This window comes from Rana temporaria, chromosome 6, assembly GCF_905171775.1.
Source record: "Rana temporaria chromosome 6, aRanTem1.1, whole genome shotgun sequence".
NCBI classification, from domain to species: Eukaryota; Metazoa; Chordata; class Amphibia; order Anura; family Ranidae; genus Rana; species Rana temporaria.
The window spans coordinates 13733663-13876935 of record NC_053494.1 but is presented as its reverse complement, the minus strand read 5'-3'; the positions used below and the strand labels follow the sequence as shown (position 1 = coordinate 13876935).

Genomic DNA, 143273 nt, shown 5'->3' with positions numbered 1-143273 from the left:
GTGTATGTATACTGTATGTGTGTGTGTGTATACTATATGTGTGTGTATACTATATGTGTGTGTATACTGTGTATGTATACTGTATGTGTGTGTATACTGTGTATGTATACTGTATGTGTGTGTGTGTATACTGTGTGTGTATACTATATGTGTGTGTATACTGTGTATGTATACTGTATGTGTGTGTATACTGTATATGTGTGTGTGTATACTGTGTGTGTATACTATATGTGTGTGTATACTGTGTATGTATACTGTATGTGTGTGTATACTGTGTATGTATACTGTATGTGTGTGTATACTGTGTGTGTATACTATATGTGTGTGTATACTGTGTATGTATACTGTATGTGTGTGTATACTGTGTATGTATACTATATGTGTGTGTGTGTATACTGTGTGTGTATACTATATGTGTGTGTATACTGTGTATGTATACTGTATGTGTGTGTATACTGTGTATGTATACTGTATGTGTGTGTATACTGTGTGACTGTATACTATATGTGTGTGTATACTGTGTATGTATACTGTATGTGTGTGTATACTGTGTGACTGTATACTATATGTGTGTGTATACTGTGTATGTATACTGTATGTGTGTGTGTATACTATATGTGTGTGTATACTGTGTATGTATACTGTATGTGTGTGTGTATATTGTGTGGCCCCAAAATCTATTGCCCGGGGGGCCCCATAATCTCCCATTGCCTGGGGGCCCCATAATCTCCCATGAGTTGTCAGTCCGCCCCTGAGTGTGCACACAAGGTGAATGCCATCTACTGAATTGCATTTGTATGAATGCAATCCAGTGTCTCTGGCACAACTTTATTTCACTCACCTGTGGCTCCAAAGACGGTGATAGTTTTCTTGCAAGCCATGGCTGAGGATGCGGGGCACTCAGGTGACAATGGAAGTCAAAGAAGAGCTTTCTTGTCCTGACTTCGTACTTCTGTCAGAGTAGCTCAGCAATGTACATTACTCCCCGCCCAGAGAGCGTTGTTATCAAACCAGAAAAAGGATTTATTTGGATTAAAGCAGATAAATGTATTATTTTCATTCAGTTGGTAGACGCCTGTTGGGTGTTGGTTTTGTTGGCATAGGAAGCACCCAATCAGGGCCTTTTCCCTGGAGGCATTGCTGAGCATATTTACTTATGGCCGCACCCACCAATTATCGGAGAAAATGCAACTGAAGTGTAAACTCCATTACTGGCGGAATCCTGCAAGTCATAGCTGTCAGGGCTGGACTGGGACACAAATTTGGCCCTGGACTTCATCCAGACTGGCCCACTTTGACAGGTCTCTCCCATGGCGGCCGGACAACTCCCCCCCCCCCCCCCCCAGCCACCCAAGCCCCCTCTCCCCCTTCACTAGCCATTAGCCGTTCTACTTTATTAGAGTAGAACGGCTGGTACTAGTACTCTTATAGGCAGTACCAGTGGGGAAGCTAGACATTATTTCACCCGGGGCAAAGAATCAGTTTGGTGCCCCCCCTTATGGGACAAGATTAGGCAGAAGTGAGAAACTCCCAGGCCATAGCTGTTGAGTCAGCTGTCTGTCCCCTCCCCCCATGCTCCTCTGTTGTCCCCCCTGCTCCTCTGGTTGTCCCCCCATGCTCCTCTGGTCCTCCCCCTGCTTCTATGTTCCCCCCAGGTGAGCGCTGTGGGGAGGGAGAGACAGAGAAGCGGAGGGGGGCAGCGGTCTGATGTCACTAAAGCCGGCCCACTGAGCCATCGGCCCACCGGGAAACTCCCTGTAGTCCCAATGGCCAGTCCATCCCTGATAGCTGTGCATATTCATGCTGCTGTGACATCCTGCAAATGCACAGTAGGTGTGCCGCCTATCTCTGTCCGTAGAGATTGACTTCTGTCTTCTAAATCCCTGTACACACGGTCGGATATCTGATAGAATCTAATCCGATAGATTTTTCCATCAGATATCCGATGAAGCTGACTTTCATCAGTCTTGTCTGCACACCATCGGTTAAAAATCCGATCGTGTCCAAACGCGGTGACGTAAAACACTACGACGTGCTGAGAAAAATGAAGGTCAATGCTTCCGAGCATGCGTCGACTTGATTCTGAGCATGCATGGATTTTTGACCGATGGATTTCCCCAAAGAAGATAATTTTTTTTCTATCGGTTTTTTAACCATAAGAAAAATTTAAAACAGGTTATATATTTTTTCACCAATAAAAAAAAAACGATGGGGTCCACAGACTATCGGTTCGTCTGATGAAAACGGTCCATTTTCATCAGACAAACCGATCATGTTTACAGGGCTTAAGCCTGCAGAGATGGACTTCCTTCTTATAAGTCTACAGACAGAGGTGGACTTCCTTCTTTTTTTTTTTTTACAGAAAAGTTTTCATTTGTCTCTAGAAGGAGAAACATTTAAAGAGGTGGACTTCCTTCTTATAAGTCTACAGATGTAGATTTCATTCTTAAAAGCCTGTAGAGATTGACTTCCTTCTTCTAAGCTTGCAGAGGTACAGAGGCGGCTCTAGGCTTTGTGAGGCCTTAGGCAAAACTTGACATGGGGCCCCACTCACACCCATGATGGGAAAAATAATTCAAGGACAAGAGCCTCTTCCCCCCAACCCTGGTCAGTGGTTGTGGGGGGGTCTGTGGGCAGGGGGTTTATCTGAATCTCAAAGCCCCTTTAACAAGGTCCTGTTTTTTAATAACTAAGGGGATGTCACATGGTGAACCTGCCCCCTTGTGATGACATTGACTGAGGGCATGCTGGGTCATTGACATCACAAGGGGTGGTGTCACCGATATTCACTGGTTTTTAGGGACTCTGGCGGCCCCGCTCCTGAGTCAGGGCTCTTAACGCTGCCTGAGCACAGCAGCGTTAAGTTCCCCTGTCTCTCAAAACTGGGATAATGCAGGGGTAGAAGGTATAGTAAGAAGTAGGTTCAGGTGTATAACTTTGTCCGGAAACACTCCTGCTTCCAGCAATAAACTCTCGTCGCCACTCTAGCCAGAGTGGGTATTGTGCACCCGGATAGGCCTCTCTCACCAGCCTGGCAGCCAGAGTGTCACATGGAAACTTTAGCAAAGTCTCTACCACAGACCTTCCCAAATATGGAGATGTATTCGGTCCAGAATCCTTCTCAACACAGGATTAAGCACCCGGATCTCTCTTGAATAAACTTTGATAATTCAAAACGGACAAGCGACCATCATTCAGCCTTTCAGTAATGGTGCGTCCTTCGATGAAGCTTCAACTCCTCTCCTGAGATACCAGCCTCGTGCTCGGTACTCTTCATCGGGCGGCTTCCTCCCTCGGGACAGACAGCACAGGACCACTCTGCAACTGTATACCCAGTCTGACTACCAGGCCTACAAGGTAGATTCGAACCCTGGACCAACGTGGTCCTGGAGCCAGGAAAACTTGAACACGCACCCCTGGCCATGAGGGCCACACAGGGTGTGGTGGGACGTCAGCCAGGGACGGCCTCACAACGACATAGACCCAGCACTAATGACGTCTGTCCCTTAAGTACTCTCCCCCAGCATGCGCATATATATATATATATATATATATATATATATATATATATATATATATATATATATATAGTAATTACATATTACAAGTCTGTAAAAGCGTTCTTCTTGGAAACCATAAACTGCTTTAAGGTTTTCAGGTCGGGGTTCAGTTTTCAGTTTGTGGGTCACCTCCACATTGCACTCAGGTCTCATTTGGAGGAATCGAAACATATTTGCCATCTCATCTGCTCCTGGAAAGCCTTTTTTTGCATTGATACATGTCCCCTGGGGCAGGACCCGGGTCCCCAAAAACTTTTGAGCACTTTTTGTTTTTTTATGTTTGTGTCCCATAGACTTTAACGGTGTTCGCGCGTCGAACACATTTTTTGCAAGTTCTGGTGCGACCTGAACCGGTGGGGTTTGTTCTCTCCTCCCATCTTGCTTGTAAGGATGAGCTGAGCAAAATGTACAGTGAGAAAATGCATTGGAAACTATTCCTGCACTTTACATCGACCATTACTTAGAAAGTTTCAGTGACACTGAACACAGCTTGTTGTTGCCTGTGTGTAGGACTGCTTAATCTGCCATCTCATTTTTGTTTATTAGGAGATGTGCAAATCCAATATGTGGCACCCTCACAAATGAAATGTCTATCTCCACAATTGCACAGCTCATGCTCACCATACATTACTTAATCCTCCTGACCTCTGAAGTCTTTGTATTACCCTGTACTCCATGTGTTAACACACTCCTGACCCCTAAACTCTGTTTTACATATTCCTAACCACTGCACTTCGTGAATTACACACTCCTGACCCCTTCACCATGTGTGTTACACACTCCAGGCCCCTGCACTCCAAGCATTATACACTCCTGACCCCTGCACCATGTGTGTTACACTCTCCTGTTCCCTATGCATTATGTACTCCTGACCTTTGCATACTGGGCTTTAGGCAATCCTGACCTCTGCATTCTGTGGTGTACACACTCTTGACCCCTGCACTCTTTACACACTCTTGACCAATAGCGTAATCTCAGTTTTATTTAACCACACCCCCTTCTTGCTGTTACCGCAATTCTGCCATGCCCACAATTCCTCTACCTGTGACACCGAAGTATTATGTCATTGCACCTTGAATGTCTGCCTCTTGTTCCAAACATTTGTGACCAATTGTTTCAGGGACTTAAAAAAAATGGGGGTGTGACTACAAATGGGTTGTTTTATGGGTGTGGTTAAAAGTGGGCATGGTCAGTAAGGGCATTTCTGGATTTCATTTGGAAAAATCTGGTAAACTTAGTGCAGGAGCTTCCGTAAAAAAAGACCGGTCACTCCCTCTACTTGTGCAGGGTGATTGGCCTTGTCTCTGCCCCTTCTTCTACAGCAGGGATGCCCAACCTTTTGAAGAGCGAGGGCCACTTAAGTGACTTGGTAACCGGGCGCGGGCCACAATGAGTGGAGCAGGCGGATGACAGGTCTGTGTCCACTCTGCATATCGAGAGCAGACATAGCCCACTCGACTCTATGCGCCCTTCGATTCAGTCCACCCAGGCGGATTTGATAGGTAGGCGGTGCACGTGCGGATCAGTTTGAAAACAGCCCAGCAATCCCTGCAGAACAGACATGCCTATATCAGCCATCCCAGAGCAGGAGGTCGTGGGCCACATCAGAGGGCTCCGCGGGCCACATGTGGCCCCCGGGCCACTGGTTGGGCACCCCTGTTCTACAGGAAGCCAGCAGTGGGATGGGCCCCCTCCCCTCCCCACAGTTCTGCTCTCTGCACAGGCTATGTACAGAACAGTGAAGATACTATTACTACTTCTACAAAAGTAATAACCGAGTTTGCAAAATCCTTTGAGACTTAGCTTGGTTTTATATCCTTTGATGCTATTAAGAAATATAATAAAAGGTTTGTGAACTATGAGGCCATGTACACACGACCGAACATGTCCGCTGAAACTGGTCCGCGGACCAGTTTCCGGACATGTCCGACCCGTGTGTAGGGCCTAGCGGGCAGTTTTCTGGCCTAGCGGACAGGTTTCCAGCGGACAAAAGTTTCTTAGCATGCTAAGAAACTTGTTCACTGGAAACCTGTCCGTCGGACATGTCCGCTGGTTAGCAAGTCTAACCAGCGGACCGAAATCCTGCGCATGCGTCGAATTGATTCGACGCATGCGTGGAAGCGTTGAACTTTCGTGTTAGAGAACGTCGGTGTCTTCTACGTCACCGCGTTCTCTGTCCGCTGGGATTTGGACAGTTTTCATTGGACATGTCTGCTCGTGTGTACAAGGCCTTAGAGGATAGTACAATGTGTTATGTGTTTTATTTGTCCCAGACATGTTTAAGGCATCTGACGTCCATCAGAGGAATGCCGCGGTGGAGCGAATGACCGATGGCTAAAACAATGAATTATGAGTGATATGAAAAGCAACAACACAACAACTTTACTCATATAAAGTAGGCCGGTTTATGATAAAAAAAAAAACAGTTGCTAATATATACGGTATTGATTGGGTAATTACATATTACAAGTCTGTAAAAGCGTCCTTCTTGAGAACCATAAACTGCTTTAAGGTTTTCAGGTCGGGGTTCAGTTTGTGGGTCACCTCCACATTGCGCTCAGGTCTCATTTGGAGGAATCGAAACATATTTGCCATCTCATCTGCTCCTGGAAAGCCGAGTTTTTCGTATACCTCAGGGGTGATCTATGTGGACAACAAAAAAGATTTTAACACCTTAAAAAAAAAAAAAACAAACACAAAAAACACACTAAAAAGTATGGGCCAGATCCACAGACAGAGTACGCCGGCGTATCTACTGATACGCCGGCATACTGTCAAATTACCCGCGTCATATCTTTGGTTTGAATCCTCATGCCAAGATACAACGGCATCTGGGTTAGATCCGACAGGTATACGTCCTCGTACGCCTTTCGGATCTAAGATGGAATACTTCGGCGTCCGCTGGGTGGCGTTCACGTCGTTTTCCGCGTCGGGTATGCAAATTAGCTATTTCCGACGATCCACGAACATACGCGCGGCCGTCGCATTCTCTTATGTCGTCTCTAGTCGGCTTTTTCCGGCGTATAGTTAAAGCTGCTTTTTAGCGGCGTATAGTTAGATTTGCCATGTTAAGTATGGCCGTCGTTCCCGCGTCGAAATTTTAATTTTTTCTTTTTTTTTGCGTAAGTCGTCCGTGAATCGGGATGGACGTAAGTCACGTCCAAGTTAAAAAAATTACGTTGTTTCACGCAAAGCACGGCGGAAAACTTAGAAACGGAGCATGCGCAGTTCATTCGGCGCGGGGACGCGCTTCATTTAAATTAATCACGCCCCCTAATCGCCGATTTGAATTCCGCCGCCAGAGATACACTACGCCGCAACTTACGGCGCAAATTCTTCCAGGATTCGAACCAGCCAAAAGTAAGTTACAGTGGCGTAGCGTATCTCCGATACGCTGCGCCGATCTAATTCTATGTGAATCTGCCCCTATGTTTTTGTGGTCAATTACATTTTTAAGAAAAAATATTAGTTACAAATCCTTCCCTTCTCCTCTGGACATTTGATGCCAAGGCAAGAACTATTATGCCGTCTTACACACGACCGTTTTTCCTGTCATGCAAATAAAATAAGTTTTTCTCGACGCGATTCCTCTCAAGCCTGCCTTGCATACACACGTTCATGAAAAAAAAAAAAAAGCTTGAGCAAAGCGCGGTGACGTACAACACGTACGACGGCACGATAAAGGTGAAGTTCCAATCAAATGGCGCCACCCTTTGGGCTGCTTTGGCTGATCCTCGTGTTAGTAAAAGTTTGGTGAGAGACGATTCACACTTTTCAGTCTGTTACAGCGTGACGAATGTGCTACCTCCATTACGAACGCTAGTTTTACCAGAACGAGCACTCCCATCTCATACTTGATTCTGAGCATGCGCATTTTTTTCCCCCCTCGGAAAAGCATACACACGAGCGGTTTTCGCAACGAGAAAAAGAACGACGAAAAAAAATAAAAAATAGAGCAGGTTCTAATTTTTTGCGGGCAATCTTCCCGTTGAGAAAACTGCTATGGAGCCTACACACGACCAATCTAAATAAAATGGCAGTTTTCTCATCATGAAAAACGGTCGTGTGTAGGCAGTTTAACACTAAACGCAGGAGCATTTACCAGGTGCCAAAGGGTTACCTGGCACCAGTAGTGTTCTGTGGCAATAAATGGTCTGATTTCAGTTTCTGAAATGTGAAGGTTTCTGCTCCTAAGCATGATGGCCGCACCACCAGAAACAAGTAGATGGTCAATGGAATGTAATCCGCCTCACCTTGGAGTCTACGATGGTCTTCCCGGTCACCTCGGACATGATCTCTGCGTATTGTTGGACAGTTAGCTTCTCTGCACTCAAGCCGATATTCTTCCCGATGTATTCTGAGGAGTTCTCTAGGACACTGTGAACAATTTGGCCGAGATCTGCGATAGATATTCCATCCATTGGAACGTCTCCCATGGGAAGAACTAAAGGAAAGTTAAAGGATAAAACAATGAGAAATTTAAAGTAAAATGTAACCATTCAAATTTGCATTTAAACAAATGCAGGGTCACCACTACTAGATCTCTCCAATGGCTAAATCTGGTCTGTAATGGCTCAACCGCTTGTTGTGGGCCTTGGACTGCACCACACTCCCCCTATAGAAACAAAGGCAGCCATGGTTCCATCAATGCAGATAGCATTTTGATCACTGTGCTACAACTAGGGTTGTCCCGATATCGATACTAGTATCAGTACCGATACTGAGGAAATTTGCCCGAGTACTTGTACTCAGGCAAATGCTTCACCCGATACCTGGACAGTCAGGTTGATCAGTGCAGTGGGGGACTTACAAGTGAGCGCTGATCACCCTGTATGGATTTCAAAGTCTTACAGCTGTTTCTCCCTCTCCTCCCCCCCCCCCCCCCACGTCTTTCAGCTGCTTTAGTGAAATCAGCAGTGATCGGTGCTTGTAACTCTCCCACACACAATCACCGCTGACTGTCCCGGTATCCTCCTCCAGCCCCCCTCCGTGTCCCCCTCCATGCTGCTGTCCCCCTCTGTTCTCCTTCGTGTTTCCCTCCGTTCTCCTCCATGCTGCTGTCCCCCTCTTCTTCTCCATGCTGCTGTCTCCCTCCATGCTTCTGTCTCCCTCAGTGTCCCCCTCCATGCTTCTGTCTCCCTCAGTGTCCCCCTCCATGCTGCTGTCTCCCTCAGTGTCCCCCTCCATGCTGCTGTCTCCCTCAGTGTCCCCCTCCATGCTGCTGTCTCCCTCAGTGTCCCCCTCCATGCTGCTGTCTCCCTCCATGTCCCCCTCCATGCTGCTGTCTCCCTCCGTGTCCCCCTTCATGCTGCTGTCTCCCTCCGTGTCCCCCTTCATGCTGCTGTCTCCCTCTGTGTCCCCCTCCATGCTTCTGTCTCCCTCCGTGTCCCCTCCATGCTGCTGTCTCCCTCCGTGTCCCCTTCCATGCTGCTGTCTCCCACTGTGACCCCCTCCATGCTGCTGTCTCCCTCCGTGTCCCCCTTCATGCTGCTGTCTCCCTCCATGTCCCCCTCCATGCTGCTGTCTCCCTCCGTGTCCCCCTCCATGCTGCTGTCTCCCTCCGTGTCCCCCTCCATGCTGCTGTCCCCCTCCATCCTCCTCCTCCACCCCCTCGATCTGTCAGGACGGACAGCGGAGGTAAGGGCTGGTAAATCCGTCTCCTTACTCTTCCGAATGTACAGAGTCAGTGATCACTGTCTCTGTCCATTCATATAACTGAAACGTCGTAAACTGTGTTTACAATGTTTCAATTTATGAATGGAGAGGAGCCGCTGCCTTCTCTTCATTCATTTTCAGTGCAGCTGAGACTGCCGAGAAAGGAACTGGGGAATATGTGTCCTTAGTTCCTTTCCCTGTCTCAAAGGGGAGATGTCAGGGGTCTGCTAAGACCCCTGACATCTCACCAAACCCCCCCCCCCCCCCCCCCCCCAACAGGGCTGATTAAAAAAAAAAAAATAATAATAATAATACTAGTAATACTACTAATAAAAGAAAATTGTAAAAAAAAAAAAAAAAAACCTGTCACATGGATCGGTATCGGCAAGTACTTGAAAAAAAGTCGAGAGAAATCGGTACTTGTACTCGGTCTTAAAAAAGTGGTATCGGGACAACCCTAGCTACAACACAATGGTTCACTAGCAATCTACTTTGATAGAACAATGGCTACCTATTGTTCTCTATAAGGGCAGTGTGGTGTTATGGTACAACGATCCAAATGCCATCTACATTTATGGGACCGTGTCTGCCTATTGTTTTCTATAGAGCAGGCATGTCCTAAGTCCGGCCCGCGGGCCAAATGCGGCCCCCCTGTTGATTTAATACGCCCCCCCCCCCTGGGGATTTGGATATATATATTGTTTGTGGCCCCCCAGGGCCACAAAAGATATATACCGTATTTATCGGCGCTGCCTTGGAAGGGGCAGGACGAGCGCCGTCAGATTACATGAAGAGAATCTCCTGTTTAGTCAGCAGCGTCTCTATTGGAAGTCCCGTCTCCTGAGATGCCATTGGATGACTGTTCTGTCTATCATAGGAGGCGGGACTTTGTATTTAAGAAGCCACAGAGTAAACAAGAGATTCTCCTGTTTGTAATCTGCCGGCACTCGTCCGTCCCCCCCCCCCCCTCCCTCTGTCCTACAAGGCTGCAGATGGGCATCGATCAGGCTGCACTTATGGCACATGTGAGGCTGCATTTATGGCACACGTGAGGCTGCATTTATGGCACATGTGAGGCTGCATTTATGGCACACGTGAGGCTGCATTTATGGCACACGTGAGGCTGCATTTATGGCAATGGTAAGTATATCCAAATAACACGCCCAAGCTCATCTCTTCACCACACACAGCCACAAAGGCAAGAGAATTCTTGTTGGGCCGTGTATTAGTTGCTCGGACAAACACACTTAGACCGAATTTTAATAGTTTAAAGAATGTCAGGCAAAGTAGTCGGCCCTCGAGCATGTTCACTTCATCAAATCTGGCCCTCTTTGAAAAAAGTTTGGACACCCCTGCTATAGAGGGAGTGTGGCGCTTCAACACAATGGTCCACATGCCATCTGCTTTGATTGGACTATGACTGTCTATTATTTATAGGGGAGTGTGGTGCAGCCACAGCATGAACGCGGCCCCCCAAAACACAGGTTATTTGCTTAAGATATGGCATTGGGTTTGTAATCTAATTGGATGGATTTTGCCTTTTTTAGCGCCTCCAACATGGCACTTATCACACTGCATGCCCACTATGTGCCCACCTTGGCCTCATAAATTGCTCCATGAATGTACAATCATTCATGAATGTATAGCTGCAAATACACAATATTCCCAGTGAAAAACTTACCCAACTGATATGTCTTGCCATCTGGGCATTGCTTGGGCCTGCAGACAGTCAGGAAGTTCTCGAAGTAAAAGGCGACCCTTGTGCTGGTCATGGGTACATTAATCTGCCTAAAATATTCCTCCACTTCTCCTTTACCATCAAAGTGAAGAACCTGCAGCTTGCCTCCGGTCAATTTGTGGACATTTTCCAGACCGCTGAAGACCACATGCTTTAGGCCCTGCAGTTTGCAGATGTCTGCGATCCGTTTTCCCTGCAACACAAGAAACCACATGGCAACATTTTTTAGGCATTGCCTCATTAGGAATTACAAAGCCTTTGAAAAGTAGGTACAATATTGCATTGGGTAATGAAAAACAGCCTCTGTCCTCAGTCATAGGAGCCTCATCAAGTCCTGGCCAACACTAACATACTGCAGCCAACTCTTGTTTTTAACTTGTTGCAGTCAACTCTATTAGACATTTTCTTCAGTAGCACACAGGCCCGGATTGGCCAATCGGGAGAACCGGGACACCTCCCGGTGGGCTGGTCGGGTTGCGGGCCGCTACCATTTTTATCAGGAGGGGGGCGCAATCAGCCGCGGCCGCTAAACCATTTAAATCAGTGTCAGACAGCGCAGTGACCAGGGCCGATCCGCCCTATACGCAGACTCGGATTGACTCGGGGCCCCGCTGGGAAGCTCTGTGTATCGGCATCGGATTCTATCAGCGTCAGACGTCAGGTGACGTCATTGAGATGGCCGCCGCAAATGCTCATGGGAGCTGTAGTCCGCGAGCGGCTACTTGCTGAAGCTTCCAGCTCCGGAGGGAGAGGGAGGGGAGAGAGAGGGGGTGGATTCGTCAGTCACTCTGAGGAGACTGAGGAAAGCGGCACAGCAGCGGTGAGATCGCATTTTGCCAGTGAGGTGAATGTGATAAAAAAAAAAAAAAATTGAATGTTATGTGGAAACCCCCCCCTTGAATGCTATGTGAAAAAAAAAACCCTGAATGTAATGTGAGGGGGAAAAAAACCCTGAATGTTATGTGGGAAAAAAAACCCTCCTGAATGTTACGTGGAAAAAAAAAACCCTGAATGTTACGTGGAAAAAAAAAAACCCTCCTGAATGTTATGTGGAAAAAAAACCCTCCTGAATGTTATGTGGAAAAAAAAAACCCTCCTGAATGTTATGTGGAAAAAAAAAACCCTCCTGAATGTTATGTGGAAAAAAAAAACCCTCCTGAATGTTATGTGGAAAAAAAAAACCCTCCTGAATGTTATGTGGAAAAAAAAAACCCTCCTGAATGTTATGTGGAAAAAAAACCCTCCTGAATGTTATGTGGAAAAAAAACCCTCCTGAATGTTATGTGGAAAAAAAACCCTCCTGAATGTTATGTGGAAAAAAAAAACCCTCCTGAATGTTACGTGGAAAAAAAAAACCCTCCTGAATGTTATTTGAAAAAAAAACCCTCCTGAATGTTATGTGGAAAAAAAAAACCCTCCTGAATGTTATGTGGAAAAAAAACCCTCCTGAATGTTATGTGGAAAAAAAACCCTCCTGAATGTTATGTGGAAAAAAAACCCTCCTGAATGTTATGTGGAAAAAAAACCCTCCTGAATGTTATGTGGAAAAAAAAAACCCTCCTGAATGTTATGTGGAAAAAAAACCCTCCTGAATGTTATGTGGAAAAAAAAACCCTCCTGAATGTTACGTGGAAAAAAAAAACCCTCCTGAATGTTATGTGGAAAAAAAAACCTCCTGAATGTTACGTGGAAAAAAAAAACCCTCCTGAATGTTACGTGGAAAAAAAACCCTCCTGAATGTTATGTGGAAAAAAAACCCTCCTGAATGTTATGTGGAAAAAAAACCCTCCTGAATGTTATGTGGAAAAAAAACCCTCCTGAATGTTATGTGGAAAAAAAAACCCTCCTGAATGTTATGTGGAAAAAAACCCCTCCTGAATGTTATGTGGAAAAAAAAACCTCCTGAATGTTACGTGGAAAAAAAAAAAAAACCCTGAATGTAATGTGAGGGAAAAAAAAAACCCTCCTGAATGTTATGTGGAAAAAAAAAACCCTCCTGAATGTTATGTGGAAAAAAAACCCCTCCTGAATGTTACGTGGGAAAAAAAAACCCCCTGAATGTTATGTGAGGGAAAAAAAACCCCTGAATGTTATGTGGAAAAAAAAAAAAAACCCTGAATGTTATGTGGAAAAAAAAGACCCTGAATGTTACGTGGGAAAAAAAAAACCCTGAATGTTATGTGAGGAAAAAAAAAACCCCTGAATGTAATGTGAGGAAAAAAAAAACCCTGAATGTTATGTGGAAAAAAACCCCCTCCTGAATGTTATGTGGAAAAAAAAACCCTCCTGAATGTTATGTGGAAAAAAAAACCCTCCTGAATGTTACGTGGAAAAAAAAAACCCTCCTGAATGTTATGTGGAAAAAAAAACCTCCTGAATGTTACGTGGAAAAAAAAAACCCTCCTGAATGTTACGTGGAAAAAAAACCCTCCTGAATGTTATGTGAGGAAAAAAAAAACCCCTGAATGTAATGTGAGGAAAAAAAAAACCCTGAATGTTATGTGGAAAAAAACCCCCTCCTGAATGTTATGTGGAAAAAAAACCCTCCTGAATGTTATGTGGAAAAAAAAACCCTCCTGAATGTTATGTGGAAAAAAAAACCCTCCTGAATGTTATGTGGAAAAAAAAACCCTCCTGAATGTTATGTGGAAAAAAAAACCCTGAATGTAATGTGAGGGAAAAAAAAAACCCTGAATGTTATGTGGAAAAAAAAAACCCTCCTGAATGTTACGTGGAAAAAAAAAACCCTGAATGTAATGTGAGGGAAAAAAAAAACCCTGAATGTTATGTGGAAAAAAAAAAACCCTCCTGAATGTTACGTGGAAAAAAAAAACCCTGAATGTAATGTGAGGGAAAAAAAAACCCTGAATGTTATGTGGAAAAAAAAAAAACCCTGAATGTAATGTGAGGGAAAAAAAAACCCTGAATGTTATGTGGAAAAAAAAAAACCCTGAATGTAATGTGAGGGAAAAAAACCCTCCTGAATGTTATGTGAAAAAAAAAACCCTCCTGAATGTTATGTGAGGGAAAAAAACCCTGAATGTTATGTGAGGGAAAAAAACCCTGAATGTTATGTGAGGGAAAAAAACCCTCCTGAATGTTATGTGAAAAAAAAAACCCTCCTGAATGTTATGTGAGGGAAAAAAAACCCTCCTGAATGTTATGTGAAAAAAAAAACCCTCCTGAATGTTATGTGGGAAAAAAAACCCTGAATGTTATGTGAGGGAAAAAAACCCTCCTGAATGTTATGTGAAAAAAAAAACCCTCCTGAATGTTATGTGAGGGAAAAAAAACCCTCCTGAATGTTATGTGAGGGAAAAAAAACCCTCCTGAATGTTATGTGGAAAAAAAAAACCCTGAATGTAATGTGAGGGAAAAAACCCTCCTGAATGTTATGTGGAAAAAAAAACCCTCCTGAATGTTATGTGGGAAAAAAAACCCTGAATGTTATGTGAGGGAAAAAAACCCTCCTGAATGTTATGTGAAAAAAAAAACCCTCCTGAATGTTATGTGAGGGAAAAAAAACCCTCCTGAATGTTATGTGAGGGAAAAAAAACCCTCCTGAATGTTATGTGGAAAAAAAAAAACCCTGAATGTAATGTGAGGGAAAAAACCCTCCTGAATGTTATGTGGAAAAAAAAACCCTCCTGAATGTTATGTGGAAAAAAAAACCCTCCTGAATGTTATGTGGAAAAAAAAACCCTCCTGAATGTTATGTGGAAAAAAAAAAACCCTCCTGAATGTTACGTGGAGAAAAAAAAAACCCTGAATGTAATGTGAGGGAAAAAAAACCCCTGAATGTTATGTGGAAAAAAACCCCTCCTGAATGTTATGTGGAAAAAAAAAACCCTGAATGTAATGTGAGGGAAAAAAAAAACCCTGAATGTTATGTGGAAAAAAAAAACCTTCCTGAATGTTACGTGGAGAAAAAAAAAACCCTGAATGTAATGTGAGGGGAAAAAAAACCTGAATGTTATGTGGAAAAAAAAACCCTCCTGAATGTTATGTGGAAAAAAAAACCCTGAATGTAATGTGAGGGGAAAAAAAAACCCTGAATGTTATGTGGAAAAAAAAAAAAAACCCTGAATGTTATGTGAGAAAAAAAACCCTCCTGAATGTTATGTGGAAAAAAAAAAAAAAAACCCTGAATGTAATGTGAGGGGAAAAAAAACCTGAATGTTATGTGGAAAAAAAAACCCTCCTGAATGTTATGTGGAAAAAAACCCTCCTGAATGTTACATGGGAAAAAAAAAACCCTGAATGTTATGTGGAAAAAAAAAAAACCTCCTGAATGTTATGTGGAAAAAAAACCTCCTGAATGTTATGTGGAAAAAAAACCCTCCTGAATGTTATGTGAGGGAAAAAAAACCCTCCTGAATGTTATGTGGAAAAAAAAAAACCCTGAATGTAATGTGAGGGAAAAAAAAAACCCTGAATGTTATGTGAGGGAAAAAAAACCCTCCTGAATGTTATGTGGAAAAAAAAACCCTGAATGTTATGTGAGGGAAAAAAAACCCTCCTGAATGTTATGTGGAAAAAAACCCTGAATGTCATCAATTGTCAATTGTCACCACTGTGCCATGCCATTGTCGCCGCGGTGCCATGCCACTGTGCCCATCAATTGTCGCCACTGTGCCATGACATCAAACGCAGCTACTGTGCCAGCAATTGTCGCCACTGTGCCCATCAATTGTCGCCACTGTGCCATGCCATTGTCGCCACAGTGCCATGCCACTGTGCCCATCAATTGTCGCCACTGTGCCATGACATCAAACGCAGCTACTGTGCCAGCAATTGTCGCCACTGTGCCCATCAATTGTCGCCACTGTGCCATGCCATCAGTTGTCGACCACTGTGCCATGCCATTGTTGCCACTGTGCCATGCCAAATGCAGCCACTGTGCCATGCCACTGTACCCATCACTTGTCACCACTGGCACTGTGCCATGCCATCAATTGTCGCCACGGTGCCATGTCATTGTCACCACTGTGCCCATCAATTGTTGCCAATGTGCCATGCCAAACACAGCCACTGTGCCCATTAATTGTCGCCACTGTGCCATGCCATCAAACGCAGCCACTATGCCATCAATTGTCGTCACTGTGCCATGCCATCAATTGTCGTCACTGTGCCATGCCATCAATTGTCGCCACTGTGCCATGCCATCAATTGTCGCCACTGTGCCATGCCATCAATTGTTGCCACTGTGCCATGCCATTGTTGCCATGGTGCCATGCCAAACGCAGCCACTGTGCCATGCCACTGTGCCCATCAATTGTCGCCACTGTGCCATGTCGTCAAACGCAGCCACTGTGCCCATCAATTTTTGCCACTGTGCCCATAAATGTTTGCCACTGTGCCCATCAATTGTCGCCACTGTGCCATGCCATTGTCGCCACTGTGCCATGCCAAACGCAGCCACTGTGCCATGCCATTGTTGCCATTGTGCCCATCAATTACCCGCAGATTGCCCCTTAAAATGACGCCAGATTGCCCCCCCCGCCCGGCACTTACCTTTCTCGTCAGTCACCCTCCTTCACGATCCCTCGATGTCTTCTCCCGCCCTCGATGTTGCTTCAGCCAATCAGGTTACTGGTAACCAAATCCGGTGAACCTGATTGGCGGAGATGCGTGTCAGTGTTAACCAGGGAATGCACGCACCGTGCTTCCCCTGGTTAACTATTTGGAAGCCAATTACAGCCCATAGGCTGTAATCAGAAAGCCTATCAGAGCCGGTGGCTCTGATAGACACTTCCACACAGCCAACCAGCTGCCGTTATTCAGATGCCGGCGCTCGCCAGGGGTCCGACCCCCTGAATAGTGGGCGGCAGCGTCGCCGGCGACAATACATAGATTCACGCAATGCATGAATCTATGTATTGCTTTCTGTTGCGGTGCAGGAGTGAGAGGGGGCGGCACTCTTGCGCCCACTATGGACGCACCGCCACTGTGTACTGGTAAACACTGTCATGCCGCGTACACACGACCGTTTTTCATGACAAGAAAAATGCAATTTTTTTAATTGGTCATTAAAAACGGTCATGTGTAGGCTCCAGAGCATTTTTCTCGATGTGAAAAATGGGCATTAAAAAGGTAGAGGGCCCCTTAGCAGAATTGTGCTTAGGGCCCCAGAGAGGTCAGGATCGGCACTGCCAGTGACACACTTTAAAAACTGTCTGCCCGCCGATTCCGACTCACTGGCTGCTGAGTGCGCTCCTTTCCTCCTGTGCGTTTCCTCGCCCCCCCCCCCCCCCCATGGAGGATTGACTTGGGTTATTCCACTGGCGTGCGTGGCGTGACGTCACGCCGGCGGCTGGAGGCGAGGTGAGAGAGGGAGGACTCGCGCAGGGAGCTGTGCCTGTGAGGCCTCGTACACACGACAGAGATTCTCGGCAGAATTCGCCGAGAAACTCGGTCAAAACCCGGATTCTGCCGAGAATCTCTGTCGTCTGTACAGTTTTGGCTCGATGGAGCCGCCGAGGAGCTCGACGAGAAAATAGAGAACATGTTCTCTATTTTCTCGTTGGCCGCGTTGTTCTATAGGAGAAGGCGGCCCGCCGAGCTCTTCGGCGGCTTCATCCCAAAACGAGACGAGGAACTAGACGTGCCAAGCACGTCGAGTTTCTCTGTCGTGTGTACGAGGCCTGAGTGTCGGCGCTTGCAGACTGCAGAGCAGAAGTCACGACTCACGAGGAGCCTGCTGCGCCTGGCCTGCCTAGAAAACTAGTGAAGGCTGAAGCTTCAAGTCAGAGTGACAGTGTGCTGTGTGAAAAGTAAGAAATAAATGAAATCATTGTATTAGGGGTTGGGGGGGGGGGGGGGGGGGGTTGGACTGAGGTGACCATAATTTCTTTAATAAAAAAAATAGCAGTTTAAAAAAAATGTTTGTGTTATTTTGAGCTTGCCTTCTCTGACTAAAAAAGAACCCCCCATTAATTGCAGCCTCACTGTGCCACCAAACGCAGTCACTGTGCCATCACACACAACCTCTGTACCATCACATGCAGCCACTGTGCCCATCAAACGCAACACTGTGCCATCAATTGTCGCCACTGTGCCATCACATGCAGCCACTGTGCCAACACACGCAGCCACTGTGCCATCAATTGTCGCCACTGTGCTCATCACACGCAGCCACTGTGCCATCAATTGTCGCCACTGTGCCATCACATGCAGCCACTGTGCCAACACACGCAGCACTGTGCCATCAATTGTCGCCACTGTGCTCATCACACACAGCCACTGTGCCACCAAACGCCACCAAACGCAGCCACTGTGCCATCACATGCAGCCACTGTGCCCATCAAACGCAGCCACTGTGCCAACACACGCAGCACTGTGCCATCAATTGTCGCCTATACTTTGAAGTGCAAAGGAGGGCTCGATCCCTCCATAAAGAGTACCTGTCACCACCCTCCATAAAGAGTACCTGTCACCACCTATTACTGTCACAAGGGATTCCTTGTGACAGCAATAAAAGTGATCAAAATGTAAAAAAAAAAAACACAATTTAATATTATAAAAAAAAAAAAAGATTTTTTTTTTAAAGCGCCTCCCTCCACGCGAGCTTGCGCAGCAAAGAGAACGCATACGGAAGTCGCGCCCGCATATGAAAACGGTGTTCAAATCACACATTTGAGGTATCGCCGCGATCGTCAGAGCGAGAGCAATAATTTTAGCCCCAGGCCTCCTCTGTAACTCTAACCTGGCAACCGTAAAAAAAGTTTAACGCGTTGCCTATGGAGATTTTTAGGTACCGTAGTTTGTCGCAATTCCACGAGTGCGTGCAATTATAAAGCGTGACATGCTTGGTATCTATTTACTCGGCGTAACATCATCTTTCACATTATGCAAAAAAAATTGGGCTAATTTTACTTTTTAATTTTTTTAAAATTCATGAAAATAAATGTTTCCCAAACAGTTGTGTTTAAAACACTGCCGCACAAATACCGTATGACATAAAATATTGCAACAATCGCCATTTTATTCTCTAGATTCTCTGCTAAAAAAAATATTATAGTATTGTAGGTAGATAGGAGTATCCTACAGGTATGAAGGTAAATAGGAGTTATCCTGCAGGAATGTAGGTAGGATCAGACAGCCGGTATGTAGGTAGATAAGGAGTATTCTGTCAGTATATAGAGGTGGGCTGCCAGTACATAGGTATATAAGGCGTATCACATGGGTATGTAGGTAGTAAAGTATGCTACAGGTATGTAGGTAGATAGGAGTATCCTGCAGGTATGTAGGTATATAGGAGTACAATGACAATATGTTCTTTGATAAGGAGTACTCTTATATAGGTAAGGGTACTCTGCCAGTACACGAGGAGTATGGATAACAGAAAGCGTAAAGGCGGTGCTGAAAAGGTCCGAATAAAAAAGAAGAAAGCTTTGGAAACTGACGCGGCCAAATGTTCCAAGCTGAGCACATTTTTCCAAAAGAAAACAAATGAAGACGGTGACGAGATGGCCGGTAAGCTAACGTTAGTTAGAAGCAGTGCAAGATGCTAGTGACCGTGCAACTGCAAAACAACGTTGTCTATCAAACTTTTTCTTGTAGCTCTTCAGCAGGAGCCGCCTCTAGTCCAGTTTGCTGCTAACAGTGAAGAGCAAGGCCCAGTAATGTTACCAAGCTCCAGTCATGAGCCCAACACACCAGAATGGGCAGGTAGGATTGTCATTCAGAAGAACGAATAGTAATTTAGTAATTAAGAGCAAATATGTTAACCACTTAACGCCCGCCCACTGTATATATACGTCCTGTTTTTAAAGATGAATATCTCGGTAAAGGCAGCAGATGCTGCCACAACCGAGATATCCATCTCTTCTGTGGGCGGGTGTGTAAACGATAACGGCGGTCTCCGCCGCGAGATCGGTGTTTATCGGTGGCGGGAGAGGGGCCCCCCCCTCCCGCCGCTCTCCTGCGCCCTCCGCCGCTTACCGGAGCTGTCGGTAGCGGCGGAGGCGATTGGGTGCTGCTGCCTGATCAGTGAGGACTTGAGTGAGGGCAAGATGGCCCCCACCCGTCCTCATAGCTTTGCTGGGCGGAAGTGACGTCAAAACGTCAGTCCCGCCCAGCGTCTTAAAGAGACAATTTTTTTGTTGTCGTTTTTTTAAATGACACAATTTCCATTTTTTTTTTTTTTTGCATTTAAGTCTAAATATGAGATCTGAGGTCTTTTTGACCCCAGATCTTATATTTTAGAGGACCTGTCATGCTTTTTTCTATTACAAGGGATGTTTACATTCCTTGTAATAGGAATAAAAGTGATACATTTTTTTTTTATTTCAGTGTAAAAAATGATAAAATCAATAAAAATAAGAAAACCCCAATTTTTTTTATTTAAAGCGCCCCGTCCCAACGAGCTTGCGCACAGAAGCGAACGCATACGCGAGTAGCGCCCGCATATGTGAGGTATCGCTGCGATCGTTAGAGCGAGAGCAATAATTCTAGCCCTAGACCTACTCTGTAGCTCAAAAAATGCAACGTATAGAATTTTTTAAACGTCGCCTATCGAGATTTTTAAGGGTAAAAGTTTCACGCCATGCCACGAACGGGCACAATTTTTAAGCGTGACATGTTGGGTATCATTTTACTCGGCGTAACATTATCTTTCACAATATATAAAAAAATTGGGCCAAATTTATTGTTGTCTTATTTTTTTATTCAAAAAAGTGTTTTTTTTTTCAAAAAAAGTGCGCTTTTAAGACCGCTGCGCAAATACGGTGTGACAAAAAGTATTGCAATGACCGCCATTTTATTCTCTAGGGTGTTAGAAAAAAAATATATAATGTTTGGGGGTTTTAAGTAATTTTCTAGCAAAAAAAAAACAGTTTTAGTCTTGTAAACGCCGAATCTGAAAAACACCTTCTGTCCTTAAGTGGTTAAAAATTACAATATACTTTTATTATGATTAAATATACAGGTGCACTCGAGTCTAGAGATACAGAAGGAAGTGTGAAAGGGAGAGTAGAGTCGGCTCAGGAACTGATAGCAGAGGCAGCAACGCAGCAGCAGAACCCAGAACCACAAACTAGGAACAAGGCAGATAAAGAGGATTTTGTTGATAGTTTTGATTACTTTACTCGACCTCAGTATCAGGATATACATACATTTTTTTCTTATCATCCTCAACAAATCCTAAATGTTCCTATACCAAAGGTTTATAATAGCAAAGATGGAACAAACCGCAAGTGGCTAACTTATTGTGAAAAAAACCAAGCTCTATACTGTTCAGTTTGTTTGGCATTTGCACCTTTGGTAAGTGATGGTCCTTTCATAAAGGGAGGCATGAAAGACTGGAAACACATTCACCAAAGGATAGTGGAACATGAAAAAAGTAAGACACACAGAGATAGTGCAGATGCTTACTTTCTGAAAATACAAAATGCAGATGTGAAAAGCCTGTTGACTGGCAACCAAATGTCATTACGTGCTGAGCAAGTGAAAAAGAAACGCCAGGTGATGGAGCGTATAGTGGATGTTGTTAAAGTCATAGGCAAATGTGGCCTTAGCTACAGGGGAGATAAAGAAGAGGCAGGTTATAGCTTAGAAAACATTTCTGTTAATCATGGTAATGTCCTGGAGTTGATTCTACTCTTAAGTAGATATGACATTTGCCTCCAACAGCATGTTAACACTTGCATTGAAAACAGCAAAAAGCAGCATGAAACTGGTGCAAAAGGCAGAGGAGGTCTAGTTACTCTGCTGTCAAAAGAGACAATAAATAAAATTGTGGATGTCATTAGCCAACTGATAAAGGTGACTATAGCAGATGAAGTGAGACAAGCTGGCATGTTTTCAGTTCAAATTGACACTACCCAAGATATCACCTCCAAAGACCAGTGTTCAATCATACTTCGATATGTGACAGATGTCGTTCACGAAAGACTGATTGCTATGGTGGACTGTGAGTCATCTACTGGCCAGAATTTTGTAGCGCTTCTGAAAAAAGTGCTACTGAACCTTAATATTGACATTGGCACATGTGTGGGCAACTCAACAGATGGTGCAGCTAATATGCAGGGTCAGTTTAGGGGGTTTTCTACACTCCTCTCTGAGCATTCCCCCAATCAGGTTCATATTTGGTGTTATGCACATCTTTTGAATCTTGTACTGGCAGAGACAACAGGCAGTGTTGTGGAAAGTGCTTCTCTGTTTTCACTGCTTAACGATGTAGCAGTTTTTTTAAGAGAGTCACACATGCGCATGCAGAAGTGGGAGGAGAAGAGTCAGGACAAGCATCACAGACGACTGTGCCCAATAGGGCCAACTAGGTGGTGGGCTAAGGATCAGGCACTAAGTAAAGTGTTTGGGTGCTTCGGGAATCCTCAGGAAGGCTTGTTTTTTGAAGTGCTTATGACTTTAGACACCATTTTAGATGACAGTACACAAAAGCCAACTGTGAGGGCCAAGGCAAAGGGATTTATAGAAGGCTTTTTGAAGTATGAGACAGTGGTCACTGCTCAACTCTTCCTTCGCATTTTTGAGCTTACATCTCCCCTTTCAAAATACTTACAGACAAAGGGAATGGATATCATCACAGCTCAACGTCTGGTTGAGGGGACAGAGGAGGGTCTCAGGAAGTGTGCCAGGGACTTTGAAGGAGTTAAGTTTGCAGCTGATAAGTTTGTGACATGGGCAAATGGAAAGTTGCAAGGGGAGGAAGAGTGTGAGCTTGTAGTGCAGGCTGCCTTTTCTGAGAGAAGGATCAGAAAAAAGAAAAGAATGCCAGGAGAGCTTGCAGAAGATGAGCAGTTAGCATCAGCTGATACTGACTTTGAAGTAAAAGTACACAATGTCATTGTAGACACAGTAACAGCCAGTATCCAAAGGAGATTTTCTGCTAATGCAAAACTTTGTTCAGATTTTGCCTGTTTAGACCCTAGAAACTTTGCTCATGTGAGGGAACATGGACTTCCCAGCTCAGCTCTGGAAGAAATAAGCAAATGTCTGCTTAAAGCGGGAGTTCACCCATTTCTAAAAAAATTTTTTTTCTTCCCCTAGATTCCTGCTCGTTCGGTCTAGGGGAATCGGCTATTTGTATTAAAATAGGTGCAGTACTTACCCGTTTTCGAGCTGCATCTTCTTCCGTCGCTTCCGGGTATGGTCTTCGGGAGCGGGCGTTCCTTCTTGATTGACAGTCTTCCGAGAGGCTTCCGACGGTCGCATCCATCGCGTCACTCGTAGCCGAAAGAAGCCGAACGTCGGTGCGGCTCTATACTGCGCCTGCGCACCGACGTTCGGCTTCTTTCGGAAAATCGTGACGCGATGGATGCGACCGTCGGAAGCCTCTCGGAAACCTGTCAATCAAGAAGGAACGCCCATTCCCGAAGCCCATACCCGGAAGCGACGGAGAGGATGCGTCTCGTAAACGGGTAAGTACTGCACCTATTTTTAAATAAATAGCCGATTCCCCTAGTAATAACGAGCAGGAATCTAAGGGGGAAAAGTGCCCTCTAAGGGTGAACCCCCGCTTTAAATTTGATGACAGGGCTACAGTTGGCACATTATGTGGTGAACTGTACAGCCTTGCATCTCAGTGGGACAGACTAAAAATGTCCCGTCTGGAGGGTTACATTGTCAGGACAGCTAGTGATATCCCACAAGGAGGTGATGAGGATCCTTCAATGGAACAGCAGCAAGATGTCGAATTAGAGAGCAAAACTTGTTCCTCCTGTAAAAACTGTGTCATTTGTGTTCATCTCATTCTCTCTCAGTACAATCTTCTAACTGATGCCTACCATGTGATTGGACTCGCATACAAGTTGCTATTAACACTGTCTATCACACAAGTAGCCTGTGAGAGAAGCTTCTCAACAGTGAAATTCATAAAAAACAGGCTCAGGAGCACTTTAACCCAAAAGAACCTTGAGGCATTCATGCTCATGTGCACTGAGAAAGAAATTCTCATGTCTTTGGACAATGACACTGTGATAGATAAAGTTGCAGAGACCAGTGCTCTGCTCAGGCGTTTATTAATGTTTTAGGGTTGTCCATGTTTCCTAAACTTATGCAGAGGAAAAAGATGAAACAATCATTAGAAACAGAAAGTTATACTGTGAAAAAAAGTCAAATAACAGTGCAATACTTGTTTTATTCTTTAGCTAATGTTCTCATTTGTGAAAAATATTTGAAGTTGTAAAGCAGCTGCTTCCTTGAAAAGGATGATACTATCATTAGAAAGTGCAATACATTTTATTTTAATCTTTTATTTATTTTGTTTAATATATTTGTTTTTGTTATATTTTGTTCTTCATTTCAATGTTTGGATATTTATGAATACTAATTCTTAAAGAAAATAGATTCTGATACTGTCCTGTTATTTATTGTTCTAATAAATCTTCACTGTGAAGCAAAACTTAGGTTACTGTATTTGCACTGAATTGGAAATATTTTTTGAAAAATACTATGAATTACAGGCTGTAGAGAACAGTGCGCCATTGCAACCTTATATTTTGAGGTTTTAATTACATTATTTTAATAATCGTGAACTAAAGTGGGCTGGTCTAAGGCATGAAACTCCAGGGCTGAAAATGAGTCCCACTCCGGCCCTGGTAGCACAACATTAGAAGCTGCAAGAATGATTGGATTAACCAGGGCCATGTTTTAATAGCAATTGTTTACATTCATATTTCACCAACAGATGGCAGCACTGATATAGGACAAGCTCAGTTAAAGTAATATTACAATGATTTGGGTCTTCCGGCAGAAAATGGGTAACCCTGAGTTTATCAGGATATCAATTAAGTAATGAGTCTACATCAACAGTATGTAGGAAATGGAAACCTGTGACGAACCCTCATCCATGCAATTTAAGCAACATACTGTGATTTACTTCCTGGCAGCCGATGGTGTTGCACCAATTAAATGCTAGCTGGTAGGCAACCAGTCAAAAACAGTTTGAATGGTAGGGGGACAATTTCACTATGCTGAAACAGTCGTCAATGGTTATTCTGCATCTGTTCATAGATGCAGCTTACTGTATTTAAAGTGGAGGTTCACCCTTTAAAAAAAATTCTGACATCACGCGTAGTCGCGCCATCCTACCGACAGAATGCCGGTGTTTTTTTTTTTTTCTCAGCACATACCTCTTAATCCCGATTTTCACCTCCCGGCAATCCCGCGGGACTGGGCGTTCCCAAGCACTGCCCGTGATTGACAGGCTTCCGAACGGCGCATACTGCGCGTCACAGGTTGCCGACAGAACCCGAACGTCGGTGCGCAGGCGCTGTATAGAGCCGCACCGACGTTCGGGTTTTTTCGGCAACCTGTGACGTGCAGTATGCGCCGTTCGGAAGCCTGTCAATCACAGGCAGTGCTTGGGAACGCCCACTCCCGCGGGATTGCAGTGAGGTGAAAATCGGGATTAAGAGGTATGTGCTGAGAAAAAAAACAAAAAACACGGCATTCTGTCGGTAGGATGGCGCGACTCCGTGTGAGGTCAGAAATTTTTTATAGGGTGAACCTCCACTTTAAATACAGTATATAAGGTATTAAGACCCCTTTCACACAGGGGCGGTTTGCAGGCGCTATTGCGCAAACCGAACTTAAACAGCGGCTGTTGTTTCTCCAGTGTGAGAGCCCCAAGGGCTTTCACACTGCAGCGGTGCGCTTGCAGGACCGCTCCAAAAGTCCTTCTAGCCGCATCTCTGGAGCGCTGAGAGGAGCGGTGTGTTTGCTGCTCCTTCCCATTGAAAGCAATGGAAAACTGTGGCTATACCGCCGGCAATGCGCCTCTGCAGAGGCGCATTGCCGGCGGTATTAACCCTTTTTTGGCCGCTAGCAGGGGGTAAAACAGACCCGCTAGTGTTCGACTACCGCTGCAAAATGCCGCTAAAAATATCTGCGTTTTACCGCCACCACCGCCCCAGTGTGAAAGGGGCCTAAGCCAGCCGTCTAGCATTTGCTCCAGCAATGGACGTAGCTTCATTCATACATGTAGCAAACCTATTACTCAGTGAGCTTTTTACCAGCCCTGATGAAGAGGAATACTGCTCCTAACACATGTAGGCTTGTTTTATTTGCACAAATAAATAAAATAGATGTATTCTTAAAGCGGAGGTCCGCCGATTTTTTTTTTTTCCAAAAGTCAGCAGCTACAAATACTGCAGCTGCTGACTTTTAAAATATGGACGCTTACCTGTCCAGCGCGCCCGCGATGTCGGCACCCGAGGCCGACCCGTCTCTCAGTTGCTGCCTACTTCGGTAAGGGAATCAGAAAGTGAAGCCTTGCGGCTTCACTTTCCGGTTCCCTATTGCGCATGTGTGAGTCGCACTGTGCAATAAAAATGGTCCCTGCTGTCTTCTGGGACCCAAGTGTCTCCCAGAAGACAGCAAGTGGGGGTGGGAAGTGGTGTAACCCCCGCGGGGGTCTATGCCCGGAAGTGGGTGCAAATACCTGTATTAGACAGGTATCTGCACCCCCCTCCCCCCTGAAAGGTTCCAAATGTGACACCGGAGGGTTCTGAAAAGCGGAGGTTCCATTTTTGTGTGGACCTCCGCTTTAAAGTGGAGGTTCACCCAAAAACTTAAATTTTTAACATTAGATTGAGGCTCATTTTGTCAAGGGGAATCGGGTGTTTTTTTTTTAAATCAAAGCCGTACTTACCGTTTTAGAGAGCGATCTTCTCTGCCGCTTCCGGGTATGGTCTTCGGAACTGGGCGTTCCTATTTGATTGACATCCTTCCGACGGTCGCATACATCGCGTCACGTTTTTCCGAAAGTAGCCAAACGTCGGTGCGCAGGCACCGTATAGAGCCGCACCGACGTTCGGCTACTCGTGACGCGATGTATGCGACCGTCGGAAGCCTGTCAATCAAATAGGAACGCCCAGTCCCGAAGACCATACCCGGAAGTGGCGGAGAGGATCGCTCTCTAAAACAGCAAGTACAGCTTCGATTTAAAAAAATAAAAAAACTACCCGATTCCCCGTCACAAAATGAGCATGAATCTAATGTTAAAAGTTGTTTTTCGGGTGAACTCCCGCTTTAAGAAGTACATTGGTTTCTCGGATTTATGCCAATTTTGGGCACCCCTTTTACCCCTTACATATAAAAAAGGTCACTAATAGCAGTCATTACCTGTGCAATTTCTTTCTCCTTACTAAAGTGATCAAAGAAGTTGGTGACCACAAAAGCTCCATAGGCTCCACTGAATGCAGACTTCAGGCTCTTCTCGTCATCCATATCTGCAGCTACCACCTCTGCGCCGGCCTCCTTCAGCTTCACAGCAGCTGGTTTGCTGACATCACGAGTCACGGCCCTGACCGCATACGAGCTGTTCTGCAGAAGAGCCTTGACCACTGAGCCACCCTGTGATCCTGCAAGAAGGGCATCAAACAAGTATACATATGAGGGTCTGAGGAGTGGAAAAGTGGACCTCTACTATACAAGTTTTTATGAACACATTTCATGATATACAACAAAACAATTATTTTTAAGACTTGTAAAGTGATTGGTATTGGTATGACAGCTGTCATTGATGAACACTACTTTTAGACTCTTATGCCGCGTACACCCGATCAGATTTTCCGTCGGAAAAATCTTGGATGTTTTTTCCGACTGAATTTTGGCTTGCATACACACGGTCACACAAATCCTTTTGGAAATAATGACCATCAAGAACACGGCGACATACAACACGTACGACAAGCCGAAATCAATGAAGTTCAATAGGCAGTTCGGCTCTTCTGCTTGATTCTGAGCATGCGTGTTTTTTTTGCGCGTTGGAATTGGGTACAGACAATCAGAATTTCCAATGGGAACTTCTCTCAAATTTTTCTTGGCGGAAATTCCGACAGAAAAATTCCGATGGAGCCTACACACGGTTGGAATTTCCGAACGAAAGCTCACATAGGACTTTTCTTGTCGGAATTTCCGATCGTGTGTACGCGGCATTAGCTCCCTGAAAGTGGGATCTCAGTCACCCTCTGGATGTGGAGAACTGGAGTAAAATTTGGTCTAGAATAATTAAATACTCCTTTAATACATCCATTTTGGAAACTTCATAGAATGTTCTTTTTTGGTGGTTTCGGAGTTCATTCTATCCCAATCTACCACTACAGATGTTTTGTAAGGCCCTGTACACACGAGCGGATACATTTCTGCTCCGGATTTTGATCTGATGGGTTGTACACACCATCAGATCAAAATCCCTGCGGAAGACATATGCGGTGACGTGGCCACGCCGTCGCCGGGACGTGCGCGACCCTGGAAGGTAAATACTTCCACGCATGCGTCAAATCACTTCGACGCATGCGAGGGATGGGGATCGGTCGGACTTATCCGGTGAGTCTGTACAGACGACCGGATAAGTCCGACGGACAGGTTTCCAGGACAATACAGTGTCCCGGAATGAAACTGACACAGCCACACCCCCCCCCCCCTCCCCGGGCCAATCTGATGCCCCCAAAAAAAGCCGCCACATCACCGCTTTACTCGCTGACAGTACTTGTCCTGACCGGGAATGGCTGGAGGAGCACAATCCTGCCCCCTACTTGTGATTGGAGAAATCATAAATCCCGCCTCTTGTGTCCAATCACTGTGCTGTGATTCGTTACAGCACAAGCTGATTTTTGGGAAGGGGGGGGTGTGTCCCTGAATGGTAGTTTGGAAATGTGGTCACCCTATCCTAATCCCTCTCCACTCTATCCAAATCTAAATCTAGTTATACTTTAAACCAGGGGGGTCTCCAAACTTTTCAAACAAAGGGCCAGTTTATTGTCCTTCAGGCTTTAGGAGGGCCGGATTGTGGCTAGCGGGGGTAGAAAAGTCTGGGGCCCGGCATCGGTAAGAATAAATATGGCCTCAGGGTTGGTGGTCAATAGGAAGAGTAGTGTCCTTAGTAGTAGGAATAGTATCCCATCATTGGTATCAGTGGAAGAAATAGGGCCCAATTGTTGGTGTCAGTGGGAGGAATAGTGCCCAAGGGCCGGTGATCTGCCGTGCTGGTTCCAGGTATCATGGAAGTTCCAGCGCATGCGCGAATTGATGCGCTGAGATGGTTTCAGCTATCGGGAAAGTTCCTTCAAGCACTGCGCAGGTGCAAACTTGCTGACTGAAATCCCTGAACGGCGGCCGGCATCCAGGGCGATGTGGATTTAGAGGAAAGTGGCCAGTCGGCCTCACGTCCTCGCTGCGCTCGGACGGCTCGCTTCGCTCGCTCGGCCTCCTGGCTCTTTTTTTAACATCCTCCAATCCACGGGGATGTTAAAGAATGAGCCTGGATGCCGGGCGAGGTTCGGAGATTTCCATCGGGAAGTTTGCGCCTGCGCAGTCAGTGAAGGAACTTCCCCCATAGGGGAACATTGAGGACAAGGCACCGGATAAAGGCTAGCAAAGGGCCACATCCGGCCCTCGGGCCACAGTTTGGAGACCCCCTGCTTTAAGCAGACTAAGCATAATTCATTTATGGTTTCTATTCTTTCTCTTACCTGTGGCTCCTAGGACAGTGATGATTTTCTTGCTGGCCATGACGGAGGAGGATGATCTTCTTAGAAGTCTATAGAGGTGGAAGGTCTTCTTATAAACCTAGAGAGGTGGATGGCCTTCTTATATAGCTAGGAGTTGAACTGCTTTCTAGTAATGTGCTTCGTTCCCAATGACTCAGCAACCGCACGCTCCTCCCACTTAAGGGTCATTAGTGGAAAAACCTGAAAATAATTCATTGTTTATAGCTGGAAAAGGCTCTCCTACATTCCTGTAACCCCTGTAGGCTTGGTTGACAGCATAAACAGCCAATCAGAACCTTCCATTTCAGAGCAGTGGGCCTCGGTGTGTTTAGTTTTACTAATCCTGCCGCACTCACCAATTATCCAAATAGGTGCTCGCCATTACTATGTAATCTTGCAAGTCATGGCTGTGCACTCTCATGGTGACAACCAGTTAGGTGTGTACACACAGGCTTCGTTGTCTCATTTCTTTTTTACTAGCTATGATTTACTAGGAACTAGGATTATGCATTTGAAGAAAGCCTAGCTTTTGCCTCTAGCCTTATAAATGAAGAAGTGAGACCTTAAAGCGGGAGTTCACCCGAAATTTTTTTTTTAACATTAGATTGATGCTCATTTTGTCAAGGGGAATCGGGTAGTTTTTTTAAAATCAAAGCCGTACTTACCGTTTTAGAGAGCGATCTTCTCTGCCGCTTCCGGGTATTGTCTTCGGGACTGGGCATTCCTATTTTGATTGACAGGCTTCCGACGGTCGCATACATCGTGTCACGAGTAGCCGAACGTCGGTGCGGCTCTATACGGCGCCTGCGCACCGACGTTCGGCTACTTTCGGAAAATCGTGACGCGATGTATGCGACCGTCGGAAGCCTGTCAATCAAATAGGAACGCCCAGTCCCGCAGCCCATACCCGGAAGCGGCGGAGAAGATCGCTCTCTAAAACGGTAAGTACGGCTTCGATTTTAAAAAAACTACCCGATTCCCCTAGACAAAATGAGCCTCAATCTACTGTTAAAAATTCAGTTTTCGGGTGAACCTCCACTTTAAAGCGAAGGTCTACCCTAAAAACAAACTTTTTATTAACCACTTAAGCCCCGGACCAAAATGCAGGTAAAGGACCCGGCCAGTTTTTCGCGATTCGGCACTGCGTCGCTTTAACTGACAATTGCGCGGTCGTGCGACGTGGCTCCCAAACAAAAATTGGCGTCCTTTTTTTCCCACAAATAGAGCTTTATTTTGGTGGTATTTGATCACCTCTGCGGTTTTTATTTTTTGCGCTATAAACAAAAATATAGCGACAATTTAAAAAAAAATGCAATATTTTTTCCTTTTTGCTATAATAAATATCCCCCAAAAATATATAAAAAAACATTTTTTTCCTCAGTTTAGGCCGATACGTATTCTTCTACATATTTTTGGTAAAAAAAAATCGCAATAAGCGTTTATTGATTGGTTTGCGCAAAATGTATAGTGTTTACAAAATAGGGGATAGTTTTACTGCATTTTTATTAATATTTTTTTTTTTTTTACTACTAATGGCGGCGATCAGCGATTTTTTTCGTGACCGAGACATTATGGCGGACACTTCAGGCAATTTTGACACATTTTTGGTATCGATTCGGCACTGCGTCGCTTTAACTGACAATTGCGCGGTCGTGCGACGTGGATCCCAAACAAAATTGAACTTTTTTCCCCACAAATAGAGCTTTCTTTTGGTGGTATTTGATCACCTCCGCATTTTTTTTTTTTTTGCGCTATAAACAAAAATAGAGCGACAATTTTGAAGAAAATTCTATATTCTTTTTGCTGTAATAAGTTTAGGCCGATATGTATTTATTTTTTATATTGTTGGTAAAAAAATCGCAATAAGCGTTTATTGATCGATTTGCGCAAAAGTTATAGCGTCTACAAAATAGGGGATAGTTTTATGGCATTTTTATTAATATTTTTTTTTCTAATAATGGCGGCGATCAGTGATTTTTATTGTGACTGCGACATTATGGCGGACACATTAGACACTTTTGACACCATTTTGGGACTGTTGTCATTTTTACAGTGATCAATGCTATAAAAACTGCACTTATTACTGTAAAAATGACACTGGCAGTGAAGGGGTTAACCTGTAGGGGGCGTTGAAGGCGTTAAGTGTGACCTAGGGAGTGCTTCTAACTGTTAGAAGGCGTGGCTTGCCGTGACACGTCACTGGTCGCTGCTCCAGATGACGGTAAACAGACAATCAGTGACATGTCACTAGGAAGAACCGGGAGATGATGGGGCAGATTCACAGAGATCGGCGTATCTCTGTGCGGGCGTAACGTATCTCATTTACGTTACGCCGCCGCAAGTTTTTCAGGCAAGTGCTTTATTCACAAAGCACTTGCCTGTAAAGTTGAGGCGGCGTAGCGTAAATCACCCGGCGGAATTCAAATTCGGCGGGTAAGGGACGTGTTTCATTTAAATGAAGCGCTATCCCGCACCGAACGAACTGCGCATGCGCCGTCCCTAAAATATCCCAGTGTGCATTGCTCCAAATGACGTCGCACGGACGTCATTGGTTTCGTTGTGAACGTAAATGACGTCAAGCCCCATTCACGGACGACTTACGCGGGAACGACGGCCATACTTAACTTTGGCTGCGCCTCATAGACCCAGGGGCAACTTTACGCCGGGAAAAGCCTAACGTAAACGTCGTAACTTTACTGCGTCGGCCGCGCGTACGTTCGGGAATTCGCGTATCTAGCTAATTTGAATACTCGACGGGGAAATCGACAGAAGCGCCACCTAGCGGGCAAAAAAAAATTGCATTTAAGATACGACGGCGTAAGAGACTTACGCCTGTCGGATCTAATGAATATCTATGCGTAACTGATTCTAAGAATCAGTCGCATAGATACGACGGCGCTAGGCAGAGATATTGGCTCTAGATCAGGGGTCTCCAAACTTTCTAAATAAATAGTTTATTGTCTAACAGACTTGAGGGGGGCTGGACTGTGGACAATGTCCCAGGCTCGGTGGTCAGTGGGAATTACACAGCACCTATGTTCAGTAGGAGGAATAGCGCCCCATCATTGGTATTGCTGGTATTGGTGGAAAGAATAGTGCCCAATCTTTGGTGTCAGTGGGAGGGCTAGTACCCCATTGTTGGTGTCAGTGGAAGGAATAGTGCCCCATCCATTGGTTTCAGTGGAATGAATAGTACCCCATTCTTTGGTATCAGTGGAATGAATAGTACCCCATTCATTGGTATCAGTGGAAGGAATAGTGCCCCATTCATTGGTATCAGTGGAAGGAATAGTGCCCCATTCATTGGTATCAGTGGAAGGAATAGTGCCCCATTCATTGGTATCAGTGGAAGGAATAGTGCCCCATTCATTGGTATCAGTGGAATGAATAGTGCCCCATTCATTGGTATCAGTGGGAGGAATAGTGCCCCTTCATTGGAATCAGTGGGAGGAATAGTGCCCCATTCATTGGTATCAGTGGAATGAATAGTGCCCCATTCATTGGTATCAGTGGAATTAATAGTGCCCCATTCATTGGTATCAGTGGAAGGAATAGTGCCCCATTCATTGGTATCAGTGGAAGGAATAGTGCCCCATTCATTGGTATCAGTGGAAAAGAATAGTGCCCCATTCATTGGTATCAGTGGAAGGAATAGTGCCCCATTCATTGGTATCAGTGGAAGGAATAGTGCCCCATTCATTGGTATCAGTGGAAAAGAATAGTGCCCCATTCATTGGTATCAGTGGAAGGAATAGTGCCTCATCATTGGTATCAGTGGGAGGAAGAGTGCCCCATTCATTGGTATCAGTGGGAGGAAGAATGCCCCATTATTGGTATCAGTGGAAGGAATAGTGCCACATTCACTGGTATCAGTGGGAGGAAGAGTGCCCCATCATTGGTATCAGTGGAAGGAATAGTGCCCCATCATTGGTATCAGTGGAAGGAATAGTGCCACATTCATTGGTATCAGTGGGAGGAAGAATGCCCCATCATTGGTATCAGTGGAAGGAATAGTGCCACATTCATTGGTATCAGTGGGAGGAAGAGTGCCCCATCATTGGTATCAGTGGAAGGAATAGTGCCACATTCATTGGTATCAGTGGGAGGAAGAGTGCCCCATCATTGGTATCAGTGGAAGGAATAGTGCCACATTCATTGGTATCAGTGGGAGGAAGAGTGCCCCATCATTGGTATCAGTGGAAGGAATAGTGCCCCATCATTGGTATCAGTGGAAGGAATAGTGCCACATTCATTGGTATCAGTGGGAGGAAGAGTGCCCCATTCATTGGTATCAGTGGGAGGAAGAATTCCCCATCATTGGTATCAGTGGAAGGAATAGTGCCCCATTCATTGGTATCAGTGGGAGGAAGAATGCCCCATCATTGGTATCAGTGGAAGGAATAGTGCCACATTCATTGGTATCAGTGGGAGGAAGAATGCCCCATCATTGGTATCAGTGGAAGGAATAGTGCCACATTCATTGGTATCAGTGGGAGGAAGAGTGCCCCATTCATTGGTATCAGTGGAAGGAATAGTGCCCCATTCATTGGTATCAGTGGGAGGAATAGTGCCCCATTCATTGGTATCAGTGGGAGGAAGAATGCCCCATCATTGGTATCAGTGGAAGGAATAGTGCCACATTCATTGGTATCAGTGGGAGGAAGAGTGCCCCATTCATTGGTATCAGTGGAAGGAATAGTGCCCCATTCATTGGTATCAGTGGGAGGAATAGTGCCCCATTCATTGGTATCAGTGGAATGAATAGTGCCCCATTCATTGGTATCAGTGGAAGGAATAGTGCCCCATTCATTGGTATCAGATGAATGAATAGTGCCCCATTCATTGGTATCAGTGGAATGAATAGTGCCCCATTCATTGGTATCAGTGGGAGGAATAGTGCCCCATTCATTGGTATCAGTGGAATGAAGAGTGCCCCATTCATTGGTATCAGTGGAATGAAGAGTGCCCCATTCATTGGTATCAGTGGAATGAAGAGTGCCCCATTCATTGGTATCAGTGGGAGGAATAATGCATGAGAAAGATGCGCCACTTTACAGGAAGACTAAGGAGACCCCCCCAGGCACGATATTTAAAGGAATATTTCATTTTTATTGTTTCACTTTAAGCATTATTAAAATCACTACTCCTGAAAAAACATCAGTTTAAAAAAAAAAAAAAATTTGTATTGATAAATGTCCCCTGGGGCAATACCTGGTCCCCAAACTATTTTTATGGCAATAACTTACATATAAGAGTAAAAAGAAAAATATGTAAAGCACTTCCTCTTTTACCAAAAAATACTATTGTGGTGTAAATACAAAATAAATAAGATAAAGTAGTGACCCCTAGTGGGAGTATTGCATATACAGTAACACCAGAAATATATTAAATCCTTCACAATGAAAGTGGTATGTGCAAGCAGTGACCTCTAGTGGGTGCAAAAATGATAACACCTATAAATGTCAGCCAAAGTTCATTCATTCAGTGAACATCTTCTGTGAACCAATGCTGTCCACACACAATCCAACCGTGAACAATAACAAATGAGTGACTTAAATGTGGACCAAGTAGCACCTTCCCTTTTGGGGTCTCATTTCAGGATCTTCAATCTAAGAGGTTGCTGCTTAACACCAACTGTTATTAGCAGACCAGAGTAAAAAGAAAAATATGTGAAGTGCTCCCTCTTTTCCCAACAAAAATACTATGTGGTGAAAATACGAAATAAAATAAAAATAAAGTAGTGACCCCCTAGTGGGAGTATTGCATATGACACCAAAAATATATTGAATACACAGTAGAACCTCGGATTACGAGCATATAGCTAGATTCACATAGAGTTAGGCCGGCGTATCAGTAGATACGCTGACCTAACTCGGAATCTGCGCCGACCTAAGTTTAAGTGTATTCTCAAACAGAGATAGACTTAAACCTATCTAAGATACGACGGCTTGCGCCGTCCTATCTTAGGGTGCAATATTTAGGCTGGCCGCTAGGTGGCGCTTCCATTGCGGTCGGCGTAGAATATGTAAATCACTAGATACGCCGATTCACGAACGTACGCCCGGCCGACGCAGTACAGATACGCCGTTTACGTAACGCATTATCAGGCCTAAAGTTATTCCAACAAATAGTTTGAATAGTAATGTTAAAGTATGCCCGCCGTTCCCGCGTCGAAATTCGAAAATTTTACGTCGTTTGCGTAAGTCGTCCGTGAATAGGGATTTACGTCATTTACGTCCACGTCGAAACCAATAGGCCTGTGCAGGCGTACGTTGCCGCAATGCACACTGGGATATGTAGGCGGACGGGGCATGCGCCGTTCCAAAAAAACGTCAATCACGTAAGGTCAACACAAATTAACATAGAACACGCCCCCTCAGCCTATTTTGAATTAGGCGCCCTTATGCCCGCTCGCTTTAGGCTACGCCACCGTAACTTAGCAGGCAAGTACTTTGAGAATCATGTACTTGCCTCGCTAACTTACGGCGGCGTAGTGTAAAGACGATACACTACGCCGCCGCAAAGTTAGGGCGGGCTATGTGAATCTAGCCCATTATCCGTTCCAGGAGAATGCTCGTAATCCAAAGTACTCGCATATCAAAGCGAGTTTTCCCATTGAAGTCAATGGAAACAAAAATAATTTGTTCCGAATTGACTTCAATGGGATGCAATTCCACATCCGGCCAGAGGTGGGGGGCGCCAGAGAGCCTCGGAAACACACAGAAAGGCCAGAGGACAGCTTGGCTGCCCTCGGAAATCTCGGAAAGGCTCGGGAATGGAGTATTTCCGAGTCTTTCCAAGCATTTCCGAACGGATGGCCCCTATCATCGGCCCTGCAAGAACGTGACATCTATGACCGGATTTGGGGAGATCTTGTTACTGTAGTCCTCAGTGCATAGAGGGCCTGAAGATCCCTCAGGTCTTTAGACTCATCTATAACTACATTATCATGTCTGAGTGGACTGGCCCTTTGATGTATTCGTTGTATTATATCTCATATACATAAAGATAAACTCTATTCAATAATTAAATATGGTATAGTCAAGTGTGGGAATATTTCTCTACGTTCTACTCTTTTTTCCCCTGTTCTGACCTGTCACCAGCCAACTGTGGATCCAACTGTGTCGGTTAGATGTTAGATACAGACCAAAGAACGACCAATAATACATCTGGCTCACTGTTTATTAAAAAATGATATTTTCCATTGTTTTCACTCTTTACACTCTTTACAGAACGCGGCCTTGTTTTCCTCCAACCAAGGGCGGAAAGCCTTGACCTTGGGGTTGAGCTTGTGGGTCACTTCCACATCCCGTTCTGGTCTCGTCATGTAGAACCGAAACATGTCAGCCATGTGCTTCGCTCCATGGGCCATGCGCTTCTCAAAGTCATCATGGTGGATCTGAAGGGGCAATGTAGATATATGATTAGGAACTAATTCTTGTCCTTCTGGAACCTCTCCCACCTACCAACCCATACAGTTCATTGATTTAACCCACCGCCCCTTCTTTCGGGAACCCATGAGGTCACACCTTCTTGGCTCCATTCATGCTAGACCAACTACAGAGGGGAGATCTTGATCTTTTTTTGGATGTTATTCAACAGATGATCCCCAACTTCTCTAACGTGATATTATGTAACATTCAAGGCGTGTTCCCTTACACTGGAAACCAATGAGTAAACAACCCAGGAACCAGGCGAAAAACCCTTTCGGACTCTAGCCTCCCTCATTGGCTAATTTCCCTGTGCCTCCCTTTCACTGTCTCTGAATTTATTTTTAAAGGTAATTTTATTAATGCTTATACAAAAACATGAGGGCAAGGAAAAGAAGGAGAAAAGCGCCAAACCTCGTAGCAGGGCTGGACTGGAACAAAAATTTGGCCCTGGACTTCATCCAGATTGGCCCACTTTGACAGGTCTCTCCTATGGCGGCCAGACAACTCCCGCACCCCCTCCCCCCGGCCACCCAGGCCCCCTCTCCCCCTTCACTAGCCACTAGCCGTTCTACTTTATTAGAGTAGAACAGCTGGTACTGATACTCTTATAGGCAGTACCAGTGGGGAAGCTAGACATTATTTCACCCGGGGTAAAGAATCAGTTTGGTGCAGAAGTGAGAAACTCCAGGCCATAGTTGTTGAGTCAGCTGTCTGTCCCCTCCCCCATGCTCCTCTGGTCCTCCCCCTGCTTCTTTGTCCCCCCCAGGTGAGCGCTGCTGGGAGGGAGAGGAGGTGAGCACTGCGGGAATGGAGAGACAGAGGAGTGGAGGGGGGCGGCGGTCCGCTGTCACTGAAGCCAGCCCATTGAGCCATCGGCCCACCGGGAAACTCCCTGTAGTTCCAATGGCCAGTCCATTCCTGCCTCGTAGTGCAGTATTGTTTTAAAAAAATGGTAACAAAATGATAACAATATAAAATGCACTCACATAGTGCTCAGTGGGTGAGGGCATGCAAGGTGCAGTGGTAGAGGAAGCTGCCGGTGGATCCTATTATGTTCACCACGAGTGCTGAGTTTCAGCTGAAGCTGAAGCCTCAAGAGGACTCGGGAAGACGCCGGCTGGATTTGATTGACAGCAGCGCGAGCCGAGAAGCCCGGGCAACGATCGAGCGCATTCGCGACGCAGGACTTTCCAGGGCTCAGGTAAGTAAAACGGGGGGCGGTAATTGTCAGATGTTTTTTCACCTTAATGCATAGGATGCATTAAGGTGAAAAAACATGAACCTTTACAACCCCTTTAAGGGTTAATAAGGGGTTAAACAGAGGAACATTTGTTCATCCCTTTGATCTGCAGATGAAGAAACAGAAAGATACAAAAAGAAGCAATGTTTCTTTTTATGTTAGTGTTTCAAGGGCTGAGCAATGTTGTTAATAAACATTGGCGGCTGCTTTTTTTTTTGGACAGCTCCAATTACCGGACTTCCTTAACACTTCAGCTATCAACAGGGGAGACCCACTGACAGCTCAAAGAACCGAGCCTGAAAGTATCGGTTTCAGTGCATTTGCACGAGTACCGATACTTGTGCAAATACTCGGTATCGGCACCGATACTAGTATCGGTGAAACCCTAGCTGTTATATATGTATATATGTAAAGTGATTGTTACCTTGGCATCTTTGATGGTCTTTCCAGTGACTTCAGACATAATATGTGCGTATTGTGCCACTGTTAACTTTTCTGCGCTGAGTCCGATATTCTTCCCGCCATAGTGAGATGGATGCTTCAGGATGCTGACAACACATGGACCCAAATCCTTTACTGAGATTCCATCCAGGGGGACATCACCCATCGGCAGGTCTAATATCAACATAGATAAAAATAAAATTTCAGCTTTTTTCAGGCAGTGTCCATCTTTCGCTTCTCTCCTCTTTCTTTCTTCCTCCCCTTATTTTTGTGTTTATTTCCAGTATTGATATGGCCTAAGAGCCGGTTCACACACAGGCGGGACGACTTTGGGGGGCGATTCGGCAAGGCGATCTCAAGACGACTTGAGGCAACTTGCAAAATGACTTCTGTATTGAAGTCAATGCAAGTCGCCCCGAGTCACCCCCAAAGTCGTACAGGAACCTTTTTCTAAGTCGGAGCGACTTGCGTCGCTCCTATTAGAACGGTTCCATTGAATAGAGCGGAGCGCGACTTGTCAGGCGGCTGAGTCGCCTGACAGGTCGCCCCTGTGTGAATCGGCCTTTAACATTTTCAGGTACAATCTTTTTTTATTGAGATTTTTTAAAAATATTAAAAACGATTATAATAATACCATGCAGGGGATGTAAACAAATAAGCATGACATAACACAGCTTAATAATGCACATTAACCACTTCCCGACGGCCGTACGACTATATACGGCCGCAGGGTGGTTCTACTTCTCTGGGGCGCTGTGTTTTTACGGCCGCCCCTTTCTGCGTTCTCCGTGCGCGCTCCCGAGCGCGCAGCGGGGAACGTCTGTGCTGGCCGTGTCCCTTGGACACAGCCAATCACAGATCGCCGTGAACGGCCAATCGGAGTGGCCGTTTGCTAGGCGATCTGTGCGGCCAATGAGAGATGATCTCATATGTTTACATATGAGATAATTTCTCATTGCCGGCTCTCACAGACAGCGGTGCTGTCAGGGAGAGAGGAGACCGATCTGTGTCTCTTGTACATAGGGACACAGATCGGTCACCTCCCCCAGTCACCCCCCTCCCCCCACAGTTAGAACACTATATAGGGTACACATTTAACCCCTTCCTCACCCCCTAGTGTTAACCCCTTCCCTGCCATTCACATTTATACAGTAATTAGTGCATATTTATAGCATTGATCGCAATATAAATGTGAATGGTGCCAAAAAAGTGTCCGATGTGTCCGCCATAATGTCGCAGTAAAAATCGCAGATCGCCGCCATTACTAGTAAAAAAAAAAATAATAAAAAATAATAATTCTGTCCCTTATTTTGTAGACGCTATAACTTTTTTACTAATAATATGTAGAATACGTATCGGCCTAGACTGAGGATAAAAAAATAAATAAAAAAAAATTGAGCTATTTATTATAGCAACAAGTAAAAAATATATATATTGTTTTTTCAAAATTGTCGCTCTATTTTTGTTTATAGCGCAAAAAATAAAAACCGCAGAGGTGATCAAATACCACCAAAAGAAAGCTCTATTTGTGGGAAAAAAAGGACGTCAATTTTGTTTGGGAGCCACGTCGCACGACCGCGCAATTGTCAGTTAAAGCGACGCAGTGACGAATCGCTAAAAGTCCTCTGGGCAGGAAGGGTGTTTAAGTGCCCAGTAAGGAAGTGGTTAAAAGCAAATGTGGTAGTGGGAATTGTCGAACATCAACAACCCTCCGGCCAAGACCGGGGGTCAACATAGGGTAACTGAGCTTGATTGCTCAGAAATTAAATCGCGGAAGAATCCACAAAAATTAGAAAAACAAAGCTAAATTCGAGGACATACGAACAAAAAACACAAATGAAAAGACACACAAATTTAAAAAAAAAACACAGGGGAAAAACAAATAAGAGAGAGAGAGAGAGAAAGAGAGGAAGAAGGAAAAAAATAATATATATAGGAGGGGGGGAGCTAGATGGTGAAGGGGGGACACCAGAGAGGGAAAGGAAAGATAAAGGAAGAAAGGGGGTATTAAGCAGTAAGGTTGGGTAGGAAAAAGACAAGGGAATGGTGGGGTACCCCCAGGTCGGGAGGGAAGAGGGGGTCAATTGGCGAGGCCCAAACTGATCGGATGCAGAGTGGAAAGAGTGTAGGACCATCACAGGCGATATGGCCTAACATTTTCAGTTCTATATACAGTCTATATACAGTTGTTCATTTAGTCCCCGCCCCTGCGGAGCTTCTTCCCACTGCAGTAGCCAGTGGCATCCAGTTAGATGCCAGTTAGACCCCATTGGGGTTGATTTACTAAAGCCTCGTACACGCGATCAAATTTTCCGACAGGAATTGTGTGATGACAGGCTGTTGTCGGAAAATCCGATCGTTTGTACGCTCCATCGGACAATTGTTGTCGGAATTTCCAACAACAAACGTGGGATGGCATGCTTTAAAATTTTCCCACAACAATTGTGTGCTATGACTAAAGCACTAGATTTAGTGCGAAACGCGTCAGTTAACCAGGTTTTCGTTTTGTTTGCTGTTCCTATTTCAATAAAGGCAACCATTGTTCAGAGTGCGGCTGTCCAGAAACAATTCTTTTGTTCCTGTCTTGCTGAACAAATGTGTGCTGTCAGATTTTCCAATCATGTGTACACAAGTCCTTCGGGAAAAAACAAAAACAAAGTACAAACATACACGCTCCAAAGCAATGCTAAGCATAAGACAACATTAGCAGAAGTTGCCCAAAGGGTGGCGCTAAAGAGCTGAAAAACCACGTAGCTTCGTTTGTTGGCCGACAATTATTTGCGGTTTGTATGCAAGACAAGTTGCTGGCCAACGCCCTTTGGACAAAATTCAGAGGGCTGGATTCAGAAAGATCCGCTGATCTTTCTGCTGGCGTAACGTATCTCCGATACGTTACGCCGTCGTAAATTAGGGCGCAAGTTCCTTATTCAGAAAGAACTTGCGCCCTAATTTACGGCGATGTAGCGTATGTGGGCCGACGTAAGCCCGCCTAATTCAAATAGGGATTATGTGGGCGTGTTTTATTTAAATTATCGTTGACCCCGCGTATTTTACGTTTTTTACGAACGGCGCATGCACCGTTTGTGAAAGAATCCCAGTGCGCATGCTCGAAATTCCGCCGCAAATCATCATTGCTTTCGACGTGAACGTAAATTACATCCAGCCCTATTCGCGAACGACTTACGCAAACGACGTAAAAAATTCAAAATTCGACGCGGGAGCGACGTCCATACTTAAAATTGCGTACGCCTCATAGAAGCAGGAGCAACGTTGCGCCGGAAAAGCCTTATGCAAACGACGTAAAAAATTCTGCCGGGCGCACGTACGTTTGTGAATCGGCGTATCTAGGTCATTTGCATATTCTACGCCGAAAACGAAGGAAGCGCCACCTAGCGGGCAGTGTAAATATGCACCCTAAGATACGACGGCGTAAGAGACTTACGCCAGTCGGATCTTAGCCTAATTTCGGCGTATCTTGCTTTCTGAATACAGAAAAAGATACGCCGGCGCAGCTTTGAATTTACGCGGCGTATCTATAGATACTCCGGCGTAAATCATTGCTGAATCTAGCCCAAAAGGTTTATCTGCGGTAAATCCGATCGTGTTTATGAAGCTAAAAACTGAAGAGTGAAAAATCTGATGCAGCTCTACATGGCAGCCAATCAACTGCTAACTGCAACTTGTTCAATTAAGCTTTGACAATAAAACCTGGAAGCTGATTGGTTTCTATGCAGAGCTGCACCGGATGTTGCGCAGTTTTAGTAAATCAACCCCATCGTGTTTACAGTCATCTGCTATAAGCCCCCCCCCCCCCCCCAGACAACTGTCTTCCATCATACAAAAAAAAATTATAATAAAAAAATAACACATTTTCTGCTACATACTTAAAGCGTAGCATTTCCCGTCTTCGCACTTCTGGGGCTTATAATCGCCTAGGAAGTTCTCGTAGTAGAAGGAAAGCCTCACGCTGGTCATGTGACATCCAATATGTCGGAAATATTCCTCCACTTCCCCTTTGACATCAAAGTGATGGGCGCCCAGTTTTCCACCGGTCAGCTTTTTCACGTTCTCAAGACCACTGTAAACGATATGCTTCAGGCCCAGGCGCTTGGCAAGATCGGCCACCAATTTTCCCTAGGAGAGAAGAGGACAAAGCCGTTCCTCTAAGTTGGGGGAAAACGGACCGACATCTGAGATCAGCCGACTCTAATATGGTCAGTCTGCCCAGAAGTAATATTACAAAGAAGCGTTTATTGATACAAAAAGTAAAAAAAAAAAAAAAAAAAACACGTACCTCTTAACCTTCTGAGATTGGAAAAATCTTTTGGCACAGAATATGTGGATGAAGGACACACCCATGTCACCATCAGATCAACTGAACTTCAAACAAACAGCTAAATACACATATGAATCACACACATGGGAACGGATTCATCTGCCAAAGGACCTGTCCATCCAGTCCTGAGATTAACACAGCACAGCTCTGTCTGACAGGAGAGGAGACCTGATATATATCCGCTGCAGTACAGCAACACATACAAGTTTCGGCCTTACCCCGTCCAGCCAGTGAATGAACAGTAAAAGGAGAAGAAGCAGACTGATGAGCAGAGGCGGCTCTAGGCTTTGTGAGGCCTTAGGCAAAACTTGACATGGGGCCCCACTCTCGCCCATAATGGGAAAAATAATTCAAGGACAATGCAATAATAGATCCCCCAACAATAGATCCTTTCCATCAACAATAGATCCACCCCAGCAACAATAGACAACCCCAACAACAATAGATTCCTTCCAAGCAACAATGGACCCCATGTTCCAGCTGAAAAAAGCCCTCCCCATTAATGTTTACCTGGGTGACTTCCTTGTTATGGTCAGCGTGTTGGCCCGACGTATTGGTGACCAAAAAAGCTCCATGAGCTCCTTTTAGCGCAGCTTCCAAACTCTTCTCATTGTCCAGATCCCCAGCTACCACCTCTGCGCCGGCTTGCTTCAGCTTTGCAGCTGCTGGCTTGCTGGGGTCCCGGGTCACTGCTCTGACCGCAAAGGTGCAGTCTTCCAGTAGAGCACATGCCACCGAATTACCTTGGGCACCTACAAGAGAAAGTGACCTCATCAATATAATATCTTAGTTATAATACAAGTGTGGTGGGCAGAGACAGTCCTTGGCTCTTTATCTTAGATCAGCCTTTTCACCCCAGAGGAACCCTTAAATAATTTTAACGTTTTAGGGAACCCCTGTTGAAAATTATTTACTACGACTGCTCACAGTACAGTAGCACTACCAGCAGTGCCGGGACAAGGTCATCTAGAGCCCAGGGCAAACATACCAAACTGTGTCCTCAAGCCCCCCCCCCCCCCCATGAGCATTATATGTCAGCAAAATCCCCCTCCAATTTTTTTTTTTAATGATTTGAGCACTAATCTGCATGCTTATACCCCCTAAGCATAAATTCACCCTCCTCCCAGTAAAAAACTGCCCCCCCCCCCTGTTGAAATCCTTTACTTTAATGGTCAGCGGAGAAGGTCCCCCTTTACATCTCCTTAATTGATAGTCAGTAGGGAAGGGTCCCATTTACATTGTAGGTCAGCAGAGAATGGCTTCTTCTATTTATGGTCAATGATCCAAGAGAAATCTCACATTGGTGGACAGCTGGATAAAGAATATATTTAGTGATTAGTGGAGAAGCCCCTAACTCTCTTACATTGATGGTCAGTGAAGAAATGCCTTCTTAGATTGGTGGTCAATGAAGGGGGGTCCCACTTACATTGTAGGTCAGCGGAGTAGGGCTTCTTACATTGATGGTAAAAGAGCCAAGGGGCAATCTTATATCAATATATTTTACTCTCCCAGCCCCCATAGCTTACATTGATGGTCAGTGGACAAATGTCTTCACAATGGTGGACCATTGGAGGAAAAATGTCCTTTACCCTAGTGGTTACATTGATGATTAGTCAAAGAACCACTAGCAACCTCTAGAGCAGTTGTCTTCAAACTGTGGATTAGGGGCAAGATGTGGCCCTTTGTTTACCCATATCTAGCCCTTGAGGCACTATTCCACCAACTGATACCAATGACGGAGCACCATTACCCCTACTGACATCATCAATGGGGCACTATTCTTCTCACAAATATCAACAATAGGGCACTATTGCTCCCATTAAACCCAAGGATGGGGCACTGATGGCAGGGCATTTTCTACTCCCACGGGCCACAGTCCAGCCCTCCTAAAGCTTGAAGGACAATAAACTGGCCCAATGCTTAGAAAGTTTGGAGACCCATGTTCTAGAGGAACCCTAAGCTTCCATGGAACCCTGCTGAGAAAGACTATCTTGGGTACTCCAACAGCAAGCTCTTCCTGCCATAATTCCTGTCCACCTGGAAGTTTTGAGTGTTCCTATCCATCTTCATGTGTTTCCACGCCACCATTAACATTAGCTGTAATAAAAAACTAAAAAACTCTGCCAACGAGAGTGAAAGACCCTCAACAGGGTACAGCAGGTGTGCAGGAACTTGCAGAGATTGCGCTAATAGAGTTCCATAATGATTGAAGAGACTGTCCAGTAAGTACTGTGAGGTTTGGGTAGATTGTAGATAAATCTACATAGTAACAACCCTACAGGGTAACAGTGCTAACCACTGAGCCTCTGTGCTGTTGCGACATTCAGTCATTTACTTACCAGTGGCCCCAAAAACCACGATGATTTCCTTTCCAGCCATGGTGAATGAGTTAAGAGGCGAGTGGTAATAAATTAACCAGAAGACAAAGAACCCTCCGCTTTATATAAAATTAGGGTGCCCCTCCTTCTCCCACTTGTCTATTCATGCGGCCCATGTGACTCGGCAACGCAAATATTTCCCAGGCCAAAAAGTTGAAGCTGGTCCAGATCTCCAGATCCAGATCTGCCCGGAATGCAGCGTTTTGTTCTCTGATTCCATAGCCAATTATCTATTGATCCCTGTGCACATAATCCAGGGTGCAGTGTTTTACCTGTGGAGGCCCGCCAGCCAATCGAAAACCTTTGTGGTTAAGATGCAGCGCTCTTCCGTAACGTTATTGTGGAGGTGATGAGATTGACGGGCAAAAAGAAGGATTATAAATTACTGAAGCAAACAATCAACAGGCATGGTACTATATGTTAAGACATATAAGATTTCAATGTGTGTAATTTAGGATTATCTATTCATGGAGAAAATAAAAAAATAAAATAAAAATTAACGTTAAACTCCAAGAAAAACAATAAATGTAGGCGAACAATGGCCATCTTGTGGCTTACCTGAAACATGCTCTGCCTTGTTCAACCACCTATTTACCACCCATAAATCCATCCATCAAGTTTGGTTAAATAATGCCCCTGGCCCTGCTGCTCCAATTCATACAACTGCCAGCCAATGCCCCCCCCCCATAGCACAGGGTGACCAGTGGTGTATCAACCCCTCATGGTGCTTAGTCTGTAGCCCTGATGTCATAAATAGAGTAGGTGGCTTCGTTCTGCAGCTCCCCTTAAGTCTTTATCTGCCCCGTAAATGCACCCGCTGGCTAATGGTCTAGTCCTCAGGGCCGGCCTTTGGGGTGTGCGAGCTGTGCGGCCGCACAGGGCGCCATGGGCAACAGGGGCGCCGTGCGGCCATCACAGCTCGCAGAATGTAAGTATGTAAGTCGCAGTCAGTTGCTCACATGATCACATGGGACCCGATGGTACCAATGTACCAGGCGACACTTTCAGGGGGGTGGCAAATTGCACAATGTCTTGGGGGCGCCACAGGATTAGTGAAGATGGGGGGGGGGGCGCCACAGGATTAGTGAAGATGGGGGGGGGGGCGCCACAGGATTAGCTCGCACAGGGCGCCTGAACACCTAAGGCCGGCCCTGCTAGTCCTGCTCAACCAATGAGCCCTGCCCATAAATCCTGCCAAGGCTCTATGTCAGGGGTACCCAACCTTTTGAAGAGCGAGTGCCACTTAGGCAACTTGATAACCAGTCGTGGGCCACAATGAGTGGAGCGGGCGGATGACAGATCATGGCTTCTATAGGCCCTCCGATTCAATCCGCCCAGATGGAAGGGGGACAGATTCCCTTCAGTTCTTTTTTTTGCAGATCAGAGGTAGACGGGCGTAAGCGGACAAACGTCTGTTTACATCTGCTGCTCTATAGAGGTAAAAAGAGGGTCCGATTGGGTCGGGCGATCATGTGAAAAGGGCCTAAGACTGCTTTCACACTGATGTGCTGCGGTTTACGCATACCGCAGGTTCAACGTAGTGCACCTGTGTCTATCCTGCGGGTTAGCTAAACTTTGACATGCCCTGGTGTCACTGGGAGACAACAATGTTCTGGGGTCACTGGGAGGCAACAATGTTCTGGGGTCACTGGGAGACAACAACATCCTGGGGTCACTGGGAGGCAACAACATCCTGGGGTCACTGGGAGGCAACAACATCCTGGGGTCACTGGGAGGCTACAACATCCTGGGGTCACTGGACGACAACAACACCCTGGGGTCAATGTGAGGCAGAAATGCCCTTGGGTCACTGGGAGGCAACATTGCCCTGGGGTCACTGGGAGGCAACATTGCCCTGGGGTCACTGGGAGGCAACGAAACCCTGGGGTCACTGGGAGGCAACATTGCCCTGGGGTCACTGGGAGGCAACGACACCCTGGGGTCACTGGGAGGCAACATTGCCCTGGGGTCACTGGGAGGCAACATTGCCCTGGGGTCACTGGGAGGCCCACGACACCCTGGGGTCACTGGGAGGCAACATTGCCCTGGGGTCACTGGAAGGCGACATTGACCTGGGGTCACTGGGAGGCAACATTGCCCTGGGGTCATTGGGAGGCAACATTGACCTGGGGTCACTGGGAGGCAACATTTCCCAGGGGTCAATGTGAGGCAACAATGCCCTTGGGTCGCTGGGAGGCAACATTGCCCTGGGGTCACTGGGAGGCAACATTGCCCTGGGGTCACTGGGAGGCAACATTGCCCTGGGGTCACTGGGAGGCAACGACACCCTGGGGTCACTGGGAGGCAATGGCACCCTGGAGTCACTGGGAGGCAACATTGCCCTGGGGTCACTGGGAGGCAACATTGCCCTGGTGTCACTGGGAGGCAACATTGCCCTGGGGTCACTGGGAGGCAACATTGCCCTGGGGTCACTGGGAGGCAACGACACCCTGGGGTCACTGGGAGGCAACGGCACCCTGGGGTCACTGGGAGGCAACATTGCCCTGCGGTCACTGGGAGGCAGCATTGCCCTGGGGTCACTGGGAGGCAACAACGCCCTGGTGTCACTGGGAGGCAGCATTGCCCTGGGTTTACTGGGAGGCAACAACATCCTGGGGTCACTGGGAGGCAACAACATCCTGGGGTCACTGGGAGGCAACAACATCCTGGGGTCACTGGGAGGCAACAACATCCTGGGGTCACTGGACCCAGGGTGCTACTGGCCCAGCAGTCAGAAATCTCTGGAAGGTTTATTTTGTTAATCACAGAAATTTGCTCAAAATTATTAACTGGGAGGAAAAAATAAAGGGGGAGGAGCTACAGTGGGGACAGTTAGGAGGGAGGAGTGACCAGAAAGTGTATTGGTGGTGGGAGATGCAGGACCCAGAGCTGGAGCGGTTCTCCTCCAGTCCGCCACTTCCTTGCTACTCTTGCACACTATTAGCGCCCCCTATGCGCCTGTGTGTGTGTATAGCACTCCCCTATGCGCCGTACTCGCAGTCCAGGCTCCGCCCCTCATTCCCCTCCCTGCATACGGTACACACTGTGGGCGGAGATTAGTGGGCGGAGATTATCTCTAAAAATAAAGCTTTATAGAGGGGGAAAAAACAAAGCGCAGTGACAGATGCTCTGGCCCCGCCTCATCGCGGCTGCCTGTTGCCATGGGAGCGGGTGTTTCCGGTGTGCGGCCTATTCCTGCGTCACCCTGGAGTTGTGTCCGAGCTGAGAAGAGCGGGGAGAAGGCAGAGAGCGGGCACAGAGGGTATCTGGTGAGGAGAGAGCCCTGTATCGATATCATTGAATGTATCGGGGAGGAGGACTACAAATACCAGCATGTCTTCATAGCAGAAGAACCACAACTCCCAGCATGCTCAGGGTGCCACAACTCCCAGGGGGACAGAACACTCAGCATGCCCAGGGTGCCACAACTCCCAGCATGCCCAGGGTGCCACAACAATCGGCATGCCCAGGGTGCCACAACTCCCAGCATGCCCAGGGTGCCACAACTCCCAGCATGCCCAGGGTGCCACAACTCCCAGGGGGCAGAACACTTAGCATTCCCAGGGTGCCACAACAATCGGCATGCCCAGGGTGCCACAACACTCAGCATGCCCAGGGTGCCACAACAATCGGCATGCCCAGGGTGCCACAACAATCGGCATGCCCAGGGTGCCACAACACTCAGCATGCCCAGGGTGCCACAACAATCGGCATGCCCAGGGTGCCACAACAATCGGCATGCCCAGGGTGCCACAACTCCCAGCATGCCCAGGGTGCCACAACTCCCAGCATGCCCAGGGTGCCACAACTCCCAGGGTGCCACAACTCCCAGCATGCCCAGGGTGCCACAACTCCCAGCATGCCCAGGGTGCCACAACACTCAGCATGCCCAGGGTGCCACAACACTCAGCATGCCCAGGGTGCCACAACTCCCAGCATGCCCAGGGTTCCACAACACTCAGCATGCCCAGGGTGCCACAACTCCCAGGGTGCCACAACTCCCAGCATACCCAGGGTGCCACAACTCCCAGGGTGCCACAACACTCATCACGCCCAGGGTGCCACAACTCCCAGGGGGGCAGAACACTCAGGGTGGCACAACTTCCAGCATGCCCAGGGTGCCGGAACACTCAGCATGCCCAGGGTGCCACAACTCCCAGTCCCTTGTCCCTTTCGGCTGGTGTATAATCCATCCAAGGGAATAGGGCCACTCTGCAAGTTCCCTGCAACTGCCATGATCAAGGGGTTAAAGCAATGGTGTCACCCCCTCCGCCACCAACTATAGTGCCCCCTCAGTACAGACCCTTCTCCATCAATATAGCCCCCCTCCCTCAGTACAGGCCCCCTTCCATCAATATAGACTCCCCTCCCTGCAGACCCCCCATTAGTATAGAATCCCCCCTCAGTGAAGACCCCCTCCATTAGCATAGAATCCCCCTCCCTCAGTGCAGACTCCCTTCCCTCAGTGCAGACCCCCCATTAGTATAGACTCCCTTCCCTTAGTGCAGACCCCCCCATTAGTATAGAATCCCCCCTCTCACAACACACCCCCCCTGCACATGTCCATCCACATATGCATTAGTAAAGTTTACAGACCTCAGAACAGCGCAGACAGATACACACAGTGGTGTCCCTCGGGCTCCTCCCCCCTCTTGTGTGGATGTAAACAGAGAGGAGGGGGAGGCGGCTTCAGCCTGCTCCGGTGAGGGTCACAGCGCAAGACCTAAGGCGCAGATCAGGGCAGCAGGCAGTGTTAGTGTTGCATGCCGCTACCCACAGTTGTCACACCTTTGGCGGGGTGTCACCCGGGTGCGGCCTGCACCCCCTACCCCCACCTAGCGATGCCACTGGATACAGCTCCTCCCTGTAGAGTAATTCCTCCCACTGACACCAACTATTACTTCCCCTAATTCCAAAGATGGGACATTGTTTACTGCCACTGGCTACATTCCAGTCCCCCCTAAAGTCTGAAGGACAGTAAATTGGCCCTTGACTTACAAAGTTTAAAGCCCCCTGATCCAGAATCGTGGGACCCCTGCGCGTAGGATCTCTTTGATCCGGGGCACGTAGGGTCTCTTTGATCCGGGGCACGCGGGGATCTCTTTGATCTGGGGCACGCGGGGATCTCTTTGATCTGGGGCACGCGGGGATCTCTTTGATCTGGGGCACGCGGGGATCTCTTTGATCCGGGGCACGCGGGGATCTCTTTGATCCGGGGCACGCGGGGATCTCTTTGATCTGGGGCACGCGGGGATCTCTTTGATCTGGGGCACGCGGGGATCTCTTTGATCTGGGGCACGCGGGGATCTCTTTGATCCGGGGCACGCGGGGGTCTCTTTGATCCGGGGCACGCGGGGGTCTCTTTGATCCGGGGAACGTAGGGTCTCTTTGATCCAGGCATGTTGGACAGGTTGACGGTTCACTTGGTATAATTAGCTGAGTCACTATTTTCCTGGTTCAGACAAAGCAGACAAATAAGCGGTGATATGAGTTGGGGACGGCCGTCCCTGCCGGGCTGGTTAATGAGTAGGTGCGTTCAGCTGTTTGTCACCTGCTTTCCCTGCTTACGTGACAAAAGCCGAGAGGCATCCAGAATGAGTGGCAGTGGGTGAAAGGGCCATATAGTGCTGAGTATCCAGTGTACAGTCACACCGCAGTGCCAGTCAGAGGATAGAGTTTGTCATTGTGTAGGGGAAGTGAGGACAAAGGATTAGGTGGTGGGGGGCGATCAGAAGCCGGGTGGAAGGGGCAGAAGAATGCTAGGTTGTCTCTTGATTAGTACAAGGAGGCCCTATTGGATTATGTTACTCTTGTGTTGTTTTGTTGCTCGCGTGTCCCAGTGATTGCAGCAGAAGTCGTTTCCTTTGTCCGCTATCTAGCGCTGTGGCTTGACCTCATTCTGTTATTTCGTACAGAGCGGACTGTAGATTGAGAGTCATGGCTCCAGACAAGCCGGATGGAGAGCAGCAAGAAGAGCGCAGTCTCATTGGAGCGCCTACAAGAGAAGAGGAGGAAGAGAAAGAAGTGAGGTGAGAAGCTGCACCCTGTCCCACAGTTCTTTGTATACTTGTGTCTGGATTGTCACCCCATCATGGTTTCCTGAGGTTCTGCATACACGGGGAGCACAAGCTGTACTTGGTAAACAGAGCTTGGAGGTGGTGTAGAGCCGTGGCTCTCAACCTCAGTCCTCGAGTACCCCCAACATGTGCCATGTTTTGGAAACTGCCCTGAGATAAAATAGCTCTTATCAATAACATGTCATTGATGCAGGGTTTGACAAATTTGCTTGGAATCTAGGAGCCAGCTAAAAAAGTTAGGAGCCAGAAAACGCACCCCGTCCCGACGAGCTTGCGCACAGAAGCGAACACATACGTGAGCAGCGCCCACATATGTAAACGGTGTTCAAACCACACAAGTGAGGTATCGCCACGATTGGTAGAGCGAGAGCAATAATTCTAGCTCTAGACCTCCTCTGTAACTCAAAACATGCAACCTGTAGATTTTTTTAAAGGTCGCCTATGAAGATTTTAAAAGGTAAAAGTTTGTCGGCATTCCACGAGCGGACGCAATTTTGAAGCGTGACATGTTGGCTATGAATTTACTCGGCCTAACATTATCTTTCATAATATTAAAAAAAATGGGGATAACTTTACTGTTGTCTTATTTTTTAATTTAAAAAAAGTGTAATTTTTTCCCAAAAAAGTGCGCTTGTAAGATCGCTGCGCAAATACGGCGTGACAGAAAGTATTGCAACGATCGCCATTTTATTCTCTAGGGTGTTAGGATAAAATATATATATAATGTTTGGGGGTTCTAATTAGAGGGAAGAATATGGCAGTGAAAAATTGTGAAAAATTACATTAGAATTGCTGTTTAACTTGTAATGCTTAACTTGTAATACCAACGGCCACCACCAAATGGCGCCAGCTCACACATCTGGTGGTAATAACTTGTAATACCAACGGCTCACCACCAGATGGCGCCCACCTTCCAAGCCAAGTCGCCAGGACACCATTTCTAGTCGCCAGAGCGACCTGGCGCCCGGGATTTGTCGAGCCCTGCATTGATGTAAAGGAAAACCTAAAAACATGGCCTGTTGGGGGTACTTGAGGATGGAGGTTGAGAACCACTGGTGATGTAGAGCTCCCCCACAATTTGTGTGTGACAGACATAGACTACTATGGGGGGAACTCTTCACAACCAGCTCTGCATAGTAACCAATCAGCTTCTATCTTCAGTTTGTCCAGTTATAGTAGTGTTAAACCGTTGGCATTTTTACTTTTTTGGTTCCAACACATTGAGCGCAACAAAATATAAATATAACATATTGAACTACCGTATATACTCGAGTATAAGCCGAGCTTTTCAGCACAGTTTTTTTTTTTTTTTGTGTTGAAAATGCGCCCCTTGGCTTATACTCGAGTCACCTTTTTGTGCCTGATCTCCCCTGGACCCCAAACTTGACACACATGCACCCTAGGGTGACCAGACATCCCTGGTTTCAGGGGACAGTCCCCAGATTAGACACTGCCTGATCTCCTGGAATTTGGGGGCCCGGTACTGGCCGGCCGTAAGTCCTTTGGACCCCAATCTTGGCACACATGTAGCTCCACTTTTCATCTACTAGTGTGCAAAGTTTGTTGTCCAGGGGACCTACGACCAGGGAGCACCGATTTTTCAAAGCCGGGCACCCCATCCATAGACTCCCATGTTAAACTGTAAATTCTGCTGTGAATTTGGGGGGCCGGACGTAGGCCTTCCATAGACTCCCTTGTTAAACGTCAGTCTAGTCATGGGCACAGTGAGGATGCAGATGGACACCCTAGGCTTATACCCGTGTCAATATGTTTTTTTTTTTTTGTGGTTAAAAATTGGGTGCCTCGGCTTATTCGGGTCGGCTTATACTCAAGTATATACGGTATTTGCTAAAATTCTTCCCCCAGCATTTGCACTTTCAATCCTGCAGGCTCCTGCTCTTCCAATGCAGCTTCCCTGAGCTTCTTTTCGTCCCAGGAAAGGATAAATGGTGGACAGTGCAGTCTCCAGTCATGCTGTTGCCTTGGAGAAGGGAGGATGTGCAGGACAGTGCCTTGTCATCCTAGGCTACAGGGTTGTGTGTTTCTAGTGATGCACATAGTGTAGAGCAGGAATCTTCAAACTACGTCCCTCCAGTAGTTCAGGAACTACAATTCCCATCATGCCTGGTCATGTCTGTGAATGTCAGAGGTTTACAATGCCTCATGGCATGTGTAGTTCTGCAACAGCTGGAGGGCCGTAGTTTGAGGATCCCTGGTGTAGAGCATGAGTGCTCAAACTGTGGCCCTCCAGCTGTTGCAGAACTACAAGTCCCATCATGCCTTTGCCTTTGGGAGTCATGCTTGTAACCGTCAGCCTTGCAATGCCTCATGGGACTTGTAGTTCTGCAACATCTGGAGGGCCATAGGTTGAGCACCCATGGTGTTGAGAGACACAACTGTAGTCCTTGCATGCAAGGGTGGCTCTGTAGGATGCTGCAATAAAGGAGCCAACCTGAAACAAGAAACCTGGGGCAGCGGTCACAGCCTCAGCTGAAACCTAGGCAGGGATTAAAAGATAAAGAAGCTGCACGCTCCGTAAGTGATAACATCAGCTGATGAAAGTGCTTCAGAACTGAGGATTTAATATCACTTTAAGCATTGAAAATAAAACCTAGAAGCTGATTGGTTGCCGTGCACAGCTGCTCCAGATTCTGGGTGCTCCAGTTCATGACCGTGCTATTCACATGCTGCCTACACTGACAGCAACACAAAAAGTAATGTAGGCTTATGTACGTTTGCTATAAAAAATGTTTACAGGCAAAAAAACATTGTTTTGCTAATTTCTTTGCTGATATAATTAGTTGCATCACTTTTTTTTTTTTTTTTTTTTTTTTTTTTTTTAACTGATTAAACTGCAGGGATCCCCAAACTACGGCCCTCCAGCTGTTGTAGAACTACACATCCCATGAGGCATTGTAACACACTGACATTCACAGACATGACTAGGCATGATGGGAATTGTAGTTCCTGAACAACTGGAGGGCCGTAGTTTGAAGACCCATGGATTAAAGGGTCGGTTCACACCAGAACGCGGTGCAGGAAAGGCGTATTCTGTGCGCATTTTCCGCTCTGCACTCAGAACATTGCTTTTTATGATCCAATGTGGGTGCCAATGTAATGTTAACAGGAAACTAAATACAGATCGCAAACCTGGTGCCCTTGTGGGCACCAGATCACATGGAATCGCAGTACCGTGCAATTTGTTGCAGTGCATTCTTGATCGTTTTTCTGCGCTCCAGTGCAATTTGCAGCTCATAGGAATGAATTACAAAGTCGCACCAAACAGGAATGCGCAGGAATCACACAGGTACTCAGACCACATTTCTGTGCAGTTCAGGTGTGAACTTGCCCTATAGGAGGATTTTAACTACTTTTTTTCTTCTATTCGGTTTGCGTCCCTTTAGGTGGAATTTCCCTTCACTTCCTGTCCCATTGCCAAATCAGGAAGTGAGAAGAAATCCTCCAAAGTGACGGAATCTCTGGTTGTCACCAGAACTAGTGTCCCTGTTTAGAAGATTTCCCCTTTTACATAGTTAATCAGGTTGAAAAAAGACACGCGTCCATCTAGTAAAGTAAATAAAATATCTCGTACAATCCAATATACCCAATTCTATACCCACCATTGATCCAGATGAAGGCGAAAAATCCCATCAGAGCATGCTTTATTACTGTTTTGGTGGCTGCTAAAAATTTGGCATTTCCTTTTTCTTTCGTATTGCTTTAATAACGGTAAACGGGAAAATTAAAAGGAGTAATTTCCCTAACGGGGTCAAAGACAGCAAAGAAAAAATAAACGGGAAGCCCCGCTCTTCTCTATCCAAATCCCCAAAAAATTGCTTTAGTTTTACTTAAAGGCTTTGATCTTAGTCTCTTTGTATCAAGCCTTTTAATGATGTTTGCTCTTGGTGAGAGAGGATGGTGTGTCTGAGAGCGAGTCTGAGCCTGTCTGGATTGTATTCTTCTCTGACTTTTATTTCAGTGTTTAAGAGTCCTAAGCAGCACCTTAAACCATTAACATTTATAGGCCCGGGTTCAGAGAGCAGTTACGACGGCGTATCTCCGGATACGCCGTCGTAACTCTGAGTTGCGGGGTCGTATCTATGCGGCTGATTCATAGAATCAGTTACGCATAGATTTCCCTAAGATCCGACCGGCGTAAGTGTCTTACACCATCGTATCTTAGGCTGCATATTTACGCTGGACTCTAGGTGTCACTTCTGTAGATTTACGCAAGGAATATGCAAATTAGGTAGATACGCCGATTCAGAAAAGTACGTCCGCCCGGCGCATTTTTTTACGTCGTTTACGTTATGCTTTTTCCGGCGTAATGTTACCCCTGCTATATGAGGCGTATCCTATGTTAAGTATAGACGTCGTTCCCGCGTCGAATTTTGAAAATTTTGCGTAAGTCGTTCGCGAATAGGGCTGTATGTAAGTCTAAAGCATTGATGATTTCCTGCGTAATTTCGAGCATGCGCACTGGGATTCTTTCACGAATGGCGCATGCCCACATCATCCACATTTGAATTAGGCAGGCTTACGCCGGACCACATACGTTACGCCGCCGTAACTTAGGGCGCAAGTTCTTTCTGAATACGGAACTTGTGCCCTAATTTACGGCGGCGTAACGTATCTGAGATTTCTGTGTAGTGTGCTTGACCCCTCTTTTAAATTCTGAGCGTTCTTTTTGCTTCTTCCCAGACCTACCGACCTATCAGAGCTCCTGAAGGAAGGCACAAAGGAATCTCACGACAAGGCTGAAAATACCACGTTTGTGAAGGACTTTCTGAAGGGGCGGATCAAGAGGGAACTGTTTAAGGTTGGTGCTTGCTGCCTGATGGCCCTAAAATGTGCTGTACATTTCTACACAATACTTTTTCTTGTACGCCGTATTTTCAGTTTGACTTTCAGTCTACTTTTAGGTCAGTTCTATACATTCCAGTCCATTGCTCCATAATGAGTGCTGCATGACATAGTCTGCCTGCTATAATCCTATGATCAGTCCCAGGGTTGTAATAGGACAGAAACTGCTAGGAAAAGGAGGCAGCCAGTCACATGAGCAGGAGGTTGTATTTCTGGGGTGTTTTGTAGACAAGCCGGATGCAGAGCCCTCTGTTGTTGCCTTGGTCACAAGGAAGCAAAACTTAAAGGGGTGTTCCACTCATTTTTAATGTTTATTAAAAGTCAGCAGCTACAAAAAGTGTAGCTGCTGGCTTTTAATAAACATACACTTACCTGCTCCACGTTCCAGCGACACGCTCGCCGGGGCTCCGCTCCTCCCCCCCCTCTCCGGCCGGCGTCTTTATTCTAAGTGTGGGCACCAGGCCGTGACAGCTTTCGGCTTCACGGCTGGGCACCCACTGCGCATGTGCGAGCGTCGCTGTGCCATCCGGTTGAACAGGCGATCGCCTGGGACCTGTCACGTGTCCCAGGCGATCGCCTACAAGGAGGGGCTGCCAAAAGGCGATTAGACTATTCGCCTTTGCAGCCCCTCGACGGAAGGAGGAAGTGGGACAGGAAGTCCCACTCCTCCTGAATCCCCCCCCCCAAAAAAAATATATGACATGCCAAATGTGGCACGTAAGGGGGCAAGGAGTGGATTAAGCGGAAGTTCCACTTTTGGGTGGAACTCCGCTTTAATTGTTTTGCGCAATTTTCTAAATGGGTTCTACTCTTATGTCTGTACACCACTTATAGATCGGAGACATTTTTATATTGCTGCTATAAGCTGGTTTATGTGACAATAACTTTTTCTATTGCTTAAAAGATAAGTTTACCTTTGGGAACATGTTCCACCCATTTTTAGAGCAGAACATGTAACCTGTTCCCACTTTTGCCGCTGCCTCTAGTGAAAGCAAGCAGGTATCTGCACCCCCCTCCCCCTGAAAGGTGCCAAATGTGACACCGGAGGGATCCAAAAAGCAGAGGTTCACTTTTTGTGTGAACCTCCGCTTTTAAAGGGGTTGTAAATGTTCGCTGTCACCCCCCCCCCCCCCCTTTTTTACTTACCCAAGCCCGTTCACCTGCTTTGCGCATCCCCTGGCGTCCTCTTCTTCACTGCTTCTCGGCGTTGATTGGATAGATTGATAGCAGCGCAGCCATTGGCTCAAAAACAATAATGGGACCGAGTCATACACTCTGGGCCAGATTCAGATAGAAATACGACGGCGTATCTCTGAGTTCCGTCGGTCGGATCTATGCGCCTGATTCATAGAATCGGGTTCCGCATAGATCTCCCTAAGATTCAACAGGTGTAAGCGACTTACACCGTCGGATCTTAGGCTGCAATTCCAGGCCGGCCGCTAGGTGGCGTTTTGTTTTATGCAAATGAGGAGTTCCGCCTATTCAGAAACGAACGCCCGCCCGGCACTTTTTTTTTTACGTCGTTTGCGTTCGCCTTTTTCCGGCGGATAGTTACCCCTGCTATATGCGGCGTACCCTATGTTAAGTATGGCCGTCGTTCCCGGGTCGAATTTTTAATTTTTTACGTTGTTTGCGCAAGTCGTTCGCGAATACGGATGGCCGTAATTTACCTTCACGACGAAACCAATGACGTCCTAGCGACGTCATTTGGAGCAATGCACGCTGGGAAATTTAGCGGACGGCGCATGCGCAGTTCGTTCGGCGCGGGGACGCGCCTGATTTAAATTCTACACGCCCCCTAGCCGCGGAATTTGAATTCCGCCGGGGGATTTACGATCCGCCGGCGCAACTTTAGAGGCAAGTGCTTTCTGAATAAAGCACTTGCCTCAAAAACTTGCGCCGGCGTAACGTAAATCAGATAGGTTACGCGGATCTAAAGATCCGCTGACCTATCTGAATCTGGCCCTCTGTGTCTATGGACGCAGAGTGTATGACAGGGAGCTTCCCTCGGGATGGAGCTTCCCAGAGGGGGTTAGCTATTGTGGGGAGGAGCCGATCGGGGCCACTCTGTGCAAAACAAACTGCACTGTGGAGGGAAGTATGACCTGTTTGTTTAAAAGAATTAAACCTTTTACAATCACTTTAAATAGGGCTGATTAGGGTAAACATAGGGTTAGTAAAGGATTAAATAAGAACACCTTTTACCTTAGAAGAAAGGAATAAATAATTGTTTTGGTCATGTTGTATATGCAAATTGAAGCTTGTCCCTTTTTGATCTGCAGATGATTGAAACAGAATAAATACAAAAGTAACAATGATCCTTTCTATCTCCCTATGTATGTCTCCTGTCTGAATAGGACAAAAGGTTTATTTTTTGGCAGCAGCTATTATATCTGCTGTATTTACACGGCTTTCACTGGCAAGTCCGAAGAGGAGGGAGCGGCAGAAGGACAGGGTGTAATGTACTATTACGTTTTTTGGAGGTGTATAGGACAGGGGTTGACAAATTTGCTTGGAATCTAGGAGCCAGCTAAAAAAGTTAGGAGCCAGAAAACGCGCCCCGTCCCGACGAGCTTGCGCGCAGAAGTGAACACATTGGTGAGCAGCGCCCGCATATGTAAACGGTGTTCAAACCACACATGTGAGGTATCGCCGCGATCGTTAAAGCGAGAGCAATAATTCTAGCACTAGACCTCCTCTGTAACTCAAAACATGCAACCTGTAGATTTTTTTTAAACATCGCCTATGAAGATTTTAAAGGGTAAAAGTTTGTCGGCATTCCACGAGCGGACGCAATTTTGAAGCGTGACATGTTGGGTATGAATTTACTCGGCGTAACATTATCTTTCATAATATTAAAAAAAATGGGGATAACTTTACTGGTGTCTTATTTTTTAATTTAAAAAAGTGGCATTTTTTCCCAAAAAAGTGCGCTTGTAAGACCACTGCGCAAATACGGCGTGACAAAGTATTGAAACGATCGCCATTTTATTCTCTAGGGTGTTGGGATAAAAAATATATATAATATTTGGGGGTTCTAATTAGAGGGAAGAAGATGGCACTTGTAATACCAACGGCTCACTACCAGATGGCGCCAGCTCACACATCTGGTGGTAATAACTTGTAATACCAACGGCTCACCACCAGATGCCACCTTCCAAGCCAAGTCGCCAGGACACTATTTCTAGTCGCCATGGCGACCAGGATTTGTCGAGCCCTGGTATAGGATGTCCAGTGTCCTCAGCTGGATTAACCACCTGACCGCCGGAAGATTTATTCCCCTTCCTGACCAGGCCATTATTTGCGATATGGCACTGCGTTACTTTAACTGACAATTGCGCGGTCATGCAACACCGTACCCAAATAATAATTATGTAAATAATTTTTTGCTCTATAAATGAAAAAATGACAACTTAAAAAAAAAACGCATTTGAAAAATTGCTGAGCAAATACTGCACAACATAAAAAGTTGCAATGACTGCCATTGTGTTCTCTAGGGTCTCTGCTAAAAAAACATATATAATGTTGGGGGTTCTATGTAATTTTCTATCAAAATTATGATTTTTACATGTAGGAGAGAAATGTCAGAATTGGCCTGGGTGGCAAGGGGTTAAAGGCAACGGGTAGGATCCATGTTTTCAAAGCTCTACACATGGGCAACGGGAGGAAATTATAAGCATTATTCTGGGGCGTTTACCTTTTTTTTGTTTGTTTTTTTAAATATCTTGGGGTTTTTACTTTAGTTGATAAAAACCAAAGGGGTATCTTGAATTGTAACCTTGTTTAATTATAACCTGTGTTTTTTTTTTTTTGTCATAACTGTTCCAGATATCACTTACCTGTGTCCTCTTCTGCTTAATTATTTTGTAAAATAAAGATCTAAAAGGCGTTTCTCTCATACACAGCTGGCCACCACTGCGCTCTTCTATACATACACCGCTCTGGAGGAGGAACTAGACCAGAATAAGGAGCACCCAGCCATCGCCCCGCTATATTTCCCACAGGAGCTTCACAGGGCTGAGGCTCTGAAGATGGATCTTCTCTATTTTTATGGAGAAGACTGGGAGGAGGTCATCCAGTGCTCAGAGGCTACCAAAGCCTACGTGGAGCGCATCCACCATCTGGGCACTCACCAGCCAGAGCTGCTGGTGGCTCATGCCTACACCCGCTACATGGGGGACCTGTCGGGAGGTCAGATCTTGAAGAAAGTGGCTCAGAGAGCCTTGCATCTGCCCAGTGAGGGGCAGGGTGTCCAGTTCTACATGTTCGATAATGTCACTAATGCCCAGCAGTTCAAGCAGCTGTATAGGGCCCGAATGAACACACTGGACCTGGACAGTGAGACCAAAGGGGGGATCGTAGAGGAGGCTAACCGTGCCTTCCGGTTCAATATGGAGGTGAGTGCTGCACCTTTTTAAGGCACTGTACACACCTAAGATTAATATAAAACATTCACAAATTAGAGCTGAAGATTACTATAATGGCCTCAAAATAAAAAGTTGCTGGAAGCCTTGCAAATGCTTTTTTTAAATTTTCATACACTGTTCTTAGTTTACACACTGTTACACAAACCAGTCCATGTGTGCGCATGGCCAAAGGTATACTTCTTCATATTCCCATCGCACACGTTCCTGGATCCGCTCTTGGGTGCTTGTAGCAACAACCAGCTGGATACTGGTACACGTTACAGTAGAAATATTTGCCAGCGCACCATGGAACGATGTAAATCGCGTCCAAACGGATGTTTTATTGCATGATCACAGCACCGAGTGCAATGTTTCGGAGCCACGAAGGGGCCCAAAGGTAATCTGTCACTTTGTCCATTCAGGAGGTAACTAGAGTGGTAAGAAAAAGTATGTGAACACCCCCCTCGGAAATTAACTGATTTTCTGCAGTAGTTTGCCACAAAATGTGATCTGCTCCTCATCTAAATCACAACAATAGACAACCCACAATGTGCTTAAAGTGGAGTTCCACCCTAAAATGGACCTTCCGTTCTTCGGAATCCCCCCTGTATAATCCAGGTATTTGCTCCCACTTCCGGGCATAGATAGCCACAGTATCCACAAATATCTACACCATATCCAGCCCCTCCCACTGTCTTCTGGGAGACACACAGGTGCCAAAAGACAGCAGGGACCATTCAGATCGCGCAGGAGGATAAAAACTGAATGAAAAGTAGTAGAAGACAACAGTTTTGCTCTCAGACGGTATCTCTGGGCCTGGCTCTGTTTTTCTGTTCTGCTTCTCCTTCTAAAGTAGGAAGGTTGCGTTTGTGGATATTCGTTTATTAATCTTCTACTCCCGGCTTTCCTGTTCTTGTATTCTCAGGTGTTTGATGAGCTGGATAAAATAGGAGCTACAATTTCCGATGAGCCTCAGGGTGCTGCTGGTCTCCCAGTGCATGACGGGAAGGGAGATCTCCGCAAGTGCCCCTATTATGCTGCTAAAGAAGGTGAGCTTTGTGAGAATATTCTTATTATTGCCACCACTTCCACCTCTGCAGGGATGTCGCCAGCACACACCGATGTGCCTCCCAAGAGGACTTTATAGTCACTAAAGCCGGCCATAGATGGTTCGAATCTTGCTTGGTTCAGCAGGGACCGGCCAAGATTTGAACCATGTATGGGCAGGCTGATTGTACCCAAGTCAATTTATTGATCGACTTGGGTACAGGTGTAGTGTCACAGTTTGCTGCCTATCCTAGAATGCTGCGGAAGTCACGTGGCGGGCAACTGCGCATGCGTTCCAAACGCAAGTACGATGCGTTCCAATGGATTTTCGACAGTGCATACCAGCAAAGCCGTCATTCAGGGCGACGTGGATTTAGAGGAAAGTGGCCACTCGCTGCGCTCGCTCGGCCTCCTGGCTCTTTTTTTAACATCCTCCAATCCACGGGGATGTTAAGGAAAGAGCCTGGATGCCGACCGAGGTTTCACCGGTGTGCACTGCCGTGAATCCATTGGAACGCATTGCGCATGCGCAGTTGGCCGCCACGTGACTTCCGGAGCATTCTAGGATAGGCAGCAAACTGTGACAATACACAGGCAGCATGTTGGCTTTTTGCATTTTTAGCAATGATCACTGCGTTCTCCTGACAGGGACCCACCCCCCCCTCCCCCCCAACAAGGGGAACACAATAGCCCAGCGGGACGGGATTCCCAATCAACACTGACTGTGTTGACGGGGGAATCGACTGATTTTCTTTCCTACAATCCACACAGTTGTAGGACGAATATTGCATCATCTATGGCTTGCCTAATGCAAGTGTACGCACTCTAAGCTCGCTCTCGTTCTTTCCCCCTCCCTCCGGGGAAAAAAATACATTGATCTCCCCTGCTGTGCTATTGTGTTCTGACAGGGGGTCCGCCCCCAGCCATTGGCTGCTGGCGCTGATAGGATGCCAGTTGGCTACTGGTTTTCAAGCCTGACAGGCTGCTGTACACACTGGCTAAATGGCGTCCGGTTTCTGTTAAACCAGCCAATACCGGCTGATATTTGGCTTGTGTGTACCAGCCATTAAGTGATGCAATGTTCAAAGTTTCACGCCTACACAGTGTCCCCTTTATCAGGTAAATATTAGCAATTGTGTATGGCAACATATCAGCCTTAGCCACAGTGAGAGAAAGCAACACTAAAACAATGACATTATTAAACAAAATAGGACTAGCCATTGTAAATGACTGGCAGTCATGGCACACAGCTTCACATGCCTCAGGGGGCCTCAAAGTATCCCCAACAGCCAAATATTTTTCAGAACCGTGTGGATAATTATTCAAGAAATAAGAGGCGCATGAGACATAGGAGAGTGAAGGAGAATATCTCATACAAGCTTTAACAAGTAGGGGTGCGCATCTTTATTGGTCTCATGATTCAATAAAGATTATCCTGTCCATGATCAGTGGCAGAGGGATGGATGGGATCAGTGGCAGAGGGATGGTGGGGATGGGAGGGCTAGGATCAGGCAGAGGGATGGTGGGAGAGGGATGGGATCAGTGACGCTACCACTTACCAGCTCAGTGTCAGTCGATTCCCCCTCCTCCATGCTCAGTGGGTCTCTGCCTCTTATCCCTTCCGGTGCCTCCAGTGAAGCCTCTCTTGACGTCGGGTCTCCTTGAGCTCCTCCCCCTGCACTCTACTGGCTGTCAGCTCATCAGCTGACTTTCTGCTTCAGGGGGAGAGGGCTTTATCTACCAGGCAGGCTCTGCCTTTGTGTTTCTCCAGGAGAGGCAGAGCACGGAATGACGTCATCTGAGAGTCATCTCAGCATCGATGCAGAAACGTAAAGCTGCGAATATATTCAACACCCCTATTAAAGCGGTGTTTCACCCTGCAGAACAACTTTTTAGCATAAAATTCGGCATAGTAGCGCGAGCTAGAGTATGCCTGTCTTATTTTTTTTTATCCCCGTACTCACAGTGTAATCGTACATAGAAGATTCCGACTGCCCGCGGGGAATGGGCGTTCCTTTCAAGAGGGAGGGTGATTGAAGGCCGGCTCTGGCACGTCACGCTCCCCGAAGACAGCCGGAGTAGGTCTCGGCTCTTCACGGCGCCTGCGCACAGACTATGCGCAGGCGCCGTGAAGAGCCAAGCCTATTTCGGCTATTTCCGGAGAAGCGTGACGCGCCAGAGCCGGCCGTCAATCACCTTCCGTCTGGATTGGAACGCCCATTCCCCGCGGGCAGTCGGAATCTTCTATGTACGATTACACTGTGAGTACGGGGATAAAAAAATTAAGACAGGCATACTGTAGCTCGCGCTACTATGCCGAATTTTATGCTGGAAGAAAAAAAAAATGTTTTATTTTTATAGGGTGAACCCCCGCTTTAAGTTCATAACATTTCGCAAGATGTTTTCTATCTGCAGAAAAGAATATCTGATGAACCTGCCATAAAGGTCCTAGTTTGGGCACTTCCTTTTATGGGGAGACAGCCTTTTTGCACACAACCCTGGTGGAGACTTGAGACTATGCCAACACACATTGCATAGACATGATTTATTGTTGTCACCATCAGGAAGCCGGTTCAGAGCAGTGATGTGCAGCTGAGGCTGGAGTGAGTGCATGTAGACTGGAGGAGATCAGCATCACTGAGCTGGGGAGGTGTGAAAACAGAATTTAATGGGGGGGGGGGGGCCCAGTTTGGTAAACGGTACATCTGGCTAACTACATACTATCCAGTTATAGTTTAGATCTGCTATATTTCTATTGCATTGACGTATACACCGCTGTCTCTCTCTTTTTTTGCAGCAGCCACCGGAGCCTCAGGTTGTCCATTTCATTCTGCACTGGCCATTGCAAGTCGCCCAGAAGTCAAAGCCATTTTAGCTGCCTTTGCTGCCGCCGTCGCTGCCATCATCGCTTGGTACTGGATGTGATGCCAGCCGGATGACAACTCATGGGATTCTAACAAAACTGGGACATTATGTCTGTTCAGCAACAGAGGTGGCTGGATGACACGGATGTGGTGTAGAGTATACTGTCCAGCCCTATGCCTAACCTTCCCATAATCCTTTAGTTCCCCTAAGGAAAGTACATCCAGCAGAGCTGGGTGCAACCTCCCGTCCTGCCCGCTGCTTTACCAAGCACACACTGCTGTTACTAGGCCCTCATTCTGCCTATTTTCTAGACTGCCGTAGCAAAGCCGCTACAGCCAAAGGGCTCCGACTATATAAAAGTACAAATCTCCCTTTCATGCCAGAAATGGGAGAGTATCTTTAGCAGTCGAGGGCCGTTATTTTAGTCTGGCTACAGAGTACACAGGAGCTTTGTGTTGAGGACAAGTCCACCCCAAACTGATATTTCAAATATTGCTGGTGGCTTGAATCGCCCCTGGATCTCTAATATCCCTCAGGGCCTCATGGGGAAACGATCTCTACTGGGGTTCCCAACTCTGATGTAAAATGCGAGCGATTCAACCCCGGCAAAAACTGACCTTTCAGCTGGAAGGGGATTGACCATTTAATAATGAGGTCTAACGAGCAATGATAAGCAGGTATTGACAGCAGCCAGTCAGATTTCAGCTCTGCAAATATGAATAGAAGCTGAGTTCTGGTTGGATTACTGCTGTACCCTAAATCAGTGGTCATCACCCCTGTCCTCAGGGCCCACTAACAGGCCAGGTTTGCAAGATAACTGAAATACATCACAGGTGATAACATTTGCTGCTCAGTGATTGCAGTATTCTAGTCTGCATCACCTCATGGTAATACATAAAATCTGGCATGTTAGTAGGGTTGATGACCGCTGCCCTACATGATCTGTTATAATAAATAACAGAGGTTCTCCAGGAAAGGCAAACTTTAATTTTCTCAGAATGTCAAATCCTTTTTGCCCTGCTGACCTAATGTAATTCCAACCCAGATGTATGCTTACCTGAATCTCTTGGCTGCGGCCTCCCATTATGATGTTCTCTGGGAATCTTGCCAGCCTTGCAGTCTATCCCTATAGATTTGTATGGAACAGTCTCCAGCCACCAGAGACAACCCGTTCTGGCCCCCATAGATGGCTTGAATTGGGTGGCTCTGCAAACACCACCTAGAACAGTGATGGTGAACCTTGGCACCCCAGATGTTTTGGAACTACATTTCCCATGATGCCCCACTACACTGCAGAGTGCATTAGCATCATGGGAAATGTAGTTCCAAAACATCTGGGGTGCCAAGGTTCTCCATCACTGACCTATTATAACAAGTAGATTTAAAAATTGACTGAGCTGGTAAGATAATTTTTTTTATTAATCAATCAGTGACAGTGACTGCATCCTATCAAGTGCTGTCACTATTTGGCAGTGCCATTGTATTCAGGTAGCCATGGATGCTGCAGCTGCCTGAGTATAATATCCAGCAGTGAAGATTCCCCTATCCACACTGCTTCGTAGTTTAGGGAATTCATTTTTCTCTTTCAAATTGCTGAATTAAAGCGGTGTGCTGGCCCAAAAAAAAATAAAAGCCAGCAGCTACACATACTGCAGCTGCTGGCTTTTAATAAATGGACACTTACCTGTCCTGGAGTCCCTCGATGTCGGCACCGCAGCTGAAGTTTCCATCAGCTGTCGGGTGCTGCCGCCGCCATTGCGGGTAAGGGAACCCGGCAGAGTAGCCTTATGGCTTCACGCCAGGAACCCTACTGCGCATGTGCGAGACCCCGCTCCTCTCTCCTATTGGGCCAGGGGAGGAGGAGGTGACGTCGCGGCCCGGACTCCCGGAAGTGGCAATGGATACCTGTAAAAGACGGGTTCCCCCCTGAAAGGTGCTGATGAGCGGAAGTTCCACTTTAGGGTGGTACTCTCCTTAAACAAGAGGAAATCAAGCAGTTTATGGGGACTGCTAATGCAAAAAGGCGGGGGTAACAATGTTGCGGTGGGGTTGGCCTGCAGGTAAGTTTACATCTGGATTTGCTCTGGGTGGGATATGCTATGCTGGGGGAGGGAAAAGCCAGGGCATCAATCCTTTAACTAGGGGCCCTGAGCTCTTTAATTTTTACTTGGCAGCCTAAAGCCCGTGTGGCATCTGAGTACTTATCCAAACTCCAATTCAGATATGTGAGCGTTTATGGCAGTACTTCTCCCAGCTACTAGGGGATTATTTACGAAAGGCAAATCCACTTTGCACTACAAGTTCACTTGGAAGTGCAGTTGCTGTAGATATGAGGGGAAGCTCTGCTGATTTTATAATCCAATCATGTGCAAACTAAAAATTATGTTTTTTTTTTTTTTCCTTGCATGTCCCCCTCAGATCTACAGCGACTGCACTTGCAGTGCAAAGTGGATTTGCCTTTCGGAAATAACCCCACATCAGCAGAGCTGCGCTCCCGTATGAATCAGCCCTCACTTCTATTATTAAGTTCAAAGGGAAAGTCCACCCAAAACTGAGGTTTTAGTTTTCAGTAGAGGCTGGGGGAGTTGAGCAGACCTAGCATTAGCATGCTAAGTAACCGTAACACTTCCAGGTATTTATTTCCTCTCTCATAGATCACAGTACTCACCCAAAAATGCCTTCATTTGCTTTTCTTTTTGGAAGGACGAGCAATTTTTTTTTTTTTTTTTTTTTATAGGCATCATCCCAGGTTGCCATCTATTTCCTAGACTAAAGGGGGGGGGGGGGTATAGACCGATCGAAATTCAGCTGTAGCTGATGAGTGTATCCTGTTAGAGGAGAGTCCCTGCTGTCAGAATACAATGTTGCAGCTGGTAGGATTCCTCTATCCACCTCGCCTGTGTGTATGGGGGAATCTCCCTTTTTTTAGTCTGCTGGCTAAGCAAAAAAAAAAACATCTATACCCAGCTTTATATGGCAGCTAAGGGATGACATCATCATGTATTCTCTGGTGTCTGCAGTTTTTTGCTGTTTTCTCAAATATCTGACATTGCTGCAGCCTCTTATCTTGTGACTTGTTATAAAGTGTTGCAATATTGCAATCTTATTACTGGAAAGAGGAGACTGAGGAAATGCTTCCTTGTGCCTGCAGCAGACGGATGACATCTTAGCCTAGGTCAGTGATGGAGAACCTTGGCACCCCAGATGTTTTGGAACTACATTTCCCACGATGCTCAGCTACACTGCAGTGTATTGGAGCATCATGGGAAATGTAGTTCCAAAACATCTGGGGTGCCAAGATTCTCCATCACTGGCCTAGGCAATGTCGCTGGCTAGAGCTTAATTTTTTTTTTTTTTTTTTATATTACACTTTTGCTGTATATTGTGACCTCTCAGGAATTCATTCATGCTAGTTTGTCCACTTTAACCTCCCCGAAAGTCTCTGCTCTGTAGGACACTTATTGGTGATTTCCTGGTTCTACCTACCTGCTCTGCTCATTGAGGGGCTCCCACCATCCCTGGTGCATTTTTTATTTTATTTTTAAATATGGGGAGAGGAGCCAAAACAACCACTGGAGTTCACAAGACATAAGATTTTGAGGACTAACTCAGCTCACCAGACTGTCTACAACTAAACTTTTCCGTTTGGGTGGAATTACCTTTTTAGAGCCCAACTCTAAATGTTTCCCGTGCAGTGTGAGAAATCTTATACTCACCTGATCCTTTGGTTCTCCGGAAACTGCGCTCCCCCCCCACGGTCCAGCAGTGGACCGCTCCTGGTCTATGAAGCCTGCTCTGGGCTCGATATTGGGAACAGTCCACTATTTCAGACTGCTGGAACGTGGAGGTGCTGGAATAGATTTGTGCTGGGAGAATCGGGTAAGTATATCTCCACTCTTAAACCTCAGAAGAAAAAAAAACAGTGGACCCATGCAGTGAATGGCCCCGGAGTTAGGCTTTAATGGAACAAGGGCTGTATTTCCCTGAATAGCCTGCCTGTGCGAGTAAGTGGAAGAGAATGCCTTGGGAATGCACTCTAGAACTCTCTGGCTACATTGCACTGTACTGACATACCTGCCTAGTGTTACTTGGTGTTTTTAAGAGGATGTAGCCATATAGAAATGATATATGCAATTATCCCAAAGAGAATTAATTATATGCGACACAAAAGTATTGAGACCTGCAGTGGGAGGAATTGGGCTGTATTATCATAGGGAGTGTGTTTTCCTCTCCAACACCATCAGTCCAAATTTCATAGGAAAAGTGCACTTTAAAACAAGTGCATTATCATTTTTTTGCCCCCCTGATCTATCCTAACCCACCCCACCCCTCCCCTCCACAGATGCACACTTACCTTGGTCCAAAAACCATGGCCTCTGGTGTTTGTTCACATCCAGCACCGTAAGTCTTCACTGTCTTGGCTGTGACTGCAATATAGTCCCCAAGGATGGGGATGCTCAGTGACTGCTCCATAGAAGTCTAAGGGGCTTTAGGGTGCATGCACACCCCCTACCTGCCCGGAAGAGCTGGATCACGTGTGTATATATATATGTGTGTGTGAGTGTGTGTAATAAATATTTTATATATATATTACACATACGCAGCCAGGACAGTGAATACTTGCAGGGTTGGATGTAAACCACTCAACGCACACACATCTGATTGAAGCTATAAGTACAGTGGAACCTTGGTTTACGAGTAACGCGGTTAACGATCTTTTCGACTAACGGGCAACTTTAAAAAAATGGATACAATTCTGACTCTGCGAGCAGAATTCATGCTAATGTGGTGTGCATTACCGCATCTGGCCAGAGGTGTGGGGGCGCTGGTGACACTCAAAACGGTTCCAAGCCGTTCAGAAATACTCCGTTCCCGAGTGTTTCTGAACCTTTCCGAGGTCAGCTGAGCTGTCCCCGAAAATGTCCGCGTCTCTCCGGCGCCCCCTCCCACCTCTGGCCACATGCGGCATTGCATGCAATAGAAGTCAATGTGGAACAAATTATCTTCATTTCCATTGACTTCTATGGGGAAACTCGCTTTGATATGCGAGTGCTTTGGATTACAAGCATTCTCCTGGAACGGATTATGCTTATAATCTGAGGTTTCACGTGCATCTGTAAAGGGAGGGTGGGTGGCTTATGCTAGGCTCAGGGAAGGAAGAAAAAAGGATGAATGAACTTAGTTTAAAAGTGTACTTCCACTTTAAAATTCTTGCACTACAAAGAGACAATATGGACGCCAGCCAATCTTTTTTTTATCAGCGGGTGGAACCTTGACTAGCGGCTGTCCATAAAGCCAGAGCTTTGTCAGAGCCTGTTACTTTTTATTTTTTTAATTATTGCTTGCTTTTATTCTGTGCATTCAGTGGCTGCCCTGATTGCTCAGCTTAATAATTAGAGTGATTTGTACACTTACTATGAGCTTAGAATGTACAAAGTGCAGTAAAGTGACCCAAACAGGCAGCATTTCTCCCGGGTAAGTCTGGTTGGTTTCTGTGAGGAACTGCACTTTGCACCGCCGCAGCACTTTTAGCATTGGTGAATACGCCTCTTGCAGTGTTTGTTAAAGTTTTAACGTGAAGGTGGGCGTTTCGTCCGCCATCCTGAACTGCACGGCAGTTCTTCACCTCCTTGGTAGGATAAACCTATAAATATGTCGGGCCAACAAAAATGGCTGCTGACAGTCTGTAGGTTATAGGACCACTTAGTGTATGTAATCTCTTCATCTATTTTCCAATATGTTTGACATCATATCTCACTCTATTAAGTTGTCATTTTTTGGCAATTTTTTTGGAACCTGTTTCATATTTATTTTTACCTGTAGAGCCTGTCAGCGACTGCGTTCCCTGTTGCAGACTGATCGCACTATGCAATGCCTTGCAGCAGTGTAGTCCTATGGCTGTGCCCATTCCTTTCCGTTGGGCCCCTTTCGTTTTTGCGCTAAAAATAGCGCATAAATAACGCCTGAAATACTCCTGCCCCAGCATTCTCAATGTGAACGCCCGAGGGCTTTCACACTGAGGCGATGCGCTGGCGGGAGAAAAAAAAATCTCCTGGAAGCAGCATCTTTGGAGCGGTGAGAGGAGCGTGTATACCGCTCCTTCCCATTGAAAACAATGGGACACCGCGGTAATACTAACAGCAATGCACCTCTGCAGAGGCGCATTGCGGGTGGTATTAACCCTTTTTTGGCCGCTAGCGGGGGTTAATACCGCTGCTAGCAGCAGAATTCCGTGGCATAGCACCGCTAAACATAGCGGCGCTATACTGCCCCAGTGTGAAAGGGGCCTTAGGATCTCCAGGTATGAAACTTGGCAACAAATTCACAAAAAAATAGTTTGCCTTAACAACAAAGTCCACCAATTTCAAAATAATTTTTTTAAATTAAGGCTTGCACCTTGTACAGTTTAGGATATAATGTCATCTGTGTGATGGTCTTCGGTTCCCAGCCTGGCCGTTGATTGGCTAGGCTGGACGGATTGATAGCAGCGCAGCCATTGGCTGGCGCTGCTGTCAATCACAGCGGGGGGTGGGGCCGAGTGATACAGGCGGTGGCTATGCCCGCCGCTGTATCACGGGAGCGCGCTCGCAAAAGCTTTTCACCATGAGAGCTTGCATGAAGGTAGAAAGCTTTTGCGAGGAGGAGCCGAGACAGCCGCCGAGGGACCCCAGAAGACAGGGTTAGGGGACACTCTGTGCAAAACGAGCTGCACAGTGGAGGTAAGTATAACATTTTTGTTTTTTTAATTCTGCCTTTAGTGACCCTTTAAGAAATCTGTATACAGTGAGAAATGATGCCAAAAAATAGATTTTATTCTTACATACATTAAAGTTGGTAGTTTTAACGGTTACCTTTTTATTTATTCTTAACATTTTGAAGACTTGGTTTTGGTGTTCTGATGATTATGGATATAAAGTATAGAGGAAAACTATAAGGTGTGGTTATTAGAAAAGGTTGATGCCGTTCATCATCTCAGCCTGACTGCTCTGTTTTTGTATAACCAAATAAAATAAAGACTAAAACCTGTGATGTGGTGTTCATTTATTTTATTTTTTTCATTTTTTTAGTGTATGAATAACTAATCTCCAGGTTGCCATTGCTTATCTTTCTGAAAATGCTATCTCCCTGACTTCCTGTACACTGTATCACTGGGCAAAAAAGTCAAAATTCCTGATTGGCCTACTTGCTGCGGGTCAGTATGTAAGCGGGGTGAGGGGTGCGGCGATTCACTGAGGGAGACACACGTAAAGTTCTTTGAACAAGGTAACGTTTATTACCGAGAGGCGGTAGTAGTAACAGTCTTTACAATCAAACGGCAAATGGTTCCTCTCCAGGCATGGAGGCACAGATATGAAGTACAGATACTGTTGTTCTAAGCGATGTGGATTTCTGAGTATCACAGGCACTTCCCACTTAATGGTACATTATATACCCCAGCACACAATGCTTATTGGAAGAGGCTGGAAACACATTACCCGTAGCAGCTGGGAGTCTTTCATCCGACCAAGGATTACCACTGCAGGACTCCGTAGGACCCCTGAACTATCCCTCACAGGCCGGAACACTCTCCCTGGCTTCTCCTCTCTCTCCCTCACAAGCAGGATCTCTGTCCCTATCTACATCCACTTGTCTTCTCCCTAACATGTGCCTGAGCTTTACTATAAAAAGAAACCACCCAAAAATGGTCGCCCAAATCTCTCGAGATCTCGTGCGGCCTATCAGAACACAGGGCTACTCCAAAATGGTGTTGGAGACACTCTAGAGGCAGAAGTGTTAAACATAAATACATACAAAAACATAACAATTTGACTGCAGTATGAACACATATGATTACTTTACCACTTGCTCTTGCAGCACTAGACTGCCCTATCACTGACAGCTGCTTACTAGTAGGACAGCCTGGCAAGTAGTAATTTCAAAAGAAAAAGTCATCTTGGGCAACACTTGTGGTTCTCTCAATTCAGGTTCTTGTCAACTAAAGCAGTGGTTCTCAAGCCTGTCCTCAAGTATGCCTAACAGGCCGTGTTTACAGGTTTTCCTTTATCATACACAGGCGCTTTAAAATCACAGTCAATGGCTTGGTATTTTGGAGAAATTCCCAAAACATGGCCTGTTGGGGGTACTTGAGGACAGGGTTGAGAACCACTGGAGGGAAATAAGGCTGTAAATGCAATATGTATGAAATATATGCACACATGCACAATTTGTTTTATCAATAAACATTAAAGGAGTGTAAAGGAAAAAAAAAAATTGCTGAAATAACTGTTTACAGGGTAAAGAGACATAATAGTGAACTGATTCCTTTTAAAAACGATTACAAATTGATAAAAATCAATCATATAATGTACCTGTAGTTTCTAGTTTCGTTTTTGCATGTTGTTTCCTGCCTCTGTGCTATACAGAGCCATAGAGCAGTGATAGTTTGGAAAACAAAACTAGAAACTAGACACACAGTAATCACACCTCATTGAAGTTAGTGACCACCGAGAGAAAGCTCCCAGTACTGTGGTCATCAGGAAACAGACAACCAGGAAGTGTGGAGATCAGAGAAGAATTACAGCAACTTGAGAGCAAAAACGAACAATGAGGACATGAAAACAGCACTGCATTAAGGTAAAGGAAGCTATTAAAATAAAATAAAAAAGTGTATTGCTGAGCACTGGGGGCTAGCTAAAGGAACAGCCAAGCAGATGCTTCATGCTTTGAGACTCTGGCAAAGTGAAATGTTGCAGCACTGTGCTATTTAAAAGAAGTATGGAACTTTTATTTTTTTATAAATTTAAAAAAAAAAAACTTTTTTGGTTTTAATAAATATAGCAATTCTTTTTTTTTTTTTTTACAATTTTTTTTCCCTCAGTTTAGACCGATACGTATTCTACATATTTTTATTTAAAAAAAAAAAAAATCGCAATAAGCTTATATTGATTGGTTTTCTCAAAAAGTTATAGCATCTACAAAATAGGGGATAGATTTATGGTATTTTTATTTATAAATTTTTTTTTCTTACTAGTCATGATGGCGATTTTTTTTTTTTTAATTATTATCACCGACATTGCGACGAACATATCGGACACTTTTGACACGTTTTTGGGACCATTCACATTTATACAGCGATTAATGGTATAAAACTGCACTGATTACTGTGTAAATGTGACTGTCAGGGAAGGGGTTAACACTAGGGGGTGCTGAATATGTTCCCTGGGAGTGATTCTAACTGTAGGGGGAGGGGACTCACAAGGGGAGGAGACCGATCTGTGTTCCTCTGTACTGGGAACACACATCGGTCTCCTCACCTCTGACAGACCCACACTTCTGTCGTGATCGCCAGCAATCTTGGGTGCCCGGCGGACATCACGGCCGCCGGGAAAGCGCACCGGGTCACGAGTGGTGCTGCGGGTGCGTGCGTGCTCGCCCAAGATTTTCGGGAAGAAAAGACGTCATATGACGTCCACCCGGATCGAGGGAGGGTTCCTGCCGGTGTCATTTTATAATGGCCCGGTAAGGAAGGGGTTAAAAGCCAGCAGCTACAAATACTGCAGCTGCTGACTTTGAAAAAATGGACACTTACCTGTCCAGGGTACCCGCGATGTTGGCAGCAGAAGACGAGCAATTTCTCAGCTGCCCCCACCGCTATTCTCGGTGAGGGAATCAGGAAAGGAAGCGTTGCAGCTTCACTTCCCTACTGTGCATGCGCGAGTCGCGCAGTCCTTCCTAAATAGGCCACCGCTATTTTCTGGGAACTGTGTGTCCCTTATTTTAAAAGTCGGCAGCTACAGTATTTGTAGCTGCTGACTTTTGAAAAAAAATTATAATTTGACGCTTTAATATGTGTTCGGTTTTAAAGGGATGAGGTGGCCACTCTAGGTTTGCGCCTTCCCCTTCTTTGTTTTTGTGAGCACCCAGCCTGTTCACAGCAGGTGTGGCGCCGCCGAAATGTTTAGGAAAAAATGTATCACAAACGCACGTCAACTGCATATAAACGCGCATGCAAAAGCGCGTGGTTTCTGGAGCGAATGGGCCCCTAATGATCACGAGCGCTGTTTAATATACAAGCTAATAGTGTTCGCATCACTGAGGTGACAACTTTAACAACATCTAACATGATCCATTCACACAATAGGGTGACACAAGCCCTGAGAGCGAATTTCCTTGTCGGCAATTAGCGCCGGTCATGCACTGAATATTCTAAGAGGAGGGAAGGCCCCCGAGCCACTGCTGGTGTCACCATAGAAACTCCTTGGCTGACTTTGTAAACACACAGCCATGGAGAGAGGGAGGGAAAAGGAGGAGGAGGCCTGCTCGGCCTAGTACTGCTCAGGGAAGCCTTTTCACGGTTGCCCCCGGCAACCCATAGACTCCCATTACAGCCAGCCAGGCAGGTGGAGGATTAACAGTCACAGGCTGTGGCGATGCAACAGGTGACACCGGGACATCATCGCTGTCTGGAGGATATACGCCTCATCTGAGATCACTTCAACCTGTGCCGGTGACGTATTCCATCATATTTATCATTATTATGTGGTCACTCTGGCTTGGTCTTGTTATGAGGCTCAATTCACAATGCTAATTTACCACCAGAAATATATATATATTTTTTTGTTAAAGTGACATTTTCAGCCGAGTTCAATGAAGTTTAAAAGTTAGTCACATGACTAAAATGAAGCGTGTTCTCCTTGCGTTAAACTTTGTGAATTGCGCCAATTGCTTCAATTTATATTATATAAAAGAAATTCCTGTGTGTTCCAGTTTTATTAATATTATTATTCATTTACTAAACGCAGTCCTGTTTGTTAGGGCTAATTTTGGCACAAAGAAATGCAACCACAACATTGTAAACAACACTGGCCCAGATTCAAGAAGCACTTGCGCCCGAGCAACCATAGTTGCGCGGCGCAAGTGCTTACTTGCTCCGGTGTAACGAGTGCTCCTGATTCAGGAACCTCGTTACACCGAATGCAGCCTAGGATGTGACAAACATAAGCCTCCTTATGCCTTCACATCCCAGGCTGCATTCTTGCGTTGGCCGCTAGGGGGCGCGGCCTTTGTGATCGGCGTGTAGTATGCAAATTGCATACTACCACCGATTCACAAAAGTTGCGCGGGCCCTGCGTACGCAAGGTACGGAGTTTCCGTACGGCGCCTTTAGCATAAGGTTGCTCCTGCTAATAGCAGGCGCAGCCAATGCTAAAGTATAGCTGCGCCTCCCGCTCGCGACGTTCAAATTTCACGTCGTTTACGTAAGTGAACCGTGAATGGCGCTGGACGCCATTCACGTTCACTTACAAGCAAATGACGTCCTTGCGACGTCATTTGCCGCAATGCAAGTTTCCCGACGGAGCATGCGCTGTTCGCTCGGCGCGGGAGCGCGCTTAATTTAAATGATTCCCGCCCCCGGCGGGATCATTTACATTAGGCAGCCTTGCGCCCGGCTGCTTAACATATTGCCCGCGCAATTTACGGAGCAACTGCTCCGTGAATCGCGGGCAAAGCGCAATATTTGCGTGGGCGCAGAGAAAAAAATGTGCTCTTTGCCCACGCAAATATTGCGCGATTCTACTTGAATCTGGGCCACTGTCTGCTGCAATGAACGTAACTGACGCAGAGCATTGACAGGCGTTTGTGAGGCAAAGTGACGGTAGTTTAAAACTGCAGAAAGAACGTGACTTAGCCCCCTCATTTTACCGCCCTCTGCATTTACACTACCGCCACTAGACATTTTGGGGGTTAATTACTAAAGGCAAATTAGCACACCTAATACCATGAGATCGACCTTCACAACAAATAACGTCAGAGCGTAAAATGTTAAATGACTTGGAATTTTGCGCCCTGTTGCCAGGTTTGTAAATAGGGTTGCCACCTGTCCGGGATTCACCCGAACAGTCCAGGTTTTGAATTATGTGTCCAGGTTTCAGGCAGACTGAAACCCGGACACATTATTTAGACTGGGCTGTGGCTCCCCAAGATAGTCGCACACAAATCCTGTTGCCATCCAGGAGCTGTGGGCGGCTGTCCGAGGGCAGGTTTGGCATCACTGGGGGTGCAGGGTGATGATGTCAGCAAGAGCAATTTGGTCACACCCACATTTTGCTGCGGCACGCTATGCACACCGCACTACTCTCCTTGGGCACCCAAAGGTGTCCCAGGCCGCTAAACTGTTTGGGTTTGGCTTGAAGAAAAGGTGGCAACCCTATTTGTGAACCCCGTATTCACATTGGACACACACGATTGCTTTCTGTTAAACTAACTTCTTTACTATATCAGCCTGGGCATCTGTCCCTAAGGCCCCGATCACATCTGGCGATTTTGGGATCGCAGAGATTCTGCCCACGTTCCCATATTTCCAGATGTAAACGGGGCCTAATACGTTTGCTTTGCAATATTTCGAGATCCTTGGTGAGCGCCCTTCCTCCCCGGTAAGTAGTACAATGTAACATTCTTCATATCCTGAGAGGAGTCGGGCTGCCTGCGGTCTGCTCTGAGCCCTGGCAAATATTGACCTGCTATTTATCCATCACAGGTAAATAGACATTGCTTGGTACAGGAGATTAGCCAGCGAGTATTAGAACAGGACTGGCCGATCGCATTTATTTATTACATATTTATACAGGATGTTTATCTTTTCATTATCTGTATGTTAATGCTTCTTACATTGTTAAAGGGGTTGTAAAGGTTCATGTTTTTTCACCTTAAAGGGGTTGTAAAGGTTCATGTTTTTTCACCTTAAAGCGGTTCTCCACCCTAAAGTGGAGTCCCGCTGATCAGAACCCTCCCCCCCCTCCGGTGTCACATTTGACACCTTTCAGGGGGGAGGGGGGTGCAGATACCTGTCTAAAGACAGGTATTTGCACCCACTTCCGGCCAGACGCTACGGGCAAAAGACGGGCATTCCGTCACATCCCGTCTGTCGCCCGTTGTGTGCTGGGAACACTCGGCTCCCAGCACACATGGCGGGGGGAGCAGCAGATGGATGGCGGGGGGAGCAGCAGAGAGACGAGCGATCGCTCGTGCTCTGCTGCGATCGGCGCTGGACTCCAGGACAGGTAAGTGTCCTAATATTAAAAGTCAGCAGCTGCAGTATTTGTAGCTGCTGGCTTTTAATATTATTTTCCCGTGGCACATCCGCTTTAATGCATCCTATGCATTAAGGTGAAAAAACATCCGATGGTACCTCCCCCCCCCGAACCCCCTTTTGACTTACCTGACCCCTCGAAAGTCTTGCGCGCGTCCATGTGATCCTCTTCGGTTCCCAACCTGCCCGTTGATTGGCTAGGCTGGACGGATTGATAGCAGCGCAGCCATTGGCTGGCGCTGCTGTCAATCACAGCGGATGACGCGGCACGCCGGGGGGAGGGCCGAGTGATACAGTCGGCGCTTTGTCCACCGCTGTATCACGGGAGCACGCTCGCAAAAGCTTTCCACCATGCGAACTCGAAGGTAGAAAGCTTTTGCAAGGAGGAGCCAAGACAGCCGCCGAGGTACCCCAGAAGACAGGGTTAGGGGACACTCTGTGCAAAACGAGCTGCACAGTGGAGGTAAGTATAACATGTTTGTTATTTAAAAAAAATAATAATAATTCTGCCTTTAGTGAACCTTTAAAGTGGAGTTCCACCCTGAATTTTTTTTTTTTTACAGAAAATCGAAAACAATTATGAAATAATTTTTTTCACTTACAAGAAATAGCGGTTGCTATGCTGAAGTTCCTAATCTGCCTCTTCATCCACCGCGGCAGCTTTTCTTCCTCGTCCTCCTCGTGGTATCTTCTGGTGAATGTGGCGCGCTGCCTTCTGGGAACTGTGTGTATCCCAAAAAGAAGCCGCCTATAACAAAGCAGCGCGAGACTCGCGCATGCGCAGTTGGAAACGGGCAGTGAAGCCGCAAGGCTCCACTGCCTGTTTCCCTTACTGAGGATGGCGGCGCCGGGACCCTCCGTGATCGAGGGGTCGGCCTTAGAGGGAGCTGACATCGCGGGCGCCTAGGACAGGTAAGTGCCCTATAAAAAGTCAGCAGCTACAGTGTTTGTAGCTGCTGACTTAAAAAATAAAATAAAAAATCGCGGGTGGAATCCTGCTTTAAAGTGGATGTAAACTTGAAAAAAAAATGTCACAATGTAGAGTATAAGATTTCCTATCATCTGTGCCCAGTCTTGCCACACAGAGTTAATCCAGCTCTGAGCAATCCTCTTTTATTGTTCAGTGAAATAAAACGGACTTACAGAGAAAAACCTTAGTCCGTTCCGCCCCCTTGCTGTAAGTGACAGGTTATTTACATATCTAATGCACTGGCCTGGAGACAGGCATTATTTTTTAATTGCCACCCCCCACTCCTTTTCTAAAGTCATGTGGTTACTTTTCTGGATTTTGATTGGATGTTGGTGATCATAGCAGAATTTAGTGTAAGGAATACACAGGAAAAAATGCATGTTGACAAGGGGAGTGTAGAGGTGGGCGGAGAGTCTACTGACATCACGACTCCACCCACCGAGCTCCAGACAACAGACCCACCCACAGAATCTGCAGTTTTTCAGTTCTTATAGCAGACAGAGGGGAGACATTTGACAGGTAAGGATACATGCAGGAGGCATCTATATCCTTATAGATCAGCACTACGGCAGGAGCTTAGAAAGGATGAGAGTGGCTTTACATCCACTTCCTCTGCCTCCCACCAGACAGTACACAGGAACAGAGCTGAGGCTATCAATCTGCTGGAGATCCCTCTCCCTGTCACCTTTTTTTCTCTTGGTGTCAGACAAATTTGTCACACGTGACTGATTCTGATAGCAGAGGAACAAAGCAGCAGAAATAAAGGACAATTAGTGCTCTTTATTAAGACAAGTGCACACAATAGAGGGATATGCTTTGTTCATACTTTATGTCTGAGGTTTCTAACCACTTTAAGCAAGTACAACACTATCTGCAGACTGGTGGGGCCTGAGGGTCACATAGTAAAGATACCAAAGGGCTACAGACCAGGGCTCTACCTTACACAGCTGGAATCTAGCCGCTAACCAGCATTTCCACATGGCTTCCCATAACTTTCTATATATAAACCCTGCTGACACGGCTCATGGTGTCTTTTTTTATAGTTGACCCGACACACCATTCCCACCATGGAGAAGTACGAGAAGTTGGCCAAGATTGGTGAAGGATCCTACGGAGTGGTGTTCAAATGTCGAAACAAGGAGACTGGGCAAGTGGTGGCCATCAAAAAGTTTGTGGAGTCCGAGGACGATCCGGTTATTAAAAAGATAGCTTTGCGTGAAATACGTATGCTAAAGGTGAGGACCTTCCCTGATCCATATGTGCTTTTGGCGGGGAAAATGGGGAAAGAAAATTTCCACATTAACAAAAAATTTAATTCCAGCTTTAATTTTTCTCCCAGTGCAGATTAGAAAAGGAAACCAAACCTCAATGGTCACCATTGTATTTTCTTACCTTCAGGTTTTACCAGAGTTGTTATCCCTGCTTGTGTTCTTCCCTGCTGGACTATAGAACAATTTCCCTTTTCCTCATCTCCATTAAGGGGCTTAAAGGGGTTGTAAAGGTTTGTTTTTTATTTTCTAAATAGGTTCCTTTAACCACTTAAGACCCGGACCAAAATGCAGGTAAAGGACCGGGACAGTTTTTGCGATTCGGGACTGCGTCGCTTTAACTGACAATTGCGCGGTCGTGCGACGTGGCTCCCAAACAAAATTGGCGTCCTTTTTCCCCCACAAATAGAGCTTTCTTTTGGTGGTATTTGATCACCTCTGCGGGTTTTATTTTTTGCGCTATAAACAAAAATAGAGCGACAATTTTGAAAAAAATGCAATATTTTTTCCTTTTTGCTATAATAAATATCCCCAAAAAGTTTGTAAAAAACATTTTTTTTTCTTCAGTTTAGGCCGATACGTATTCTTCTACCTATTTTTGGTAAATAAAAATCGCAATAAGCGTTTATTGATTGGTTTGCGCAAAATTTATAGCGTTTACAAAATAGGCGATAGTTTTTTTTCATTTTTATAATTTTTTTTTTTTACTACTAATGGCGGCGATCAGCGTTTTTTTCGTGACTGCGACATTACGGCGGACACTTCGGACAATTTTGACACATTTTTGGGACCATTGTCATTTTTTTTACAGCAAAAAATGCATAAAAAATGCACTGATTACTGTGAAAATGCCAATTGCAGTTTGGGAGTTAACCACAAGGGGGCGCTGAAGGGGTTATGTGTGACCTCATCTGTGTTTCTAACTGTAGGGGGGCGGGGCTGGACGTTTGACGTCATTGATCGTGTCTCCCTATATTAGGGAACACACGATCAATGACAGCGCCACAGTGAAGAACGGGGAAGCTGTGTTTACACACAGCTCTCCCCATTCTTCAACTCCGGGGACCGATCGCGGGACTCCAGCGGCGATCGGGTCCGCGGGTCCCGCGGCCGCGTTTACGGAGCTTCGGACCGGGTCGCGGGCGCGGTGCCCAGCTGTGCCATTCTGCCAACTTATATGTGGGAGGCGGTCCTAAGTGGTTAAGCTAGTGCATTGTTGGTTCATTTACCCTTTCCTTCAATTTCCCTTCTAAATGTTTTTTTTTCTTTGTCTGAATTTCTCACTTCCTGTTCCTCCTCAGTAAGCTTGCCCCCATCACCTGTTCTGGCTGGAGGTTAGTTAGCGTGCTCCTCCTCTCCCTTGGGACTAGATCCCTGCAAGGAGACACTGTGAACACATTATCTCCCCGCAGGGATGTAGTGCCAAGGGAGGGACGAGCACGCTGACTAACCTCCAGCCAGAACGGCTCGGATGATGGGGGGCAAGCTTACTGAGGAGAAACAGGAAGTGAGAAATTCAGACAAAGAAAAAAAAAAATTTAGAAGGGAAATGGAAGGAAAAGGTAAGTGAACCTACAATGCACTAGCTTAAAGGAACCTATTTAGAAAATAAAAAACAAACCTTTACAACCCCTTTAAGTGTAATCCAACGCAGTTCTAAGGAATTGTGAGGGGGAAATGCAGTCACTGGTGGGAGAATGAATGATCAAGACTGAAATATGTTTCTATAAAAATGATGGCAACAATTATTGTAAAGGACATCCAGGGCACTCTGTAGAAGACCCGGGCATGTGCAGAGAGGAGCGGGAAGTGAAGAGACCCGGGGCATGTGCAGAGAGGAGCGGGAAGTGAAGCGACCCGGGGCATGTGCAGAGAGGAGCGGGAAGTGAAGAGACCCGGGGCATGTGCAGAGAGGAGCGGGAAGTGAAGCGACCCGGGGCATGTGCAGAGAGGAGCGGGAAGTGAAGAGACCCGGGGCATGTGCAGAGAGGAGCGGGAAGTGAAGAGACCCGGGGCATGTGCAGAGAGGAGCGGGAAGTGAAGAGACCCGGGGCATGTGCAGAGAGGGGTGGGAAGTGAAGAGACCCGGGGCATGTGCAGAGAGGGGTGGGAAGTGAAGAGACCCGGGGCATGTGCAGAGAGGAGCGGGAAGTGAAGCGACCCGGGGCATGTGCAGAGAGGAGCGGGAAGTGAAGAGACCCGGGGCATGTGCAGAGAGGAGCGGGAAGTGAAGAGACCCGGGGCATGTGCAGAGAGGAGCGGGAAGTGAAGAGACCCGGGGCATGTGCAGAGAGGGGCGGGAAGTGAAGAGACCCGGGGCATGTGCAGAGAGGAGCGGGAAGTGAAGAGACCCGGGGCATGTGCAGAGAGGAGCGGGAAGTGAAGAGACCCGGGGCATGTGCAGAGAGGGGCGGGAAGTGAAGAGACCCGGGGCATGTGCAGAGAGGAGCGGGAAGTGAAGAGACCCGGGGCATGTGCAGAGAGGAGCGGGAAGTGAAGAGACGAGCTCTCCAATGGGGAATAAACTAGAGGCAGAAGTTCTGTCCCTTCACCACTCCATGTTTTGGGGGGAGTTTCCCTTTAACCTAATTTTTTTGTTCATTTCAGCAACTAAAACACAGCAATCTGGTGAATCTGCTGGAGGTTTTCCGCAGGAAGAGGAAACTCCACCTAGTCTTTGAATATTGTGACCAAACTGTTCTTAACGAGTTGGAGAGACACCCAAATGGGTAAGTCCCATGTGAAGGTTGCCACGTTTTGTGTAAAGTTACTAGATTTTCAGAATTAATCGCTTAAAGCGGTAGTTCACCCCCCCCCGACACATTTTACCATCGAGACAGGCATTGTAGCGCGAGCTACAGTATGCCTGTCCCGATTTTTTTAACCCCGTACTCACCTTGTAGTCGTCCATCGTAGATTTCGGCTCCCGCGGGGAATGGGCGTGCCTATGGAGAGGGAGGATGATTGACGGCCGGCCCTGGCACGTCACTCTCCCCGAAGACAGCCGGAGTAGGTCTCGGCTCTTCACGGCGCCTGCGCACAGGCTATGCGCACGCGTCGTGAAGACCAAGCCTATTTCGGCTATTTCCGGAGAAGCGTGACGCGCCAGAGCCGGCCGTCAATCATCCTCCGTCTCCATAGGCACGCCCATTCCCCGGTATCTTCGATGGACGATTACAAGGTGAGTACGGGGCTAAAAAAAACGGGACAGGCATACTGTAGCTCGCGCTACAATGCCTGATTTAAAGGTAAAAGAAAAAAAAAATGTTTTTTTCCCGTCTATAGGGTGAACCCCCGCTTTAAAAGAGTGTAAAGCTTAGAGTGCCGGGGTCAAGATTAGGTAACACGCAGAGTGCAGGTGTCAGAAGTAAGTAATGCAGAAAGTTCAGGGGTCAGGAGATAGCAACGTAGAGTGTTTAGTGGCCATGCGTAAGTGACACAGAGGGCCTGATTTACTATGCTCTGTGCGCTGCGCTGGTTCATGCGTTAATTAGTACTCCGGGTGGAGGCTTAATTGGGCGCATGAACCAGCGTAGCAGCCGGCGCATTGAAACTAATATGTAAAGCCGCGCCGAACTCCCTATAGAAGTCTATGGGAGAAATCAAAAGTGTTCATTTTAAAGGCTAATCTGCAAGTTTTGTCCTAAAAAGTGTTTGGGGACCTCAGTCCTGCCCCAGGGAACATGTATCAATGCTTTTTTTATTTTTTAAAACGGCCGTTTTTTCGGGAGCAGTGAAATTAATAATTCTTAAAGTGAAACAATAAAAGTGAAATATTCCTTTAAATTTCGTACCTGGGGGGGTGTAATGTCAGCATGTGAAATAGCGCATTTTTCCCGCACTTAGAACTCCCCCTGCACAAAATGACATTCAGAAGGAAAAAAGTCATTTAAAAATTCACACGCGGCTATAATGAATTGTCGGCTCTGACAATTCTAAAGGGATTCATTCATAAAACAAACAAAAAAATGTGTAGGGGTTCCCCCAAATTAAATTACCAGGCCCTTCAGGTCTGGAATGGATATTAAGGGGAACCCCGCCGTAAAAACCAAAAAAAAAAAAGACGTGCGGTTCCCGGCAAATATCCATTCCAGACCCTTCAGGTCTGGTGTGGATTTTAAGGGGAACTCCACCCCAAATTGAAAAAAAAAATGGCGTGGAGTCCCCCTAAAAATCCACACCAGACCCTTATCCGAGCACGTTGACCTGGCCGGCCGCAGAAAAGAGGGGGGGACAGAGTGCGGCCCCCCCTCTCTCCTGAACCGCACCAGGCCACATGCCCTCAACATGGGGAGGATGTCCCCATGTTGATGGGGACAAGGGTCTCATCCCCACAACCCTTGCCCGGTGGTTGTGGGGGTATGCGGGCGGGAGGTTTATCAGAATCTGGAAGACCCCTTTAACAAAGGGGACCCCCAGATCCTGACCCCCCCCCCCTGTGTGAAATGGTAATGGGGTACATTGTACCTCTACCATTTCACCCCCAAAAAAATGTCAAAGTGTTAAAAATGACAGTAGCCGGTTTTTGACAAATCTTTTAATAAAATCTTCTTTTCTTCTTTCCTTCGGGTTTCTTCCGCTGCTTCTTTCTTCTCGTTCACATCTTGCCCGACGTGTTCTTCTATCTTCTCCGTCCGTCCTTCAGCCTTCTGGTCCCGCATCTTGCCCGTTGTCTTGTCCTGTCTTCTTCTCCGTCCGCCTCCTCGTCCGCATCTTGGGTCTTCTGCGGTGTTCTTCTCGTCCCCGGACCCAGCGTTTGAATTTGATTTGGCCGCCGTTTTCCCGCTCCTGGGACCCGCCCCCCTCTGACGCCACAAGTAAACTCCTTAGAAGGTCATGTGCGTCAGAGGGGGGCGGGGTCGCAGAGCGTCACACAGCGGGGGAATTCAATTTCAATCGCGCCGCCCGGAGAAGAAGTTCCCGCCGTGTCACACTCATGTGACCCCGCCCCCCTCTGACGCCACAAGTAAACTCCTTAGAAGGTCATGTGCGTCAGAGGGGGGCGGGGTCGCAGAGCGTCACACAGCGGGGGAATTCAATTTCAATCGCGCCGCCCGGAGAAGAAGTTCCCGCCGTGTCACACTCATGTGACCCCGCCCCCCTCTGACGCACATGACCTTCTAAGGAGTTTACTTGTGGCGTCAGAGGGGGGCGGGGTCACATGAGTGTGACACGGCGGGAACTTCTTCTCCGGGCGGCGCGATTGAAATTGAATTCCCCCGCTGTGTGACGCTCTGCGACCCCGCCCCCCTCTGACGCACATGACCTTCTAAGGAGTTTACTTGTGGCGTCAGAGGGGGGCGGGTCCCAGGAGCGGGAAAACGGCGGCCAAATCAAATTCAAACGCTGGGTCCGGGGACGAGAAGAACACCGCAGAAGACCCAAGATGCGGACGAGGAGGCGGACGGAGAAGAAGACAGGACAAGACAACGGGCAAGATGCGGGACCAGAAGGCTGAAGGACGGACGGAGAAGATAGAAGAACACGTCGGGCAAGATGTGAACGAGAAGAAAGAAGCAGCGGAAGAAACCCGAAGGAAAGAAGAAAAGAAGATTTTATTAAAAGATTTGTCAAAAACCGGCTACTGTCATTTTTAACACTTTGACATTTTTTTGGGGTGAAATGGTAGAGGTACAATGTACCCCATTACCATTTCACATAGGGGGGGGCCAGGATCTGGGGGTCCCCTTTGTTAAAGGGGTCTTCCAGATTCTGATAAGCCCCCCGCCCGCATACCCCCACAACCACCGGGCAAGGGTTGTGGGGATGAGACCCTTGTCCCCATCAACATGGGGACATCCTCCCCATGTTGAGGGCATGTGGCCTGGTGCGGTTCAGGAGAGGGGGGGGGGCCGCACTCTGTCCCCCCCTCTTTTCTGCGGCCGGCCAGGTTAACGTGCTCGGATAAGGGTCTGGTGTGGATTTTTAGGGGGACTCCACGCCATTTTTTTTTCAATTTGGGGTGGAGTTCCCCTTAAAATCCACACCAGACCTGAAGGGTCTGGTATGGATATTTGGGGGGACCCCACGCCATTTTTTGGGTTTTTTTTCACGGCGGGGTTCCCCTTAATATCCATTCCAGACCTGAAGGGCCTGGTAATTTAATTTGGAGGGACCTCCTTTTTTTTTTTTTTTTTTTAATAAGCAATGACTCTATTCTTTATAGCCATGAGTACTTTAACCACTTGCCCACCGGGTTAATTCTGGCACTTCTCTCCTTCATGTGAAAATCACAATTTTTTGGCTAGAAAATTAATCAGAACCCCCAAACATTATATATTTTTTTTTAGCAGACATCCTAGGGAATAAAATGGCAGTCATTGCAATACTTTTTGTCACACCGTATTTGCGCAGCGGTCTTACAAGCGCACTTTTTTTGGATAAAAATCACTTTTTTGAATTAAAAAATAAGACAACAATACATTTTGCCCAATTTTTTTATATATTGTGAAAGATAATGTTACGCCGAGTAAAATGATACCCAACATGTCACGCTTAAAAATTGCGCCCGCTCGTGGCATGGCATCAAACTTTTACCCTTTAAAAATCTCGATAGGCGACGTTTAAAAAATTCTACAGGTTGCATTTTTTGAGTTGCAGAGTAGGTCTAGGGCTAGAATTATTGCTCTCACTCTAACGATCGCGGCGATACCTCACTTGTGTGGTTTGAATACCGTTTTCATATGCGGGCGCTACTCGCGTATGCGTTTGCTTCTGTGCGCGAGCTCGTCGGGACGGGGCGCTTTAAAATTTTTTTTTGGGGTTTTCTTATTTATTTTTATTTAGTTTTATAATGTTTTACACTGAAATAAAAAAATAAAAAAAAAATGATCAGTTTTCTTCCTATTACAAGGAATGTAAACATCCCTTGTAATAGGACTAGTGTGTGACAGGTCCTCTTTATGGAGAGAGGCGGGGTCAATAAGGCTGGAAAGCATGGTATTGAAAAAAAAAAAAAAGTTCTCATGCTTTCAGCTGCAATCATGTTCGTTCACCACAGTGGTGTAGTGTATAGCACTTTGACCTAGCAGCAAAAGAGTCGTTGGTTCGAATCCCGCCCGTGACAGCATCTGCATGGAGTTTGCATGTTCTCCCTGTGCCTGCGTGGGTTTCCTCCCACAATATAAAAACACGCTGTAAATCGGTTCCGGTCTAAATAAGCCCTAATATGCAGTAGTATATTTAGGTTTGGTTCTGCCCTAGGCCTGACTACATATCTGCACCTCCTAATAGAAAAATGACCCACCCCTTCCTGTCAAGGTCACACCCTGTTTTTGTATAACCCCGCCCAGTAATTTTCAGGGGACCCACACACTAGTTCTGGGGGGGCACTGGATTCCCTTAACCACTTCCATACCAGGCACTTACGCACCTTCCCGCCAAGCCAATTTTCAGCTTTCAACACTGTCGCACTTTGAATGGCAATTGCGCGGTCATACAACACTGTACCCAAACAAAATTGGCGTCCTTTTTTCCCCACAAATAGAGCTTTCTTTTGTTGTTATTTGATCACCTCTGCGTTTTTTTTTTTTGCGCAACAACTAAAAAAAGACTGCAAATTTTGAAACAAAAAAAAGTTTTTATTTTTTTAGGTAAATTTTTTGGTAAATACGTTTTTCTATTTCAATTACGGGCACTGATATGGCGGCACTGATGGGCACCGATGAGATGGCACTGATGGACATCGATGAGGTAGTACTGACGGCACAGATGAGGTGGCATTGATTGGCGGCGCTGCTATGCGGCACTGATGGGCACTCATAGGCGGCACTGATGGGCACAGATGGGCGGCACAGATGGGCGGCACTTATGGGTGGCACTGATGGATACTTATGGGTGGCACAGGTGGGCACTGATAGGTGGGCACTGTGCATGGATGGGCACTGTGGGGTGGCACTGATGGACACTGTGGGGTGGCACTGATTTTCCCAGTCAGTGCCCATTTGTGGGCACTGATTGGCATCTTTTTTCTTATTTTTTATTGCTTTTTGTTTTTTTGTTCTATATTTTTTTTGTTTTTGCACACCCTGGTGGTCCAGGGTGGGCATCCCTGGTGGTCCAGTGTGGTGATCGGAGGGGGGGCTGCGCTGATAAACAATCAGCGCGAACGCCCCCTGTCAGGAGAGCCGCCGATCGGCTCTCCTATACTCGCGTCTGTCAGACATGAATGAGGAAGAGCCATCGATGGCTCTTCCTGTTTACATCGTGATCAGCCGTGATTGGACACGGCTGATCACGTGGTAAAGAGTCTCCGTCTCCGTGAGAGACTCTTTACTGAGATCAGACTGACACCCCGCATCACCGATCGCCGCACTGCCTGCCCCCACAGGCTCGTGCGGCATGAAATCCTGCAGGACGTCCTGTCAGGATTGTGTAACCACTTCCCGGACGTAAATCGGCCATAGGCTGGGCGGGAAGTGGTTAATTTGCATAGTTTTTCTCTCACTTACTGTTTGGCTATGGGGCAGGAAGTGAAGGCAAATCTCCCCAATTGGACACAGATAATACAAAATAAACTGACAGGGCCTATAACCCTCCCTCACTCTATCCAAAATTAAAGAAAATAAAACTTGTTGATTATAGTTCTTGTCAGGGGCGGACTGACCATTGAGTCACTCGGGCACTGCCCAAGGGCCCCATGCCACTAGGGGGCCCCATCCGGGTTGCCAGGCTCAGTAAAACCAGGGACAGTATGTAAAAATCTGTGTTTTTTTTAGATCTGTCCCCGATATGTCCGAAAATGACATGCTTTTAATGTGAATATCCCAAGATTTTAGCTGCCCGCCTCTGCACTACCTCCTGGCGTGGTGGTCATCTGTAAGCCAGAGGGGCCCCATAATCTTCTATTGCCCAGGGGCCCCATGAGTTGTCAGTCCGCCCCTGGTTCTAGTTTAAGCACAAATTTCATAGAGTTTTATTGAGAGCCCCAAAAAATATAACCATGCCAATAGGCCAGGATAGAGCGTTGCTAATATGTATGAATGTGTGCGTTAGAGCACCCCACCCAATGTTAACTAAAAAATTATTAATTTGCAAATAAGTATTATCTGCTCATTTTTTGGGGATGTCTGCACCCCTGATAGTGACAACATTTGTGAGGTGTCTTCACCCTTTCTAATTCATTCACTTCCTGTCACATAGCCAAACAGGAAGTGAGGGTAAAACCTTACTGATATCTTTTCTTGGGGACACAGATCAATCTAAATAGTTTCCCATTATGTAAATTGCACTCTAGCATTTTGCTGTGTACACCCCAAATTATTAGGGATCTTGGACTTTGGGGTCCATTGACTAAAGGCAAATCCACTTTGCACTACAAGTGCAAAGCAAGGAAGAAAGAAAACAAAACAACTTTGCTTCTACAGGATTGGATGTTAAAACCATCAGTGCTTCCTCTCTGATTTTCAGCAACTATGCTTGTACTGCAGAGTGGCTTTGCCTTTACTAAACCCCAAACTAAATAATCATTTGGGGCAGGGATCCTCAAACTACGGCCCTCCAGCTGTTTTAGAACTACACATCCCATGAGGCCTTGTAATGCACTGACATTCACAGACATGACTAGGCATGATGGGAATTGTAGTTCCTGAACAACTGGAGGGCCGTAGTTTGAAGACCCATGATTTGGGGTGTACACAGCAGTGCTGGAGTGCAATTTGCTTAATGGGGACACTAGTTAGATTGACCTGTGTCCCCAAGAAATGACACTGGTAGGGTTTTAACCTCACTTCCTGTTCAGCTGTGTGACAGGAAGTGAAGCCAATTTTAAGAAAAGGGACACAAAGCTCAACACAAAAATAAAAAAACACAAAGCAGGGGTTCTAACACTCACTTGGCTTCCCTCAAACACCCACAATTTGAATAGGATTGCCTTGCGCTAGATTTAAGCACAGTGCTGTAAATCAGCACGTCAAGCCTGTCCACCAATAGCAAACCCCCCCCACAGGCCATGTTTGCAGGTTTTCCTTCATCTTGCACATGTGCTTTAAAATACAGTCTGGACAGCAATTCTTGATAAGAGAAATCCCCAAAACATGTCCTGTCAGGGGTACTTGAGGGCTGAGGACCACTGCAGAATAAATAAAATACTTACCAGTTTTTGTCTTTAAAGTCAGGGAGAATAAACATGGCAAACATTTCATGATTACACACCAGGAAAGAAGCTTAGACAAAAATCACACATAATTTGTTAGGCCCAAACCTAGTTCAGCTGCAGCTGTCAACATATGTAGCATGAAAAAGTAACAAAAGACAAACTTAACAATTTTAAAGTAATTTTTATTGGTCAACAAAACAAGGAAAGCAAAAAAAGACAAACAAACAAAAATACATTTCAAAATTCTAAATAACCATAGCTTTACACATTTTTCATAAAATAAGGCCACATAGACAAATACATCAAAGTGAACATCATTTAAAAATAAACCAAAACCATTGGCAAATTAAAACAAAACCCATGCAACAAACCACATTTGTGTTTAGCAACAGCATTTCTGCCAGCCTGCCCCTTCTGAGGGCAGCTGAGGACTGATCGATCCAAGCTTTTTATAACAGTGCTAGTAATGAAGCAATTGAAATCACATGACCAAATTGCAGTCTCTAGTTTGGGTGAGCTTGTAATTGGGCACACCTGCAATTAATCCAAACCACGCTCTATGAGCATCCAATGAGTGTTTTTCACCTTTTAAAAAGAAAGGATATTTTTTTTCTAAGTGTTTGAGCATGCTCAGTTCATCACACATGTAGGAACCAAGCTGCAATGGAATGAGAGCTTTTTTTTTTTGGTTTCCCCTGATCTGATGCTTTCCAGCCTGAAGGGGAGGTGTTAAAGACAGAAGTAAACACGCACATTTAATAATCTATTTGTGGGAAAAAAAAGGTTGCCAATTTTGTTTGGGAGCCACGTCGCACGACTGCGCAATTGTCAGTTAAAGCGACGCCGTGCCGAATCTCAAAAACTTGCCCGGTCATTGACCAGAAATATGGTCCGGGCTCAAGTGGTTAAAAATTAACAAAACACAAAAGTGAGCCCAATTTTTGGGGATAATGTGAAAGATGATGTTACACTGAGTAAATAGATACCTTACATGTCACGCTTTACTATTGGAAACACTCCTGCAATGGGGCCAAAATGAATTCCGTGAATATCCCCATAGGCAACCTTTTTCTTTTTTTTCCAGGTTACCAGTTTATAGTTACAAAGAAGGTCTAGTGGTAAAAGTATTGCTCTCGCTCTAACGCACGCGTCAATACCTCACATGTGTGGTTTGAACGATGTTTATATATGTGGGCGGGACTTGTGTAAGTCCCGCCCACATATGTAAAAATTAGTTTTACTTTTTGCTATAATAAATATCCCCAAAAATATATATTCAAAAAACTAAAAAACCCCTCAGTTTAGGCCGATACGTATTCTACATCTTTTTGGTTCCAAAAAATCGCAAATAGCGTTTAGTGTTTGGTTTTTGCAAAAGTTATAGCGTCTACAAATTTTTTTTTTTTGTTGTTTTAACTAGTTATTGGGGCGATCAGCGATTTTTATCGGTACTGCGACATTATGGCGGACACATCGAACAATTTTTTGGAACCATTGGCATTTTTCTAGCGATCAGTGCTGTAAAAAATGCATTGCTTACTCAAAAAATGCCACTGGCAGGGAAGGGGTTAACACTAGGTGCGAGGGAGGGGTTAAATATGTTCCCTGGGTGTGTTCTAACTGTAGGGGGGGGGGGGACTGACATGTGTAAATGACAGATCGCTGTTCATGAAGGGGAACTCCAGACCCCCCCAAAAAAAAATAAGGTGGGTTCCCTCCAGGTGCATACCAGGCTCTTAGGCTTGGTCTGGAACATAAGGGGTTAAACCCGCGCAAAAAAAAATAGCGTGGGGGTCACCCCCAAGATCCAAACCAAGCACTTATCCCAGGCACGCAGTCTGGTCAGACAGGAATGGGGGTGGGGACGAGCGAGCGCCCCCCTCCCTCCTGAGACATACCAGACCACATGCCCTCAACATGGGGGAGTGTGTGCTGTGGGGGAGGGGGGCACTGCCCCCCCACCCCAAAGCACTCTTGCCCCCATGTCGATAGGGACAAGAGCCTCTTCCCGACAACCCTGGCCGTTGGTTGTCGGGGTATGCGGGCGGAGAGCTTATCAGAATCTGAGAGACCCCTTTAATAAAGGGGTCCCCAGATTCCGGCCCCCCACCCTAAGTGAATGAGTATGGGGTACATCGTACCTCTACCCATTCACATGGGGGAAATGTAAAGTAAAAAAAACACACCACACAGAATAAAATATTTTATTAATCTGCTCCGGAGCCCCCCCTTTCTTCTTTAGCTCTCTTAGAAGGGGGGGTTTCTTCTCTCCCGATCTTCCGCCGGGACCCTGGGCTTCGGTGATTTCTGCCGGGGGAGGGCGCCATCCCTCGGTCCTCTCCGGAGCCTTCCGCCGGATGCCCCCACCCCATTTAAGCTCTTTTTCATTAGGGAGGGGCATCCGGACTTCGGGGTCTTCTGCCGGGGGATGGCGCCTATCCCCCGGTCTTTCCGGTGCCTTCCGCCAGGGTTCCGGTCTTCCTGGTCTTCTGCCGGGGGTGCGCCAACTCCCAGGTCTTTTCTCTTCTGTCTTCTCTGCTCCCTCTTCTGCCTGGCTCCCCCGCGGAGCCAGGGCTTTCTTCCGTCTTCTTTCTTCTCTCTTCCTTCTTCTGCCTGTCTCCTCCGGAAGCCCAGGGCTTGTCTCCGCTGTCTTCTTGCTTCTCTTCCATTGGATGTTGACACGACGAGGTCCGGCGCTGGAATGCCGTCTGAGCAGTGGGCATGGACTTATATAGGGCAATGCCACCATGTGACCTCAACCCATGTGACATCACATTCCCATCATGCCCAGGGAATGTGATGTCACATGGGTTGAGGTCACATGGTGGCATTACCCTATATAAGTCCATGCCCGCCGCTGACACGGCATGTCAGCGCGGAACCTCGTCGTGTCAACATCGAATGGAAGAGAAGGAAGAAGACAGCGGAGACAAGCCCTGGGCTCCCGGAGGAGACAGGCAGAAGAAGGAAGAGAGAAGAAAGAAGACGGAAGACAGCCCTGGCTCCGCGGGGGAGCCAGGCAGAAGAGGGAGCAGAGAAGACAGAAGAGAAAAGACCTGGGAGTTGGCGCACCCCCGGCAGAAGACCAGGAAGACCGGAACCCTGGCGACCGGGGGATAGGCGCCATCCCCCGGCAGAAGACCCCGAAGTCCGGATGCCCCTCCCTAATGAAAAAGAGCTTAAATGGGGTGGGGGCATCCGGCGGAAGGCTCCGGAGAGGACCGAGGGATGGCGCCCTCCCCCGGCAGAAATCACCGAAGCCCAGGGTCCCGGCAGAAGATCGGGAGAGAAGAAACCCCCCCTTCTAAGAGAGCTAAAGAAGAAAGGGGGGGCTCCGGAGCAGATTAATAAAATATTTTATTCTGTGTGGTGTTTTATTTTACTTTACATTTCCCCCATGTGAATGGGTAGAGGTACGATGTACCCCATACTCATTCACATAGGGTGGGGGGCCGGCATCTGGGGGCCCCCTTATTAAAGGGAGCTCGCAGATTCCGATTAGCCCCGCCCGCATACCCCGACAACCAATGGCAAGGGTTGTCGGGAAGAGGCTCTTGTCCCTATCGACATGGGGGCAAGAGTGCTGTGGGGTGGGGGGGCAGTGCCCCCCTCCCCCACAGCACACACTCCCCCATGTTGAGGGCATGCGGTCTGGTACGGCTCAGGAGGGGGGGGGGCCGCTCGCTCGTCCCCTCCCCCATTCCTGTCCGGGCCAGACTGCGTGCTTGGGATGAGGGCTTGGTTTGGATCTGTGGGGGACCCCCGCGCCGAATCGGCGCGGGTTTAACCCCTCACGTTCCGGACCAAGCCTAAGAGCCTAATGTAGCCCTGAAGGGGGACCCGCGCCGATTTCAAGTTTGAAATTTGGCGCCGAGTTCCCCTTCAGGGCTGAAAACAGCTCGGAGATTCCCGTGCGCCGCGTCACGCAGCGCAATCACGGGTATGCCGCTTGGTATTTACCAAGATTTTCCCGGCGTACTGACAAGGCGCACGGGAATCCCTGACTTTTCTCTCTGCGCATGCCCAGTATGCAAATGAACCTCCCGAGGTTCAGGCGCACTGTGCAAGCGTACGGGGATCTGTTTTCAAAAAACACTTTCCCTTTCAATTCGGCCCGCCAAACACTTTAAAACACATGTCACTTCACTTCCCCTGCATCCCCCCACCTCCCCCCCTAATAAACTCCCGCCCAAACCCCCGCAATTTACAGTTTAATGTGCCGTGCGCCAGGTCTGTACTGGTGCACAATGCACCCTCTCCTGGGCGCACGGAGCACATTAGTAACTAGGGAAATACACTGCACTAGCAGCGTATTTCTTTAGTAAATGGCCAAACGGCTGCTACTCCTGCTTTTACTCCATGAGTCATGGAGTAAAGGCTTGGTAAATCAGGCCCAGAGAGTTCAGGAGTCAGGATTGAGTAACACACAAAGATCAGGGGTTAGTATCTCAGAGAGTTTGGGGGGGGGTCAGGAGTAACACAGAGAGTTCAGGGGTCTGGAATAAGTAACATGTAGAGTTCGGGGTCATGATTGAGTAATTCACAAGGTTCAGGGCTCAGGAGTAAGTAACTCACAGAGTTCACGGGTCAGGAGTGGGTAACGCAGTCAGTTCCAGGGTCAGGAGCAAGCAGCGCACAGAGTTCAGGGGTCAGGATTAGGTAATGCACAGAGTTTATGGTGTGACAGGAAGTCAGGTAAATCTGTGGGTGTTGTCACAAACGGGAGATATATTTCTGCCTTGTTTAGACAATACACCAATTGTTATTAGGCGTCTTCTGCAAAAGTAGCCAGGAAAGGTTTGAGGGCGTTGGAAGACTTCAGCTGTTCAGAATGAGGCAATTAAGGCCTCTATAAGTAATCCAGAGGATTACCACTGATTTGCTGCATCCTGAGGCTTTCTGAGTGAAGGAGAGCAGTAGCTGAAAGTCTTCTGAGGAGGTGAGATGGTGATTGATTTTTCTGTTTGATAAAAATCAAAAAGAGACTATTGTTTTTCTGCTGTATGACCAGCAGTGTCTGCCCAGCACTAGGCTGTGCCAGACTCCCTAGATAGGTTCCTGTGTGGAAGATAGACGCCCAAAGTGGCCAGGGTTTATTTTATGTTTGATTTTGTTTATGCTGTTTGGATGCTTGCACTTGTTTCCAGCAAGATGGAAGAATAAACCAAAATCTTTGTTTTTCAACCGTCTTCGACTGCCTTTCTGTATAAATTCAGTGTGTAGTGAACCCATCCAGGGGGTCACACACCCCGCTACCGAACGAACCCCTTACAATGGGCACAGAGTTTATGGGCACAGAGTTTATGGGCCAGGATCAACTAACAGAGAATTCAAGGGTCAGGATTACATAATGCACAGAGTTTTGGGTTTAAGAATATGTAATGCAGAGAGTTCAGGGATTAGGTCTGCAGCACGTTACTCACAGAATGCTGTTTGTGTCTGTTATTCCCAGGGCCCAGCATCATCCTGGGGAGCCTAGGATTGTAGTGTTAACTTTTCATTGCTCAGGCTTAGCTCATCATACCAATGCAAGTGTCAGACCTAAATGACACAACTGGAGCGATCTGCACGGCACATAAATCACTTTGCACGCACAGGGCACTCTATCGGCACCATTTTTGATTTGCCGCTTCCTTAGTATGAGTTAAAGTCTGTGCACTGCAAACTTTACTGTGCCTTGGACTAATCCGAGGGCGCCTGTTTCCCAGCGACAGAAGCCTTACAACGTGGACTGTTCCCGGCAAACAAGGACACATGGCAACCTTAGCTTTGTGCCCTGGTTAAAAGGATTTTGCAAGGATTCATATTGTGTAATGGACATTAACACATAAGGACCGATCAGGGCTGGCCTTAGGTGTTCAGGCGCCCTGTGCGAGCTAATCCTGTGGCGCCCACCCATCTTCACCCCTTGCCCCCTGGTCACCTAAACATACACAAAGAGGCTGTCCGGGGCCCCTCTATCCTCTGCCGGGAGCCTGGGGAGTGACAATGAGAAGGAAGAGGTGAGGCAAGAGTCAGCGGAGCCCTTAGGTGGCAGTGCACCCTAGGAGGCTGCCTTCCTAATCCGCCTAGTGGTAGCGCCGACCGCCCGGCCCTGCTGCGACTCACATTTTGCGAGCTGCGATGGCCGCACGGCGCCCCTGTTGCCCATGGCGCCCTGTGCAGCTGCACAGCTCGCACACCCCAAAGGCCGGCCCTGGGACCGATCTTGTCATGGACAGTGGTCCATATCCACCAAGAGAAGGATGATGTAGGAGTATATCGAAGATCACATAAAGACACAGGGGGGCACCCACAGACACGGATTGTACAGGTGGAGCAGAGGAAGGGTCGGCTTAAGGTGTGTTACTTACCAATGATAGGGCACAATTCCTACCAATGACACTGTAATGGAATGTCCCACACTACGCTTGAGTGATTCCATCAATATACAATATACAGCCTCTTCCAGTCTGAACATCAGAGATCAGATATTCTAGCCGATTGTACAAGACTAGCCGACAATAGCTTGTATGAACATGGAACCTTTATTTGACAAACTCATACAGCACAAGGCACCAGTCCTCAGGAAGGATGTGCTGGAACTGGAGAGAGTTCAGAGAAGGGCAACAAAACTAATAAAGGGTCTGGAGGACATTAGTTATGAGGAAAGGTTGCGAGCACTGAACTTATTCTCTCTAGCAGCCATCTGTAGGCGATCTCTAGCTCCCATGCCTGAATGGCCAGAAACTCCATATCTTCCAGTGCCCAGCATCTCTTCTCTGTAATCCATTATTTCCTCCAACTGCTACTCCAGATCGCTCCCAAAGTTAGGGTCTCTTCACAGCTTCCTGTACAACAGTCCCAGGCCGCCATAGCCAAAGCATTCCATTGGGCTTTCATCCGCTATCCAAGGGCATGCTTGGGATACATGCCGCTGGAGGGCTCTATAGCTCTCATCTAACTGCATCTCTGCCCAGACCAGTGTGCTCAACTCAGCTGTCTGCTCCTTTTACAGTTGTTCTCCCAAAAACAACACCCGAAATCCATACTGCGACCAGTACCTTTCCTGGATGGAGGGGAGAATTTTTCCCTGATGGCGCTGCTCACAGGCTAGCGTTTCCTTCTAGGGCTCGCAGCGGACTGAATCGGGCAGCGGACTGGTCCTCTGTGCTGTATCTGCATCTCTCGCAACCTCCTTCCGAATTCCTTTTCCATGATGACTGGTATTTGTACCTCTCCTCGTCTGCTATACGGACAATGGATCTCGGTGGAGGTTTGAATGTTTCAGACTGCAGGAAGCATCCCACCGCTTGCCACCAATGTAACAGAACCTTCCCAGCACCCAACCTTGGTGCGTCCCAATTCCTCCCAATGACACAAGTAATGGGGCACAATTCCTCCAATGACACCAACAATGGGGCACAATTCCTTCCAATGATAGCAATGAAGGGGCACAATTCCTCCCAATGACACCAATGATGGGGCACTATTCCTTCCAGTGACCCCAAAGATGGGGCACTATTTCTATCAATATTTCTATCAATTACACCAATAATGGGGCACTATTCCTCCCACTGGCACCAATTATGGGGCACAATTCCTCCAAAGACACCAACAATAGGGCACAATTCCTTCCACTGACACCAATTATGACACCAATTATGGGGCACAATTCCTCCCAATTGTTTATGGGGCATTGTTTACTCCAACTGATGCCGGGACATGTTCTACTCCCGATGGCCACAGTCTGGCCCCCCTAAAGTCTGAAAAAATAATAAACCAGCCCTTCATTTAGAAAGTTTGGAGACCCCTGCTCTAGTACATGGACAAAACAGGAACACTATAGGAACTCGGGTTTCAAAGTCTAACAACCTTATATATGTCTTCCCTTTTCAGGGTCCCTGACACAACAACAAAGAACATTGTACAGCAGATTCTGCAAGCTGTCAACTTCTGCCATAAGCACAATGTAAGTAGACTACCAGGTTTTAAGTAGATCTATCACAATCCCTGAATCTCATAAAAGCTGAAACACGTGTAACAGAGTTTCAGGAGGAAGGTTATATGAGCTGACCCCCTACCTTGCAGACAATACACTCCCACGCTGTAGCAGCACAGAGCAACAGGGGATCTGGAGCTCCTGCCAAGTGGAAGCTTTACCATCTAGTGCCCTGGTGCCCAACCTGTGGTCTGAGAGCCACATGTGTTCCTTTGGTGTTTGAAGTGCGGCCCTTGGGCCCCAGAAGTCATTACTGGGGGGGATTGATTGTAAACGGTGTCTTTGATAGCAGTGATCGCAAAAGCAGAAGTTCCATTTTTGCTTTAACCACTTTACCAGGACAATGTTTTCATTTTTTTGTTCACGTTACAATCTGCATTTTTACTATAATGTTTTTTTAAACCCTCAAACAATTATACATTTTCTGAAAGCAGAGAGCCTAGTGCTATAAGGAAAAAGCGCTAACCATTAAGCCACTGTGCTTTAAATATTATCTCCTTTTTTTGGCAGTGCATCCACCGAGACGTCAAACCAGAGAATATACTGCTGACCAAGCAAGGAGTCATAAAACTCTGTGACTTTGGCTTTGCAAGAATCTTAAGTAAGTATTTTATCTCTTGGGATACAGATAGTTGCACTGACAAATTGTCCTCTCTTTTTGTTTGCGATTTCAATGCTTCCCAATTGTGGTGCCCGCTTGTTAGTTGAATTAAGACTCTCGCGGCTTCAAAACGATGGGCAGGACAGGTTTTAGGGCAAAAACGCTCCAATCATGTCTGCAATGTGTATTGTTGTTGTGGAATGAGTGGCGTTTTCAATGGGATGTGTTTTCTGTAGTATCGGTGTGTGTTTTTGCTTTGCCATATGAATGGAGACATCACTGTCTATGTGGGTAGGTGCAGCATGATGCAGCGGGCAGAAAGCACACGGACTCCAAGTGCAGTTACAGGAATTTATTGTAACAGAAGTCCAGCAATACACCACAGACTGAGCGGGAAGACAACGCGACCGGGAACACTCACAAGATGTAACAGAGATGAGACAATAAACTGAAGACTCAGGTGCTGACTGCGTTTGTCTTGAGGAGCGGAATGCGGCCCTGCTTATTCTAAATTGGAAGGATGGCATATCTCTACACTTTCCCCACTCCTCCAGAACCTTTCTCTGGCGCGACACATTGTCATTGACAGAAGAATGACCTGTCCCTACTCTAGCCACTCGCAAAAAGTGTGCCAAACCTGGAAGCCAGTGTCTTATATAGACTCTGCCCGACCCAAGGTGGCCGCCAAAGTCACCTGGGGAGCCACCATTTATTCAGATAGCTGCCTCCCTGTGATGGAGGAAACCATAGAGGAACTAGGTTCTTCTCTACCTCCTCCCCATCTGCATTGCCACTGTGGACAGTGCTACCTGCAGTGGAAAAAATAGATTGCACCTTCCTACATGTGTCCTTATTGTGCATATCTATGGAGGCATTGCCATTTATCTTTATTGTGTTGTGCCATGTGCATGGGGAATGCTGTGCTTCCATACTGTGCCATGTTTATGGAGGCATTGCTGTGTGTCCTTTTTGTGGCATATCTACAGAGCTATTGCTGTGCTACACCAATTGAACAGAATTGGACATTTTGCTATTCGGGTACCACAGACAACATTGTAGGGAAAACCAGCACACCACCATAACACAAAATGATCTCGTACTTGAAGAAAACCACATGGACAAAAAACATTATTTCGGAGCTGCAGGAACCTCTTTTTTAAGAGGGCCTTGAGAATTGGGGGTGTCACAGCTTTGAAACATCATCTTTTTGCTGTGATGAAGCATATGGGCCAGATTCAGAAAGATGCGCGTAACGTATTCAGAAAGAACTTGCGCCCTTATTTACGGCGGCGTAACATATGTGTTGCGGCGTACGGCCGCGTAATTCAAATAGGGATGTTGGGGGCGTGTTTTATTTAAATTTGCCTTGACCCCGCGTTTTTTTACGTTTTTTTGGAACGGCGCATGCGCCGTCCGTAAAATATCCCAGTGTGCATTGCGCCAAAGTACGCCGCAAGGACGTCATTGGTTTCGACGTGAACGTAAATTACGTCCAGCCCTATTCGCGAACGACTTACGCAAACAACGTAAAAATTTCCAAACTCACCGCGGGAACGACGGCCATACTTAACATAGGATACGCCGCACATACCCCTCATATAGCAGGGGTAACTATACGCCGGAAAAAGCCGAACGCAAACGACGTAAAAAAAAAGCGCCGGACGGTCGTTCGTTTCTGAATCGGCGTAAATACTAATTTGCATACTCCTTGCGTAAAAATACGGAAACGCCACCTAGCGGCCAGCCTGAAATTGCAGCCTAAGATACGACGGTGTAAGACACTTACACCTGTCGGATCTTAGGAATATCTATGCGTAACTGATTCTCTGAATCAGGCGCATAGATATGTCCGACCGCACTCAGAGATACGACGGCGTATCAGGAGATACGCCGTCGTATCTCTTTTCTGAATCCTGGCCTTGTGTGTCTTCTTCCTGGGGCTAGTTACTGAGACATCACTTTGCACTGTTAATGAGACATTCTTGAATTTCTTACTGTACCATATCAGTGGTTCCTGGGCTTTGGATCTTTATCGATGAAGCATTGTAAAACATTATAAATCTCTGCACCTTATATACTCGTCTTGCTTATCTTTCCTCTACAGCTCGGCCTGGAGATGATTATACAGATTATGTGGCTACACGATGGTACCGTGCTCCAGAACTGCTGGTTGGGGACACCCAGTACGGGGCGGCAGTCGATGTTTGGGCCATAGGTTGTGTCTTTGCTGAGCTGCTGTCTGGACAACCTCTGTGGCCCGGAAAATCTGACGTGGACCAACTCTACCTCATCATTAGAACACTTGGTAATAATTGGGGACCTGCTGCATTGTGTGTAATTCTGACCATCCGTATGCTTCATGCTGTAATCTGAGATCTTTACCTCTACAGGGTAATTTAATATGTTCACTTAACTTACAAGGAACTAATATAAAATACTGCACTATACACATAATCAAACAATAGCAGCCAGCACTACAATCGGATCCTTACAAAAATTGCGTGAATAAATAAAGTGGAGACAGTGCAGCTCTAGAAATCAAATGTTGAGTATTGACATATGAACATACCATGGTCTACAAAATAAATTGTGATTAGCATATACAAAAAAAATAACACCATCATTTAATTGATAGTGTGCCAGATTCCCGTGCATCCTGCGTTGGCGTCGCGTAAGCTATTTACACTACGCCACCGCAACTTACTGGAGCAAGTGGCGTATTCTCCAAGCACTTGCTCCGTAATTTGCGGCGGCGTAGTGTAAATGGCCCGGCGTATGGCCGCGTAATTCAAATGGGGCGGCTTGTATTCAAATTAAGCGCGCCCCCGCGACGATCGAACTGCGCATGCGCCGGGCGGAAAAATAGCCCAGTGCGCATGCTCCAGCTCACGACGGAAAACGTCAATGACGCCGACGTGAGCGCCATTGACGTAAAGTCGTATTCGTGGACGACTTAGTAAAACGACGTAACCGACGGAAAAAGACGACGCTGACCCGACGCCATACTTAACATGACATACGGCGGACTGGCGTAAGGTTACCCCTCATATAGCAGGGGTAACCTTACGCTTACGGAAACGACGTAAACAACGACTACGCGACGCAAATTTGTTCGGGAATCGGCGTATCAGGCTCATTTGCATAGTCAAATGAGAACTGAACGTAAACGCCACCTAGCGGCCGGCGTCGCATTACATCTAAGATCCGACGGTGTAAGTGACTTACACCTGTCGGATCTTGCCCGTATCTATGCGAAAATGATTCTAGGAATCACTTGCATAGATACCCGGGGCCAAAAACAGAGATACGACGGTGTTTCCTGAGTTACACCGTCGTAACTCTTTTGAGAATCTGGCCCAGTATCTCTAAATAAAGTGCACTGTGCAAATAGTAAATCAACATTAGTTGTATAGTCCCCTTGGCGATTAAAACATTATTCTATTTATATATGTTGATGGAAGGATGCACACCGGTGTGTGTGCATTCCCCACCTAGGGGAGAAGATTAAAGAGGAAGTAAACCCTCACAATTTTTTTTTTTTTAAAAAGCCCCTGCAAGAGAAAGGCATAATGAGCTAGTATGCACATTATGTCACATACCTGAGAACGAAGCCCCCAAAGTCCTCCTCGGTCCCATCCACCGCCGCCGCCATGTCCCCTCTGAGCTTTCTACCTGTTATCGCCACTCTGGCGCTGTGATTGGCCGGAGCGGCGATGACGTCACTCCCACGCATGCGCGCGGGACCGGCAGATCCCACCGCATTCGCGGGATTCCGGCATTATTCCCGGCATCTACAGGCCACAAGCCCTGCACGGTCAGTGCGCCTGCGCCGTTGTCTACGGCGCCTTCCTTTCTGCATATATCTTCTAAACCATGTAGGTTTAGGAGATATTGCAAACACCTACAGGTAAGCCTTAATCTAGGCTTACCTGTAGGTGAAAGTGCCTTAGTGGGGTTTACAACCACTTTAATTATACTTACCATAAGGTAGCATTAATCAGGCATATGATATCAAAGCTCTGGATAGCGAGTGGTGTAATTCCTTCTCCTCAGCTGAGCCATTTCAGGCATGTAGGAATATGGATCAGGATGGTAATGTCCAAGATGGTAAAAACCTCCTTCCACCACAAAACAATTTGGTAGGTTTATGGTTAACAGCATCCATAAAAAAACAATAAAAAGCCTCCACATAACGTAAGGTTATGGGTTTATTTAGATTAAAAGGCTTTAGATTGTTTTAAATTCCAAGATGTATTGCATCAAGTAAAAAATCTCCTCTGTGTCCACAAAAGCATACAAATCAAAAAGGTGCAATGGCATGGAAAGGACTCATCAAACTGGACGTGTTTCATCTACAAAGATTTCAACTGGGGTATAAGTCCACATTCATGCACTGAGCAATATTATACACTCAATAATCAATGGTGATTAAATAAACCTGTATACAGCAATATTCAACATGGTGTCCAGCGTGTGTTCCAAGCCTCAATGTGACCACAAATGATGATAGGTGCTTAACCACAGCGAGGCCTGGATAGTGCCAAGCCTCAATATGACAACCAACAATGATAGGTGCTGAACCGTAGCAAGGCCTGGATAGAGCCAAGCCTCAATGTGACCACCAACAATAATAGGTGCTGAACCACAGCGAGTTACGGATAGAGCCAAGCCTCAATGTGACCACCAACAATCATAGGTGCTGAACCACAGCAGGGCTTGGCTAGAGCCAAGCCTCAATGTGACCACCAACAATCATAGGTGCTGAACCACAGCGAGGCCTGGATAGAGCCAAGCCTCAATGTGACCACCAACAATCATAGGTGCTGAACCGTAGCAAGGCCTGGATAGAGCCAAGCCTCAATGTGACCACCAACAATCATAGGTGCTGAACCTCCAAGCGTCACTTAATTACACAGCCATATTCAACATAGTATAAGGTGTGTGCTACAAGCCTCAATGTGACCACCTATGATGGTAGGTGCTAGACCACAGTGAGGCTTGGATATCACTAAGCTCCAAACGTCGCTCAGTTACACAGCCACCTCCGTATCACTTCCAGGTGGCATTCCTCACCTCCTTCTGAGGCTAAATGGCATTAGGATCCCTGTGGATAAAATCTCAATATAATCATTAGCTGATACATCTGCGTGGCTCCATTAAGTGTCAAAGGAGCCATCCGGATGACAGATATTCGGCTGGAAATAAGCCAGATTTATAAAACGCATTCCAAGACTCACACTGGACACCACTCCACATAGGCAAATCCTTGGAACACAAACCAGATTATAATCCGACCAAGTCAATGACTATACAGATTAAACCAATGGAATATAAAATAAAATGAAACAAATGAAATTAAACATTTGATTATATTATGTAACTCCTTTATAAACTTAAAATACCAATATATTATGACAAAAATTAAAATCAAGCGGTATTAATAAAAGCATTAATGTCCCAATCGACATTCATGCCATATGGCCAATAAGATTTGAGTTTATAGATTTAAACTGTTTTGTGGTGGAAGCAGGTTTTTACCATCTTGGATATTACCATCCTGATCCATATTCCTACATGCCGGGTCAAGGTTGCCTGAAGTGGCTCAGCTGAGGAGGAGGAATTGCACCACTCGCAATCCAGAGCTTTGATATCATATGCCTGATTGATGCTACCTTCTGGTATGCATATTTAATCTTCTCCCCTGGGTGGTGGATGCACACACATCGGTGACTCCTTTAGTCCTACACTCCTGGATTCCTTTCCATCAACATATATAAATGGATTAATATTTTAATCAAGTGGACTATACAACTATGTTGATTTACTATTTGCACAGTGCACTTTATTTAGAGGATCTTACTGTGTAACCACATTGCCATATCTGTAGGATATGTGAACTCTTACTTCCACCTTTATAGGACTGGTTAAGGTAGATTAGTGTCAGGGTCTTGCTGTTGAGTCACAGCAGGGCTGTCTTAATTAGAGGGCACACCTGGGCACTGCCCAGGGGCCCCAGCTGCATGGGGGCCCCTGCACTTTCCCCAAAGTAGCTGGTCCTTGAGCCCACGCTGCCCCGAAATTGGGGGCCCCATGATGGCACTGAGAGTGATGGATACACAGGGTAGGCAGGCTGGCAGCGGTGCCCCGTGCTGTGCAGAACAATACCTATTATTTCACAGCCAGCAGGGAGGGGCAGGGCCGAAGTGCCAGTGATGCTCAGACCCCACCCCATGCAGCTTGAATCCTCGGGACTCGAAGGCTGCGGGGTAGAAGCTGGAGTGGGAGCTGCTGAGTCGGCAGCACTGAGAGCCCACCTGCGGAAGTAGCATTGTGGATGGTGTTATGGTGAGCCCAGCTGCTCCGTCTCCATTGTAGGGGCCCCAGAGAATTACTTTGCCCAGGGGCCCATGATGCTATTAAGACGGCCCTGAGTCACAGTGGTATCAGAATTTAACCATATATCCCACACCTTGTTAATTTTTTTCAGGCAGCCCCTGTATGTGTAGAGTTCTTTATACAGCAGGATGATTGGTTGAACATTTTTAATTGTACGAGGAAACAAGGGAAGGTATTATATGCATAAAATATACTTCAACTTTAATACATGCTAATAGTTCTTGGTTCTAGCCAAAAAGCTTTGATGAATTAGTTAAAATTGTTGATGCATTTTTTGGGATTTACCCCACAGGAAAGCTCATTCCCAGACACCAGTACATCTTCCACAGTAATGAGTACTTCCATGGTGCCAGCATCCCGGAACCTGATCCAGACGATGTGGTATGTAACTGAGGCTCATAAGAAAACTAAGCATCAAACCTTTATTAACCTTCTCTGGGTGCTCCTCTGATCCTAGTTTACCTTGATATTAAGGCTTTAACTTTCTTGATTCTGGGGTCGACCTGGATCTAATTCTATTCTGTCTGTCTTTACTCTGTCCAGTTAAAGTGATATACAGTAGAAGGGGTGTCATTGGACAGGGGATGATGAGTGCTTGTGGTTTAGCCCTCTATTGGTAATATCTAGAACAACCTCCACAAGCTAAGATAAAAGACCACTCCCCCCTAGACCCCCAGTATTCTCTTTCATAGACCACCTTCCATGTAAAATCTCTGCCTTGTCATCCCTGACTGGATGAAAATGGGCTGAGGACCCTCTGGCATACCTCCCAACTTTTGGAGATGTGAATGAGGGACACCTATCAGCAAAAGTAAGCAGGCATAGGACACACCCCTTGCCACGCCCCCTTAAAGGAGAATTGTACAAAAAACAAGATTGGTTAAACCCACAAGTGCTTTTTTTACCACTACTTTTCCTTTATATTGGCTTTTGGCATTTACAAATGCAGCAATTTAGAGATCAGATGAAAGGTTTAACACTGGGAACACTTTTTGATAGATAAAAAGTGCATTTTATATACAACTATATAGATCAGACCAAAATGAGGGACACATGAGGAGGAATGAGGGACAGAGGGACATTGCTCCAAATCAGGGACAGTCCCTCGAAATCAGGGACAGTTGGGAGCTATGCCCTCTGGTAAAACATTTCCTGCAGGCAGCAATGCGCATTAAACCACCAAAGAGATCTCTGATACCATCCTGGGATCTCGGCCTAGTTCTCAATTCACTCAGGCAGCCTCCTTTTCTGTCACCAGACTCATGTTGGCTATGGTTCTTGACCTTAAAATTGGTGTTCCTGATCGCCATACTCTCTGCAAGGAAAGTATCGGAATTAGCGACCCTATCCTGCAAAGAATCTTATTGTATATTCCTTCAACAGAAAGCTATTCTTTGACCAGTCGCAAGTCTTACGCCTAAGACAATGGAAATAGGGAAGCAATCCTTCCAAATTTTGAGCAGGCGCCTTCTCCTTCTTAGCCAGACGACTTCTGCTCCTGTCATGAAGATAAATAACCTTTTCATCCTCCCAGTAGGCCCAAAACGAGGTGAGGCAGCAACCTCAAGAATTATTTCCACCTGGGTGTCAAAAGTTCCGCTGGAGGACATCTGCAAGACGGCAAGTTGGAGTTCCTGTACAACCTTCACACGCCATTATAGCCTAGACCAGTGGTTCTCAACCTGGGGGTCGGGACCCCCTCGGGGGTCGAATGATGATTTGCCAGGGGTCACTGAATCCTGGGATGTTCCTGAAGCCAGCACCACTCTTCCAGCCTTTTTGCGGCCGCCCAGCTGGGCTGTTCCTGGAGCCCGCGGCCGCCCACTTAGCCTCTTCACAGCCGCCCATTTAGTTCAAGACATGGGTTGGGGGCAGAGACTAAAGGTCAGCTGACTGGTGAGGAATGTGAAGTGGGAGGGGCTGGAGGAGACCCCACCTCCAGATTTTGGCATAGGTGTCACTGCGAGGAGACACCACAAAGCTGGAGACACAGAGAGTAACACTACCTGTGATTAGAGTTGCCATTAAAAGTCCCCACTACAGTTCTCACATCAGCAGATGACCTTCATCAAGAGCACCTAAGTTGGCCGATCAGAACTCTCCCCAGCATTGCCACTCATCCCAACTACTTTTAGGGGTCCCCACAACTTGGGAAATTTTAACAAGAGGTCACGGCACTAGAAGGCTGAGAACCACTGGCCTAGACGTTCAGGCAGCAGCATCTACAAAGTTCGGGGCAGCGGACCCTTATTGAGCAGCATAGCTCTTTGGTTGGGTGTTCCTGCCTGTTTATTGCTAATTAGTTCCCATTGTGTGCTGACATGAGGTGGGCAGGGAATATGGAATATTGTTATCCATACCATTTTTCTATCCTGGCCTATCCTCACGTTAGCACAGCTCTCACCTCTGCCGGGTTAGCCCCCCCATATAAAACATTTAGACTTTTTTTTTTATACAGTTTGTTAGATCTTTGTTAGATCAGGTTAGATCATTCGTTGTTTGCGTTAGATCTCACACAGAAGAATCAATATTAACAGTTATTTGCTGGGGGGGCTTACCCGTCATCAGCCCCCCCTTATCAAATTTTCTGGACAAAAATCATCCAGGCTAATAGATATCCTCCTTGGTGGCCTGTCATTATCTAGTTATGGAACATCGGGGGCCTAGGGGGAGTGTTTTTTATCATAGCTATTGGAGGTGGTCCCCGATATTACCAGTGAAGGGTTAACCCATTGTGTGCTGACGTGGCGATAGATCGGGAAAGGAAAATTACGGTAGGTATGGATAACAATTTTCCGTATTCAACAACCAGGAGAGCAGAGCACAGAAAATGTCTTAAAAATGTATAAGTATGGACATTTTGATCCCGGATCCTCAGCACAAGGTTTAAAAATGTAAAATGTTTACTAGGTTCACGGTAAAAGCCTTGTTCACATTTTCTCCATGTGAAATCATTTCTTTGCATTCTTCATTTTCTCATTTATGACTACACACCTACCCACTCATTATTTTTTGCTGTGTCCTCCTGGCCACTGCCACTTTTTCACATTTCACTGGTGTCTATTGCTGATCTTAGCATACAATTACAGAAGGAAAAGCAAAACCCATTGGGGTTTTTTTTTTTCCTTTCTTTTCTTTTTTTGTTTGATTTTAAATGTCATGATTTACTTCAACAGGAGACTTTGGAGGAGAAATTCCCTCATATCCAACCTGCAGCCATGACCTTCATGAAGGTAGGATGGAGTTCAATCATTCCAAGAGCATTCTGGGATAGAATCAAGCCATTCTGTAACAATGGGTCTCATATATTGGAAATACTAGGCAGATGCAACATCTTCATTGACTATAAAATTAATGCAAACCTGTACAGAGTTTTAAATTACAGACACATCATGACTAGTGTGCCCACGTGTCCCGGGTTGCCCGGGACTGTCCCGCAATTGACATGTCTGTCCCGGGTAGTGTGCCCACGTGTCCCGGATTGCCCGGGACTGTCCCGCAATTGACATGTCTGTCCCTGGTCCCGGGCACCTTCATTCTGGGACAATACAATGTCCCGGAATGAAATAGAGGACACAGTCACCCCCTACTAACTAATAACTACATTTCCGTAACTGGTTGCTAGGGCCAGGGCTGCCTGGCGTCTTGCAACCAGTGACAATTTACTCTCAGACAGTGAGACCGGGAGCGAGGCCTGCGCCTAGTGCAGCACTGCTGTCCCCACCCACCTCGGCACTTCCTCCGGCACCCAGCGGCAAGCAGCAGGGACTGGTGTGATCTTCCAGATAGCGACTCCACTCCTTTCCTTCAATGCACGTGGCTCATGCAGAGGGAGTGACAGCAGCACTGCATCTGGTGGCAGGCTATGGGTGGCAAGCGGCACATTCACCTGACAACCCGCCGCCAAATTCCCCATCAACCCCAAGACTACATTTCCCCCCGCCCCCCCCCCCCCCCATCTTTTTTGGGGAAGGTGAGGGGGGGCAGGGTGTCCCTGAATGGCAGTTTGGAAACATTAGATTGAGGCTAATTGTGGGAAGCACAATCGGGTGTTTTTTTTTTTAAATCAATGCAGTACTTACCGTTTTAGAGATCGATGTTCTCTGCCGCTTCCGGGTATGGGCTGCGGGACTGGGCCTTCCTATTTGATTGATAGGCTTCCGACCGTTGCATACATCGCGTCACGAGTTGCCGAAAGAAGCCGAACGTCTATGCGGCTCTATACGGCGCCTGCGCACCGACGTTCGGCTACTTTTGGCAACTCGTGACGCGCTGTATGCAACGGTCGGAAGGCTGTCAATCAAATAGGAACGCCCAGTCCCGAAGACCATACCCGGAACCTGCGGAGAACATCTATCTCTAAAACGGTATGTACTGCATTAATTTAAAAAAAAAACACCCGATTGTGCTTCCCACAATTAGCCTCAATCTAATGTTAAAAATGTGTTTTTCGGGTGAACCCCCGCTTTAAGGACGCTGTGCACTATGTAGTGACATTTCCAGCTTCTTACTGAACAAGTTTGCTCATATTTGTACCCCCTCTCATTTAGGGCTGCCTGCAGATGGATCCCGATGACAGACTGACCTGTGAGCAGCTCCTGGAGAGTGTTTACCTAAACCCCGCCCGTGAGGAGCCAGAAAAGAGGAATAGGAAGGGGAGGAGGAGGCAACAGGTGAAGCCTCACTAAAGAATTTGTAAATACATTTTAAAAAGTCAGTCAGACATTTACTTTTCTCACTTTGGAGGCCGCTTAGGAGAGAGAATCCCTAACACATTTAGAAGCTGTAAGGTCAGGCTCTGGACAGGGCAATAACTGTCAGATCCTTTGCTGTGGATTAGAGCTCAGGAAGAATCAACTGGCTAAACCATGATCAGGGATCATGGGACTAAAGCCCAGAACAGAAGTTTCAACACGTTAGATATTTAAAGCCGAACTCCAAGCAAACAGATTACACAAGTAAAATGCACATATGGAGCTTATCTGCTAAAAACCTAGGGCCAGATTCTCGTACAGCGGCGTATCTACAGGCGGGCGTAACGTATCCGATTTACGTTACGCCTCCGCAACTTAGACGGGCAAGTGCAAGTATTCTCAAAGCACTTGCTCCGTAAGTTGCAGCGGCGTAGCGTAAATCGGCCGGCATAAGCCCGCCTAATTCAAATGTGGAACAGGGGGGCGTGTTTTATGTAAAATAACCATGACCCGACGTGACTGACGTTTTTCACGAACGGCGCATGCGCCGTCCGTGGACATATCCCAGTGTGCATTGCTCCAAATACGCCGCAAGGACGTATTGGTTTTGACGTGAACGTAAATGACGTCCAGCCCCATTCACGGACGACTTACGCAAATGATGTAAAATATTCAAAATTCGAAGCGGGAACGACGTCCATACTTAACATTGGTACGCCGCATGCACGCCACCATTTAGCAGGGGTAACTTTACGCCGGGAAAAGCCTAACGTAAACGGCGTATCTGTACTGCGTCGGCCGGGCGTACGTTCGTGAATTTGCGTATCTAGCTGATTTACATATTTCTAGGCGTAAACCAGTGTACACGCCCCTAGCGGCCAGCGTAAATATGCAGTTACGATCCGACGGCGTAAGAGACTTACGCCGGTCGGATCTAATAGAAATCTATGCATAACTGATTCTAAGAATCAGGCGCATAGATACGACGGGACAACTCAGAGATACGCCGTCGTATCTCCTTTGTGAATCTGGGCCATTATTTTGTCCATCCGAGGCCTCAAATTTACACAGCCCTGTGAGATAGCACAGCCAGTGGCCTGACTTGAGTCACCTCCCTGCTCCCTACCTGTGATTGGACAATATAAGGGTAGCAGCACACCAATACAGTCACTTCTCTCCTCCTATCAGGATATTGCTTCTCAGCACACTAAAATGCAGTTGACCAGACTTTCTCAACTTTTTTTTTTTAACACAGAAGAACCTTTAAAATAACTTTCAGATCTCAGAAAAACCTTGTCAATAATTACTACATCCACAGCTAACAGTACATTAGTGTGGTGATCAGTAAGAAGAATAATCCTTATTACATTGGTGATCAGTGAGAAGAATGTCCCTTACATTGGTGATCAGTGAGAAGAATGTCCCTTACATTGGTGATCAGTGGGAAGAATGTCCCTTACATTGGTGATCAGTGGGAAGAATGCCCCTTACATTGGTGATCAGTGAGAAGAATGTCCCTTACATTGGTGATCAGTGAGAAGAATGTCCCTTACATTGGTGATCAGTGGGAAGAATGTCCCTTACATTGGTGATCAGTGAGAAGAATGTCCCTTACATTGGTGATCAGTGAGAAGAATGTTCCTTACATTGGTGATCAGTGGGAAGAATGTCCCTTACATTGGTGATCAGTGGGAAGAATGTCCCTTACATTGGTGATCAGTGGGAAGAATAATCCTTACATTGGTGATCAGTGGGAAGAATGTTCCTTACATTGGTGATCAGTGGGAAGAATGTTCCTTACATTGGTGATCAGTGAGAAGAATGTCCCTTACATTGGTGATCAGTGGGAAGAATGTCCCTTACATTGGTGATCAGTGGGAAGAATGTCCCTTACATTGGTGATCAGTGGGAAGAATGTCCCTTACATTGGTGATCAGTGGGAAGAATGTCCCTTACATTGGTGATCAGTGGGAAGAATGTTCCTTACATTGGTGATCAGTGAGAAGAATGTCCCTTACATTGGTGATCAGTGAGAAGAATGTCCCTTACATTGGTGATCAGTGGGAAGAATGTCCCTTACATTGGTGATCAGTGGGAAGAATGTCCCTTACATTGGTGATCAGTGGGAAGAATGTTCCTTACATTGGTGGTCAGTGAGAAGAATGTTCCTTACATTGATGATCAGTGAGAAGAATGTTCCTTACATTGGTGATCAGTGAGAAGAATGTTCCTTACATTGGTGATCAGTGGGAAGAATGTTCCTTACATTGGTGATCAGAGGGAAGAATGTCCCTTACATTGGTGATCAGTGGGAAGAATGTTCCTTACATTGGTGATCAGTGAGAAGAATGTCCCTTACATTGGTGATCAGTGAGAAGAATGTCCCTTACATTGGTGATCAGTGGGAAGAATGCTCCTTACATTGGTGATCAGTGGGAAGAATGTCCCTTACATCGGTGATCAGTGGGAAGAATGCTCCTTACATTGGTGATCAGTGGGAAGAATGCTCCTTACATTGGTGATCAGTGGGAAGAATGTCCCTTACATCGGTGATCAGTGGGAAGAATGCTCCTTACATTGGTGATCAGTGGGAAGAATGCTCCTTACATTGGTGATCAGTGGGAAGAATGTCCCTTACATTGGTGATCAGTGGGAAGAATGTTCCTTACATTGGTGATCAGTGGGAAGAATGTTCCTTACATTGGTGATCAGTGGGAAGAATGCTCCTTACATTGGTGATCAGTGGGAAGAATGCTCCTTACATTGGTGATCAGTGGGAAGAATGTCCCTTACATTGGTGATCAGTGGGAAGAATGTTCCTTACATTGGTGATCAGTGGGAAGAATGTCCCTTACATTGGTGATCAGTGGGAAGAATAATCCTTACATTGGTGGTCAGTGGGAAGAATGTCCCTTACATTGGTGATCAGTGGGAAGAAATGTTCCTTACATTGGTGATCAGTGAGAAGAATGTCCCTTACATTGGTGATCAGTGAGAAGAATTTCCCTTACATTGGTGATCAGTGGGAAGAATGTCCCTTACATTGGTGATCAGTGGGAAGAATGTCCCTTACATTGGTGATCAGTGGGAAGAATGTCCCTTACATTGGTGATCAGTGGGAAGAATGTCCCTTACATTGGTGATCAGTGGGAAGAATGTCCCTTACATTGGTGATCAGTGGGAAGAATGTCCCTTACATTGGTGATCAGTGAGAAGAATGCCCCTTACATTGGTGATCAGTGGGAAGAATGCTCCTTACATTGGTGATCAGTGGGAAGAATGCTCCTTACATTGGTGATCAGTGGGAAGAATGTCCCTTACATTGGTGATCAGTGAGAAGAATGTCCCTTACATTGGTGATCAGTGGGAAGAATTTTCCTTACATTGGTTATCAGTGGGAAGAATGTCCCTTACATTGGTGATCAGTGAGAAGAATGTCCCTTACATTGGTGATCAGTGGGAAGAATGTTCCTTACATTGGTGATCAGTGGGAAGAATTTTCCTTACATTGGTGATCAGTGGGAAGAATGTCCCTTACATTGGTGATCAGTGGGAAGAATGTCCCTTACATTGGTGATCAGTGAGAAGAATGTCCCTTACATTGGTGATCAGTGGGAAGAATGTTCCTTACATTGGTGATCAGTGATAAGAATGTCCCTTACATTGGTGATCAGTGGGAAGAATGTTCCTTACATTGGTGATCAGTGGGAAGAATGTCCCTTACATTGGTGATCAGTGGGAAGAATTCTCCTTACATTGGTGATCAGTGAGAAGAATGTCCCTTACATTGGTGATCGGTGGGAAGAATGTCCTTACATTGGTGATCAGTGGGAAGAATGTCCCTTACATTGGTGATCAGTGGGAAGAATGCCCCTTACATTGGTGATCAGTGAGAAGCATGTTCCTTACATTGGTGATCAGTGGGAAGAATGTCCCTTACATTGGTGATCAGTGAGAAGAATGTCCCTTACATTGGTGATCAGTGGGAAGAATGTCCCTTACATTGGTGATCAGTGATAAGAATGTCCCTTACATTGGTGATCAGTGGAAAGAATGTTCCTTACATTGGTGATCAGTGGGAAGAATGTCCCTTACATTGGTGATCAGTGAGAAGAATGTCCCTTACATTGGTGATCAGTGGGAAGAATGTTCCTTACATTGGTGATCAGTGGGAAGAATTTTCCTTACATTGGTGATCAGTGGGAAGAATGTCCCTTACATTGGTGATCAGTGGGAAGAATGTCCCTTACATTGGTGATCAGTGAGAAGAATGTCCCTTACATTGGTGATCAGTGGGAAGAATGTTCCTTACATTGGTGATCAGTGATAAGAATGTCCCTTACATTGGTGATCAGTGGGAAGAATGTTCCTTACATTGGTGATCAGTGGGAAGAATGTCCCTTACATTGGTGATCAGTGGGAAGAATTCTCCTTACATTGGTGATCAGTGAGAAGAATGTCCCTTACATTGGTGATCGGTGGGAAGAATTCTCCTTACATTGGTGATCAGTGAGAAGAATGTCCCTTACATTGGTGATCGGTGGGAAGAATGTCCTTACATTGGTGATCAGTGGGAAGAATGTCCCTTACATTGGTGATCAGTGGGAAGAATGCCCCTTACATTGGTGATCAGTGAGAAGCATGTTCCTTACATTGGTGATCAGTGGGAAGAATGTCCCTTACATTGGTGATCAGTGAGAAGAATGTCCCTTACATTGGTGATCAGTGGGAAGAATGTCCCTTACATTGGTGATCAGTGATAAGAATGTCCCTTACATTGGTGATCAGTGGGAAGAATTCTCCTTACATTGGTGATCAGTGAGAAGAATGTCCCTTACATTGGTGATCGGTGGGAAGAATGTCCTTACATTGGTGATCAGTGGGAAGAATGTCCCTTACATTGGTGATCAGTGGGAAGAATGCCCCTTACATTGGTGATCAGTGAGAAGCATGTTCCTTACATTGGTGATCAGTGGGAAGAATGTCCCTTACATTGGTGATCAGTGAGAAGAATGTCCCTTACATTGGTGATCAGTGAGAAGAATGGTCCTTACATTGGTGATCAGTGGGAAGAATGTTCCTTACATTGGTGATCAGTGGGAAGAATGCTCCTTACATTGGTGATCAGTGAGAAGAATGTCCCTTACATTGGTGATCAGTGAGAAGAATGTCCCTTACATTGGTGATCAGTGGGAAGAATGCTCCTTACATTGGTGATCAGTGGGAAGAATGTCCCTTACATCGGTGATCAGTGGGAAGAATGCTCCTTACATTGGTGATCAGTGGGAAGAATGCTCCTTACATTGGTGATCAGTGGGAAGAATGCTCCTTACATTGGTGATCAGTGGGAAGAATGTCCCTTACATTGGTGATCAGTGGGAAGAATGTTCCTTACATTGGTGATCAGTGGGAAGAATGTTCCTTACATTGGTGATCAGTGGGAAGAATGCTCCTTACATTGGTGATCAGTGGGAAGAATGTCCCTTACATTGGTGATCAGTGGGAAGAATGTTCCTTACATTGGTGATCAGTGGGAAGAATGTCCCTTACATTGGTGATCAGTGGGAAGAATAATCCTTACATTGGTGGTCAGTGGGAAGAATGTCCCTTACATTGGTGATCAGTGGGAAGAAATGTTCCTTACATTGGTGATCAGTGAGAAGAATGTCCCTTACATTGGTGATCAGTGAGAAGAATTTCCCTTACATTGGTGATCAGTGGGAAGAATGTCCCTTACATTGGTGATCAGTGGGAAGAATGTCCCTTACATTGGTGATCAGTGGGAAGAATGTCCCTTACATTGGTGATCAGTGGGAAGAATGTCCCTTACATTGGTGATCAGTGGGAAGAATGTCCCTTACATTGGTGATCAGTGGGAAGAATGTCCCTTACATTGGTGATCAGTGAGAAGAATGCCCCTTACATTGGTGATCAGTGGGAAGAATGCTCCTTACATTGGTGATCAGTGGGAAGAATGTCCCTTACATTGGTGATCAGTGAGAAGAATGTCCCTTACATTGGTGATCAGTGGGAAGAATTTTCCTTACATTGGTTATCAGTGGGAAGAATGTCCCTTACATTGGTGATCAGTGAGAAGAATGTCCCTTACATTGGTGATCAGTGGGAAGAATGTTCCTTACATTGGTGATCAGTGGGAAGAATTTTCCTTACATTGGTGATCAGTGGGAAGAATGTCCCTTACATTGGTGATCAGTGGGAAGAATGTCCCTTACATTGGTGATCAGTGAGAAGAATGTCCCTTACATTGGTGATCAGTGGGAAGAATGTTCCTTACATTGGTGATCAGTGATAAGAATGTCCCTTACATTGGTGATCAGTGGGAAGAATGTTCCTTACATTGGTGATCAGTGGGAAGAATGTCCCTTACATTGGTGATCAGTGGGAAGAATTCTCCTTACATTGGTGATCAGTGAGAAGAATGTCCCTTACATTGGTGATCGGTGGGAAGAATGTCCTTACATTGGTGATCAGTGGGAAGAATGTCCCTTACATTGGTGATCAGTGGGAAGAATGCCCCTTACATTGGTGATCAGTGAGAAGCATGTTCCTTACATTGGTGATCAGTGGGAAGAATGTCCCTTACATTGGTGATCAGTGAGAAGAATGTCCCTTACATTGGTGATCAGTGGGAAGAATGTCCCTTACATTGGTGATCAGTGATAAGAATGTCCCTTACATTGGTGATCAGTGGAAAGAATGTTCCTTACATTGGTGATCAGTGGGAAGAATGTCCCTTACATTGGTGATCAGTGAGAAGAATGTCCCTTACATTGGTGATCAGTGGGAAGAATGTTCCTTACATTGGTGATCAGTGGGAAGAATTTTCCTTACATTGGTGATCAGTGGGAAGAATGTCCCTTACATTGGTGATCAGTGGGAAGAATGTCCCTTACATTGGTGATCAGTGAGAAGAATGTCCCTTACATTGGTGATCAGTGGGAAGAATGTTCCTTACATTGGTGATCAGTGATAAGAATGTCCCTTACATTGGTGATCAGTGGGAAGAATGTTCCTTACATTGGTGATCAGTGGGAAGAATGTCCCTTACATTGGTGATCAGTGGGAAGAATTCTCCTTACATTGGTGATCAGTGAGAAGAATGTCCCTTACATTGGTGATCGGTGGGAAGAATTCTCCTTACATTGGTGATCAGTGAGAAGAATGTCCCTTACATTGGTGATCGGTGGGAAGAATGTCCTTACATTGGTGATCAGTGGGAAGAATGTCCCTTACATTGGTGATCAGTGGGAAGAATGCCCCTTACATTGGTGATCAGTGAGAAGCATGTTCCTTACATTGGTGATCAGTGGGAAGAATGTCCCTTACATTGGTGATCAGTGAGAAGAATGTCCCTTACATTGGTGATCAGTGGGAAGAATGTCCCTTACATTGGTGATCAGTGATAAGAATGTCCCTTACATTGGTGATCAGTGGGAAGAATTCTCCTTACATTGGTGATCAGTGAGAAGAATGTCCCTTACATTGGTGATCGGTGGGAAGAATGTCCTTACATTGGTGATCAGTGGGAAGAATGTCCCTTACATTGGTGATCAGTGGGAAGAATGCCCCTTACATTGGTGATCAGTGAGAAGCATGTTCCTTACATTGGTGATCAGTGGGAAGAATGTCCCTTACATTGGTGATCAGTGAGAAGAATGTCCCTTACATTGGTGATCAGTGGGAAGAATGTCCCTTACATTGGTGATCAGTGATAAGAATGTCCCTTACATTGGTGATCAGTGGAAAGAATGTTCCTTACATTGGTGATCAGTGGGAAGAATGTCCCTTACATTGGTGATCAGTGAGAAGAATGTCCCTTACATTGGTGATCAGTGGGAACAATGTTCCTTACATTGGTGATCAGTGGGAAGAATTTTCCTTACATTGGTGATCAGTGGGAAGAATGTCCCTTACATTGGTGATCAGTGGGAAGAATGTCCCTTACATTGGTGATCAGTGAGAAGAATGTCCCTTACATTGGTGATCAGTGGGAAGAATGTTCCTTACATTGGTGATCAGTGATAAGAATGTCCCTTACATTGGTGATCAGTGGGAAGAATGTTCCTTACATTGGTGATCAGTGGGAAGAATGTCCCTTACATTGGTGATCAGTGGGAAGAATTCTCCTTACATTGGTGATCAGTGAGAAGAATGTCCCTTACATTGGTGATCGGTGGGAAGAATGTCCTTACATTGGTGATCAGTGGGAAGAATGTCCCTTACATTGGTGATCAGTGGGAAGAATGCCCCTTACATTGGTGATCAGTGAGAAGCATGTTCCTTACATTGGTGATCAGTGGGAAGAATGTCCCTTACATTGGTGATCAGTGAGAAGAATGTCCCTTACATTGGTGATCAGTGGGAAGAATGTCCCTTACATTGGTGATCAGTGATAAGAATGTCCCTTACATTGGTGATCAGTGGAAAGAATGTTCCTTACATTGGTGATCAGTGGGAAGAATGATCCTTACATTGGTGATCAGTGATAAGAATATTCCTTACATTGGTGATCAGTGGGAAGAATGTTCCTTACATTGGTGATCAGTGGGAAGAATGTCCCTTACATTGGTGATCAGTGAGAAGAATGCTCCTTACATTGGTGATCAGTGGGAAGAATGTCCCTTACATTGGTGATCAGTGGGAAGAATGATCCTTACATTGGTGATCAGTGGGAAGAATGTTCCTTACATTGGTGATCAGTGGGAAGAATGTCCCTTACATTGGTGATCAGTGGGAAGAATGTCCCTTACATTGGTGATCAGTGAGAAGAATGTTCCTTACATTGGTGATCAGTGGGAAGAATGTCCCTTACATTGGTGATCAGTGAGAAGAATGTTCCTTACATTGGTGATCAGTGGGAAGAATGCTCCTTACATTGGTGATCAGTGGGAAGAATGTCCCTTACATTGGTGATCAGTGGGAAGAATGTCTCTTACATTGGTGATCAGTGGGAAGAATGTTCCTTACATTGGTGATCAGTGGGAAGAATGTCTCTTACATTGGTGATCAGTGGGAAGAATGTCCCTTACATTGGTGATCAGTGGGAAGAATGTTCCTTACATTGGTGATCAGTGGGAAGAATGCTCCTTACATTGATAGTCAGTGGGAAGAATGTCCCTTACATTGGTGATCAGTGGGAAGAATGTCTCTTACATTGGTGATCAGTGGGAAGAATGTTCCTTACATTGGTGATCAGTGGGAAGAATGTTCCTTACATTGGTGATCAGTGAGAAGAATGTTCCTTACATTGGTGATCAGTGGGAAGAATGTCCCTTACATTGGTGATCAGTGGGAAGAATGCTCCTTACATTGGTGATCAGTGAGAAGAATGTCCCTTACATTGGTGATCAGTGGGAAGAATTCTCCTTACATTGGTGATCAGTGGGAAGAATGCTCCTTACATTGGTGATCAGTGGGAAGAATGTCCCTTACATTGGTGATCAGTGGGAAGAATGTCCCTTACATTGGTGATCAGTGGGAAGAATTCTCCTTACATTGGTGATCAGTGGGAAGAATGTTCCTTACATTGGTGATCAGTGGGAAGAATTCTCCTTACATTGGTGATTAGTGGGAAGAATGTCCCTTACATTGGTGGTCAGTGGGAAGAATGTCCCTTACATTGGTGATCAGTGGGAAGAATGTTCCTTACATTGGTGATCAGTGGGAAGAATGTTCCTTACATTGGTGGTCAGTGGGAAGAATGTCCCTTACATTGGTGATCAGTGGGAAGAAGGAAGAATGTCTCCCTTTACAGATAACTAAAAAGATCACCGGTGTCGTTGACTACAAATCTGAGAGGCAGAATTGCTTATTGCTCAAGGCTCCCCTAGCAACCCCTAGAAAAACCTTAGAGTTCCATGGAACCCTGGAAAAGGGAGTAGCCGCTCCAGGTGGGAACCCAGGTGAATATCCTCCGTTGCAGACAATTTAGGTGCAGGCAATGCACTTAGCAAAGCAGGAACAAAGATTGTCTCTGGACAGCCGCACTCTGAACAAATTGTAGCCTTTATTAAAAGAAGGACAGCACTACAAGTCACAGCAAAATAAAATAAAACCTGACTCCTGACGCGTTTCGCACTGAAACTAGTGCTTAGTCAAGCTATGGCTAAGCACTAGTTTCAGAGCGAAACGCGTCAGAGTCAGGTTTTATTTTATTTTGCTGTGACTTGTAGTGCTGTCCTTCTTTTAATAAAGGCTACAATTTGTTCAGAGTGCGGCTGTCCAGAGACAATCTTTGTTCCTGCTTTCCATGGAACCCTGGTTGAGAAAGTCTTCAGTAGATTATAGTTGTACAGGTCAGTTTATATATATTACTCTGGACCATTATACATAAAATGTAGACCTTGGCGCACCGCAGGACATCCTAGTGACCCACTCATGTGTGTGATTTCTCTCTGCAGACTCAACTCCTTCCTCATATTCCCGGAAATGGAGTCTCTCCAGCCCCAGAGGGGAAAAACAAACCCCGTCCACAGAAGTTTGACCATTTCCCCAACATTTAGACGCTCCAAGGACCTCATGTCAGCTTCAAAGTCATAAGAGTGATCCCTGGAGTGGAAGTCTGCCACTGCTACTGACAGCATTTTTAGATGACTTTACACAAAAGAAAATATGTAAAAACAGAACTGTGACTTCTACAAGACTCGTTACTCTGTGGGATCGTCTGAGGATCTCTCTGTTCTCTGTGACTCTTCACTGGTTTTGTTTTGTTAAAGGGGCTTCTTCAATTTATGCCCCTTCTGACCTCAGGATACAACAGTTATTAGAGACACATGTCAATAGTCCATGGGGCAACTCAACGGTTCACTACGGAAAGAAGTTCATGTTAGTGAGTTTAATTTACATCCATCCAATGTTCTCCATGGGCCACTCAAGAGGAGGACCCGCCCCTTATATCATCCTAAATCATTGGATCTCCTTTAAACCAAGACATTACCTCTCCTGTCCTATTATTTTAAGGCCTTGTATATGCCTTGTAGTTCCACATCCAATATACGTAGAAGGATAAGGCAACTGTGCACTGAACACGAAGACCAGCCCTCTCATACCTGGAAGTAAATGTGGATCTACCCATAGTCTTCATGTATTGGTGAAAGCTGGGGCCTGTCATGAAACATGGATACTGCTGCTAGTAACGTCTTTCTCTAAAATTGTTAGATTTCCTTTTTCAGTTCTCAGGATATTTTGAAAACCAAGAACCATAAGTACTAATCTACCATTTACTAATTCAATCAACTGGTAAACCTCAATTGTTCTTTCAATTTATTGTTGAACCTGGAGGTCCACAGCATACCTATGACACTCCAGGTATGGGGACCACTCACCCAGATCCAGACATTGTCAGCTGACGAAGTCTGCCAGCCAATTGTCCACACCTGGGAAATCCATAATTGACAATAATCATTTGGCTTTTAGGCCGGATTCACACCGTCGCCACATGCGGCTCACAGCAGGGGTCCGGTGCGTGCTGGTTCGCCGTTTCGGGTCTGATTTCAGCCTGAATTTTGGGCTGAAATCGAACCTAAAACGCACTAAAAAAGGCACACATTTTTCCGACACATCGCACCGGACCCTCGGGCTTTCACATTGAGTATGCAGTGCAGTAGTTTTTAAGGCGGTATAGCAGCGCTATTTTTAGCGCTGTACCGCCAGAAAAACTCCTCAGTGTGAAAGGGGTCTTAATCTCTGTAGTGAGTGCTGCTATACAGAGGTTGCAGGATGTTACTACTGCGAAGATGTCCCTCAGTGTGGGTTCACTATCACTGGGACTCGTGGGGCCCTGCGGCCTAGTAGAGACCTCCCCTGGAGTGCTCACTGCGTCCCATGTAAAGACCGAGCCGGCCGATTCCTCCAGGGGGACTGTGTCATCTGCCTCCGATCCTCCACCGGGTGAGTCGTCAGGGGTGCTGGAGGAGGCTATGGGATCCGAGGAGAGTGGCATAGAGAACAACTCCTCTGCCCCCTCCCTGTGCCGTTCCTTTGCAGAGCATGTGGCCAGGGCACCATGAGGTTCACTGACCGGGACAGGTTCTGCTTCTTAGCGGCTGACATCGCAGGACAAGCCGACTGATAAAGGTATGGTGAGGAACCGGGGACCTTCCGACTACCGTTGAGCCTATTTTGGAGCAATATTAAGTGGATCTTTAGGATAATTTGACAGAGTTTCGGCGGAGCTCACTGAGACCACGTCTGGCTACAACCGCTGCCTGGCCACGCCGTTCTTGAAATGATTAATCGATGGGTTTACTTTGTCTTGAAGTTAATCCTCATTCATCGCTGGTTGTGTGGTCCACTCCCCTTTGACATCATCACACATAATAAGTGGTTCGGTGCTGTATGGGAGGACGGTAAGGCACTACCCACTTTGCGGGAGCTAGGAAGATCAGAAGCAACGGTCTGTGTTATAGGCCCCCAGCATTAATTCAGCAACAACATACGGCGGCGTATCTCCAGATACGCCGGCGTAATTTAAAATCTGCGCCGTCGTATCTTTACGCCGATTCTCAAAGGCAGATACGTTGAAAAAATAGGCTTCCTCCGCCGACGTAACTTGAATACGCCGGCGTATAATTGTGTGCAATTTTACGCTGGCCGCTAGGGGCGCTTCCGTAGATTTCAGCGTAGAATATGCAAATGCCCTGGATACGCCGATTCACAAACGTACGTGCTCCCGGCGGAATTTTTTTACGTCGTTTGCGTAAGGCTTTTCCGGTGTAACGTTGCTCCTGTTTCTATGAGGCGTACGGATGGACGTCGTTCCCGTGTTGAATTTTCAATTTTTTACGTCGTTTGCGTAAGTCGTTCGCGAATAGGGCTGTATGTAATTTACGTTCACGTCGAAACCAATACGTCCTTGCGGCGTACTTTGGAGCAATGCACACTGGGATATGTACACGGACGGCGCATGCGCCGTTCGTAAAAAACGTCAATCACGTCGGGTCACCACCCATTTACATAAAACACGCCCCCCTCATCCTCATTTGAATTAGGCGCGCTTACGCCGGCCCCATTTACGCTACACCGCCGTAACTTAGAAGGCAAGTGCTTTGTGAATACAGCACTTGCCTCTCTGATTTACGGCGGCGTAGCGTATATACGATACGCTACGCCGCCGTAACAATGCGCCCGGCTACCTGAATCTAGCCCGAAGTTGGTGTCTGTGGAAACTTATCAGCAATGGATCACTGCTCAAGGAAGCCCTATCAACCTCTGCATCTGGAGTATGGGGGATAAACTGGGAACATCCAAGAGCAGGTGGAACCAGAACTATGGCAGGGAGAGCTTGCTGCTGGAGTTCCTTAGGACGTAGAATCTGCCACAACCTGCAACTAAAACTTCACTTTTGGGTGAACGGACTTGTTTAATAACTTCTAAGCTTCTTCAAACTTAAAGCTGGTTAGCTGCCATAAGTAGCTGCATGTCAATGCTCTTGGTACCCAATGAACACTGGTGTCTTCATCCTGTATGACCTAGAAATGGAATTACCATATCCCGTGTGCCTTTCCAGTAGAATAAAATGTTACAGATTAAATGTGAAATTTAAAAAGGTCTGCATCAGGTTTATTTTTATTTTTTTCCTTATAAGATGGGGCAGCTCTTGTATTTAGTTGGAGTACAGGAGGGGTGCCCAACCAGTGGCCCGCGGAGCCCTCTGATGTGGCCCACGACCTCCTGCTCTGGGATGGAATTAAATAGAATACTGTTAGGTAAGTTTATTGCTGAAATCACAGTATATATGGACATATGTGTTCTGCAGGGGTTACTGGGCTGCTTTCAAACTGATCCACAGGTGAAGAGAAGAACAATTGCGGGTTACCTGCACTGAGCCATAGACTTCTATTACCTGTCAGTTTGGTGTGCTGAGAGAAGAGTGGGCTCTATAGAGCCGAGTGGGCTGCCATCTACCTGCTCCGCTCATTGTGGCCCGCGAGCGGTTACCAAGTCGCTCAAGTGGCCCTTGCTCTTCAAAAGGTTGGGCACCCCTGGAGTACAGTATCCATTGATCACAGCAACCACATTTATTATTTTTTCTAAAAAAGTAAACTTAGCCTTTAAAGCTTCTTTAGAGTTACAGCCAACTCCCCCTTTGGGGTCCGTATTCAGCCCTCCTAGGTGAAGGGTGTTTTCAAAAGTTAGCAGTTGAAAAGCTTCAGGAGTGGAATGGTCATCTAACCCAGTGTTTCTCAACTCCAGTCCTCAAGGCGCAGCAACAGGTCATGTTTTTAGGATTTCCCCCAGTTGAAACGGCTGTGGTAATTAAAGGCAGTGAAACTGATCATATCACCTGTGCAAAATAATGGAAAGCCTGAAAACATGACCTGTTGGGGCGCCTTGAGGACTGGAGTTGAGAAACACTGATCTAACCTGTGGATACAGAGCCAATTACTAAGGGTAGTATGAGAAGGTTTCGATTCCGGGTATTTACCCAATTACTACCCTTGTGAGATCAGGAAGAATCTTTCTTTTCACTTGTGAGGCAAAACCAACCACAGCTACCCACTGGAGTCCAAAGGTTATCTGCAATTGTCTCATTGCTTTTTGTACAACTTATGAGCGTGATCAGTCCTTGTTTAATATATTTACAAGCTTAATGACTCCAGAATTAATTACAGTTCAAATAACAGTTTATTATTATAAAAAAAAAAAAAAATGAAAACAGACCATGGATTGCCGATATGGGACTTTTCTTTGCTCTGAAAGCAAAGACATCAGTGACTGCACTCCCTCTGTGCTGGGGGGTCACCACTAACAGAACATGATTTATGACACAATGAATGCGGCTGGGGTCACACAAGATATACCGGGTTGGGGGGGTACGTTCCCAAAACTGCTGTGCATGTGACAATTCTGCACTGAACTGATGCAGCAGTCAGAAATTTTCATGATACAGTATTCAGATAATAAGCACTGACAAATGCTCTCCTGTGACCCCAGCCTTAATCCTGATGTGTCTACATGACAAAATTCTTAATGACAAAACTGTTAAAGGATATAGCCCTGTTTGTAAGAGCCTCCAATCAGAAGAGTGATCCTGTAACTCCACAACCAGCAGGGGGCAGCACTTGCTTTATTGGGGATAAGGAGAATATTACACAGGACGTAGGGGAGATCAGGACGACAGAAGGAGTTATAAGTGCTACAACAAGCCGATGTTTGTCTTGCAATCATTAATCTCTTGCCCCCCCGGATAAGTTCATGTGTGGGGGAAGGGATTAATTCCACCCCTCCTCGTCTTCTTTTTTCATCTCCAGGATGTCTGTTACAATTCCAGTGCCGATAGTCTTGTTTCCGTCTCTCAAGGTAAACCGCTGACCCTTTTCCAGGACCATAGGCTGCCGGAGGGTCATCATTAGACCGGTGTCCTCACCTGGCATAACCAATTCCTGCAAGAGAGGAGAAAGTCATTACTCCAAGATCTGAAAAAAAATAAGAGTTGAGGGGTGCAATCTTCACGGCACACATAACTTAGGGTTAAATCTTTACGGACTAGTCACATCTAATGTCTTCTACCACCCCGGAACGAGTGTTGCATTAAAGTATAACTAAACCAAGCACCCTGCATTCACTATATCTTATCTCCCACGGTACACAGAACATGGAAATGCAATTTTAGTAAATATAAACTGCCAAATACCTTTTCTTAGCAGTATTTAGCAGTCTTGTGACTTCTATCAGTGTCTGGTTAAAGCCCCACCACCCACAAAAAAAAACAAAAAAAAACTTGTAGGAGGGGTTTCTATTTTCTCCCAATTGTCCTATGAGGCTGCATGACCCCTGACCCTCTATCTGGACAGTGCCGATTGGCCCTGTGCTAATCACATGTCCCCTCCCAAGAGGAAAAAAAAACAAAAACACTATAGCAATACACACCAAACTAGGCATGGATCAAGTACGTGCCAGATCAAGTAAAGTGGAGGTTCACCCAAAAAGTTAATTTTTAACATTAGATTGAGGCTCATTTTGTGAAGGGGAATCGGGTGGTTATTTTAAAATCGAAGCAGTACTTACCGTTTTAGAGCGCGATCTTCTCTGCCGCTTCCGGGTATGGGCTGCGGGACTGGGCGTTCCTATTTGATTGACAGGCTTCCGACGGTCGCATACATCGCGTCACGGTTTTCCGAAAGTAGCCGAACATCGGTGCGCAGGCGCCATATAGAGCCGCACCGACGTTCAGCTTCTTTCGGCTACTCGTGACGCGATGTATGCGACCGTCGGAAGCCTGTCAATCAAATAGGAACGCCCAGTCCCGAAGACCATACCCGGAAGCGGCGGAGAAGATCTCTCTCTAAAACGGTAAGTACTGCTTAGATTTAAAAAAAAACACCCGATTCCCCTTCACAAAATGAGCATCAATCTAATGTTAAAAAAAAAATTCCGGGTGAACTCCCGCTTTAACGGCTTTAAGCAATCGGCAAGTGGTTAACGGTGGACGCAGGCAAAAACACTGACTTCCAAACATATTGAAACGTCAAAAATTCATCCTCAAAGTCTAGTTTTGGAAATCAGCCCTAGGGAGCACAAATGTGGGATCACCAATTAGTAAGGGGGTCGTTGTAGACGTGATCTCCAGCGGTCTCATGTAATGTGTCTCCAAATCTCTAATTCCTGAACGGGGCTGTGCAGATCCTAGTGGTAGCAGAGCATCGGTGCCTCCGGCACTATATAAAAATGAATGAAGCCTCACACACCTTTCCTTGGGGTAGAGTGATTCTGACCGACATGTCCCAGGTCAGCGAGAACATGACGGGTAAGAAATTGCTGACAAAAGGCTTGTGACGTCCTCCTTCCTCTTTGCTGAGGATGTAAACCTAAAAAAACAGATGTTACCGTTGAAGCAGAGGGCAGCATGATGCAGGCATTCAGATGCTGAAAATACAATGAGGGGTGAATATATTATGGAATTATGGAGGGTACCTGGGCCTGGACCTTCTGGTGAGGTTTGATTGAACCGGGTTTGCACATGACCATTCCTCGTCTCACATCATCTCTCTTTAGCCCCCTGACCAGAGCCCCAAGGTTGTCCCCGGCCTCTGCTCGGTCCAGGTTCTTGTGGAACATCTCAATACCTGCAAAATATATTTTAGCATTACCAAGGAGCGACATTGGTCATGTCCATAAGCTATACCCCAACTAAAAACAAAACACACACAGAAATGAACATTTGATGCAGAATTCGGTGTAGGAGTAAAAATCTGAGATTATTTAACCTCATCCTGTCTGGCTTATAGCAAAATGACAGCCTGGCCGTAGTTTGTCACATGATGTCCTTCACAACACGCCGCTTGCAAACGCAGCACGGCGATCGGTGGCGAGGTGTCGCTCGGACACACCGCTTCTCTGATCACGGTAAAGAGCCTATGATATAGGTTCATTTATTTATTCTGTTACGTTTTGCAATAACACAAAAAAACAGTAAATGTCAGCCTGATAACGGGCCTCACACTATAAACATAACACAAAAGACCTCAGCACTGCGCTCCCTGTATAACCCCGAGACTGAAGATATGTAGGCTCTTTACCATGTGATCAGTCGTGTCCAATCACAGTGTAAATAGGAAGTGCCGGTTAATCGGCATTCCTCTAATCACGCTGACAGTGTGTGAGAACTGATAAGTGGCTTTCCTGAGGGGGGAGGTCTGTGCCGATAATCAGTGCAATCCCATTAGCGACACCCACCAGTGCTGCCTATCAGTGCACATCGGTGCCACCTTATCAGCGCATATCAGTGAAGGAGAAAAAAAAAAAAAAAAAAAAAAAAGAAAACTCAGTGGCAATTTAATACCACCAAAAGAAAGCTCCGTCTTAAAAAGAGGTTTGTTTGGGTACAGAATTGCCTGACCGCGCAGTTGTCCAAAAAAATAAATAAAATGCGACAGCTATGAAAGCTGAAAAATCTGCCTGGGAAGGAAGGGGCTAAAAGTGCCCTGTATTGAAGCGGTTGCGGCTCAAACGCGTCTACCTCTGCTGTATTTTTTTTATGGAGATACAATAAATTCGGACTGATTTAAGAGCGTGTATGGAGTTGCAGATTGTCCTTTAACCATTCATCACTTTGGCAGCTGAACAACTGCACATCCTGCACCCGACAGCTCAGGAGGAGTTTCATTAATCTGGGGTAGTAGCACCTTTCTTTGTTGTTTTTGGTTGTCTGAGGGAATGATTTAGGTCTACAGAACCTCTGTTGCAAGCGGCCATGAAAATCCTAGATATTTTTTTACAGCTGTCTAAAAAAGTAGCCCTGAAAGCAACTCTATTGAGATGAGAAGGAAGAAGCAGAAGTAAAACAAACTTTGAATCACAAAAAATATACATATCCTTTAAATAAGTCCTGGAATGAGAATGGTCTAAGGTGCCAGAGGACCTCTATGGAGTCGGCACTCAGAGTTGGTTGGGCAGATGGATGATCCCTGGGAATGGCTCCCCCATCCCTGCAACCCTCTCTCAGACGAACAGACCATTATTATTGGCCAGTGACACACATGCCTCACCATAAACAAAGATAAACTACGAGGATCACCTGTTACCACGGATTTGATGTGTTTGCTGCGGCCGACAAATTCACACTCATCTCCCTTCTTAATTGTACCCCGTTCCAGAGTTCCGGTCACCACGGTGCCTCGGCCTGCAATCCAAAACAAATCATGGACTAGGAGTTGAGAGGTGTGAACATTTCACCAAGCACTATTTTATTTTTATTTAATTGAGGAGTCAAGTCAGCCACTTTACTGTGCAAAATATATAAAAGTAAAAACAATGGTGTTCAATGCACACCTTATATGACCTCATAAATGTAATTTGCAAAATCATCTAGAGTTCTAGACTATTCCATATGTAATTATTTTACATGACCGGACTTAAAAATTGCCTAAAGCTAAAAACTGATCTTAAAAGAGGAAGTAAACCCACTTAAACTAGCTCATAATGCAATACTCACCTCAGATCGAAGCCCCCGCAGCTGTCCTCGTACACTGCTCGGGCGGCCGACATCTCTCCCCGGGGGTTACTTCCGGCGCCGTGATTGGCCAGAGCCATGTTGATGTCACTCCCGCGCACTTTATGAACGGCACGATCGCCGTTGCTAAAGTGTGCCTGCACCGTAGACATCAATTCCCATAATTTTTGTAAATATCTCCTAAATCATGGAGGTTTAGGAGATATTTCAAGCACCTACAGGTAAGCCTTAATCTAGGCTTATTTGTAGGTAAAAGTGGTTGTAAAGGGTTTACAACCACTTTAAAAAGGACGAGTACACCTAAAAAGACGTATGGAACATGCAACATGTTCTCAATGCTGCAGCTGCTGTCCGATTCCCCCCCCTTTCCTGTGACAGTAGTACGGAAAGTTATTCCCCGTACTAGCTGTCATATTTTTAAATCAGTGCTGCCGTGCAGGGCTCCGACCACATTGTTCATTTACACAGCTCTGAATGAATGAACTACAAGCCCCGACATCCTTTGCAGCTGTCAGCTTGTAGTTCTCAGTGAACTAAAATGGCGCTGTGGAGCGCCGTGTTAGTTCATCGATTCTCCTGTCAGATTGTATCTGCTGATCGCTTGTGCAACGCTTTACAGGCTAAATAAAAGGCATCTTTATTTACCTGCAAAAAAATAAATAAAAAAAAAGGGACCCGTGTAAGGCTGGATTCCCACCTATGCATTTTTAGTGCTTTTTGCATTACAGAATGTGTTCCATAGGAAACCATGTTAAATGGACTGTAGTGCAAATCTGCAAAAAAGCACTAAAACTGCATAGGTGTGAATCCAGCCTTAGGGCTCTTTCACACGGGGGGCCCGTTCAGGTCCGCCTGTCAGTTTTTTAGGCGGACCTGAACAAGCGCTCCGTGCTTCTCTATGGAGCTGCAGATGTCAGCGGTGACATGCCCGCTGACATCCGACCCGCCAAAGTGCGACGGAGGAAAGACCTACTTTTCTATCCGTCTGGCGGATAGAATCCGGTGAACACGGACAGACGGTCCGTGTTCATCCGATCCCCGCATAGGGGAGAGCAGAGAAAAGACAGGGCTGTCCCTGCACAGTGTGTGAGGACCGCCCTGTCATCCGCCGGCTCAGCGGAGGTGCACGGGGCGGATAATTACTAATATGCCCTGTGTGAAAGGGGCCTTAGTCTACAAACAGGTGCTTGCGTCCTTATGGATCCCCTCTGGACCCTAGTCCAAGGCTGTGCATGGGGCATCAGCTTCTCTTCATGATAAAAGCTGAATTTCAAATATGGATATATTCACATAGTTACATTGGTCCAGCTTGGATCAACATAAGTATGCATGTTCCATTCCTGGCTGGAAATCATTGAAGTAGGCATATCTACTACACTGAATGCCGCTACTTTGAGGGTCCTGTGCCGACACCTGTCCTGCTGGATAGTGAACACAGAAACTATCACACTTGCTCAATTAATGCAAAGCATGCCTTGATTGGATGAGGTGAAAGCGAGAGGCAACATCACAAACCCCACCTCATCTAATCAGAAGGTTTGCATTCATTGAGAAAATGCAAAGTGTACTCTGAATGGCAACGACAATCACTGGAGTATCGGTTCTGTTCCATATAAAATATGCCCTGCGACAGCAATAGGCAGTGACAGGTACTCACCAGTAGTGATAAAAGTATCATCGCTTCTGGTTTCTCAGACCATAGAAATGATCTGGGGGGGGGGGGGGGGTTAAGTCCCATTCCGCCGCTTATAAAAGAAATCCGTATTGCACTGTTGAATGTAACTTTTCAATAAAACCTTTTGTACAAGAATAAAAGCAATCCATTGGCCAATTAGCCACTAGGGTTGCTTTTACAAGAAAGCCAACCACCGGTTGAAAAAAAACCATAATACTCAAAAGTCCAGTAACGTACCAGCATGTCACTGGTCGACAAGTGGTTAAAAGGTCAGAGACCGATATAGTTCTGCAAAACCCAATAAACATGAGGATTGACTAATAGAGCGCATCTGAAATTGCATCTGCAGAACAGCTCCTGGCGGAGAAGAAGCCTTATACCTGGAATGGAATAGACAGACTCCACCGGCAGCAGGTAAGGTTTATCCAACTCTCGTGTAGGGATAGGAATGTAACTGTCCACGGCATCCAGGAGCTTCATAATGGAGTTCAGCCCAAGCTCTGGATTCTTGTTCTGTGGAATAAACACAAATTGGCTCATTATACGTCAAAAAAGTGGTTTTGATGCCCCTAGCAACCAAACACAATTGAGCTATCATTTTAGAAAATATTAAGATCGGTCTTGGGCCCACCCCCTCTACTACATTATACTGGGGTAGGAAAAACGTGGACCCTCCATAAAGTTTTTATTGGTACTCAATGCATTCATTCCTCAATCCTACCCGTTAATGGGAGAGAAAGAGAGGGGGGAGTCCCAAGTGTCAGAGTTATCCCCAGAGAAAGCGGTAAGGGGAAATTCTACAATTGAGACACCTGCAGTCCAACTTCCTGTTAGATTGCTGGGATAAGAGGGGACAGCAAGAAAAAAAAACACAACATGCTGGGTTTTTATTACTTAAAGTGATTGTAAAGCTTCATGTTTTTTGTTTAAATAACAAACATGTCACATTTACCTCCACTGTGCAATTCCTTTTGCACAGAGTGCCCCCGATCCTCCTCTTCTGGGGTACCCCAGCAGCTCCTCCCTGCATCGTACAACCCCCTAGGAGAAGCGCTCTACCGGGGGTTACCATACCAAGTCCAGCATTTGACGCCGAATGTAGGACTTGACCCCGCGTCATTGGATTTGATAGCAGCAGCAGGAGCCAATGGCTCCCAATTACTCCTACTTTCCTCATCTGCATAAGAGCCAGGCAGCAAATATTTTCAGAAGATCAGCGGTGCATCCTCTATACTTCTCATGCTAGATGTACTTCGGGACCAAATAATCAAATGCCCTCTATAAGGCCCCACCCCCCCGAGATGGGCTTTTCTTAGATCTGTACCTCCAGAGCACACAGCGCAGAGCCGATGATCACAGGCGTATTCTCTCCATCATATCCGAATTCTGTCAGCAGCTCTCTGATCTCCAGCTCCACCAGATCCAGCATCTCCTTGTCATCGACGGCGTCTGCTTTGTTAATGTAAACCACCATGTGCTGCACCCCGATCTGCAAAAGGAAGGAGAGAATGCAGAACAGTCCACATTATGGATATAATCATACAAAGTACTACAGATAGAACTATGACTGATCTACGATATGGATATCCTGATAGGAAACCCGACAGGGAGGATCAACATGCACTTCTGCCTAAAGCAGTAGGATATATATACAGTTACTCTGGAATGGGGCTGCCTTCTATTTAAGCAAAAGAGTATCTTTACTCTGGACAGGCCAGCAGTCTTGGTATAGCTCTGTGCAACCCCCCCGACCTACTACAGAGAGCAGTCACTGGAAGCCAGAACACATTGGTCTGTATTTTCATGTGCTGGGATTTGGGCCCAATTTAAAGCGGATCTCCACCCTAAAGTGAAGTTGCGCTAATCGGCACCCTCCCCCCCCTCCGGTGTCACATTTGACACCTTTCAGGGGGGAGGGGGGTGCAAATACCTGTCTAAAGACAGGCATTTGCACCCACTTCCGGCCACAGGTCACGGGCAAAAGACAGGTTTTTTCTGACATCCCGTCCGCCCCACGTTGTGCTCTGGGAACACAGCGGGAGCCAATCGGCGGGCGCAGCGCGACTCGCGCATGCGCCGTAGGGAACCGGGCAGTGAAGCCGGAGAGCTTCACTTCCTGGTTCCCTCACCGTGGATGGAGGGGGGAGCAGCAGGGTGACGAGCGGTCGCTCGTCCTCTGCTGCGGACGGCGCTGGACTCCAGGACAGGTAAGTGTCCTAATATTAAAAGTCAGCAGCTGCAGTATTTGTAGCTGCTGGCTTTTAATTTTTTTTTTTTGAGTGGACATCCGCTTTAACCTCCTACAGATTTACTCCCCTTCATGACCTGGCCATTTTTTCTATACAGCACTGCGTTACTTTAACTGACAATTCTGCAGTCATGCAACACTGTACATATATGACATTTATGTAATTTTTCACCTCATAGAGAGTTCTCTTTTAGTGGTATTTGATCCCCTTTGGGTTTTATATCTTTTGTGCTATAAAAAAAGGCCAACAATTTTGAAAGAAAATTATATTTTTTACTTTCTGCCAAAATTATATATATATATATATATATATATATATATATATATATATATATATATATATATATATATATATATATATATATATATATATATATATATATATATATATATATATATATAAAAAATATTTAGGCCAGTATGTATTCTGCTTTATATTTTTGGTAAAAAAGCCATTAAGCGTATTTTGATTGGTTTGGGCAAAAGTTATAGCGTCTACAAACTATGGGATATATACTGGGATTTGTATTGCAAAGCAGGATCACCCCAGAAGTTCACAGCGGGACTTATATGTTTTTAGAAGTGCGATTTCCTCTATACTTGCGAGTTGATTACTTTTGACTAATGAAGAGTTTTTAAAAAATTACACTTAGGAAGCGATGTTCCCCTTCTTCCCCATCGTTCAGAGTATCTTCTCGTATTGGAACAGGCTGCTCTCAAGTGTTGAACCCTATGAGGATTTTTTTTTTTTTTTTTTTTTATAGGCTTCCATACTTGTTTTCTGGACTTTTCATAGGCATTTAGGACAGCCCAGTTCACCAGTGGGATTCTCTCTTGTGTACGGCAAATAGGCATCCCAGTCTTACCTGTTTAGACAGCAACAAGTGTTCCCGTGTCTGTGGCATCTGCCCGTCTGTGGCTGCCACCACCAGGATACAGCCGTCCATCTGGGATGTCCCGGTAATCATATTCTGCACAAAAGGAGGCCAACCTTTAGTGTATCGACCACAGAAGATACTCATGTCAAAGCTTAACGTGAGATGAACACAAGAAACCCACCTTGACATAGTCGGCATGCCCGGGACAGTCAGTGTGCCCGTAGTGGCGGTTGGCTGTGGTGTACTCTACGTGTGAAGCATTAATGGTGATACCGCGAGCCTTCTCTTCGGGTGCGTTGTCAATTTCTTCATATTTCTTAAACCTCGCCCCGCCTGCCTCTGCCAGGACTGAAATTAGACAAGCAGATTAACATTAACTGGGTAAAGAAATGCTACATGCACACACATTTACACACATATACATATACACACATATACACCGTATTTATCGTCATATACCGCGCACTTTTTTTGCCATGAAAATCAGGGCAAAATCATGGGTGCGCGATATACGCCGATACCCGCGCCGAGTTTGAACACTGCGCCGGCATATACCGAGCGCAGTACACTTGTGTATAGTCGGGCAGGCTCGGCTCCTCTCGCGCTCACGTCCTGGACGTACAGGACATAAGCGCGAGAGTAGCCGAGCCTGCCCGACTGTACTGCGCTCGGTATATGCCGGCTCAGTGTTCAAACTCGGCACGGGAAAGCGGGGAGGACACCGCAGAAGGACGCTGGACCCGACGAAGAGGACACCCGTAGCCGCAGACGGACCCTACGAGGCCGCCACGCAAGACACCAAAACTGTAAGTACTAAATTGTTTTCTTACAGGAATGCTGGTCCACTTTAGGGGTGCGTGCTATACGCTGGAGCGCGCAATAACCCGATAAATACGAAATATAATTTGTTATATTATATATATATATATATATACACACACACACATACACACTGTATTTAATGGCATATAACACTCACTTTTTTACCTTGAAAATAGAGGGTAAACTGTGCGTTATACGCAGGGGGCTGGGGAAAGTTTTTTTCCTGAAACTTCCCTCTTAAAGTTAGGGTGCGTGTTATACGCCGATAAATGCTATATATATATAAAATGTATTAAATATTGGATGCATGCAAGGCAAATTTATGCTGCAACTCAATTACAGTAGCCCACTGCAACCAACGAGCATTTACCTCGGTCTAACCAAAGTGAAAGCACAGGCTGCTGGGCGTTTCAGCCCTATGACCACATCAAGTGCACTTTGTACAGTCTTACTAAAGGGAACCTGTGATGACACAATATGGGAGTAGGGACTACTACAGCTAACCTCTATTGGAAATGCTCTGTGTCTCTGACCCTGAACAAGGACAATTCAATTTAGAACTCCAGGTCTCCATGGCTGTTTCAGGTCAGTAGCTCAAGAAAAAAACAACAGATTAGTGTGAAAGCTCACCATGCATGTAAAATCTGATCTCCTATAGAGATGCCAACAATTATTTAGTGGTCTACGTGATTAGAAGTCTTCATATTATATAGTCTTGGACAATCTAGTTCAGCGGGCCTCCAGCTGTTGCAGAACTACAAGTCCCATGAGGCATAGCAAGACTGACAGCCACAAGCATGACACCCAGAGGCAGAGGCATGATGGGACTTGTAGTTGTGCTACAGCTGGAGGTCCGCTAATTGCATATCCCTGATCTAGTTGATTGTACGGTAATCCTAAGGCAGGCCATACATGGATCGAATCTCGACCGGTTCAGCAAGTATCGGTTGACTCAAACCGTGTATGGGCAGGCTGAATGTACCAAGTTGAACAGTCAAGCAACTTGGTTACCACCAGCATGCCAGGTTTTATCTGCAATTATCGCTATTGGCTGCTATAGCCGCTAGCAATAATCACCGTCTTCTCCCCCCTGCAGGGGGATATATAGGAGAAGGAACCTATGGAAAGCTGTACCATGACAAAAAAAAAAAAACGTCACTGGGTGTTTATTTTTTGTAAATTAAAAGCAATTATGGAACATAAGTAATTTCCTTACAATGTCTTATGTACCACATGTTCTTCATATATATATATATATATATATATATATATATATATATATATATATATATATATATATATATATATATATATATATATATATATATATATATATATATATATATATATATATATATATATATACACATACATACATACACATACACCAATTTTATAAGGTGTAGTACCACTTTTCAGCCTGTAGGTGGCGATAGATAACCGTTTCCAGGTTTTCATGTAAGAAAACATGTTCAATGCAACCTTCACTGAAGGACAAATGGTTGCTCAGGAAAGCTTCTATTTTCTAGGTTGTAGTACCACTATAAAAGCCTCTAGGTGGCGATAGATTTTCAAGTTTTCATGTGTTCAATGATCCCTCCACTGAAGGACAATGGTTGCTCGGGGAAGCGGACAGTTACCCTTTCATACACAAAGCCCAGCGTTGGCGCAAGTCAGGCATATGCTCAGCACTTACTTTTGGTAATAGCGGCAGTGAGCGTGGTCTTGCCGTGGTCTACGTGCCCGATGGTGCCGATATTGACGTGTGGTTTCTCCCGGGTGTAGGTCTTTTTGACATCCGTGGCGTAATTCCTGTACAGCAGTGGGCAGAAGCGGGCCGCGGGGCTTGGCCATGTCTGCTAAGGGTGGGGGGGGGGGGAAGAGAAATGACGCTCACTAGGCTTACAAGGTATAAAAGGATAACACAGGGAGCTTGAGAATAGAAATATGATCTTACACCCCCCCCCCCCCGATTACTTTAACCACATCTCTTTGTGAAGATTTACCCCCCTTCCTGACCAGGCCATTTTTTTTTGCGATATGGTACACTGCGTTTTTTCATTTTTTTAACTGACAATTGAGCAGTCGCGCAACGTTGTACCCAAATAAAATATACATTCTCTGCCCTGCCCCCCCAACAATATAGAGCGGGGATATGCAATTAGCGGACCTCCAGCTGTTGCAGAACTACAATTCCCATGAGGCATAGCAAGACTGACAGCCACAAGCATGACACCCAGAGTCAGAGGCATGATGGGACTGCAGGTCCGCTAATTGCATATCCCTGATATAGAGCTTTCTTTTGGTGGAATTTGGTCATCTCTGCCGGTTTTTATTTTTTGCACTATAAACAAATAAAAATAAAAAAAAGATACATTTTGCAAAAAAAAAAAAAAAACATGTCCAATGAAAAAAAAATGTCTTTTATTTCTTCATCAATTTCGGTCAATGTGTATTCTGCTACATATTTAATGGTAAAACAAATCCCAATAAGCGTATATCGATTGGTTTGCGCAAAACTTATAGCGTTTACAAACTATGAAATATTTTTATCATTTTTTTTTTTTTTACTAGTAATGGCGGTGATGATCTGCGGGTGCCGGCGGTACCCGCACATCAGCTCCGGGGGCCACCGGCGGTGCACGCCCCCCCCTACCCGGACTTCTTTATGTAATGCAGGCAAATGAAGGATGGTGGGAGAGGCCGACAGGATGCCGTACAAAGCTTCCTGAATACATCCAAAGCACTCTCAGTACTCCTCAGGTCCTGATGCAAGCAAAGAGCTAGATGATGCTGGATATCCTCCAGCCAGGAAATGAAGACAGCTCCGACTTGCTGTGCGAGACTGAACCGGGGGGGGTCAGATTTAAAGGAAACGTAAAGCAAAGTTCAACCACTCGTCTACCAATTTACATATATAAACATGGTGATGGGAGACGAGTGGATAAAACAAGCTCACAGCTGGTCCGCCCCCCCGATTCCAAGGAGGGGAGTGTATAGGGGAGGGGGGGGGGGGAGAGGCCAGGAGGGAATATGGCAGTGATGGAGAACCTTGGCACCCCACATGTTTTGGAACTAAATTTCCCATGATGCTCTACTACACTGCAGTGTAGTTGAGCATCATTGGAAATGAAGCTCCAAAACATGTGGGGTGCCAAGGTTCTCCATCACTGCTATAGGGTGTAGAGAGTGGAGAAGGGGGGATTCAGGGTGGAGAAGGGGGGATTCAGGGTGGAGGAGGGGTCGTATAGGCTGGTACTGGGTGAAGGAGGGAGAGGGTATGGGGGGGGGGGGGGTTATAGGGTGGAGGGGGTGCATTCTTAAAGTGGAGTTCCACCCAACAATGGAACTTCCAGGGAAGATGACCCCCTGACATACCACATTTGGCATGTCATTTTTGGTGGGGGGGGGGGGGGTGCGGAAACCCTCTTTTTAGAGGGTTCCAGCTCCCACTTCCTCCTGGGCCATCGCAGCAGCGCAAGTAAGTTCACCTCTCCGCAATCATCTGGGACACGTCACAGTGAAGCCACAGCCAGGCACCCACAGTGACAATGCCGGCGCCGGAGAGGAGGGGGAGACAAGCGGGGGTTTCGTTCCCCCGCATTGCTGGACCCTGGGACAGGTAAGTGTCCGATTATTAAAAGTCACCAGCTGCAGCATTTGTAGCTGTTGAATTTTAATATATTTTTTTTTTAGTAGGAACACCACTTTAAGACTTGACATGTTTGGTATTTATGTGTTCCCCGCAACTCCATATTTTACCAAATTAAAAAAATGAATAGAATATTGCTTGTTTGTACAAAAAATCATTTTAGTGTACTTTTATTTCAGAAAATATGTATTTAAAAAATTGCTGCGCAAATACCATGCAACGTAAAAAAAATGCAACTACCACCATTTTATTCTCCAGGGCGTTTGATTTCAAAAAATGTATCTGTTGAGGGGTTTACAGTAATTTCAAGCAAAAAAAAAATGCATGTGTACAAAAAAAAAAAAATGTAAAAACTGCCCTGGTAAACTTTGGTGTCCCCCCTCCCCCGTCAGCAGACAAGACAATCTTTTTCGGTCAGACACTCCTAGCCAAGCAAAAGGCCCCCCCGGTCCCATATTACAGTTTCCATCTTTCAGAAACGAGAGGATCCGTGAAATACTTACAGAAATGCGCAGGCCGTGAGCCGGGACCCTGCTGAGCACTGCAATACACAAAGAACAGATTGATCAGTCCTGGGGTGTCTGTGACCCGCTCACTTCCCATCCTTCTACCCGCACTGCTGCCAGTGGACACCAACATGGTGCTGGGTAGCGGTCCTCCTGCTCTAATTTCACCCGCCACCCGATATCTCACTGGCTCTGTCCTGATTTATCGGCCGGCGGGTAAAACCAGAGCAGGAGAACCGCTACCCAGCACCATGGAAGTGTCCGCTGGCAGCAGTACTAATACCTCTACAGGGGATACTACAGGAATGAGGGCAGGAGGATAAGGGGGGGGTACAGACCAAAGAAGGGGGGAGGGTATAAGGGGGGTGAAGGGGAAGGTATAGAGGAGTACAGTGCCGAAGAGGGGGGGGGTATGGGGTGGGGCACAGGACAGAGGAGGAAAAACCAAGGAGGGGGGGGGGTACGGGGGAGGGGGGATATGGGGAGGGGGGCACAGGACCGAGGTAAGGGGGGGGAAGGTTATGGGGAGGGGGCACAGGACCAAGGTAAGGGGGGGGGGGGAGAGAAAGGTTATGGGGAGGGGGCACAGGACCGGGGGGGAGGATATGGGGAGGGGGCACAGGACCGGGGGGGAGGATATGGGGAGGGGGGCAGGGGATATGGGGAGGGGGGCACAGGACCAAGGGGGGGGATATGGGGAGGGGGGCACAGGACCATGGGGGGGGGGATATGGGGAGGGGCCAGAGGAGGGGGGGAGGATATGGTGAGGGGCCAGAGGAGGGGGGGAGGATATGGAGGGGTACAGGACCAAGGAGGGGGAGGGTATACGGGTTTGCAGGACAAATGATCGGGAGATTTACAAGGATGCTACAGGGATAAGGGTGGGGAGAATATAGGGGGGGTCCGGGATGAAGGAGGGTAAAGATGGTACAGGACCAAGGAGGGAAGATATAGGGGGGCACGGGATGAAGGAGGGTAAAGATGGTACAGGATTAAGGAGGGAAGATATAGGGGGGCACGGGATGAAGGAGGGTAAAGATGGTACAGGACCAAGGAGGGAAGATATAGGGGGGCACGGGATGAAGGAGGGTAAAGATGGTACAGGACCAAGGAGGGAAGATATAGGGGGGCACGGGATGAAGGAGGGTAAAGATGGTACAGGACCGAGGAGGGAATATATAGGGGGGGGCATGGGATGAAGGAGGGTAAAGATGGTACAGGACCGAGGAGGGAATATATAGGGGGGGCATGGGATGAAGGAGTGGAGTGTATAGGTTTGGAGAGGGTATATGTTGTAGAGAGTGGAGGGGGCGTATAGGAGGGTACTCAGTGGAGGTGGGGTGCAAGACAAATGACGGAGAGGGTATGGGAGGAGTGGTATAGGGTGGGGCACACAGGACAGAAGGTGGGGAAAGTGCAGGACGGGGTGCAAGACAAATGCCCGGGGGGGGGGGTATAGGGGGCACACGGGACAGAGTGTGGGGAAGATAGAGATATTTGGTGTGTTCTGGGCACACATGTCAGTGAGGTGAGAGGTCACAGTATGGAGGGTGGTGAGAGTTTATTTGGGGGGGGGGGGTTACACAGGATGAAAGGTGGCAGAGGGGGGTCAGAGTATGGAGGGTGGTGAGAGTATATTGGGGGTACACATGATGAAGAGGGGGTCACAGAATGAAAGGTGGGGGCTTCACAGAATGGAGGATTGTGAGAGTATATTGGGGGGGTACCCAGGATGAAAGGTGGGTCACAGTATGGAGGGGGGGTACAGTACGGTTGTCCCCCCCCCCCCCCCCGTATCCCCGAACACAGATGAATTCTCCAGAATCTGGGGGGTAATTTAATGCACTGGATGTAATGATGACATCACTCCGCCCCAGAAGGTGAAACATTCATCTGTGTCGGGATATGAAGTGACGAGGTGACAACACTAGGTCACAGGGTCATTCGGGGTGACAGTCTCTCTCTATGAGGTTCTTGAAGTGACCTTCCCCATAAATGACCTTCCCTGTACACAGGGAGCCCCCCGGGCGTGACCCCCCTCCTCCATCCCAACCCTCTAGCCTGGGGGGGCCACCCTCCCCTCGCGCCTCTTCCCTCTACCGCCTCCTCTCACCGGTAGAACGGCATGCAGACAGCACCACGCGTCCCGCCATCTTGCTGGAGTACGGAAGTGACAACCCGGAACAGGAAATACTCAGCGACCTCTCATGGCTGCCACCGCCAAGATGGCGGCCGTGATGGGCGTGTCGCAGGAGGCTGAATGTCCCGCCGTCCTCCTGTGGCTCCGCCCACTGATAGACTCCTGCAGGGGTGTGTGGGGTGGGGACATGCTGGCAATATCCCACAATGACCCCTCCCTGACCTCCAGATCCGGCCATAGGAGATAATATGGCTGATCAATAGAAGTGTGGAGCCTGTCAGTGCTGGACATGCTGGGGGGGACATCCTGTCAGTGCTGGACATGCTGGGGGGACATCCTGTCAGTGCTGGGGGGACATCCTGTCAGTGCTGGACATGCTGGGGGGACATCCTGTCAGTGCTGGACATGCTGGGGGGACATCCTGTCAGTGCTGGACATGCTGGGGGGACATCCTGTCAGTGCTGGGGGGCCATCCTGTCAGTGCTGGACATGCTGGGGGGACATCCTGTCAGTGCTGGACATGCTGGGGGGGACATCCTGTCAGTGCTGGACATGCTGGGGGGACATCCTGTCAGTGCTGGACATGCTGGGGGGACATCCTGTCAGTGCTGGACATGCTGGGGGGGACATCCTGTCAGTGCTGGACATGCTGGGGGGACATCCTGTCAGTGCTGGACATGCTGGGGGGACATCCTGTCAGTGCTGGACATGCTGGGGGGACATCCTGTCAGTGCTGGACATGCTGGGGGGACATCCTGTCAGTGCTGGACATGCTGGGGGGGACATCCTGTCAGTGCTGGACATGCTGGGGGGACATCCTGTCAGTGCTGGACATGCTGGGGGGGACATCCTGTCAGTGCTGGACATGCTGGGGGGACATCCTGTCAGTGCTGGACATGCTGGGGGGAAATCCTGTCAGTGCTGGACATGCTGGGGGGACATCCTGTCAGTGCTGGACATGCTGGGGGGACATCCTGTCAGTGCTGGGCATGCTGGGGGGACATCCTGTCAGTGCTGGACATGCTGGGGGGACATCCTGTCAGTGCTGGACATGCTGGGGGGACATCCTGTCAGTGCTGGACATGCTGGGGGGACATCCTGTCAGTGCTGGACATGCTGGGTGGACATCCTGTCAGTGCTGGGGGGACATCCTGTCAGTGCTGGACATGCTGGGGGGACATCCTGTCAGTGCTGGACATGCTGGGTGTCTGGCTATCATACTAATCCTTTACATTTCAGTTCTGAGTGTCTGACCTCCAGCAGAGTTTTCTAACTCTTTACTTGTTTCAAGTACTGGAAATGCTGAAGCGGGGGGGGGGGGGGGGGGGGGTTGGTCATTGTGACAGCCAGGAAACCAGCATTTTCAGAAGAGTCCCAACACTCAGATTTCTGGCGGTTCTCCATCTCAGACTTTCACACATTGGAGAGATTTTCTGCCCGGCGCGGTGACGCGACCTGTCTGGGGCCCGTTCTTTCAGCTCAGCCACTGCAGACAACTCTTATTTATTATAAAAATGATTAGTCACCTTTATATAGTGATGATGAGAGGTGAAGGGACCCAGTGACATGTCTGATTGGTTACATTTTTTGATGACAAATCCTATAGATTCTCCAATATCAATAGGTGACACCAGAAGATCAAAGTTCCATCTTTCATAGACGTGTTCTGTACCTGCTCAAGGTGTCAGTTGGTGTGTCAATGTCCCAACCAAGGGCATGTCCCGTGTCCCACCCAAGAGCACGTCCCGTGTCCCACCCAGGAGCACGTCCCATGTCCCACCCAGGAGCACGTCCCGTGTCCCACCCAGGAGCACGCCCCGTGTCCCACCCAAGAACGTGTCCCATGCCCGTGTCCCACCCAAGAACGTGTCCTATGTCCGTGTCCCACACAAGAGCATGTCCCATGTCCGTGTCCCACACAAGAGCATGTGCCATGTCCGTGTCCCACCCAAGAATGTGTCCCATGTCCGTGTCCGACCCAAGAACGTGTCCCATGTCCCACCCAAGAACGTGTCCCATGTCCGTGTCCCACCCAAGAACGTGTCCCACCCAAGAACGTGTCCCGTGTCCCACCCAAGAACGTGTCCCGTGTCCCACCCAAGAACGTGTCCCGTGTCCCACCCAAGAGCACGCCCCGTGTCCCACCCAAGAGCACGTCCCGTGTTCCTCCCAAGAGCACGTCCCGTGTCCCACCCAAGAACGTGTTCCCTTTCCCAGTGTCCCACACAAGAGCATGTCCCGTGTCCCACCCAAGAACGTGTCCCATGTCCATGTCCCACCCAAGAACGTGTCCCATGTCCCACCCAAGAACGTGTCCCATGTCCGTGTCCCACCCAAGAGCACGTCCCGTGTCCCACCCAAGAGCACGCCCCGTGTCCCTCCCAAGGGCACATCCCGTGTCCCACCCAAGAACGTGTCCCATGCCCGTGTCCCTCCCAAGAACGTGTCCCATCCAAGAGCACGTGCCGAGTCCCACCCAAGAGCACGCCCCGTGTCCCAACCAAGAGCATTGAGGGTTGCTGCACATATTCTGATTGGGGGGGGATAACTTTTTCCAAATTCTTTATTTATATATAAAGGGTGATAGAGAACACATTATTACATCGCATTCCAACAAATACATTCTTTTTAAGATTTGTTACATTTTAGATGAACTAAAGATGCATTCACATCTATGTATGTTGCGTTTGAGCATTTCTGCACTGCTTTTTGAGGTGCTTGCCACATTTTTACCATGAATTGCGGTTTTTTTTTTTCTACACTGTATATAGCCGATTGCTAAGGAGGGAGGGGCCTTAACAAATGATGAG

At 46.5% G+C, this 143273-nt stretch overlaps 6 protein-coding genes across 8 annotated transcripts in view; 2 read left to right on the top strand and 4 right to left on the bottom strand.

The window, feature by feature from the left end:
• LOC120943141 (nmrA-like family domain-containing protein 1) overlaps positions 1 to 1064 on the bottom strand; it is a 14680-nt gene extending 13616 nt beyond the window's left edge. Inside the window, exon 1 of the mRNA XM_040356273.1 lies at positions 842 to 1064. Within this exon, the coding sequence (XP_040212207.1) occupies positions 842 to 881 (40 nt within the window). The 5' untranslated portion in view covers positions 882 to 1064. The remainder of the gene's footprint in view (positions 1 to 841) is intronic.
• A 4881-nt stretch (positions 1065 to 5945) lies between these two features.
• Positions 5946 to 29550, bottom strand: LOC120943140 (nmrA-like family domain-containing protein 1). The gene is made up of 5 exons (XM_040356272.1): positions 29391 to 29550; positions 27040 to 27278; positions 10897 to 11146; positions 7814 to 8004; positions 5946 to 6203 (listed from the first exon to the last, which is right to left on the bottom strand). The coding sequence occupies exons 1-5, from the start codon at positions 29428 to 29430 to the stop codon at positions 6024 to 6026; spliced, it is 900 nt and encodes a 299-aa protein (XP_040212206.1). The 5' UTR covers positions 29431 to 29550; the 3' UTR covers positions 5946 to 6023.
• Positions 29551 to 36574: 7024 nt separating this feature from the next.
• LOC120943139 (nmrA-like family domain-containing protein 1) lies at positions 36575 to 45298 on the bottom strand. The gene is made up of 5 exons (XM_040356271.1): positions 45198 to 45298; positions 43369 to 43610; positions 42407 to 42656; positions 38506 to 38696; positions 36575 to 36807 (listed from the first exon to the last, which is right to left on the bottom strand). Exons 1-5 carry the CDS (start codon positions 45235 to 45237, stop codon positions 36619 to 36621), a joined length of 912 nt encoding a protein of 303 aa, XP_040212205.1. The 5' UTR covers positions 45238 to 45298; the 3' UTR covers positions 36575 to 36618.
• Positions 45299 to 48342: 3044 nt separating this feature from the next.
• HMOX2 (heme oxygenase 2) lies at positions 48343 to 65345 on the top strand. Of its 2 annotated transcripts, none has more exons than XM_040356270.1 (6): positions 48343 to 48505; positions 51152 to 51265; positions 56015 to 56132; positions 60082 to 60573; positions 61508 to 61631; positions 64430 to 65345. In XM_040356270.1, exons 2-6 carry the CDS (start codon positions 51174 to 51176, stop codon positions 64552 to 64554), a joined length of 951 nt encoding a protein of 316 aa, XP_040212204.1. In that variant the 5' UTR covers positions 48343 to 48505; positions 51152 to 51173; the 3' UTR covers positions 64555 to 65345. The 2 variants fall into 2 exon arrangements, with proteins under 2 accessions (XP_040212204.1, XP_040212203.1); XM_040356269.1 differs by having other exon boundaries at positions 48344 to 48505; positions 64427 to 65345.
• A 9394-nt stretch (positions 65346 to 74739) lies between these two features.
• LOC120943137 (cyclin-dependent kinase-like 4) lies at positions 74740 to 120839 on the top strand. The gene is made up of 10 exons (XM_040356268.1): positions 74740 to 74980; positions 79577 to 79768; positions 82409 to 82530; positions 97776 to 97848; positions 98389 to 98479; positions 100584 to 100784; positions 105168 to 105256; positions 108052 to 108108; positions 109426 to 109548; positions 119991 to 120839. The coding sequence occupies exons 2-10, from the start codon at positions 79601 to 79603 to the stop codon at positions 120090 to 120092; spliced, it is 1026 nt and encodes a 341-aa protein (XP_040212202.1). The 5' UTR covers positions 74740 to 74980; positions 79577 to 79600; the 3' UTR covers positions 120093 to 120839.
• Positions 120840 to 124624: 3785 nt separating this feature from the next.
• TUFM (Tu translation elongation factor, mitochondrial) lies at positions 124625 to 140535 on the bottom strand. 2 transcript variants are annotated; one of them, XM_040356266.1, is made up of 11 exons: positions 140437 to 140535; positions 138321 to 138358; positions 135862 to 136024; positions 133525 to 133691; positions 133332 to 133436; positions 131542 to 131706; positions 130598 to 130730; positions 128108 to 128212; positions 126505 to 126656; positions 126279 to 126398; positions 124625 to 124973 (listed from the first exon to the last, which is right to left on the bottom strand). In XM_040356266.1, exons 1-11 carry the CDS (start codon positions 140474 to 140476, stop codon positions 124803 to 124805), a joined length of 1359 nt encoding a protein of 452 aa, XP_040212200.1. In that variant the 5' UTR covers positions 140477 to 140535; the 3' UTR covers positions 124625 to 124802. The 2 variants fall into 2 exon arrangements, with proteins under 2 accessions (XP_040212200.1, XP_040212201.1); XM_040356267.1 differs by having other exon boundaries at positions 135862 to 136021.
• Between the last annotated feature and the right edge of the window lie 2738 nt (positions 140536 to 143273).

Bases quoted from the DNA above. Each gene is read 5' to 3' on its own strand.
- LOC120943137 (XM_040356268.1), top strand. From the start codon at position 79,601: ATGGAGAAGTACGAGAAGTTGGCCAAGATTGGTGAAGGATCCTACGGA. The intron at 97,849-98,388 runs GTAAGTAGACTA...TTTTTTTGGCAG, and splicing joins ACTTCTGCCATAAGCACAAT to TGCATCCACCGAGACGTCAA. The intron at 105,257-108,051 runs GTATGTAACTGA...TTACTTCAACAG, and splicing joins AACCTGATCCAGACGATGTG to GAGACTTTGGAGGAGAAATT.
- LOC120943139 (XM_040356271.1), bottom strand. From the start codon at position 45,237: ATGGCTGGAAAGGAAATCATCGTGGTTTTTGGGGCCACTG. The intron at 43,611-45,197 runs GTAAGTAAATGA...TTTCTCTTGTAG, and splicing joins CGTGGTTTTTGGGGCCACTG to GTGCCCAAGGTAATTCGGTG. The intron at 42,657-43,368 runs GTAAACATTAAT...CTTCTCTCCTAG, and splicing joins ATAACAAGGAAGTCACCCAG to GGAAAATTGGTGGCCGATCT.
- HMOX2 (XM_040356269.1), top strand. From the start codon at position 51,174: ATGGCTCCAGACAAGCCGGATGGAGAGCAGCAAGAAGAGCGCAGTCTC. The intron at 51,266-56,014 runs GTGAGAAGCTGC...GCTTCTTCCCAG, and splicing joins GAGGAAGAGAAAGAAGTGAG to ACCTACCGACCTATCAGAGC. The intron at 56,133-60,081 runs GTTGGTGCTTGC...TCTCATACACAG, and splicing joins TCAAGAGGGAACTGTTTAAG to CTGGCCACCACTGCGCTCTT.
- LOC120943140 (XM_040356272.1), bottom strand. From the start codon at position 29,430: ATGGCCAGCAAGAAAATCATCACTGTCCTAGGAGCCACAG. The intron at 11,147-27,039 runs GTAATGACTGCT...CTTGTGTTGCAG, and splicing joins AGGAGAAAGAAATTGCACAG to GGAAAACGGATCGCAGACAT. The intron at 6,204-7,813 runs GTGAGGCGGATT...TTGTCCACATAG, and splicing joins AGACCATCGTAGACTCCAAG to ATCACCCCTGAGGTATACGA.
- TUFM (XM_040356266.1), bottom strand. From the start codon at position 140,476: ATGGCGGGACGCGTGGTGCTGTCTGCATGCCGTTCTACCG. The intron at 131,707-133,331 runs GTAAGACTGGGA...TTCCTTTTGCAG, and splicing joins ACTTGTTGCTGTCTAAACAG to ATCGGGGTGCAGCACATGGT. The intron at 128,213-130,597 runs GTATAAGGCTTC...TTTGGATTGCAG, and splicing joins GTCTGTCTATTCCATTCCAG to GCCGAGGCACCGTGGTGACC.